The following is a 144,179-nucleotide window of genomic DNA, read 5'->3' on the forward strand; positions in this document are numbered from 1 at the left end:
TCTAACAGAATATTCATCATCTCTCCAGGTGTGTCCTTTTATATGCCGATTTATCAAAATGAACTATAGAGTCCGGTCTCTACTGATTGATCAGCACTAGGGTGGGCGGGGTGTAATTGTCCTATGCATCTGGTCTTAATACCACCCATGGTCATAGCTTCATCTTTTCTGGACCTGGAGTTGAAACACAAATGAGGCCTAAATGTAATGTCTAGATTGACCAAAACTTTCTCTCTGTGGTGAATGAACCCAAGGGTTCCTTTCTAGGATTATTTGACGCTGATCAGACCTTCAGTGTCCTGAGGGCTGAAGGTTTAAGGGAGTGGTCCTGAAAGGGGGAAGGAGCGCAGTTTGATTAAGCTGTCTCAGTTTCCCCATTTCACTTGCCAAGGGATTTTTCCTGATTTCTTACTGCCCTGCTCAAAAGAACTCACTTTGTTTTTCAAGGGGAAATGTTTGTGGTCTAGGAATCGGCCAGGACCCTAGTGGGCAGGATGTCCTAGATGAAGATGTCTCCATTTCTCTTTCGGGAGCTGAGGAGTCTGAGAGGCTGGCAAGGGAAGTTCCCACCCTTTCCGCGGCTCGAAAGGAGTCAGATGCCCTGTGGCTCGTGGGAGAGGGGAAAGGCGTTACTCCGCGCAACCCCATTCTCCGATACGCACAGCTGGGTCCCGTCGGGTCCGCGCTCCGCCGACGTGCCTCCGTTTTGGTTAGTCTGGGTCACCCTGCCCCACCGGCTCCGTCCTTGCCCCTTCTCCAACTCCCTCCGTCTTGTCCCCTGCCCCAAGTCTGCTCAGCCTGGATCCCGCACCTTCCCCCAGAGTTCCTCCGCACCTGCGGCTAGGTCCCCAACCCTATCTCTTCCTGTTCAGACCCCTTCTACTCCCTTGCTCCAGGTAGATTCCGACCCATCCGGAACCACGCCCTCAGTTTTCCGGCCGGTAGCCCCGCCCCTCGGCTCTGTCCGCGCCCCCTTTCCGCCCCCACGCCCCGCCCACTCCCCCTCCCTTTGACGTGGCAGGGGCTGCACCAGCCATATTGGCCCAGCAGAGTTCTGCGCGGCGGCCGGGGGCGGGGCGGCGCCGGCTCTGATTGCCTTGCCACGGCTCCACCGCAGCTTCAGCTCGGCGGATAGAACTGAATTTGCTAGGCGGAGGTTGCAACTGCCGCGGATCTTGTAGCGGAGGCACTCGGTAAGGGCCGACGTCAGAGGTACCTCCTCCCGGCTCCTCCGGGGCCGCGGGCGCTCTGCGGGACGCGGGGGAGGGGCGGCAGCACGGTGCCTGGGCTGGTTGGCGGGCCGGGGTCTCAGGGGTGGTGCCTGCTCTGACTCTTGGAGTCCCTGGGTAGGCGGGGCATGCTTGGGCCCGGCGGGGCAGCCTTGAGACCTGAACCTGTCACCCTCTCACCCACCACCCTGTTCATTCTTCCTGGGCATGGGGCCCTCTCACCCAGTTTCCCTGGATCAGGTGCTGGGAGTAGAGTGAGAAATGGCAGCTAGAGCATCTGGCCCAGCACCGCACCCCTGCCCCCGAGGTGATGTGCCTTCCTCACCCCAAGCCATTATTGCTTTGGGGGACTTGGACTTCGTGTTTCATTCTTTGACACATCTGAAGTGCCCTAGACTTTGAACCGAGGCAACTCGTCACTTGTAGTTTGGCCTTGGGAGTTAAAGGGTACAGCCTGCGCCTGGGGCCTTAATTACAGAGGTCACTTTTTCAGATCGGACCAATCTTAACAGGCCCTGCTGTTTTCTGTTTTTGGTGGGAAAGGAAAAGCCATAGGAAACTTACGTGCAACCACTGGAGTGTTTATTGAATTAACATTTCCACGTGAACTTTCTTACTCTCCACCCCTCAAAGCCAAATTAACTCAGTTAAAGTTTTATATTTAAATACAGATATAAATATACATACATGTTAAGTTTCCCTCTCGTTCTTCCAGCCATTTTTAATTGGCTTAGAATTTTAAAGTTAGAAAGGGCCTTATAGATTTCTAGCACAAAGCCCTCATCTTACCGATGAGAAATTAAAAATCTTAGAGGTTAAGCATCTTGTCTAATATATGGCTGCTCATTGGAAGTAGTTGAGGACACTTCATCGAGGAACTTGCAACGGAAAGTCGGAGGCACATTTTATTTTCCCTTAAATACATCTGATTGGAGGGAAATACATCTAATTTAGGATATTTTTCACTTGGCTATCTATAAAAGAGCTAAAATGGGAATATTGAAAAGTTGTGTCATAAGTAAAGTCTTTTAAAGTGCTGTGGGCATATGTTTGCTGTGCTAGGTTAAAGTCATATACTACTTTGTTTCTTTCCTTTTAGTTATACCATGAGAAATTATTTAAAGTAACTCCCACTGATTATAAGCTGAAAAATGAGACATTTGTTTAGAGTGGTCTTTTGTGTTTTGTACTACTTAAAAATGTATAGTGACTGATATGTTAAGTCTGCATGCTATTATAGTGCTTGAGTCATTCATCTGGGTCTATGGTTTTATGCAAACATAATATTAGGGGAGAGAGTGCTATTAACCTGACTTTGTAAAAAGCTGGTTTGTAAAAAGGACTGCAGTTCATATATGCCATTGTTGGATATGGGACCAAACGTGGCAGATTTTGCATTAGAATTAGTGATTTTAAGATTGAGCATGAGTAGCCCTGGCTGGTGTAGCTCAGTGGATTGAGCATGGGCCTGTGAAGCAAAGGGTCACCGGTTCGATTCTCAGTCAGGGTACGTGCCTAGGTTGCAGGCCAGGTCCCCAGTAGGGGTCACATGAGAAGCAACCACACATTGATGTTTCTCTCCCACTCTTTCTCCTTCCCTTCCCCTCTCTCTATAAATAAATAAAATATTTTAAAAAAAGATTGAGCATGAGTATATAATTGAGCTAGTTAAGGTGAAACAGATGGGATGCTTTTCAAACTACCTCTGGAAAGTGAGAATGTAAGAAATAAAATGGATGTGATTTAATGAGCAAATATGATCTTAAAGCAGAAGATAAGTGAGCAACAGTGGGAAATTGTGCTCAAATATCACTCAGGTGATATTTAGTATGTCTTAAGAAAAAGTAAGGAGCAGAATTACAATCCAGTTTTGTTACCTGTTGTAGAAACTTGAACCTGGCCATTGCCTGTGTGTAAATGTCTTCATGTTCAGTCTTACAGGGCCTTTCTCTACTAGGATCCCTGATTGAATTAAGCCTGGATGTCCTAGGGCAATGGTTATCAGGACTCCTTTATTCTTAAACGTAAGTGAGGACACCCCCCCCAACCCTACCTGGTTTAATAGAAGACAGGTGTATTTTCTTTTCTTTCTTTCTTTTTCCTTTTTTAAAAAAGAGATTTTTATTTATTTCTTAGGGGAAGGGAGGGAGAAAAAGTGGGAGAGCAACATCAAAGTGGAAGAGAAACATCCAATGGTTGCCTCTTATACACCTGCATTGGGGACCTGGCGTGCAACCCAGGCATGTGCTCTGACTGAGAATTGAACCTTTTGGTTGGCCCGCCAGCACTCGGTCCACTGAGCCACACTGGCCAGAGTGGACAGGTATATTTTCATATCTACTGCTGCATTCAGTCTGTTGTGCTGTGTTGTTTTGGATGAATTGTATGAAGTAAATCTGGCTCGTAAATATGTAGCTGGAAAAAGGAGATATCTTTTCATAGCTTTTTAAGATAATTGTGCATATTTTTTATGGATACTACACCAAAAATGAACAGTTTTAAGTAAGAAATCAAGGGTTAATTACAGTGTTGAATCTGAAACCTTTGAAATGAACTTTTTGTACTCTGTTGCATTAAAACTCATTGATCTGACTTCTGGCCAAGGTGGAGGCATAGGTGGAAATACTGTGCCTCCTCGCGCAACCAAAATTAAGGACAACAAAGATTTAGAAACAAAAACGTAACTGGAACAGACAGAAAATTGAACTGTATAGACATCTGACAACCATTCAGCCAGACCAGTAAGAGGGGCGGAGTTGGCCAGGAAAAGGCAGCGGTAGCCAGACCTGGGAGCTCAGGCAGTGCAAGGCTAGCAGACCCTGGGCGTGGGAAGGAAACTAGTAGGCCCAGTGAGGCACGCAGGGTGGTTGGCTGACCACAGACACACATTCACACGCAGATAAACTAGGCAAAAATGGACAGCAAGACAGACCTCACAACCCAGGGCCTCAGCACCAGGAAATAAAACCTAAAAGCACCGATTGAAAACACTTGTGGGGATTGAGGTGCCGGGGGACACTCCCAGCCTCACAGGAAAGTTCATTGGAGAGACCTACAGGGTCCTAGAATGTACACGAGCCCACACACCTGGGAACCAGCACCAGAAGGGCCCAATTTGCTTGCGGGAAGCAGCAGAGGGGACTGAAATCCAAGAGAACGGAGCAAGCACCATTGTTCCCTCTCTTACCCTGCCCCCACATACAGTGTCACAACTGGGTTGCCCTGCCCTGGTGAACACCTAAGGCTCCGCCCCTCATACATAACAGTTACGACCAGACCAAAAATGCCTCAAACAGAAGAACAAATCAAAGTCCCAGAGCCAATACTTTTAAGCGACCAAGAGATAGCCAACCTATCAGATGCACAGTTCAAAATACTGGTGATCAGGATGCTTGCAGAACTGTTTGATTTTGGTTGCAAATTAGATGAAAAAATGAAGGCTACACTAAATGAAATGAAGGAAAATGCTCAGGGAACCAATAGTGATGGAAAGAAAACTGGGACTCAGATCAATGGAATGGATCAGAAGGAAGAAAGAAACAACCAAACAGAAAAGAATGAAGAAACAAGAATTCAAAAAAATGAGGAGAGGCTTAGGAACCTCTAGGACATCTTTAAAAGTTCCAACATCTAAATTATGGGGGTACCAGAAGGGGAAGAGGAAGAGGAAGAGCAACAAGTGAAAAAGTTATTTGAACAAATAATAAAGGAGAACTTCCCCAATCTGGCAAAGGAAATAGACTTCCAGGAAGTCCAGGAAGCTCAGAGAGTCCCAAAGAAGTTGGACCCAAGGAGGAACACACCATGGTACATCATTACCCAAGATTAAAATGAAGGAGAAAATTAAATTCTAGAAGCAGCAAGAGATAAGGGGACAGTCACCTACCAAGAAGTTCCCATCAGACTGTCAGCTGATTTCTCAAAAGAGAGCTTACAGGCAAGAAGGGGCTGGAAAGAAGTAGTCCAAGTCATGAAAGGCAAGGACCTACATGGAAGCTTGATCTATCCAGCAAAGTTTTCATTTAGAATGGAAGGGCAGGTAAAGTGCTTCTCAGATAAGATCAAATTCAAGGAGTTCATCACCACCAAGCCCTTATTTTGTGAAATGTTAAAGGGACTTATCTAAGAAAAAGAAGATAAAAAATATGAAGAGTGAAAGGACAGCAAACTCACAGTTATTAACAACCACACCTAAAACAAAAGCAAACTAAGTGGACACCTAAAACAAGAGCAGAGCCAGAGAAATGGAGATCACATGGAGAGTTAGCAACAGGGGAGTGGGAGGAGGAGGTGGGGAGAAGGTACAGAGAATAAGTAGCATAGAAGGTGGGAAGAAAATAGGGAGAGGGCAAGAGTAGTATGGGAAATGCAGAAGCTAAAGAACTTACGACACATGGGCATGAACTACAGAGGGGAATGTGGGTGGGAGGGGGTGTGCAGGGTGGAGGGGAATGAATGGGGGCAAAATGGGACAACTGTAATGGCATAATAAAATATATTTAAAAAATCATTGATCTGTTGAATGGATCATTTATTAATGTACGATTTTGTAAAGTCATGAATTGATCATTTTGTTACTGGTTCTGGGATTCTTGGGTTTCCCAAGATAGAAATCAAGAGGAAATTTTCAGACAGATTTTATTAAGCTTATGCTTGAGCACAGGGAGGCAGCACAGAGGAAAGGAAGGTTCTCTTGAACTGCCTCAGAGGACACCTCTGCTTGGCTGCTTTTCTAAGTGAGAGATAAAGAGGGCTTGAGTGAAAAGATGGGCTTGTGAAGGTTCCAGAGTGCAAATTTCTGTGTCATGTTGCTTGGCAGCTTTCTCCCCAAATGGGAAAAATAGGGGCAAAATGGTGGTGTCACTTATTGCTGTCACCCCAGGAAGTTGTATAGCTGCCAAAACTCATCAAGTGCACATGTGGAACAGTGGTTTAGACATTTTTTAGCTACTTGGTCTTTATTTGGTTGCTTGGCCACCTGTTTTTTTTTGCATTTCTGGGGTCCATGTCCTCTTACTGTCTCAACTTGGAGATACTGCTTCATTGAATGATACTTACCTTCCGAATGTTGACATGTTTTGTTATGCAATATTTTCAAGAACTCATGTTGTTATCACCACTGATACCAACAGAAAATCTTTACACATTAGAAATTTGTGAAGGTCATGGTAGTGGATCCAAGTTTTCAAAATGTTTAATATTTTCTTGAAAGCTCATTTGTTACAGGCAGCAAGTAATGTCAGTTGTTCTCCAGGCAACAGGCTCCCTCCATTCATTTTGAGAAAATGTATGACAAGTACATAAGTACTAGTAGTGTATCATTCTTTGCGAATTGAGAAAAATAGTCACTCCAAACATTTTTTGTTGTTGTTTTTTGTAGTTCAAATGAACAACCCTGATTGGTCTCGTATATTTTAATGCTTTGTGGTGCTGCATTTTAAATGCATCTTAGATTATAGATTTAATTAATGAACAGAAAACTTCATTTTTTGTTGAAGTAATGGGAGGAATTACATAGTCCTGGGATTTATATTTACATCTGTAGCGTGGAAGCTGTTGCTAAACACTGGATTTCTCTCCCAGAGGAGGTTTGTTTCTCCTATTGTTGCCTGTTTAGGTTTGAGGTTAGCATCTTGTAACTTCACCTCTGACTATCTCAGGCCTTGTTTCACTATTATGTTTCAAAAGCCATTTTTTCCTTGAGAGCTCATACCATCTTTCTCAAAACTGTCTCGTATATTTTCCTTCAAGATAATCTTTTCTAAATAAATGTTAGAGTTTCTTTTTATTCTCTATTAACCTTTGGGAAATTCATAGTTGTTCTTATTTTTTCTTTTTAAATTTATTTAAATTGTTCAAGTACAGTTTTCTGTTCTTGGTTGTTCTTGATTAGCATAAGATTACTTCTCAGATTCGGATAGGAGGAAATAGTATTCAATTTTTATTTTATTATTAATTGAGGTGAATCAATTCTTTTGATTTCATTTCTTTTTAAACATTTTAATTTATTACTTATTTTTAATTAACTATTTTTATTTATTATCTTAATAAATAACAAATAAAAGGGGAGAGGAACAGAAGGAGAAAGAAAAGGAGAGAAACTTCGATATGTGAGGGAAACATCAGTCGGTTGCGTTCCACACATCCCCAACCAGGGACCCAGGCTGCAACCCAGGCATGTGCCCTGATGAGAAACTGATGAGGATGACACCCAACCCACTGAACCACTTCAGTCAGGGCAGCATCTTCTTTTAAGGAAGAGGAAGCTCTTGGCTACTTATGATACTTAGAAAGTGAAGCTTTGTTCCGCTTCACTTTACATAATTTGTATTATCATAATCTTTTTGTAAATTTTTCTAAAATTAAAATTATTATTGTATATAATACGCTTTTATCAAATTATATTTTTTCTTATTCTCACTTACATTTGAGGATCAGGTCCTCATCCTGTAGTTGTTCTTAGCAACTTCAGCATCTATGTTGGTTCTTTTGGCACCTTATCTTTGTAATTCTTCAGTTCTTAATGTCTTTTATTTCTTCCACAAATCTTTTGACAAGCCACATAGCACTTGAAACTCTGTATCTTTAATTTTTACAGTTTCTTTCCATGACTAACCACTTTGGCAGTTGAGAGTATAGGATAGAATTGTTGCCTAGATAGGAGAGCGGGCATCCTTGATAGGCAGTCAGAGAGTAGTAATAAGATGGACCTGTTGCTTGATATTTGCTCCTAACAGGAGTGGCATTCTTCTCCCCTGATAATAAATTTACTACCTCTTGTTGGGCCTAATGGGCGTTGGGTTTAGTAGATCATTTATTATTTTGTTATAAGTGGGGTTATTGTTTCTTGCTAATTTTTTCCCAAGATAAACATTTTCATTTGGTCTGAATTCTAATGGATTAATATTGCTGAAAGTGGGAAAAACATACTTATTTTAAATTTTCTTAGGAGAATTTGAAAATATCTTTTAATTTTTTGGCAGAAATAAGAATCAAGCTCTACAATGACAACCTATTTGGAATTCATACAACAAAATGAAGAACGAGATGGAGTCCGATTTAGTTGGAATGTTTGGCCATCAAGTCGACTAGAAGCTACAAGAATGGTCGTTCCAGTAGCAGCTCTATTTACACCACTGAAGGAGAGACCTGATTTGCCACCTATTCAATATGAACCTGTTTTGTGTAGTAGGACCACTTGCCGTGCAGTTTTGAATCCTTTATGGTAACTAAAACATGGAAAAAACTAATGAGGCATGATTTCAAACTGTAGTTTCTTTCTTATTTATTTTTATAAAACAGTCTTTCTTTTTGTTCATAGTTATTTTTTTCTAATTTGGATAGGCAAGTTTAAAGAGCTGTAAGATTTTAGAAGTAGTAAGATAATAACAGACCAAATGTAAAACTGTTCTTATAAAAACTGTTATATCAGTATTCTCTAGCTACTGGTGCTGACTGTATATCAGCTCAACTTTTGTTCAATTAGAAAAGTTATAATCGAGTAATGTGGTATTTGAAAATGTTGTGATTTCTTGTTACATAAGCAGAATTTCAGGAATCTTTTATTCTTCTTTCTACTCCCTTTTTCCCAACCCAACCCAACCCAACCCAACCCACTAGCAAATCTGGTTGAGTCTGTCTCCAGAACATTACCTGTTCTGTTTCTTACACTCATCTCTGCTAATGCACTCTATTTCAAGATACATATTTTTCCTGGTAAATTTCATTATCTTCCTAACTGCTCTGATTTTGTTCTTGCCTTTAAGCAGTCTATTCTCCACTCAGAAGCTAAAGTTTTACAAATGGATATTAGATTATGAAAATCCTCCAATAGCTTCTTATCATAGTTGTAATAAAAAAACACAGCCCCCTTAGGAAGTCCTCTAAAGCTCTTGCCATATATGTATATATATATATGGCCATATATATATATGATCTAGCCTTTATATATTTCTTTTTTTAAAAAATTTATTGTGGGGGAGGGAGACATTAATTTGTTGTTCCACGTATTTATGCATTCATTGATTGCTTCTTGTATGTTCCCTGATGGTAGATTGAACTTGTAACTTTGGCAGATTGGGATGACACTAACCAACTGAGCTACCTGGCCAGGTAGCCTCTATGTATTTCTGCCTTCATCTTTTATCATCTGTTTTCCTAATTCTCATCTACTTTATACTTTACCCTCTTTCTGATTTTTGAATATACCACAATTACTTCTGCCTTGGAACTTGTGCAGTAGCTGTATATTCTGCCCGGTTTGCTCTGCCCCCGATTTTTCTGTGACTCATTCTGTTTCATTTAGGTCAAATTTCAGTTGTTTAAGAAGGCCTTCCTTTAAAGTAGCTCTCCCAAACACATTCTCACATCTTGCTTTGCTTTTGTTAATCTTTATTATTACTATCTAAAGGTACTTTCTGTGTTTATGAAACTACTTTGTCTGTTGTCTTTTTCTTCTAAGACAAAGACAGCTCAGTGAGACCAAGGACCTTTGCTGACTTGTTTACTGTTACCAGCACCTAGAATAATAGCTGGTACACATTAAACATTCAGTAATATATTTTGAGTTGAATAAATGTTTTCTAGACCCGAGTAGACATTTTTAAGTCATTAGAGAAATAAATAGGATTATCTTAATTTTATTGATACTTGTTATATATTAAAAGTTAAAATATATATTTACTTAAGTGAAATATATATTAATAGATATTGGCAACATTTAAAAATACTTGGCTTTTAAAGATCACTTTTGCCATCAGTTTGAATGCTTTTGTAATTTAGAAAGGAATTAGTTTTATTAACATAAGCATCCTTGTAGAGTTGAACTGAAACATGAATTATTGTATCTTTTCTTAACAGTCAAGTTGATTATCGAGCGAAACTCTGGGCCTGCAACTTTTGTTATCAAAGGAATCAGGTAGGAAATCCCCCATTGCAGGTGTTAATGCTGTAAATCCTGGTCTAAATATGCATATTTAAAAAAAAGATGAAATCATTTTTATGAAAATATTGATATTTTGATTATTAAATGATCAGGACATAATTTATTTTTAGTTTAAAATTTCATTACTCTTTCTAGCAAATGATTTGTTAAATTTTTAAAATATCTTTTCTTTTGTAGTTTCCACCTACTTATGCTGGTATATCTGAACTGAATCAGCCTGCTGAACTTTTACCTCAGTTTTCTAGCATTGAATATGTAGTTCTGGTAAGAACATCTTAAGAGTAAATCTTTAAGGAAGTTGTAAATATCCAGTAATTTATATTAAAGTAGTTGTTAAATTGAGATGACTTAGAAAGCACCATTCTTGATTTTCACATTGAATTGCTGGAGTGTTTCAAAGGTAAGAACTCTCAAGGTCATTTTAAACAAGGTAATGTGTCTGTTTTAGTTATTTGATGGGTGGCCAGGATGTTGGATGGGATGGTGTGATTTGCTATACTGAGTAGATCAGTAAGCACTGAAGTATCAGTGTTGCTGTATAGTTGGAAGGTCAGTTTACGAACACTAAAGTCAGTGTGGTGCTGGAGCCTGATGTTATGGCCACAAGTCTAGTTAATGAAATTATTCTTGCATTGGTCCTTCATAGGAAAATCATTTTTCTTCTCTTTCTAAACAGCTTTACAAAGTTGTTTTTGTATTTACGAGTGAAAATAATATTATTTTTGTTGAATGTTGTAAAGAAAGCAGAATATGGTTCACTGAGCCAGTCAGTAATTTGTCCAACCTAGCTAATTTCTACTTCTCTTACAATCTCGTTTAGGTTAGACAATTTTATAAAATCACTACATGTTTTTAAGTTTTCTAGTTACTATTTTTTTGTTCAAGAATTTAAATACTTGGCCCTGGCTGGCGTAGCTCAGTGGATTGAGCATGGGCCTGCGAACCAGAGGATCGCGGTTCGATTCCCAGTCAGGGCACATGCCAGGTTGCAGGCCAGTTCCCTGCAGGCCAACTCCTAGCAGGGGATGCACAAAAGGCAACCATACATTGATGTTTCTCTCCCTCTCTCCTTCCCCTCTAAAGGTAAATAAATAAATAAAATCTTTAAAAAAAAGAATTTAAGTACTTGTTATAATAAATTAAACTTCATGCAGTTAAATAAAATTGTGGGTGAATGTCTTCTCTCTGTAACTGTAAATATTTTTAAACTTAATTTTTCATTTGATGATATTTCTTGGTTGTCTCTCCATGCATATATAACCTGTTTCATTTCTGAAATGGCTTATTAGGATTTTATTGTATAGTATACAATTGATTATCCTTGTATATTGTGCTGAAGTGGAATGCTTTTAAAACACAATATGTTTTTTTTCCCCTTCTAATGGCAACATTTTTTTTAATAGCGCGGTCCTCAGATGCCTTTGATATTCCTCTATGTGGTTGATACTTGCATGGAAGATGAAGACTTACAAGCTTTGAAAGAATCTATGCAGATGTCATTGAGTCTTTTACCACCTACAGCTTTGGTTGGACTTATTACTTTTGGGAGAATGGTGCAGGTTCATGAACTTGGATGTGAGGGCATTTCAAAAAGCTATGTTTTCAGAGGAACGAAAGATCTGTCTGCCAAACAACTGCAGGTAAACAACAGCCTGTCTGTGAGCATCCCTCTGTATATCTCTAAAAAAGCTTCTGGATATAAATTTCTAAAATGTAATTGTATTGTAATTGACTATATCGTTGTTTTATTTCATTTGCTTTAAAATTTTATCGTGTAGATTGAAGATCTTTTGTTTTTAACAGTATCTTTAACATATAGAGTGAAACTAAGTATTTTACTGGACATTTGAGGGTCTTATAGAAGAGTCATACTGAAGACTGAGAGGAAGCAACCACAGAGTAATTAGTTTTTGTTTCCTGACATCTCACTTAGGAACTAAACACTTTTAATATATTTGGAAAATGGAGATATTTTAAGGCTTAAGAGGTTTTAATATAAGAACTGTAGGTATATATTTTTTTCATATACTTTTATCTTTGGGGCAAATTGAAGCTTTATCTTTTAAGGGAGGGGAGTTATATATAGCATAATAGGATCATCTGGGGATATTTAAAAAAATTTTTTTTCCCCATGGATTTTCATAGACCATGAGAGAGAGAGTGAATATGTGGCTGGAAGGGTAGTTGAGAACAGTAGTTACCTTAGAAGATGATAGATAAGTCTGGAGAAAGTAGACAGAAATGAAATCAGATTTTGAAAGTATCCAGGTAGCCCAAAATGAAAAAGAAAAAGATTTTGAGGATTTCTCTTATTTGGAGTTTAGCATACCGGAGTAGTGGTTCATGAAGATAGCAAATCCTGGAGGAATTCAATTCACGCGTTTGGATGGTGAGGATAGCGAAAGGAGAATAAGATAGTGAATGAATAGAGAGTATGATTTGAGGAAGTGGAGAAAATGAGTCTGTGTTCTTCCCTGAGGTTTGTTATTGAAGGTAAGAAAGGTGAAAGTATGGGGGTTTTAGAGAGAAAACTGAGTGAAAGAGGTTTCATTTAGGAGGGACACTGAGTGTGTTACACACAGAAGGGAAAGAGTACTAGAGAAGGTGAGTGAAAGCAAGACTCAGATGAGGAGAGTGAAGTTACAGAAGACATGGTAGAGATTCCTTCAGGAGCACAGGAATCAGAGTACCTTTCATGAGACAAGAGAGAAAGTTGGCAAGTTATCGCTCTGCCTTAATTTTTTCAGCTGTAAAATTGAGATAAAAATAGTTTTTACCACCCTGGCTGGTGTAGCTCAGTGAAATGAGCGCGGGCTGTGAACAAAAGGGCTGCCGGTTCAATTCCCAGTGAGGGCACATGCCTGGGTTGCAGGCCAGGTCACCAGTGGGGGCCATGTGGGAGACAGCCACACATTTATGTTTCTCTAACTCCCTCCCTTCCCCTGTCTAAAAATAAATAAAATCTTTAAAAAATAGTATTTACCTTACAGGGTGGTTATGAGAATTGAATGGATTGTGCTTTTATATGTTTGCTATTTTAAAAAACAGGTTATTTATTTATTTATTTTTAGAGGGAGGGGAAGGGGGAGAGAAAGAAAGGGAGAGAAACATCGATGTGTGAGAGAAACATGAATTGGTTGTCTCTTGCATTCGCCCAACCAGGCACCTGACCTGCAACACAGGCATGTGCCCTGACTGACCAGGAATCAAACCGACGACCCTTTGGTTTGCAGGACATGCCCAACCCACTGAGCCACACCAGTCAGGGCTATTGTTATTTTTAAATTGTTGATTTATTTAAAGTGGCTTAATGTTAGTTCTGATTATAGAGTACATTTTACTTAAATTATATAGTATATCTGTAATGCATAAAGCATCTGCCTTTTTTGCAATAGGCAATGAATGCCTGCAGACTAAAGTTTTTTTCCTCCACCAAAATGTCTTTATCTTCTGTCTCTAACTATCTGGTTGCAAAGAGCCTGGTCTTTTCTCCCCATATAGTCCTCGGTTCAGATCTTAAACTCTTCTAAGTTGTGTGATCTTGGATTGATCTGTTTGTGTGTTTTCTCATCCTCTGTGGAAAGGGATAAACAATAGCTACTTAGGGTTATTATCAGTACTAAATGAAATAAATTGAGAATGCTCAGTATAGTGTAAACTGTTTTAGGGATTTTTAGCAAAATCTAGATTAATATCTTGCTTTGTCATTTACTACTTGGGGAAAGTTAGGCAACTTACTTAGCCTCTCTGAGTGTTACTTTTCATTTGTAAAGCAGGGACTGAGGAATCCATTTCATTACTGTTTTGTGAGGAAACAGTATATATAAAGAGTTTAGCACATAAGTCTTCAGTAAAAAGTTGCTGTTCCTGCTAGGAGTATAGGAAATGTTGCAGGATTAGTTTAACATTTTTTTTCTCTGCAAATCTTTAGACGTTCTGATTTTTTCATATACTTTTATTGTCTTCATGACTAAGCATTTCTAGATTCAAGAAAACGTTAGTGAAATAACATTATTTTCATATTTTAGAGAGGAATTGTATACACTTCTAAAGTTCAAAACAAAAACAGCAGTTTGGTTATGTATTAAGTCAGAAAATTAACAAGTATAGATACATGAAGTATACGTACCTTATAACTCCCTTTATACAATGTCATGTACTTCTACATAACACTTGTTACACTTGCAATTTTACACTCAGTGATTCGATTTGATTAACTCCTGTCACTTTTGCCAGATTTTAATTTTTTATGTATTTCCTAAGTAATTTTCTCTATATAGAAAATTATACATATATGTATTATGTATTATATATATATTATATATAATTTATAGTTTTTATATAAATTTATAAAATTTATTTATAATTTTAATATAAATTTATATAAAATTTATAATTTTCTCTTTTTGTTCACTACTTTATTATATATAAATTATATATAATACATAATTATAATGATTTTCTATATAGAGAAAATTATGTGTGTGATATACCAGGGATGATTGAATACAAATTAAGAAATATAGTTATTCAAGATACGCAATAAGTTAATTTGACTATTAATTATAGAAATAAAATATTTCTGAGCTATATTCCTCCTCTTTGCTTACATAGCACCTTGTACTTTGCTCTGTTTTGATGATTATTTTACTGTGTTGTTTTTGTTTACCTGCTAGGCTCTCCAACTAGACCTTTTGCTTTCTGAGGAAAGCAACTTTGTTCTTTATTTTAGTGTTCCTAATACCTAGCACAGCGCCTTGTACATCGTAAATAGTTGATACATCTTTACATGAGTAATGAAATGAATATCATAGAAATAATCTCTTTACAGGAAATGCTGGGGCTCTCTAAAGTACCTGTTACTCAAGCAACACGTGGTCCTCAGGTACAGCAGCCACCTCCTTCCAATAGGTAATAATTAAATATGGCAAACAGAATTTGCCAATTCATGTAGCTGTTTTAAGCATCTCATGCCATTAACTTCAATATAGACATTCAGTGATACTATTGTATATTGTTAAATATTTTTAGGAATATAAATAGATTGCATTAGTTTACTTGTTAGAGAGTCGAGACAAACATCATTGAAACAGTTGATTTCTCATCATTATAATTTAAGGAATTACTAGTTTTGCTTTATTTCTCAGTTTCTGTTTTTAAGTTCAGAAAAAACTTAATTTTTGTGATTGAGGGTGAGCTAGCAAAAATTGGGCCTAAAAAGCTTTTCATTTTGCCTTCTTAGCCTTAGAGATAGCTTTCCCCCCTTAATCTCAAATCAGAGGTGGTATTACTAAAATTAAGTTGATGTGTCTTCTCATAATTATTTCAGTAACCTTAAAACTTCGTAAGTTGGTAAATGAAAGGTGCAGTCCTGAAATAATACTTGGTTTGACCATTTCATTTATAGCAGTTGTAGTCAGAGTGGTTCCTGGACCGGTAGTGTCAGCATCACCTGGGAACTGTTTGGAACGCAGGTTCCTGGGGCTCGCCCCTGCCTTCCGAAACAACCCTCTAGAACCAGCAATCTGCGTTAAAATAAGCCTTCCTAGAATCAATTCTGACATACACAATAGTCGTGAGAACCATTGGTCTACTGTGTATTTAAAGTTATTTTTTTCTGTTTTTAAGTAAGTGGGTAGTTTGTTTCTTAAACCGTCACCCACCCATAAATGACTTTTTATTTAATTTTGTTTTGCAGATTCCTGCAGCCAGTACAGAAAATAGACATGAATCTCACAGATCTGCTGGGGGAACTGCAGCGAGACCCTTGGCCTGTACCACAGGGAAAGAGACCGTTGCGTTCTTCTGGGGTGGCACTTTCCATAGCTGTGGGACTACTTGAGGTAGTGACCATGGCTTCATTTGGGAATGGAAATGTGTTTGTGTGTGTATGGGATGGTATGTACAAGATGATAATGAGTGAAAAAATGACGTCATAAGAGAGCAAGTATATGATTTTTATTTATTTACAGTTTGATCTGCAGGATATCCTTTTCTGTAGAGAGAGGCTGTTGGAAGGATGTTCACTGAGACATTAACAGTGGTAGGATAAGGGAAGTTTTACTCAGAAGTAGAATTTGAAAATCTTACACTACACAGATCTTAGCATTATAATTTGGAAAGAGTTATTTAAAAATTTGAAATGCTTTCAAATTTACAGAAAAGTTGCAAAGAACTTCTTTTCTCCTGAATTATTTGAGATTAAGTTGCTGACGTGAGACTCTCGACCCCTTGGTTGTATTTCCTATAAGCCTATTATAGTCTCCTATATAATCACAATGTAACTATTGAAATTGGAATATTAATACTGATATGTTACTACATGTAATTCTCAGACCTCATACCTCATTCAACTTTGCTGAGTGTTCCAGTAATTTCTTTTACTAAAGGGATTTAGTTCAGAGGTATGCGTTTAGTGGTTATGTCTGTTTAGTGTCCTTCATTCTGGAACAGTTTCTTAACTTTTCTTTGACTTGAGTGACTTTGACACTTAGGAAGATTCAGGCCAGTTATTCTATAGAATGTCTCTCAACATAGGTTTGTCTTGATGTGTGCTCACAATAGACTCAGGTCTTGCGTGTATCTCAGAAGTAACGCTTCTTGTTGCGTCCTGTCAGGTGGCACATGCTGTGTATTTGCCCCCTCACTGGTGATAATCACTTTGGTCACTTGTTAGGGTTGCATCTCCTAGGTTTCTGCACTGTAAAATTATTCTTATTTTCTCTCTAAACGTTAGATGGGAGGATGCAAATATTCCTTTGTTCATCAGACTTTCTATGTATCTGTCTATCTATCATCTATGTCACTGTGGACTCTTGGGTTTCCTATTTTATATAGTGAGTTGTAATCTGTTACTATCATTATTCTTTTAACTTTCTAGTTTGACAACATAGTTATGAACATACAGAAAAGTTATGAGAAAGGTTTTAAAGATTAACTGAACTTTTACCCTATATTCCTCTAATGCTAATATATTATTATATTTGATTTCTCCTTCTCTCTTGATATTTATATAAATCTCTTTCCATGTATATCTATTTATATGGCACACCCACGAGTTTTAGGAAAGCCATATGAAAGTCAGTTATAAACATGAGGCACCTTCTAAATACTTCAGTGTGTATTTCTTAATCACAGAAACAATTTTTTGCATATCTGCAGTTCAGTTAAAATCAGGAAATTAACATTGATATAGTAAAATTTTCTAGTCTGTAAACTTTATTTAGATTTTACCAGTTAACCCAATAATACCCTTTACAGCAAAAAAAAAAAAAAAAAAAATCCTGGGTCATGAATTACATTCAGTTATTATGTCTTTTTAGTGTCCTTAATCTGTAATAGTTCCTGTCTTTCCTGTGTTTCATGACATTGATCATTTTTGAGACTATAGAGTAGTTATTTTGTAGACCAAGTCTCAATGTAGGCTTATCTGATCTTTCCTCATGAGTAGATTTATGTTATACACGTTTCAGGAATATTACAGAATTGATTTGTGTTCCGCTTTGTGCAGCACAGCAGGAAGCTCATGATGTTGATTTGTTTTATTACTGCTGATGTTAACTTTGATCCGCTGGTTAAGGTGTGTTCTGTGTGTTCCTATTTTAAAATTAGGAAGGCACTATTATTTAGAAGAGTGTTTTAAAAGAAAGGTATCCAAACATCTTGTTTTTAAATTCTATTTTAAGCAGTTGATTATTTTATTTCTTGGAAAATGTCTGATAACCTGTTTTTAGGAGTATATCATGGCTCATTATCAGAAATGCACACCCGTATGTTTTCCTTTAAACTCTTCTGACGAGTTACTTTCATCTGATAGTGTATTTTTCCCAACACTGGTGCCCGTATCATGATGTTCATTGGTGGTCCAGCCACTCAGGGGCCAGGAATGGTGGTCGGCGATGAATTGAAGACACCTATAAGATCATGGCATGACATTGAAAAAGACAATGCCAAATACGTTAAAAAGGGAACTAAGGTAATTTTGGTTTTTCAGTCTTTTTGTCTTATTAGAAAAATTCATTTGATAAAAGAGAAAGAATACAAATATTTTATAATAAGTCTGATATTGTATCTACTGTTCAGAATTAGAAAAATACTATCTTTCTTTCTTGATAACTTGCGTTATAATTTTTCTGGTTTTAGATGGTTAAAAAACTTAATAGTATGCACCGATAGGTGTCTCTTTAAAGATTATTCCAGAGAGAAATCCTGTGTGCCTTTTTAGTATTCATGTTAAGGAATGTCTTTTCCTTTAGAAAAAATTTCTTGCATTCTCTAATTTTTTATTTCCAACAAGCTATACTTTAGATATGTATATTTTTCATAGCTTGAAAAGTCTATATTTTTTGCCAGTTGTTTTCTGTTCATGTAACTTCAGTTTTATTTGTATTTGTTCTAGTACATTTTTCACTAATGTTGATTTTTGACTCTCTTATATTGGTTTTGCTTGTTAATGTCCCCCTTTAAAAAAATTCTAGCCCTGGCTGGTGTAGCTTAGTGGATGAGCGCGGGCCTGTGAACAAGAGGATCGCGGTTCGATTCCCAGTCAGGGCACATGCCTGGGTTGCAGGCCAGTTCCCTGCAGGCCAACTCCCAGCAGGGGACGCACGAAAGGCAACCATACATTGATGTTTCTCTCCCTCTCTCCTTCCCCTCTAAAGAGAAATAAATAAATAAATAAAATCTTAAAAAAAAATTCTCTAGCATTTATAACTTTAACTTAGTTGTGCTATATTTTCTCATATTTTTGGTACACATATATATACATATTTATACATATTTAAGTATACATATTTGTTACATTTACATATGTTAAATATGTATTTAAGTATAATTAATAACAAATAATATTTGTCATCATAGATCAATGCTTTTTTTTCTTGTCACCTAATTTCCCTTTTGAGCTTGAAATATTTTTTAGAGCTTCAAAAATGTTTTATGTTTTTTTATCTTACTGCTTTTGTTATGCCTGTTTTTGATGTTTTTGTTATTTAGTTGTGGATTTAGCCAGGAAAAAGAGCTCTGTGTTGTTGTTCTACCATGTTTGTTTACAAAGAGCAAATTGTTCACTCTGCCTTTCTTCAGATTTAGTGTAATTTAGGAGTTTACAGTAGTCCTCCCTTATCCTTGGTTTTGCATTCTGCAGTTTCAGTTACCCATGGTTAGCTGCAGTTCAAAATTACAATATTAAATGGAAAATTCCAGACCATTCATGAGTTTTAAATTGCACACTGTTCTGTGTAGTGTGATGAAATCTCGCGCAGTCCACCTTGAACGTGAATCATCCCTTTGCCCAGCGTATCCACACTGTAGGTGCTACCTGCCTGTTAATCTCACTTAGCAGCCATCTCTGTCACAATATGCTGTTTCTTGTGTTTAAATTTATCACTGTATTCTAGGACTTGTGTTCAACTTCTACTTAATAATGGCCTCAAAGCACAAGCATAGTCATGGTGGATATGCCAAAGAGAAGCAGTGAAGTGCTTCTTTCAAGTGAAAAAAGTATGTGTGTACATGTAGGGAAAAACATAGTACATATGGAGGTTGGCACTATTGTGGTTTCAGGCACAATCTCCCATGGATAAGGGGAGACCACTGTGTTTAGCAATAATGGCTTTTAAAGAATGTGAAAATAGCCAACTTACAGAAGTTATTGTATTATTTTATGAGACATTATAGAAAATTAAATTATAGCAAATCACATTTAGGTTATGGATTATTCTTTTAGTGTTTCTTAGATAATTTTAATCTGTTGGTGGGAAAAAAGAAATATAGAACGATTAGTTTGTACATTAATTTTATTGATTAAAAAATGTTTTGTAGCATTTTGAAGCATTGGCTAATCGAGCTGCTACGACTGGTCATGTTATTGATATCTATGCATGTGCATTGGATCAGACAGGTCTCCTGGAGATGAAATGCTGTCCCAACCTTACTGGGTATGTATTTAAATTTGTATAATTTTTGCAGTTATAAACCAATAATGATAATTTACAAATATGAACCAGTAATGAGAGTTTAGGAGGGAAAAAAGCTGGTCATCATCTTCCAACTTCATGGCAACAACTGTCAACAGTTTTTGATATTTCTTTCACTTTAAATTTTTTTAAAAAATATAGTTGTAAAGGCACAGTTCTGTTTGAAAAGCTCTCAGTCTTTGTATCCTATAGTCATTGTATTATTTTATCAGCTTTTTAAGGATGTGATTCACATACCATAACATTTACTCATTTAAATGTACAATTTAATGTGGGATTTTTTTTTTTACTATATTCACAATTTGAGCAACCACTGCTGTAATTTAATTTCAGAACATTTACATTACTCTTGAGAGAAGCTCTGTACCCGTTAGCAGTCACTACTCCCCGTCCCTCCTTCCTTCCTGTCCTCCTGCCCCTTCCCCTTTCAACCTAGACAACCACTAATTTACTTTCTATATGGATTTGCCCGTTGATCTTATTGGGAAACCATGTTTTCACCATTGAGTATGGTGTTCGCTATGGGATTCTATAAATGCCTGTGTCAGGTTGAAGACTTTCCCATCTATACCTAGTTTTTTGAAATTTTTTTTTTCATGAAAGGATGTTAGACTTTGTTTAAATATGTTTTCTACATCTATTGAGACGGTCACCTGATTTTTGTTCTTTATTCTATTAATATGGTATATTACAGTGATTTTCCTTTTTTTGTATATTAAATCAACCTTGCGTTCCTAGGATAAATCTAACTTGTGAATAATTGTTTTTATGTATTGCCAGATTTGATTCGCTACTATTTTGTTGTGGATTTTGCATCTGTTTTCATAAGGGATCTTGATCTGTAGTTTCTTTTCTTGTGGTGTCTTGGTCTTTTGATATCAGGGTAATACTGGCTTCATTAGTATGTGTTGGGAAGTGTTTCTCTTTCATTGGCAGGCAGTTTTTATGTAGTTTTGGGATAATTTAATTAGGCTTTAAAAAGCTCAATTAAGTATATCAACTCATTTCTTAGGCTTATTCATTTAATGCCTTCATCTAGTAAATACTAATGAAATCCTACTGTGTGTTAAACTGTTTAAGGTACTGGACATGCAGCAGTGAACCAGACATGAAAATCTGCATTCATGGAGCTTATCTTCTGTTGCAGGACTTTTCTGTGTAATTTTTTATTGGACATGTCCTCTCTATTGTCTCAGTGAAATGTAGCAATGTGACTGAGGAATTGAGTTTTTAGTTTGAGTTAATTTACACTGTAATTTAATTAGTCACGTGTGGGATGTACACAGTTCTAGTGGAAGGAGAAGAGACTAGTAGAATAGATAGTATGTCAAGTGGTGATAAATGTTAGAAAGAAAAGTCAGGAAATGAGGATAGAGGTTTGCCGTTCTAAATAGGGTGAGAAGGAATGACCTCATAAAGGTGACGGTTTAGCAAAGACTTAAAGAAGTAGAGTGAGCCATGTGCATGGATGAAGGAAGAGTGTTCCAAGCAGAGGAAATAGCAAGTGCAAAGTTGAGAACATACCTAGGGTGTTTGAGAGAGAACAAGGAGGCCAAAGGGTAAGCGAGGGACAGATTGTGAGGGTCTTGACTGTGGTTAGGGCTTTGGACTTTGAGTGAGGTGGGAAGTATTTGGAGAGTTTTTAGCAGAGAATGATGTGATCTGATGTTTTAAAAGGACCATCTGACTTTGGCTGTATCGTTGAGCATTGTTTCATTATAATATTGATGAGGAAAAAAATCTGATTCCTGCCTGGAACCATTCTCTGTGTGCAGTTTGCCTATTCTCCTCCTGCCTGGGTAGGTTTTCTCCAGGAATTCCGGTGTCCTCCCACGTCCCAGAGATGTGCAGTGAGGTGAATTGGCGTGTCTGAAATGTGCCAGTCTGAGTGAGTGTGGGTGTGTGTGAGTGTACTCCACAGTGGTAGGGCGTCCTGTCCGGGTGGGTGCCTGCCTTGAACATGAGCAGCTGGGGTAAGCTCTGGTTGCTCTTGACCCTGAACTAGGATAAGCAGGATGGTAAAGAATTACCTTTCTTGTTTTTACTGATCTTTCTTAAATGTATGTATAGCTCATATTTATTTCAGTGTTTAATATTAGAAGTTTTGATTTAGAAGTACTTTGTTTAGAAGTTTGGTTATTTTTTGTCACCAGAAATGTGCCATAGAAACTGAACTTGTTTTCATATCAATTAGCCTGTGATTAAAATTAGTTTTGTTATATGTCATTTTGCCTCAAGTTGCAGTTTCCAAGAACCTGTTGATGTTAAATGAGAACTTACTGTGTTGGGATATACAAATACCAGATGATTAGATTTTGGATGTATAGAAGATAGAGGATTTGATGATAGGTTGTATTTGGGCTTTGAGAAAACTGAAGGAGTTTCCTAGAAGGATTGAGCTGCCCTCATTGAAATGGCTAAGAATGTGGAAGGAAGAGTGTTTGGGAAGGAGATTGGTAGTTCATTTCTAAACATGTTGGCTTTAAGGTGCCAGTGGACATCCATGAGAAGATATTGAGTAGGCAGTTTGGTATTACATGCACCATAGACAGCAGGAGATAGGTTTGGGCTGGATGTATAAATATGGGAGTTACCAGAATAGTGGTGGTTTTTTTAAAGCAATTAAAATGGCTGCGATTGTAAGGTTGTGAAAATAGAATACTGTGAAGGTCACTGGTAACCTTCCTAAGGGCAGTGGAAGTTGACTTCAAGAGTGAATTACAAAAAGAACAGGCAAAGGCGATTGGAAGCTGCTGATATAGATGAGGACTTTCCAAACTCATGTGCAAATAGTTGGGTGTCTTTTTAAAATACAGATTCTGGGTTACTATGTGTAAGACGGGACTTGAAATTCTACTTTTCAAAAAAGATCCTTGGTGATGCTAATGCTGACCAAGGGCCACAGTGAGTGGTAAGAGTACAGAGAGGTTTGCTGTAAAAGGAAGGTAAGGGGGGGTCGGGGTAAGTTGTCATTAATCTGGGATGCATTATCAGGTTTAGTGGTAACACAGATCATCATAGATGACATATTGGTAAAAATAGAAAGTGTGAAAGAAATATGCAAAAAACTCCATATAAGCTGTTAGAGTATGTCAAGTTGTTAATACTTCTAGTTCAAGGTCAGTGTACAGAATTCAACTATATTTTTATATACCAATAACAAAATAAAATTTATAAAGATATAATCTATGATGGCATCAGAGATAACGTAAAATCAAGACTTAACATTATCAAAATAAAACTACCATTAATTGTAGCACATCAGTTTTATTCTTTTGCCTGTTTTAATTTTTGATTATGTTTAGTAGTTTTATTGTTTAAAACTACTTAAAATGTTTTTAAAATATGAGCAAATACATGTAAATATTTGTATGTGTGTTTGTGTTTGTATCTTTTTTATATAAATAGAAAATTTTATACCTCCTCCCACTTTGCATTTTTCACTTATATCCTGGAAATTTTTCTGAAGAAGTATATGATCTATTGTGTGAATGTGCTGTATTTTATTCAACTAGTATCTTAATAGATAGATATCTGGATTGTTTCTAGTCTTCTGTTATTATAAAAAGTTCTTCAGTGAATAGCCTTATGCATGTATTTTGCTTTTTATTTTTGTCATGCCAGAGTATTTGTGGGATCAATTCCTCATAGTGGGGTAGCTGGATTACAGAGAAAATACATATGTGATTTTGTTAGGTATTGTCAAGTTCTCCTGCATTGGGCTTGTACCGTTTTGTATTCCCATCAGCAATACAGGAGAGTGCCTGTTTTTCTACAACATTTCCAACAGAGGATGTTGTCAGACTGTGATATTTTTTTTGATTAGAGAAGAAATAGTATCTCAAAAGAATTTTTCATTTTTGATTTAACTGTAAGAATCTATTTAATTAATTTATATTTTTATTAAGTTGATTGGGGTGACATTGGTTAATAAGATGATACAGGTTTGGAGTATACATTCCTGATGCATGATCTGTATATTGCACTGGGTGCCCACCACCTAAAGTCAGACCATCTTCTATCGCTATGTATTAGGCTGCTCTCCATCCTCCACCCCTCCTACTCTCTTTCCTCCGGCAACCACCACATTGTTGTCTGTGCCCATGACTTTCAGTTTTATACCTTACGTATGAGTGAAATCATATGGTTCGTAGCTTTTTCTGTGTGACTTATTTCACTAAGCATAAAATTCTCAAGGTCTGTCCATGTTGTCACAAATGGCAGTACTTTATCTTTTCTAACTGCTGACAACAAAACAAAGAAGCAGCTGAGGAATGGGGATGATATTTGCAAACAACAGCTCCAACAAAGGTTTAATACCCAAAATATATAAAGAATTCACAAAATTCAATACCAAACAAACAATCCAATTGAAAAATGGGCAGAGGACCTGAACAGACACCTCTCCTAAGAGGACATGCAGACAGCAAACACATACATGAACAGATGTTCAGCTTCGCTAGTAATTAGGGAAATACAAATCAAAATTACAATGACATACCACCTCACACCTGTTAGAGTGAATATTATCAAAAAGATAAGTGATAACAAGTGTTGCAGAGGTTGTGAAGAAAAGGGAACCCTTGTTCACTGCTGGTGGGAATGTAGACTGGTACCAGTCACTATTGAAAACAGTCTGGTGGTTCCTCAAAAAACTAGGAATAGAGTTACCATATGACACAACAACCCCTCTGTGGGGTATCTACCCGCAAAACTGGAAAACATGTATTCACAAAGGTATATATGCTCCTCTGTGTTCATTGCAGCAGTATTCACGGTGGCTGAGACACTGTGACAACAAAAATGTCCTTTGATAGAAGATTGGATAAAGAAGATGTGGTACATATACACAATCAAATAATTTTTGACAGTTAATTTTTTTAAACAAATCATAACAGGTACATGCTTACTGAAAAAGAATTAAACAGTACATTAGCACATAAAGTGAAAATGGTCCCTCAGTCTTCCTCTACTCTCATTCACTGGGTGTAACACTAACTTTGACATGACACACATAGACACATATATGCATATATGTACACACATATGTCATTAAAAATGAGAATGTGTGCTGTAAGTTGTCAGGTATGGTCACTGGTGTGGAGAACAGGGTAGGATGAGTGCGCTAAGCACATTTGTTACTGTGTACCCTTCTGCATCTTTGGAATTTTATAACGTGTGGATGTGTTACTTCTTTTAAAAAGATTTTTTTAAAATTACTGAGGACAAATGTAAGTGTTGGGTACTCAGGTACCCTCAGAATTTAGATTATTTGTGCGTTGAGGACATTCTCAAATATTCGAATTTTAAAAATTAATGGTAATTTAGCACATTTTAGGAAATATCTTTAAAATTTGTTAGTAGTACTGAGAGGTAATTAACTTTTTTAGTTTAACACAGGAACTCATTACTTGTGTCACATACGTTGTTTTTTGTTCTTTCCATGCAGAGGGTACATGGTAATGGGCGACTCTTTCAACACTTCCTTATTCAAGCAAACTTTTCAAAGAGTCTTTACCAAAGACATGCATGGACAGTTTAAAATGGGTTTTGGTGGTACATTAGAAATAAAGGTAAGAAACGAAATTGATGTGTGATATGTTATCAAAAGAAATTTGCAGGCTTGATAGTAATTTTAAATTACATTAATCAAATTTAACATGCTTAAAAATAGTGATTATATTGTATTGAAATTCAGAGTTATAGATTTTGTTCATTAGAAAAATGTCATTATTAAATAGACAATGAAATATTACTTGAGTATTTCTGCATGATTGTTAGAAAAGAAAATATTATGTAGGTAAAATTTGCTTTAACTTTATGATTTTCTTTATATAGAGTTTAACTTTTTTGTGTACTTGATCTTTTTTAGTTTCTTTATGCTAGTGTCTTCAGTTTCTTTATGCTAGTGCTGGATTTTTTTAAATTGCAGTGATTGGTATCTAACTTAAGAGAAATCTGTGCTATTCTACTTGTATAATCAGTAATTACTTTATGGTTGGTAGTTTGTTGATAATATTTTGTCATTCATTTTAAATTTGAATTTTAAAAACTCAAAGGCTTAGTGTTAAAGTGCATTGCAAGCACATTGGTTTTGAATTTTCATGAAATATTTCTTATGAATCTTGTTATTTTATTGAATGCTTGCTAAATGTCCCCCATATTAAGCTAAAAAATTATGGAGATTGCAAAGGATATCTGAAGAACAAGTTTTCTTAGAAAGAAACTTAGTTTTGATAGAAAGACAAGGTTAATGCGATAGGATGAAATAATAGTAGATTATGAAAGTGTTATAAAGGTTCATGGCCAAAAAATGAATGTATCTGGGACACAATTTATCGAGAAAAAGAAATGATTTTATTATGATTACACTGGTTTTTGAAAGATGGCGGAGTTTGAGTTAGTTGAGGAGAATGCATTTTCGGCAACTCAGTGCGAAGAGAGGCGCAGAGGTGAGAACCAGCGCAGTATGTTTGGGGAAACTGCCCAGTGAGAGTGAATGGTTTGTATTGGAATGTAAGGGAAGTAGTTTAATGCTATGTGTTGGTTGTGCGTTGGGTAGAATTTGTCTGAGAGTTGCATTCAGCCTTTGTCAGGAAAAAGAATTTCAAACAAGGAAATTGAATTAGTCTTTCTAAATTTTTTTTAGATATTTAAGTGATAGCTTAGGTTTTGATGTCAGTGGGGACTGGAAAATAACCAGTCTTGGTGATGGGTTTTCTGTGGTAGTGAAAACAGAAGGTGTCAGAGGTTTTGGGCTAGGGCATAGGAATTTTGGGTATGGTAAGATACTGAGTTGAGGGTGAGTTACCAAATGAAGACCTCCTCTGGGCAGCTGGAAGTAGAGGATTAAAGTTAGGTCAAGGCTAGATTTTAAATTTGGGGGTTAACACATAAGTGCTCACTGATTGATTATTTAAAAAATATTTTTATTTATTTTTGAGAGATAGGAAGGAAGGGAGGGGGAGAAAGAGCAAGAGAGAGACAGAGAAAGAGAGAGAGAGAGAGAGAGAGAGCTCGAGGGAGGGAGAGGGAGAAAGGGAGAAAGATGCATTCATTGGTTGATTCTTGTATGTGTCCTGACCGGGGATCGAACCTGCAAGCTTGGCATAGCAGGACGATGCTCTAACCAACTGAACTGCCCTGCCAGGGCCACTGATTGATTATTTTAATGTTAGTCTATTTTTATTGACTTTTTAGTTTTAAATGTGGAAGAATATCTTTATTCTTAAGTACTTAAGGTTTAATGTGTGAGCTTATCTTTGAGCACATCAAAGTGTACTATGTTCTTATTTTGCAGACCTCAAGGGAAATAAAGATTTCAGGAGCTATTGGACCCTGTGTGTCTCTCAATTCTAAAGGACCCTGTGTGTCTGAAAATGTAAGTCACATTTATTCTGAAAAGATAATATAGTTTAATCCTCATGGCAGAACCAACAGAGACCTGGGTTCAGCCTATAACATTTGTTTTAAAATTATTGGGTGGACTAAGTTTTTCAGTAGGGTGTGGTTCAGCCTCCACTGGTATACCTGTGTTTGTGACTGCTCTTTCCGAATACCCCTTTCCCCATCCACCCCTAAATTAACACTTTGGCACTGTCACGAGTCTTCTGTTGTTTATGTCTGAGTTACTCCTTGCCCCAGTGTACCTAAACAACAACAACAACAACAACAACAAATAAACAAACTCTGAGTTGTAAATTTAGAGACTTCTGAAAGTCAAAATTAATTCTGAAATTATTTTGTTGGTAGCACTTACAACAAGTATCCAAATTAGACAGACTTGTTTTAATTCCTCTTCTATTAGTCCATCTAGTGGAGGTATAATACACTTAAAATGGTAGAATTGTGTTCTGTTGCTATAGAGCACATGATGGGACCAATAACACAAAGCGGTTAATCATCTTAAAGTGACTGGGTTAAGAATTACTTTTAAGCAGTTCGCAGGGTAGTTTATGTCTTAGAAATTTTCTTCAGTGCGAGACTGCTTACATTACGCAGTGCTGATCCAGAGAACCTGTGTTCATATGTGCATATATTGTGTGTTAAGTCAATATCTCTTTACACATATCAAATAAATAGGATAATGTAATTATTTTGTTAAATGATATATCCTTTAAAGTCTACAATATGAAGAACTTGCTTTAATACTTGTGCAGTTTACTTAGCAAAAATTTGAATCATTTTATAATTTTATTGTATTAAAATTGCTTGTTTTCATGGTATATTTTATGATTTTTAAAATTTTAAGTTTTACTATTCAATGAATTTGTGAGAAAACCTCTTAGCGGAGGTTTTATTCTCTCCTGTACACCTTAGTATATGTTATAGTACTAAATTATATCATCTAGTTTTAAAACATACTGTATTTCATTTTTACAGGAGATAGGAACAGGTGGCACTTGTCAGTGGAAGATATGTGGACTTAGTCCCACTACAACCTTAGCTCTGTATTTTGAGGTTGTCAATCAGGTATGACTTTTTATATTTGAACATTGAAATGTGTGTTGGAACAACTACTTAATTTAGGCCATGAATATTTTGTATTTTTTCTTCCAATAGTAAATATGACCCAAAGCTTAGTCTGTTGGAACTCTTGTTTGTTACTTTCTATTTTTCAAAGCTAAAATCTTCTTGGTGAGAGGACATACTGTAATAGGAAGCGATGTCAGAGAAGACTACACATGCCCACCCTTGGGCAACCCAACTTAGTCTCAGTTTTTTTTTAGTATAAAATTGAAGCATAAGTAAAATCCTAAATTTTGTTTCAGCTATGCATTTTTGTAATTTGGTATCTAGCTCCTGATTGTCACAAGGTACGTATAGGTAGCAATATAAATATCCAACAAGAGAGTGTTTTTTCTTTTGTTTAAAAAATATGGAACACCTCACAAATTTGTGTGTCATCCTTGCAGATGGGCCAGGCTAATCTTTGTATTGTTCCAATTTTAGTATATGTGCTGCTGAAGTGAGCACAAGAAAGTTTAATATGTCAAAATCCATAGAAAAAAATTACAAGGTAAAGATTCCAATATTTGGAAAGATTTTTCCCACTACAGAAGGAAATTATCATATTAATGATGTAATGTATAAATTACTGACATATACTAGTAGTTATTAAGCATAAAGTGAACTACAGACTGTTAATAATCAGCCTCCCTAAGACAGGTGCAGAAATTTTTTTTCTAACAGTGAAAAAGGTAGTAGTTCTTACTGACCAAAACAAACAAAACCAAAGCCAGAATATTGTCAAAAGGCACAAAGAAAGTTTTCCCGTTGACTACTTGCTATTTTTTTCTTAGGGTCATTACTATAATCATTACTCTTCTCATTAATAGTTTTCTGTTGGTCATCTGTTCATCATGTGATTATGTTCATGAAAGTTCTGTTTTCATTTTATATAGGAGAGTAGGACTTAACTTCTCTTTCCAATTACTGTTAGGCAAAATTGCCTCACACCTTTCCTTATTTATTAATTTCTTTACACTTCTCCCTTTTATTTCACATCCTTCTGAGTTATATACTATAGATTTCCTAGATGGACTCACTGCTCTTATCCTTAATCATTTACCCCTTTTCCCAAATCCTTTTTTTTTAATGTGGCATGTTACAGTTGTTCTGTATGTACTGTGAAACGTCATTCTAATTGACACTAGAATGCATTTTATTAGTGCTAGGGTATGCAGTCAGCGACTGTTGACACCAGCATAATAGGTTTTGCTTAGTTTCTACTCTTTTACTTCTGCACAGCATAATGCTCCCATTCCCCAAGGAGGGCGTGGTGCCATTCAGTTTGTGACTCAGTATCAGCATCCAAGCGGGCAGAGGCGCATCCGAGTGACCACCATTGCGAGGAAGTAAGTTGTATTTGTTAGAGATTTGGCTTACGTATCAAAACTATTCTGGATTGTGCTCCCAAACTGGGTTCCTATTTTGAATGACTAGAAAATGCACATTTGTGACTAGTAGCGTTTTATTTCTTTTTAGCCCAGCCTAGCTGCTAAAATATTCATTGTTAAGAACTGTAAAACAATTTAAAAACCTATTCCTAAGACACATTCTACAAAATGTTCTTCAATTTACCTTATGCCCCTGAAAGGAGAAAAGCTAACATTATCCCCTAATAGGCCATAATAATATATATAATGCATTATATAATAACAGCACAATAATTAATTGCATTACTTTTCAATTAATAAAGTTCTTAGCTATTTTTTTCACTATATATTTTTTCAAGTGTTAAGTCATTTAACTCACAAAGCCTTTATTTAGTATCTGCTTATAGATTGAGTACTTTGGGAGAGGGTATGAAATGAAAAAGACTTGAATGTACTTGGTCTGCTATCTGATGGTGTGGGACAGACCAGTCTTCCAAATATCTGTGGTGAAGGGCCAGTCCCCTCCTGTCTCCACTCATTCCTTTGCAGACTAATACTTTTATTAAACATGATACAATGTATTAATAGAAAAATTAAAACAATTCAAAATACAAGTCCCTGTTTTATATTACATTCATCAGACATACAATTTTGTTAAATCACTCAGAAGTTTATGATTACTTTCAGTTTTGTTTCTTATTTCATTGCAAACTGGCACTATGTTCAAATACCACACTTCGACTAGGACTGGTCAAGACCACAAAAGGGAAAGTCTTAACAGTTAGGATTTTAGGGTAGTGTTTTTGTGTATCATACTAATGTCCTACCTTTGTTGAGATAGTTAGTTTCCAAAAGAGAATAATTAAGCACAGACTGAGATAATTCACAGTTGTCAGTTATTTGGAAAATAATACACATTTTTTTGTTTATTTGAAACATTAAAAATAGAGGGAGAAGAATTTTGAAAATATTTAAAAATATTACTGCCTGCATTCCCTGGGGATCACTTCTTACAGCTTTGAGTCTTGTAAAAGTTGTCTTCCTTTTCAAGAAGTCTGTAAGTATTGCAGACTGGCATAAACTAAAGTACTTTAGAACTGGGGTCAGCTGAAGTATACAGAATGCTGCCAGTGAAATAGTAAACATACAAAAACTGTTGGTGGGTCTACCCAGGATCAGTTGGATGGATTGGATTTACAGAAAATGTTTACTTAATAGATTACTGCTATTTTGTACATAATATTAAATCACTTAGAATAAAATTTTCACTTATTAGCTTGTAATTGGTTTTAGTTGGTGTATTAACATGGAGAAAAAAGAATGCATAGTGATTTTATTTTTTATTTTTATTTTTAAAAAATAAAAAAAGATTTTATTTATTTTCAGAGACAGGTAAAGGGAAGGAATAGGAGGCACACAAACATTGGTGGGTTGCCTCTTACATGTCCCCAACTGGGGACCTTGTCCACAACCCACACATGTGCCCTGATTGACCTTTTGGTTCCCTGGTTGGTTCTCAATCCACTGAGCCACACCAGCTGAGGTTACATAGTGATTTTAATTATGTAATTTTTATCAGTAGTAATTGAATTAAAGACCAATGAGGCTACAGTGAGATCAAGGAAGAAATCAAAAGATATCTTGAAACAAATGAAAAGGATAGCACAGCAAACCCCAAATCTTTGGGACATAGCAAAAGCCCTCCTGAGAGGGAAATTTATAACATTATAGGCCTATCTCAAGAAATAAGAAAAAGCTTAAAATACACAATCTAACTTTACACTTAAAGGAACTTGAAAAAGAAAAACAAAGCCCAGAATGAGCAGAAGAGAGGAAATAATAAAGCTCAGAGCAGAAAAAAAATGAAATAGAATCTAAAAAAACAATACAAAAGATCAGTGAAACCAAGAATAGGTTCTCTAAAAAGATAAACATGATTGACAAACCTTTAAACAGATTTAGTTAAAAAAATAAAAAGAAAGGACTGAAAAAATAAAATCAGAAATGAAAGAAAAGTGACAACTGGCACCAAAGATAAAGGACTGTAAGCAGATATTACAAACAACTATATGTTACAAACTGGACAATCTGGATGAAATAGATAGGTTGCTAGAAACATACACTCTTCCAAAACTGTATCAGAAGAATCAGAGAATCTGATAAGACAGATGACAACTAATGAAACTAAAGCAGTGATCCAAAACACCAGGCAAACAAAAGCCCTGGATCAGATGCCTTCACTGGTGAATTTTACCAGACATTTAAAGAATGTTTAAATGTTCTATAAAGGGACTAAATGATAATGAAAAAAATTACAATACAGATTAAATTAACAGATAAAACAGTCTAGAGATGTGAAAAAATATAAAGAAGAACTAACTCCTGTCCTTCTCAAACTATTCCAAATATTCAAGAAGAACGAAGACTCTAAACTCTTTACAAGGCCAGTATGGTCCTAATTTTAAAGCCAGGTAAAGACACAACAAAGAAAAATTACAGGCCAATATCTCTGAGGAACATACATGCTAAAATATAAAAAAAATATTGGCAATCCAGATTCAGCAATACATTAAAAGATGATACACCACAATCAAGTGGGATTCATCCCAGAGATGCAAGGATGGTACAATATTCACAAATCAATAAAGATAATACACCATGTAAAAAGTCAAGGCCAAAAATCACGAGATCATATCAATTGATGCTGCAAAAGCATTTAATAAAATCCAGTACCCAGTTATGATAAAAACACACAGCAAAGTAGGAATAGAAGGAGCATACCTCAACATAATAAAGGCCGTACATGAGAAACCTATAGCCAACATCACACTCAACAGGCAAAAGCTAAGAGCTTTCCCTTTAAGATCAGAAATAAGACGAGGGTGCCTGCTTTCACTTTCTTATTCAACATAATACTGGAAGTTCTAGCCACAATGATCAGAAAAGAAAAAGAAACAAAGGCATCCAAATGGGACAGGAGGAAGTAAACTGTTGTTATTGCGGACAACATGATAGTGTGCATTGAAAACCCTGTAGCAGGGATGTCAAACCTTTTGCAGTTGCCTTCAAAGGGCCAAATGTAATTTTAGACTGTATAAATGTAACTACACCTTAACTAGGGGCAAGGAACTTGGCCCTACCACTGGGTAGAAACAAGGTGCTGGGCCAGATAAAATAAGGCGGAGGGCTGGATTTGGCCTTGAGTTTGCCACCTGTGTCCTATAGTCTCCACCAAAAAATTACTTGACCTGATAAGTGAATATGATAAAACAGTGGGATACAAAGTCGATATTCAGAAATCACAGGCATTTTTCTACAGCAACAATAAAATATCAGAAACAGAAATCAGGGCAAAAAATCCCATTACTCTAGCAACAAGAAAAATAAAGTACCTAGGAATAAATTTAACCTAGGAGGTAAAAGATCTGTACTCAGAAAACTATAGAACACTGAAGCAAGAAATTGAGATACAAATAAATGGAAGCCTCTACCTTCTTCATGCATTGGGAGAATTAGCGTCATTAAAATGTCTATGCTATCCCAAACAATCTACAGATTCAGTGCAGTTCCTATTAAAACACCAATGGCATATTTCACAGAACTAGAACAAATATTTCAAAAATTTATATGGAACCAAAAAAATACCCCAAATAGCCTCAGCAATCTTGAGAAAGAAGAACAAAGTAGGAGGGCTGACAATACCCAATATCAAACTATACTACAAGACTATATAATCAAAACATCTGGCCCTGGCTGGTGTAGCTCAGTGGATTGAGCGCAGGCCTGCGAACCACACGATCGCGGTTCGATTCCCAGTCAGGGCACATGCCTGGGTTGCAGGCCAGTTCCTGGTTCCCGGTTCCCGGTTCCCGGTTCCCGGCAGCGGATGCATGAGAGGCAACCATACATTGATATTTCTCTCCCTCTCTCCTTCCCTTCCCCTCTAAAGATAAATAAATAAAATCTTTAAAAAAAAGTGGTTTCTCTAAAAAAAAAACACACATCTGGTACTGGCATAAGAGCAGATATAGGTCAATGGAACAGAATAGAGAGCCCAGAAATAAACAAATGTCTCTGTGGTCAGTATTTGACAAAGGGGACATAAACATACAATGAAGTAAAAATAGCCTCTTCAATAAATGGCATTGGGATAACTGGACTGGTACATGCAAAACGACAACAACAAAAACAACTACCAACTTACACCATACACCAGAATAAACTTAAAATGGGCAAAAGACTTAAATATATGTTGCCATACCATAAAAGTCCTAGAGGAAAACAGGCAGTAAGATTTCAGATATCCCACATAGCATTATTTTTGCTGATATATCTCATAGGGCAAAGGAAATAAAGGAAAAAAAAACAAATGGGACTACATAAAATTAAAAACCTTCTGCACAACTAAAGAAACCATCATCAATCAAAATGAAAAGGGAACTGACTATATGGTAGAATATATTTGCCATTGATATATCAGACAAGGGTTTGATCTCCAAAATATAGAAAGAACTCATACAACTCCACACCAGGAAAACAAACAATTAAACAATGGGCAAAGGACCTGAATAGACACTTCTCCGAGAAGGACATATATATGGCCCATAGATATATGCAAAGACGCTGGACATCATTAGCCATCAGAGAGATGCAAATTAAAACCACAATGAGATATCACAACACAGCCGTCAGATATCACGACACAGCTGTCAGATATCACCACACAGCTGTGAGAATGGCCATCATTAATAAATCAACAAACAACAAGTGCTGGTGAGGATGTGGAGTAAAGGAGCGTCTGGTGCATTATTGCTGGGAATGCAGACTGGTACAGCCACTGTGGGAAACAGTATGGAATTTCCTAAAAAAAAAAAAAAAAAAAAACCAACCCAAACGTAAAAACGGAACTGCCTTTTGACCCAGCAATTCTATTGCTGGGAATATTTGCTAGAATTCTGGATCACCAAGTCAAAAGAACTTAGTCACCCCTGTGTTCATAGCAGTGCAATCTGCAATAGCCAAGTGCTAGAAACAGCTTAAGTGCCCATCAGTAAATGAGGGGATCAAAAAGCTCTTGCTTTTACACAGTGAAATTCTATGCAGCAGAAAAAAAAAAGAAAGAACTTCTACCTTTTGCAGCACAGTGGATGGAACTGGAGACTATTATGCTAAATAAGCATAAGTTTGTCAAATAAGCCAGTCTGTGAAAGAGAAATATGATATGATCTCAACTATAAGAGGGATCTAATGAACAAAATCAACTAATGAGCAAAACAAAACCAGAGGCATGGAGATGTGGAATACATTGAGAGTGGACAGAAGGGAGGTAGGAGGGGCGTTATGGGGAAAGAGGGGAAGGGACTAGTCAAAGAACATGTATGAATGACACATGGAGATGGACAGTGGTGTGGTGGTTGACTGTGGGAGTGGAGGCTGGGCTAGGTGGAGGAGGGCAAAAGGGGAAAAATTGGGACAACTGAATAGAATAACAGTGAAAAGTGGAAAAAAAAAAAAGAAATTCAAGTAGTAATCAGAAAACTCTCATAAAAGCCCTGAACTGGATGGCTTCATAGGTGAATGTTACCTAACATTCAAAGAAGAACCAACATCTGTCCTTCTCAAACTATTCCAAAAGAGTCAAGAGGAGAGAAGACTCCCAAACTAATTTTAGCCGGCCAGCATTTTCCTAATCCTGAAAACAAAGATACCAAAAGAATGGACAATATTCTTGATGTACATAGATGCTAAAATTCTCCAGAAAATAGTAGTAAATTGGATCCAGCAATACATTAAAAAGGTCATACACCATGATCAAGTGGAATTTACACTGGTGATGCAAGTTTGGTAGAATATCCAAATATCAATAAATGTAAAACACTAAATAAGCGAAATGAAGGATAAAAACCACACAATTATATCAACAGATACAGAAAGAGCATTTGATAAAATCTAGCACCTATTCATGATATAGGGAACATATCCTAATGTAATAAAGGCCATAGATAACAAATCCACAGTCAACATCCTACTTAACAGGCAGAAACTTCAAGTGTTCTAGGATCAAGAGCAAAACAGGAATGTCCAGTTTCACAAGTGTTGCTCAACATAGTACTGGAAGTCCTAGGTACAGCAGTCAGACAAGAGAAGAAATCAAAGGCATCCACATTGGAAAGGAAGAGATAAAACTCACTATTTGCAGATCACACAATACTGTATCCGTAAAGATTCCACCAAAAAACTACCAGAACTGATAAATGAATATAGTAAAGTAGCAGGAAACAAAATAAACATCTAGTAATCTGTTGAGTTTTTATGCACCAACAATGAACTATCAATAAAGAGAAACTTTAAAAACAACTTCATTCACAATTGCTTGAAAAAGAATAAAATACCTAGGACTAAATTAAGAATGTAAAAGACCTGTTTTTGGAAAATTGTAAGACACCAAAGAAAGAAATTGAAGAAGAGACTGCATCTTCCACATCTTCACAGATGTGGAGAATTAACATCATTAAAATCTCCATACTACCTAAAGTAATCTATAGAGTCAGTGCATTTCCTATCAAGATACCAGTGGTGTATTTCACAGAACTGGAACAAATATTTCAAAAATTTATACGGAACCAAAAATTCCTCAAAATACTACAGTAATCTTGAGTAAGAACAAAGTTGCAAAAATCATACAACCCGATAGTAAACTACACTACAAGGCCATAGTAATTAAAAGAGTGTGATACTGGCATAAAAACAAACATATATGCAGTGGAACAGAATAGAGAGCTCAGAAGTAAACCCACACTTCTGTGTTCTATTTGACAAAGCAGGCAAGAACATACAATGGAGTAAAGATAGTCTACTCAATAAATGGTGTTAGCAAAGTTGGACAGATGCATGCAGAAAAATGAAATTAGATGACTTCTTTAAACCATACATAAGAATAAATTCAAAATGGATAAAAGATTTAAATGTAAGTTGTGAAAACAAAAACCCTAGAAGAAAAGGTAAAACAGTAAAATCTCAGACATTTTTTGCAGAATATTATTTTCCTGATATATCTCCTCAGGCAAGGAAAACATAAGAGAAAATAAGCAAGTGGGACTGTATCAAATTAAAAAGTTCTCACATAGCAAAGGAAACCATCTACAAAATGAAAAGACAACCCACTGAATGGGAGAACATATTTGCCAATAATACATCTGATAAGGGGTTAATACCCAAAATTTATAAAGATCTTATAAAAACACCAAAAACGACAATCAAATTTAAAAAATGGAAAAAAGAACCTGAATAGACACTTTTCCAAAGAGGACCTACAGATGGCCAATAGACATATGAAAAGATGCTGAACATCATTAATCATTGGAGGAATGAAAATTAAAACCATAATGAGATATCTCCTCGTGCCTGTCTGAATGGCTATCATTAATAAATCATTTAAAAACTAGTGTTGGCTAGGAAGCAGGGAAAAGGGAACCCTAGTGCACTGTTGGTGGGAATGCAGACTAGTGCAGTTGCTGTGGAAAGCAGTATGGATTTACTCTACTCAAAAAATTAAAAATGCACACTTTATGGCCTAGCAATCCCACTTCTGGAAATATATTCAGAGAAACCCAAAACACTAATTCAAAAGAATATATTCACCCTTATGTTCATAGCAGCATTATTTACAATAGCCAAGATATGGATGCAGCTCAAGGGGCCACCAAGAGATGAGTGGATACAAAAGCAGTGGTACATCTACACAATGGAATACTACTCAGCCACAGAAAAGAAGGAAATCTTACTTTTCATGACAGCATGGATGGACCTGGGGAGTATTATGCTAAGGGAAATAAGCCAGTCAGAGAAAGACAAGTACCATGTGATTTCACTTAAATGTGGAATCTGAAGAACAAACAAAAGAAACATTTATAGACACAGAGAACAAAACACAGCTTTCTGAGGGGTTGGAGGTCTGGGGCCAGGTAAGAAAATTGAATGTATTAAGCAAACAAAACAAACAAACCGAAAGTAAACCCCCAAGAAACCCTCATGGACACAGACAAGTGTGTGGTGATTACCTGAGGAAAATGGGGTGAGAGGAAGTAGAAGAGGGTAGAGGAAGGATACATGGTAATGGAAGGAGACTTGATTTGGGGCTGTGGACATACAGTACAGTATACAAATGCTGTATTACAGAATTATAAACCTGAACTCCAGATAATTTTATTAAGTACTGTTACCCCCCAAAGTAAAAAGGGACCAATGAGAAAAAAATTTTTGATAATTCTTTCATCTTCCAGTTTAGTGGATGAGAGTTACTTAGGTTGGGAATAAACCTTTATTTTTGCACTTCTGTATTTCTGCTTTACAGAATGATAGAAAGAAAAATTTAAAGTCCGAGATAGAGACTTGTATGTCTCTGTGCATATGCACACACACAAATCCTCCTTTTATTTTCACTTGTAAAAATCTTAATATTTTAAGGAATGTGTTTGGAGAGCTACCTTCACAATTACTTTAGAAGATTTCGTTAGGGTTGGATGCATTTTTCTGAAAAACAATGAATGTTGCACTGAAACTACTGTTAGTAATTTTTTTTAAATACCAAATTTTCTATTTTCCAAATGTGGAATTTGGAAATATTGGGGTGATTATCTGTATCTTTTTAATTTAAATATGTGTGAAGGCCAACTGTGATATCATGAATGTAACGACTTGGTGGCATTTCTTTGCTTTCTTCTTGTTTTCAGCTGGGCAGATGCTCAAACTCAAATCCAAAACATTGCCGCATCTTTTGACCAGGAGGCAGCTGCCATTCTTATGGCCAGGCTGGCTATATATAGAGCAGAAACGGAGGAAGGGCCAGATGTGCTTCGGTGGCTGGACAGACAGCTCATTCGACTGGTAAGAAACGAACTTTGTGCTTTTCTAAACCTGTATGCCTTTATTTGTACTAAATATTTGTTGCAGATAATGTCTTTGAAAGTTTTAACAGTGTAACTGAAAGACTGTGTGAGGGACTCCTGTTTAAGTTGCTTAAAAAGGCATAATGAGTAGTAGAATTTATGTATCTCTTCCATTAACTAAAGTGCCTTATATCCTGAAAGTGAAAGTGACACTTAGGTAATATCTTACTTTTCATTTGGCTGGTATCCCATTACTTCCTAACATAATACTAAATTACTATAACGATTTTTACTGTGTTTTTTCCTTTGCATATTTTTTCATTGCTGTTGTTTTAGTTTTCTATTTTCATTTTAATGGAAATTTTTAAGAAAAATTATTTGGGATACATATAATGTATCCCAATAATGTATCCCCCAAAAAAGTATACATATTTAATTAATTATAGAAACATATAGACAAGTCTTGATTATTTGGATCTAGATTACCAAAGTTTGTGTTAGTGAAGTTATGGGTAAAGACTGGTTTTTAACATCTAAGGAACCTATTACTTACATTATGACCTAGAGTTTAATTAAGTTTGTTTCCTAATGCTCCATTTTTACTCAACAACTTTTTCTTTTTGATTTAATCTTTATTGTATTTCTTCCCGTTACCCGTTAGTCCCCTAAAACCTCCTTCCTTCCAGTCATCTACACACTGTTGTCTATGTCCATGAGTCCTTTTTCCCTTTTTGCTCAAACCCTCTACCCCCTAACCTCACCCTCCACCCCCCAGCTGGTATGTGCTCTCCATCTGTGAGTCTGTCCCCATTTTCATGGTTAGTTCAGTTTGTTCATTAGATTCTACGTATGAGTGAAATCATATGGCATTTGTCTTTCCCCGACTGGCCTATTTCTTTTGTTGAGCCATTGGCTCAAACACCCTGTTTAGAACTCTCTGCTAAGATATTGAATTTCTGTTTATGAGGAGGCATTTGTGCTCTTTGTCTAGATTTTCATGCAGTTTTAAAAACATTCTTGAATGAACTAATCTTGGTTTAAGAAAGTTAGCCATTTTTGTAGCATCATTGAGAACTTTTTGTTTCATTTAGTCTTTAAGTGTTTTTACACTAGCAAAACTCTGTGAAGAAAGCAGTGTTAGGACAACATCAGCATGTCTTTTTTTTTTTTAACAAGAGATGTAAACCTCTGATAGGGTCAACCATTGATTATGCACCATCAGTACAAATACCAACACAGTTCCTCCAAGATAGGTATTTTGTTCCCAGATAGGAAGATGGCAGGCATGACATGGGTGAAATCTATTGACTCATCAACTTGAATAGAGAGGCTGTTATTTTTCAACTGACTACACAAACCTCTCAGCATCATGGAATGTGTTATCAATGCATTTACTTATTATATTGTTTTAAGGTAGAACCTTTTCAGTTTCTCAGATTGCATCTTGTCCTGGCATTTTACTTAACGGTAATTTTACCTGTTGGCATTATTGGCATTATTAGGTTCTCACCAACTGTGTGACTTTTCCTTTTCTGGGTAGTAAGTTGTGCTCTGAAATAGCTTGCTTCCTGAGCCTTTTCACTTTATTGTTTTGAGGTTCTGAAAGCTGTTTGAAGGAATCAGTACTTTTATTTGTCAAGTGGCTGTGATTCATCGTAATGTGCTTTTTCCCTTTTGCTGGAGCTGTTATTGCCTTGTAGATGATCATATATGACACAGAATTGAATAGTACAACTTGGGTTATCTCTCCATGTAAAAACCACCCATAAGCAGCTTTCACTGTAAAGATGGACTTTTTCTGTGTTTCTTCTTGCGTGATTTAGCGAAATGACTCAGAGTGGTTATAATTCTTTAAAATTCTCTTAGGATTATGTCTGGAATCTTTCTCTTCTATCTCACACTTCAGTTTCAAAAATTGCTGTATTGTTTGATATGCTTGTAAAACACAAACGCGTATACCAATAAAATATAAAATAGAATGCTTTGTAAATAACTAAATGAGTCAGTTGCAAAAAAAATTACAAAATTAAAAAACCCAACAGTATAATTCACTTCTCACTTACACATTCTGTAGTTGGCAGCATTTACCACAGCAGCAAGGCTGGGGTTAGAGGACAGCTGAGTCATGGCATAATGAAAATTTTACCCTGATCTTCTGTTGCAATGTTATAGCTTGTCTGTTCTCAGTTGGCATCTGTGTGTAAGAGGAAATTGGTGGAGGTAATTTGGGAGGGAGAGGCTGCTGCTGTCAGGCCACTTTCTTGCTTCCTGAGCAAAACAGCTGTCACTGATTATCTGTTTCCCTTGTGTCAGATACTGAGAATGGAATTATCCAAATGAACACTGTCCTACTGTGTGCCGCCACATTTGACTGAAAGATTTCTAAAGAAATTGCTAACAGGGTAACTTGGAAACAGTCCATGACTGTGGCAGGTATCCTACATTATGCAAAGTTTAAAAAATATTTCAAAAAAACCAGTCTCTTATAGAATCCCTAGTGACTAAGAACCCCTCACATATGGTAAAGGTGGTGAGAATATGATGATATTTACATTTTTTATCTTATATTTTATTGATTATGCTATTATGCAGTTATATTACACAATTATGCAGTTGTGTCCATTTTCCCCCTTTGCCCCCCTCCTCTCAGCAACCCTCACTCCCTCAGGCAATCCCCACACCTTTGTTCATGTCCATGGGTCACACATGGTCACACACAGTAGTTCTTTGGCTACTCCATTTCCTATACTGTACATTACATTCCCATGACTATTCTGTAATGAGCAATCTGTGCTTCATCCCTTCACCTTTTTCACCTGTTCACCCAGGTCCCCCTCCCATCTGTAATCATCAAACTATTTCCCATATCTATGATTCTGTTTCTGTTCTACATGTTTGCTAAGTTTGTTTTTAGATTCAACTGTCAATATGTATTTATTGCCATTTTGTTGTTCATAGTTTTGATCATCGTTTTCTTAAATAAGTCCCTTTAACATTTCATATAATAATGGTTTGGTGACAATGAACTCCTTTGGCTTTTTCTTGTCTGGGAAACTCTTTATCTGCCCTTTGATTCTAAATGATAGCTTTGCCAGGTAGAGTAATATTGATTATAGGTCCTTGCTTTTTATCACTTTGAATGTTTCTTGCCAGTCCCTTCCAGTCTGCAAAGTTTCTTTTGAGCAGTCAGCTGACAGTCTTATGGGAACTCTTTTGAAGGTAACTATCTGCTTTTCTCTTACTACTTTTAAGATTTTCTCTTTATCTTGCCCCTTTGACATTTTCATTATGATTGTGTTGGAGTGGGCCTCTTTGTGTCCATCTTGTTATAGACTCTCTGCTTCCTGGACTTGCATGTCTGTTTCCTTCACCAAATTAGGGAAGTTTTCTTTTATTATTTTTTCAGATAGCTTTCCAATTTTTAAAAAAATATTTTATTTATTTATCTTTAGAGGGGAAGCAAAGGAGAGAGGAAGAGAAACATCAAGGTATGGTTGCTTCTCCTGCATCCCCTGCTGGGAACTGGCCCCTGCCAGGAACTGGCCTGCAACCCAGGCATATGCCCTGACTGGGAATCGAACTGCGATAATCTGGTTCGCAGGCCCGTGCTCAATCCACTGAGCTATGCCAGCCAGGGCAGCTTTCCAATTTCTTGCTCTTTCTCTTCTCCTTCTGGTACCCCTATGATGTGAATGCTGATGTGCTTGAAGTTGCCCCAGAGGCTCCTTATACTATCCTTGTTTTTTTTGGATTTTTTGTCTACTTCTTGTTCTGGTTGGTGGTTTTTTGCTTCCTTATATTCCAAATCATTCATTTGATTCTCAGCTTCATCCACTGTACTGTTGCTTCCCTGTAAATTGTTCATTTCAATTAGTGTGTTCTTTATTTCTGACTGGATCATTTTTATGCTGTTGAGGTACTTGCCAAGTTCCTTGAGCATCCTATAACCAATATTTTGAACTCTGCATCTGAAAGATTGCTTATCTACATTTTGTTTAGTTGTTTTTCTGGAGTTTTGTTCTGTTCTTCCATTTGGGCCATGCTTCTTTGTCTCCTCTTTTTGGCAGCCTCCCTGTGTTTGTTTCTATGTATTAGGTAGAACTGCTTTGACTCCATGTCTTGATAGTGTAGTGTAATGTAGTAGGTGTCCTGTTGGATCCAGTGACACAGCCTCCCCTATCACCTAAGCTGGGTGCTCAGAGGTGTGCCCTCCCTGTGGGCTGTGTACATCTTCTTCTTGTAGTTGAGCCTTGATTGCTCTTGGCAGGCAAATGGGCAGCTAGGACTGTCTGTGACCCCTGACAACCAATCTCTGCGCTCTGTGGAGGATCATCCATGCAGTGGCTCACTCTATAGAGCCAGGTTTACTTCAGCACAGCTCTGGTGTTTGCTTGTGTTTTGTCTGGGGCTACTTGGCATAAGCTGTATCGTGCGTGATCTGTAGCTGGCTGCCACTTGTGACGGGCATCGAGGTGCCCTAGCAAGACCAGATTGTGAACAGAGACCTGCTGCTGCTAGTGTTGGGCCTGGGGCCATTTAGTAAGGTATAGAAGCTGGCTGAGGCCTGCTGCTGCTTGTTTGAGAGGATTTAGGAAGACTAGAAGCATAAGCCAAGGCAAGTCATCCATATGGAAAAGCTACTTCTAACTGCTTGATGGGACCATAAGTTGGGTGGGGTGGAGTCTCTGGGAATCATCAGGGCAGGGGAAACAGTGCAGGCCAGGTTGTTGGAGTCTCAGATATGCTGCTGTGTGCTCCGTGGCTCTGTTGGGGGAGGGCTCAGAAGAGGAGCATTGGCTTCTGCCAGCACTTCTGTCTGGGAGAAAGCTTTCCCCCAGCTCTTGCCCTGATGCCAGACACTTCAGTTCCTCTCCATATGCCACTGATGCTTTCAAGCTGCTGTCTGGTGCTCAGTGGGAGTAAGTCTGCGTAAGTCTGCATATGGGCCCTTTTAGAGGAACTGCCTGGGAATCTAGCAGTTTGTTCCACTGCCTCAATCTCCATTAGTTTTTTATAGTCAGGAGCCATGGGGACTTTCGTTTCTGGCACTGAAACCCTAGGCTGGGGGTTCCAGTGTGAGGCTGGGACTCCTCATTCTGGACATACCTCTCCTAATTTTTATCCGCTACACATGGGTGTGGGACCAGCCCATTCCAGGTCTCTGCTCCTCTGTTCCTCCTACCAGCCTGGTTTCTTCTTTACTTCTGTGGTTGCAGGATCTGCATTTATTTACTCGATTTGTTGCAGTTCTTGTGATGGTTGTTGTATTGTTTAGTTGTAATTTTGATGTGGTTGTTCGACAAGGTGAGCTGTGTTTACCTAGGCTGCCATCTTGGAGATCTCTACATTTTCCCCTCTGATTTAATCTAATTAGTGTATGAGTGAATTGAAGCTTCAGGTGATGACAAGTGAATCTTGGTTTGAGAAGCTATGCTAAGTAGTTATAATATAATGTAGACTAATTTTTGTACTGATTCCATACTGCTGAATTTTTTAGCGGTAACAGTGATAGCTACACAAATAGAGGGTTAATATCTTTTAGGTACTACGCTTTTCTAAGTTGTTTTTCTAGTGAAAAATTTGTGCAGTTATACTAACAAACATCTGTGCCTTGATTTGGCATGGTGAATATACTTCTTTTCCCTTGATGGTTCAGGGTAATGTTCATTAAAAATAAGCATCTATTTAAAAACAGTTTTTTTAGATAATAGGCATTATATGGCCAAATTGGTGCTGCTACCACGTTTGCTTCTGACACCTTTAATATACGGTCTTGCTCCCCTTGGTCAGTGTCACTTAGGGTACTAGTATCTACGTGTGGTTGGCCACCTCCATTCTCAGTGTCTTGTTGGTCAACTTTGTGTCCAGCTTCATCAATCTGTTCCTTACTTTTTTGATTCTTGGCCTTTTCTATTGAATGACATTCTCTTACAACTCAAAATTGATAGTTGATTTTTTCCCCCATCTTTGTCTTTTGATTTACTACTAACAACTAATTGTGTTCTCCCTTTAGCTGTGCTCTAGCCCAGTAGTTAAACATTTTATCGGTTTGGTCTCAGCCTAGGAAGTTTCTCTTAACACACGTGGGGCTTTCCTTGCCAGTTTTACACGAGCCAGGCTTTTCCTTGCTTTACCAGTGGGACCAGGCCCAGTAGTTGTGCTGTTTCTAAGGTGATCACTTTTGTCATTACCATTTAATTTTTTCTCTTTTATTACTTTATTTAAGTCTCACAATAATCTTTTGAGGTTGGTGCTAGAATCCCACAATCAGCAATGGGAGTTAAGTGATCTGGCCACTAGTTTGTGCCTGACTGGCGATTGGTTGAGGGATCTGAGTGCCCTTCCTCTGAGCCCAAGACCGGCGCTTGGTAGAGAGCTGGTTCCCCTTTCACTCTGCAGCCTTAGCTGGGTCTCTTTCAGAGGCACCCAGTTTGAGGCACCAGGAAGGCCCTTCAGACCCCAGATGCTTCCCTTCCTTCCCTGACTTGCTGCTCCGCTGGGAATGCCTGCCAAGTCTCAAGTCTCAAGTCTCAATCCTTTGATTTAAGGCAGAATTTTCCAAGCCGCAGTTTGAAAGAATTATCTGTAGGAGATTATTAAGAAATATATAAGGAGGAATGGGGTCTATTTTCAGCTATGTTTGGGAAAAGTACTAGATCAGGATAAATGGATAAAGTTGACAACTATGTTTTACATTTTGAAATATTTAAGGGCACTACCCAAATCCTAACACAGCTCTCATAAGAGGATTTGACCTCAGTCATTTCCATTAGAAATCATTACATCAGCCTTTTGTGTGTGTGTGTTAGGATTCTCAGGAACACTCACTTTTAAAGATGGTAAAAAACAATTTAAGGTTAAATTACTTTAAGGGTGTGCAGGCATTTCAGGGAGGGAATCGGAGGGAAGGCACCTAAAGGCACGTCTTGCAGGTGACCGCCTGACCCACATGGGCACTACCCCTCCTCCAGAGCTGGCTCTGCCCATCCTGCAGTTTTGTCCGCAGCCAGTGAGCTGAGGGCTGCCCTGATGTTTTGTCCCCTCAGCACTGTTACCGGTACTTCTGCACCTCTGTGTTCAGCTGCTCACAAGATTCCATCTCTTGCGTGTTCAAATTCAACACACCCAAACAGAATCCTCTTCCCCCCGCCCACCCACACTAAAACCTGTTCCTGCCGCAGTGTTCGTGTTCTCTAGATCATGAATGGCATCATTTCCTACCTAGTTGCCCAAGCCAGAAACTTATTTTTAAGTCACATTTCTTATGCTTTATGTTCAGTGAAATTCACCTTTTTAGCCATTGCTTTTCTACCAGCTTATGTGGTAATAACTCTTTCTGTAATCAGGATACAGAACTGTTCCACCACCTCTGAAACTTCCCTTATGCCCTTGGTCACGTTGTGACTGAGCCCAGCTCCTGGAAATCACTGATTGGTTTACTCTGGCAATAATTTTGCCTTTCCTGCCATGTCATATAAATGGAATTATACACAACATGGCCATTTAAGCCTTGCCTCTTTCACTTAACACTGTTGAGTCACCCATGTTGTTGTGGGTGGTGGTTTATTCCTTTGTGTTCCCGAGTAAAATGCCATCTAAGCCAGAAATATTGAGTCCTGTACAATTGTTCTTTCTCTTTGATTCCCTGCCACATCCCCAGTCCTGTCAGTTCTGCCTCCTACCTCTGTCTCAAGTTTATTCTTTGCTATCCCGAGTTAGCAATGTCTCAATTAAGGGGGGCCCATAAGGGTATCGTTATTGTGTTGTCATAGAGCTTAGGCTTTGACCTTTAGAGTCCTTTTATGTTGCCACTTTGGTGCATAAATGCTTACTGAGTTAAGGACAGAACAAGCTTTCTAGCAAGTGTTGTCATTTTCTTTAGGAAAACTCAAAAATTCTAAGAATTTATCCTGAAGATGTACCAGGACAAATTTAAATGCTAATAATGAGGGACTGGTTAAGATAGTTATGATATTAACTATATAGATAGTTAACGATATAACTATAAGATAGTTACAGATTACCTTAATCTGTAATATATACATATGTAATACTACATATACATTACATATATATTATTACATATATTACATAGGTGTATGTATATATTGGTATGTATTATAGGTAATATACATGTAATATCAACATAGTGGAACACTAGTCAGCCATTAAAAATGAAGTAGTAGAGTATTTAATGACCTGGAAAAAATGTTCATAATAAAAGCAAAATTTTCAGGTTAAGTGTCAGATACATTCTGCTCTGGAAATTAGGCTTTTGGACATCCCTAGTTACCCAAGCATAAAAGTCAACAATCTTTTTGTTACTCTTACTAACCATAATATCAGATACGTCCAGTTCAACAGAATCATAGGCACAATAGAAAATGTGTGTATTTAATATAATGTGATCCATAGTTTTAATGCATGATATACTGGCTTTTTCACAGCATCATTTAAATGTATTTGATATTCTGGGCCAGCACTATCCAGGAGAACTATCTGCAGTGGTGGAAATATCTGTACTTTGCACTGTCCATTATGGAGCTCCTACCCACATGTGTCTATTGAGCACATTAGATATAAAGGGGTGGGCGAAAGTAGGTTTACAGTTGTGACTGTGTGAAAAAGTTTATTACTATTTATTAATTATTGTATTATTTATTTGCTTTACAACTATAAACCTACCTTTGTCCACTCCTGTATGGCTGGTGCAACTGAGCAACTGGATTTTTATTTCATTTTAATTACTTTAAATTTATACATATAGCTAGTGGCTATCATATTGGACAGTGAAGATTATTACCTTAATCTGTAAACTTCATCAGTGAAGTATAATTAGGAAACATTGAAGACTGATAAGCTCTTATTCTCAGATACCAAGATCTGTTTTCTAAGATTAGCTCTACAACTATAGCATTTTATCCTGTGGATAACTGTGGTTCCAAAGTGATTTTTCCTAGAAGCCAAAAATGTGATCAACTCAATTATACTTTTTATTTGCTCTATAAGACATAGATAAACATATAAAGTACTTGTCAAGTACTTAGTTCTTAAATTCAGATGTATTCCTTTGGTTGTAATTAATCTTAGTAAGTCTATAAGCAATATTCCACTTTTATCCTTCATCAAGTATTTGCCTCCTGAAGGGTAATTGCTCTTTAAAATAGAGCATGTATAGGCCACCACTTCACCTCTGAGGCAGGAGGTGTATTACTCTGACATGTTTTATTTTATCCAGTGTCAGAAGTTTGGAGAGTATCACAAAGATGACCCAAGTTCCTTCAGATTTTCAGAAACTTTCTCGCTATATCCACAGGTGAGTAGGTAAAAGGTCTATGTTCTCTTCTTTGTGTTGATGATAGCATTGACTCTTACTTTTGTTGTTAACTTTTATTACTTAACTTATAAAACCTATTGTATTGGGTTATTCTTTTGGTTAGGTAAGTTTTGGGATAGATAAGAAATTAGTATTATGCTGTGAGTAGTCAGTGAAAAAGTATATAGTATTTTTCTTTTGCCCTTGCAAATAGAATTTATTTGTGCTAAGTAGAAATGACACTGGAACCCTTCTATGGAATAGAATAAAGGGTAGAGCAGATTAGTGCTCCCTCTGATATAGGGCATCTAATTATAGTGGTACCACAAGAACTTAACTTGAAGTAATTTTACCAATCAACTATTCTTACAGCATGGGCTGAGCATCTGAGAACAGTTTTATGGGGACATGCCAGATAAATACAGGCTCATTTGATTTACCTTGTAGAATCTTTTCACTTGGGCAGCTGAATCTATCCCTTCCCTGTTGTTTTAATATAACAGATAACATTTATTCAACTAAGTACTATCTACAAGGAAGTTTAGGATAGTAAAGACTGATCTGGATCCCATTATTAAGGAGCTTTCTGTCTGAAGGGTGAGATCACAGAACTGAACAGGTGAAATGGTATGAGAGACATACAAAATTTAAAGGAATCCTTCCAAATAGTTGGTAAGATACATATTTATGAAAAGGTGGCATTTACCTAGAAGGATGATTAATATTGATAAGTGGAAATTCAAATTTTTGCTCATGAAAACGTTGTTTAAAGCCTCATCTGTCTTTTCAGAGCTCCTCTTACATTTTTTGGAAAACATTTTATTGACCTGTTACTCCATGTTTATAGACTTCCCTAAACCTCTGGTGACGTTTTGAAGAATAAGAAAAGGCAGAGCCCACTTGTCTTAAGACAGGCAAAAAAACCTTGCTGTTTTGGGAGTTCTTGGGCCTCATCTTCATACCAGAAACTAATGGGAAAGGGAATGGGGCATTAGCCTAAGCATTTTATGAAATTTTCCACACTTTCCTTGCTTTCTCTTTTCTCCCCACTTACTCTAAAGCTTCTTTTTAGGCTTTTAGGTTCAGAGAAATCTGGGCATCCCATCTTTTCCCCTTTATAGGAAATAGAGACCAGAAGACCCAGAAAGACTTTTTTACTTTGGGTTTTCAGAGGCTAATGATCTAAAAGGTGACATAGACTAAATTTAAGGGAGATCTGTGTCTTGAAAATATTTAACCCTAAACTTACCAGTTACACATTCCTGTGAATAAATAAGAATTGATAAAGTGATAAGGCATTAGGAAAAGGGACGAGAATTTCAGTGAGTGGCATGTGTTGGGAGAGAACTGTGAAGCAAGTTTTTTTCAGGAGCAACCTGTAGGCACTTGAGACCTGAGGGCTGAAGGAAGGTGAGAGAAGTAACTGAAAGACAAATGGATAGGAGTACTTTGGAACTGATCCTATTGATTGTATCAGAGACTCTTTGATTAAGTCAGGGGACAGTGGAACGATCTTTTATTCAGGTTTAAGTCTCCTTTCCAATCTCTTTCATGTGAGGAGTGAGTGGAAGGGGAGAAAGTGAAAGAAAGAATAAATGAAACGGTGCAAAGAATATTGTTTACAGATTAGGAGGTCGTTAAATATTAAGAAACAAGTGGGTGTATGTAAGTTCCTTTTAAAAACCTATCTGTTAATCTACTTTTATGTTCTCTTAGAGTATTTTGGTGCTGTTAATGAATACTAATTAAAAAATCCCAGAGATGTGGTCAGAAAGATGAGGAATAAAAAGAAAGAAGGCTGATAACACACCATCTGATATCAGCCTCTGAATAACTTAAATCTGAGATGGGGTTTTTTGGTCTCTATTTTTGTTTTTCTTTTGAGTCATCTCTATTTAATTTTTTCATTGTTGAATTAAATTTTCAAGTATCTGATAAATATGAATAAGATTCTGAGGAATACACTTTAGAATGTTATAATTTGTTTTGTTGTGGTATTGGTAGTTGTAATCCAATGCTTTTTATAGTAGTAAACTCCTGTTGCAATATTAAAATCATTAAAAAGCTATCTCATGTGTTTTATCTTGTAGTTTATGTTTCACTTAAGAAGGTCTCCTTTCTTGCAAGTTTTTAACAATAGTCCTGATGAGAGTTCATATTATCGTCACCATTTTATGCGTCAAGATCTGACCCAGTCTCTAATCATGATTCAGCCTATTCTGTATGCATATTCTTTCAGTGGACCACCAGAGGTAAGAGGGACATAAAAATATTGGTTTTGTTATGGTGATATATACCATTAAAAAGCAAAATCAACTAACTTTTTCTTGAACACAGCTACTAAATATAAGAGTTTAATTTAAGAATAATTATTTTAAGTTATTCGTGTAGTCATTGAAAATATTTGTGAGTGCTTACTATGTGCTAGGCTTCACGCTAGGCCCTATTAGGAAATTGTTAAAATGATGAAATAATGAGATGGAAGAGACTTTAAAAAAATATTTATTTTTAGAGAGAAATAAAGGAGGGATAAAGAGAGAAAGAGGAACATTGATGTGAGAAAGAAACATCAGTTGGTTGCTTCTTATACATGCCCTGACCTAGGACTGACCCTTAACCCAGGTGTGTTCCCCAACTAGGAATTGAACTGGTGGCCCCTCAGTTTGACGCTCAACCAACTGAGCCATACTGGTCAGGGCAAGATGGAAGAGAATTTTAAAATCATTTTGCAGGTCTGTGCCCCTGGGGGTCTTGTAATGCCCCATGCCAAAGCAGACTGAGGCCTTGGAACCATAGCCTCGCCAGTGCCTGTAGCTGCAGGCATTGAAGCAGGTTGCAGAGTGGAAATAAAATATTATTGTGTCCAGTCATTTTTTTTATTTATATATTTATTTATTTTAAATATTTTATTTATTTATTTATCTTTAGAAGGGAAGGAGAGAGGGAGAGAAACGTCAATGTATGGTTGCCTTTTGTGCATCCCCTGCTGGGAGTTGGCCTGCAGGGAATTGGACGACAACCCAGGCATGTGCCCTGACTGGGAATCGAACCTCGATCCTCTGGTTCGCAGGCCCGCGCTCAATCCACTGAGCTACACCAGCCAGGGCTATTGTGTCCAGTCATTTGGTTGATCAAATACTCTAGGGCTTATGATTTTTATGTCTTTGACAATGTCTAAAGGTGATCATGATTCTATAATCTGTATCCTCTTCTTCAATATAATCTTTTATTTTCCTGTTGTCTTTTTTGACTATATACAGTTGATTTTATATATATATATATATGTGTGTGTGTGTGTGTGTGTACTTAGAAAGGGATAAAGTCATCCATTTAATCTTCTTAACAAACAGTTCCATTTACTTTAATGTATTATTAAATAAATGATTTTGTCATTCTATAGTTAAAATAGTCTGTTTTATTAGTTAGAAGTATGTTATGATTATATTTGAAAATAATACTTTAGGGAAAGTCATGAAAAAGAGAATATGACTTACTGATCAATGATTATGAGGCCTTTATTTACTGTTTTGTAAAAAGAAGTGGGTAAAATGTTATTTTTTTCTTCTTTTTTTAATATATTTTATTGATTATGCCATTACAGTTGTCCCATTTCCCCCCCTTCATTCCCTTCCACCCTGCACATCCCCCCCACCATTCCCCCCTTTAGTTTATGTCCATGTGTCACAAGTTCTTTAGATTCTATATTTCCCATACTATTCTTGCCCTCCCCTCTATTTTCTACTACTGTCTATGCTACTTATTCTTTGTACCTTCTCTCCCCTTCTCCTCCCACTCCCCTGTTGTTAACTCTCCATGTGATCTCTGTTTCTATGGTTCCGCTCCTGATCTAGCTGTCCTCTTGGTTTGCTTTTGTTTTAGGTGTGGTTGTTAATAGCTGTGTGTTTGCTGTCCTTTCACTGTTAATATTTTTCATCTTCTTTTTCTTAGATAAGTCCCTTTAACATTTCATATAATAAGGGCTTGGCGATGATGAACTCCTTGAACTTGACTTTATCTGAGAAGCACTTTGTTTGCCCTTCCATTCTAAATGAAAGCTTTGCTGGATAGAGCAATCTTGGATGTAGGTCTTTGGAGTTTATGATTTGGAATACTTCTTTCCAGCCCCGTCTTGCCTGTAAGGACTCTTTTGAGAAATCAGCTGACAGTCTGATGGGAACTCCTTTTTAGGCAACTGTCCCCTTATCTCTTGCTGCTTCTAGAATTCTCTCCTTCATTTTCATCTTGGCCAATGTAATTATGATATGCTTTGGTGTGTTCCTCCTTGAGTCCACCTTCTTTGGGACTCTCTGAGCTTCCTGGATTTCCTGGAAGTCTATTTTCTTTTCCAGATTGGGGAAGTTTTCCTTTATTATTTGTTCAAATAAGTTTTCCATTTGTTGCTGTTCCTCTTCCTTTTCTGGTACCCCTATAATTCAGATGTAGGAACGTTTAAAGATGTTTTGAAAGTTCCTAAGCCTGTCCTCATTTTTTTGAATTCCTGTTTCTTCCTTGTTTTCTGTTTGGTTGTTTTTTTCTTCATTCTGGTCCACTCCATTGATTTTAGTCCCAGTTTTGTTTCCATTGCTATTGGTTCCCTGTGCATTTTGCTTCATTTCACTTAGTGTAGCCTTCATTTTTTCATCTAATTTGCGAACCAAATCAACCAGTTCTGTGAGCATCCTGATCACCAGTGTTTTGGACTGAACTATGCATCTGATAGTTGGCTATCTATTGGGCACTTAGAAGTATTGGCTCTGGGGCTTTGAGCTGTTCATCTGCTCAAAGCCATAATGTTTTGGTCTGGTTGCACCTGTTACATATGAGGTGCAGAGCCTTAGGTGTTCACCAGGGTGGGGCAACCCACATCCCTGGGTTTTGATGCTGTGTGTGGGGGTGGGGCCAGAAAAGGAACAATGGCACTTGGCTCTGCTCTTATTTCAGTCCCTTTCACTGTTTCCCATGAGCAAATTGGGCCCTTATGGTGCTGGTTCCGGGTGTGTGGTCTTGTGTACGTTCTAGGACCCTGTGGGTCTCTCCAGCGAACTCTCCTGTCAGGATGGGAGCCTCTTCTGGCAACTCAACCCCAGAAAGTTTCTCCAGTTGGTGATTTTAGACTTTATTTTCCATTGCTGGGGCCCTGGGTTGTGTGGTCTGTCTCGTTGCTCGTTTTTTTGCCTGGTTTATCTGCATGCGAATGTGTGACCATGGTCAGCCAGCTGCCTTGCTCCCCCACTGGGCCTGCCCATTGCCACCCCGCACCTGGGATCTGCCAACTGCAGTCTGCCTGCCTGGGTCGGTCTGGTTGCTTTTTTCTGCCATGACCCCTCTCAGCTGGCCGCTGACTGTGCCCCTCTTACCAGTCTGGATGAATGGATGGTTGTTGTTTTTCAGTACAGTTCAATTTTGTCTGTTTTGGTTGTGCTTTTGTTTCTAAATCTTTGTTCTTAAACTTGGTTGTGTGAGGAGGTACAGTGTTTCCACCTATGCCTCCATCTTGGCCTGAACTAAAATGTTACTATAATTTGTCACTATAATTGTTTTAGTATTTTTTTATGGTTTCTACTTTTTTAGGAAATACATATTTTTAATATGTTGATATAGCTAAATATTTTGTCTTACAGTTCCTTGAATTAGGAAGGGAAGTTTTAGAAATAACAATTAAAAATTTCAGAGTAATATATGTAAAGATTTCTCTATTTGGAAAAAATGGAATACTGTTCAGAAGAAAATTGGAATCCTGTCATCTCTAGTGCCTGCTCCTGTCAAGTCCCAGCCTTTCCATTTAGTCCATGAGTCCCATTGGCTTCATTTTCTTAAGGCTTTGCTTTTGGAGGTATCCTCTTTGTTTCCTGCATTGTTTTCATTTTCTCTTCATCTGGATCCTTCTTATTAACAATAATAAAAGCACTCATGTTAGTACAAACAAACAAGCAAACAAAAAACCCTTGACTTGCCTTTTTTTCCCTAATTGCCACTCCATTTCCCTGAGTCTCAATCACAGCCAGACTCAGAATCTACTTTCTCACCTCACACTCTCTTCTCTGCCTGTACTAGTCAGACTCTTGTCCCTAATACATACTGGAACAACTCTTTAACAATGCCTTACGTCTTGCCAGAACTCTCAGCAGTGTTTTCCTAGTGATGGGAACTCCTTGTAAATTTTTTTGCTCTAGTCTTCTCTGGCACCTGCAGCACCTCCTGGGTTTCCTCCTGCTCATGGCCTGTTCCTTCTCAGGCCACGTCCTTTTGCTGCTGGCGTGCCCCTTTCAGACCTCTTAAGTGCTGTCATGCTCCAGGGTTGTCCGGCTTCCTCTCTGTCATCCCTCTCTGTACGATGGAGCCTAATCTTCAAGGTTTAATTACTGTCTTCATGCATGTGATACCCCAGTTTATGTCATTAGTTCCCTTTCATATCATAGTCCCTATTTTTTCAGGTTTCCTCTGTCCCAAGCTTTTCCTCTTACTCAGTGGTGCCACCATGAAGGTTAGGAGTTATCCTTGGTTTCTTCTTGACTGTACTCTATTTTTCCATTGTTAACCTCAGTTTAAAGAAGGTAAAGTAAGAATATGTCATGAGAATTCATAATAGCAAGAGGTTTTAAGTAATATATAAATTTAAAACTTAAAAAATTTAAATTAATAGATTATGGAAAGAACTGTGTCTTTAAGTAATTTATGTTTCCTTCTTTCTCCTTTCTCCTTTTCTTCACGTAGCCAGTTCTCCTCGATAGCAGCAGCATTCTTGCAGACCGTATTCTTCTCATGGACACATTCTTCCAGATTCTGATTTATCACGGTGAGGTAAGATTCCATGGCATTTAAAACTGTACATGTATGTAAAGTCTGCCTTTCACTGTATGGCTAGCGTTTTCCACTATGGTAAATTTTTATTTACATTTCAATGAAATATGTATAAAATGTGCTGCTTCCTAACACACGGTTTCAGATTTCATTTGCAATTGACCCAGCTGTGGTTATTTCATCTGTTTATCCACACACGATTAGTCAAGTAGATTTTACATAAAGCATAGTGTCGTGAAAGTAAGAGTGTTGATGTATGCATAGGTGTATCATACTTTTGGATTTTACCTGAAAACATTAAGGGAGGAAGAGTCAACCTTTGTCAGTGAACAAGCTTTGTCAAGTAGACAAGCTTTCCTTTTCATTATTTCATGTATTCCATATGAATTTAAAATGTATTCCACATGAATTTTTTTTTTTGCATTTAAAGTAAAAGAGTTTATTAGTGGACCAGAGAGAATGGGCCATCCCACAGAAAAAGTCTTCAGCCTAAAGTAGTTTTTAAAATGATGTGCATGCCTTGAATATTTATTTAAAATCTAAGTGAATTAAAATTTATAACTTCACTTAATTGGAATAGTAAATAATGGAAAAGGGTAGAATATTTGAGCAGCCATTAAGGTAGTTAGCAGAACTCTATTTATTCTGCATTTATTCACTCAGCCAATGTTTAAGTGCTTCCTCTGCATGAAGAAGCACTCTACTCTGGATGCTTTGAAAGATGGGGATTCCTTAGTCACAGACCCAGACTCAGGCTTATAGTCTAATATTCTAGTAGCTTGTGCTATTTGTTTTTTAATTTTTTGAATTGTAAGTGATTTTTTATTTTCACTGTAGTAGTAAAGGCATTGTACAAATATCTTTTTGAGTAATATTATTTAGGACTTTTAAAAGGTTTATTTTTTTTAAATTGATGTTAGTTACTTATGCCCTTTACTTTTTTGTCTTTACGAATTAACAAAGAAACGGTTTACTCCCATTTTCTGCTACCCGTGAATGCTTTACTGAGTTCTGTTACAGCCCTTACTCATGTTTTTAATAACCTCACACAGAGTATTCAGTGCCTGCCCCGTTGTGTCACTGGTTGTTCCGACAGTTTGCCCAGTAACATTATTATTTATTAGTGCTCCTTACTTTCTGCGAATAATTCCTATAATATGACAGAGCTAGGTTTTGCTTATTTTTTTATCTTTTGGTAATGTTTATATCTTTAAATAACTTGTTAATGTGCTTGAAGAAGAAACCAAAAATGCAGATGATTGTTCCTCTGTTAAATACAGAGATATTGTAGAGTGTATTGACTATTTTAGTTAACTTAGAAACCAATCCAGATTTAAAGTTTTGGATAATTTAATTATGTGGTTTTGGGGCCATTTATCTTAATAAAAGAATTGATTCAGATGTTCTACAGGTATATTTATCTCGATGAGAGCATTGCTATAATTTTTTAAGTTTTTATGTTTATTTTTCTTGCCAGAATGTAACTCTGTTGGTAAAGACTTTTTTTTTTTTTTTTTTTAAGATTTTATTTATTTATCTTTAGAGGGGAAGGGAAGGAGAGAGGGAGAGAAATATCAGTGTATGGTTGCCTCTCGTGAGTTCCCTGATGGGAACTGGCCTGCAACCAAGGAATGTACCCTGACTGGGAATCGAACTGCGATCGTGTGGTTCACAGGCCCGAGCTCAATCCACTGAGCTACACCAGCCAGGGCAAGACTTTTTTTTTAAAGATTTTATTTATTTATCTTTAGAGAGGAAGGGAAGGAGGGAAGGAGAGAAGGAGAGAAATATCAATGTGTGGTTGCCTCTCGTGAGTCCCCTGCTGGGAACTGGCCTGCAACCCAGGCATGTGCCCTGACTGGGAGTTGAACCGCGATTGTGTGATTCACAGGCCCGCGCTCAATCCACTGAGCTACACCAGCCAGGGCAAGAATTCTTAATAGTAGGTCATTTAGAAGTCTCTGGGAAATGTTCTGTAATAAGAATTTCTCTCATTTATTATAAGCTTAGGTAGATATCTTTTGGTAACATTAAGCATAGTGTTTTAATTTTTTCTGGATTAATTATTATTTCTCTTTATTTTTAAAGGAGAATAAATATCCTAATAGTGTATCTGTTTACTCAATAATACTGGGAATTAGTATTCTTAACTTCAAAAATTGGGATGAATGGAATAATCTATAATTTTCTTACTTTCTAAGGATTACTTCAGTTGAATAGAAATTCATTAAGATTTTGGATAGACAAGAAATTAAAGCTAATAATTCCTTGAATTGTTTTAAAATTAGACCATAGCCCAGTGGCGCAAGTCCGGATACCAGGACATGCCAGAGTATGAAAATTTCCGCCACCTTCTGCAAGCCCCGGTGGATGATGCCCAGGAGATTCTTCACTCCAGATTTCCAATGCCCAGATACATCGACACGGAGCACGGGGGCAGCCAGGTAAGTACTGTTAATTTGCATGTGTGTTTGTTTGTTGCTACTCTTGTGATGAGTTGTTCTACTTGCCTTCCTTTATTTTTCCCTTTTTTAAAAAATTGTATTTTATTGATTATTCTATTACACTTGTTCCAATCTTCCCCCTTCTTCCCCTCCACCCAGCATCCCCCACTCCCTCAGGCAAGCCCCACAACATTGTTCATGTCCATGGGTCATGCGTGTAAGTTCTTTGGCTGCTCCATTTTCTATACTGTACTTTACATCCCCATGGCTGTTCTGTAACTACCAATTTGTATTTCTTAATCCACTCACCTCTCCACCCATTCCTCCACATCCCGCTCCCATCTGTCAACCATCAAAATGCTGTCTGTATCTATGATTCTGTCTCTGTTCTTGTTTGGTAAGTTTATGTTTTTCAGATTCAGTTGTTGATATATATATATTTATTGCCATTTATTATTCATATTTTTGGTCCTCTTCTTCTTAAATAAGTCCTTTTAAAAGTTCATATAATAAGGTGCTGAAATAGCTCAGTTGGGAGAGCATTAGAGTGAATACCTAAAATTTCATATCATAATGGTTTGGCAATAATGAACTCCTTTAATTTTTTCTCGTCTGGGAAGCTCTTTAACTGTCCTTCAGTTCTAAGTGATAGCTTTGCTGGATAGAGTGATTTTGGCTGTAAGTCCCTGCTTTTCATGACTTCGAATATTTATTGCCAATCCCTTTTAGTCTGTAAAGTTTCTTTAGAGAAATCAGCTGGAAGTCTTATGGGAACTTATTTGTGGGTAACCACCTCCTTTTTTCTTGCTATTTTTTAGATTTTCTCTTTACCTTCAGACTTTGGCATTTAGTTATGGTTAGTCTTGGAGTGGGCCTCTTTGCATCCATCTTATTTGGGACCCTCTGTGCTTTCTGGACTTGCATGTCTATTTCCTTCACCAAATTAATGAAGTTTTCTTTCATTATTTTTTCAAATAAATTTCCAATTTCTTGCTATTTCTTTTCTTCTTCTGGCACTTCTATGCTGAAAATATTGGAACACTGAAAGTTGTCTGACAAGCTGCTTACACTATCTTCATTTTCTTGGATTCTGTTTTCTCTTGTTTTTCTGATTGGTTGTTGTAACATGTTCCTCATGTTACAGATCATTGATTTGCTTCTCAGCCTTATCCACTCTACTGTTGTTTCCCTGTAAATTGTTCTTTATTTCAATTAGTGTATCCTTTGTGTCTGACTGGATCATTTTTATGCTGAAGAGGTCCTCACTAAGTTCTTCAAGCATCCTTATAACCACCGTTTTGAACTCTGCATCTGAAAGATTGCTTATCTCCATTTTGTTTAGTTATTTTTCTGGAGTTTTGTTCTGTTCTTTCATTTGGGCCATGTTCCTTTGTCTCCTCTTTTTGGCAGCCTCCCTATGTTTGTTTCTATGTATTAGGTAGAGCTGCTTTGACTCCATGTCTTGGTAGTGTAGCCTAATGTTGTAGGTGTCCTGTAGGGTCCAGTGGCACAGCCTCCCCTATAACCCAAGTTGGGTACTTGAGGTATGACCCCTTAATGTGGGCTGAGTGCACCCTCTTCTCGTAGTTGAGCCTTGATACGGTCGGTAGGTCAAAGGAAGGAATTTACCCCTGCCAGTCAGCTGCAAGGACTGGCTGTGACTACTGGCTACCAACCTCCGTCCTCCGTGGAAGATGAGCTGTACAGGGGCAGGGTGGTGGTGCTCTGAAGTGGTCTATAGTTCTCCACTGGGTATGCAGGCTCTGGGGTTTCCTAGGTGGTGCAAGCTAGGATAGCCTCCACCTGTGTTTTGCCTGGGGCCACCCTGCCTGAGCTATAAAGCAGTCTGAGATGGCTGCTACTTGTGTTGAGCTTGGGGTTTCTTAGGTGAACCTAAGATGTGAATCTAGGCTGGTCACTGCTATGCCAGGCCTGGAGCCCATTAGCTAGATGGGGTTTGGGGCGGGGGTCACTGTGGTCAGCTGTTGCTTGTTTGAGAAGGTTTAGGAAGTTGTGCGGCATGAACCAAGACCAGTCATTCTCATGGAAAAGCAGCTTGGGTGGTCCCATAAGTTGGGTGAGATGGAGTCTCTGGGCATCTCTGTGGCATTGTTAGTTGCGTTGAAGGAGTCCCAGATATGGCACTAGCATGCGGGCTCTGTGGCTCTGTGCGGGGTGGGTTCAGAAAAAGGGACAACGGCCCACTTTTCTGTCTTGCAGAAGGCTGTCCCCCTGCTTTCATTGTGATACCAGATACTTCACTTTCTCCCTGTGCGCGTCTGGTGCCTTACACTTTGCTACTCTGGTGCTGGACACAGAGGGAGTATCTGATTAAGTCAGTGTGTGGGTTCTTTAAGAGGAAGTGCTTGGAACTCCAGAAGTTTCTTTCACTGACTCAATCCCTGCTGGTATTTGCAGTCAGAAGTTATGGGGGCTTATCTTTCTGGCACTGGAACCCTGGGCTGTGGGCTTGGTGTGGAGCTGGGAATCCTCACTCCCAAGACATCCCTCCCAAAATTTTTTGAAGGTTTTATTTATATATTTTTAGAGAGAGGGAAAGGGAGGGAGAAAGAGAGGGAGAGAAACATTAATGTGTGGTTGACTCTCAAGTAGCCCCCACTGGGGACCTGGCCCGCAACCCAGGCATGTGCCTTGACTGGGAATTGAATTGGCGACCCTTTGGTTTGCAGCACATGCTCAGTCCACTGAGCCACAGCAGATGGGTGTTCCTCCCAAATTTTTATCCACCACATGTGGATGTGTGGCCAGCCTATTCCACATCTCGGCCGTTCTACCGGTCGGGATGGATGTGGTTTCTTTAATTCTCTAGTTGTTGTATGTTCATTCAACTCGGTTTCTCACAGTTCTGAGTGATGGTGGTTCTATAGTTTAGTTGTAATTTTGATGTGGTTGTGCGAGGAGGTGAACCGTGTTTCCTATGCTGCCATCTTGACTGGAAGCCCCTCTGTTTGTTATTATTAATGTTTTGACTGCGTGATTTGGAGAGAAGAGGGTACATTTATTATTTGTTTGTGACATGAAGTTTAGTGGCCTACATATTTCAAAATTTAGTTCATTTTTTAAAAAGTTATATTTTAATAAAATTAATTTTACCAGAATATATAAAATAAAATTCATTTTAGTTGGACTAATGTATTTGTTTAGTATTGACTAAGTCTGTTTGTGATGGATAATGTTATTTCTTCTTTGCTTTTAAGGCCCGTTTTCTGCTTTCAAAAGTCAACCCTTCACAGACTCATAATAACATGTATGCCTGGGGACAGGTAAGTGTAAATAGCAGATCTTGGAAGTTCTTTGTGTATTTATGGTGTGTTATTTTAATGAGAGCTACATTTTTCCCTATGTATTTGATAATGATTTCTGTTGGGAAAGTAGTGAAAAATAAGAGTAGAAAATAGAATTAGTATTTGGTGACACCATAGAAAATAAAAGAGTGATCATATCAAATAGACGGAACTCTTTCATATTCCAAATGTAGCACCCCACCCTTGAGAAAAAGCAATAAAGTGTTTAAGTTAATATAAAAGTAATGATTTAAACTTAATGCTAGGCAATGAACTGCATAAGGCCATAGACAGTAATCTATTATAAATAGATCCTGGAGACCTGGAGATCATTGTTAATATACTTTGATTTGGTAGAAGTTTTACTACTTGATACATACATCAACATTTATCAGGTAGCCTATATGCAGGACCCTTAGGGTTGAACTTTAGGTAGATAGCAATCATTGCTGCCTGTGAAGAGCTTGTAATCTATTATTAGAGATAAGATACATACATACCTAAGAAATTAAGCTACAATGCAGAATGGGGTACGTGCTTTTAGAAAGACGTATTGCAGAAGTTAGAGGAAGACAGGAGGAGGTCGCATGTTTGCAGCAGGAGAAAGGTGTGTGTTTAGAAAGGGACATTTCTTTATGGTTGTTATTTTCAGTAGGTGGAAATTACATGAGGAAGGGAATTCTAGGTAGAGGATAGCGTGGGCTAAGGTACAGAGTACATGTAGGGATGAATAGGAAAGCAGACACACGGGACTTGTTTAGAAGTTGCATGAAAGTGAGAGTTATTTCAAGGCAAGACAGCTATGCACAAAATCTGAATTCTGATTGGGTCCTGGATTAGAGGGGAAGATAGCTATAAAGAACATAGTTGGAATGATTTGTGAAATTTTAGTATGGATTATATGTCAGATACAAGTACAATTTTATAAAATTTCTTGAGTGTAATGATGGTATCATTGTTATGTACGAGATACATCCTAAAGGGTTTTGGGGGTAAAATCATGACGTCTTCAACTTGCAGAAAATTTCTAGAAGAAGAAGAAAAGGAAAAACCTACTTTAAACTCTGAAGTTTATTGCTGCCTGAAAGTCAAGGCATTTGAGGCATAGATAAAAGCTGACTGTCTTTCTTGACCTGTGATTTTTACAAGATATGGTGTCAATATTTTCGTAGATAATAATCATTGTAATAACTAATAAGTTGCATATTATGTTTTGGTTACTATGCTCAGCTTTTTATACACTCCTTTTTAATTATTAAAATACTCCTGTGAGGTTGGTAGTATTAACCCTATTTTTCAGAAAAGGAAATTTAGGCTTTTATAGGTTAAGTAACTTACCCTAGATCACATAGCTAAATTGTGTCCGTGTCCTCCCAGTTTGTATCTGGGCCAGTCTGACTCTACAGTCTGAATTTTTCGTCATTAAACTAAACTGATGACTGCATTTAGGGATTAACTTAGTAGCCAAGAAGTTTACTAAAAATTACGGAATCTAATACCTTAGTTTTCTTTCTGACAAAAATCGAGTGCCCGGTGGTAAGTACTATCTGTGAATGGCCTGGAGAGGGCAGCACTGCACCACTGCTCGGTGACTGGATGCTGGAGGCCTCTGCTGCTGTAGTGTTTCATAGACTAAATCACGTAAAGCCTGCACCTTTCTGCCTAATCTTGGCTGTGTTTTAAAGAGAAAAGGTGTGCATCTGGAAGATTGAGATCAACCAACGGCATTTAAAAATTTTTATTTTATTTTATTTATTTTTAGAGATAGGGGACAGGAGAGAGAAAGAGAAGGGAGAGAAAAATCCATATGGGAAAGAAATGTGGGCCAGCTGTCTCTTGTACGCCCCTAACTGGGGACCTGGCCCGCAAACCCAGGCAGATGCCCTGACCGGGAATCAAACCAGCGATCTTTCTGTTTGCAGGCTGTTACCCATCCCACAGAGCCACACCAGTCAGGGCCCAACTGCAAATTTTTAAGATTGAATTTAGCATTAGTACTTACAATTTCAAATAAGATCTAGAATATAAATCAGAAAATCCATATATATATACTTTTTGTCTTGAGTAGGAAAAATAGGTCTGGATTTCGGTGAATTGAGATGGTAAATATGTATAAAACAAACAAAAAAGGTATAATTACAGGAAGAAAAAACCAAGAGTTGCCAGGTTATTATTAGTTTGTCACGTCATTGAGACCTTTGCTTCTGTGCTAACTATGAAACTAGACTGAGGAAAAGTATATTTCAGTGTTATAAAATCATAGTTATAATAATAATGGCTGAAACATGATGTGTGGCCACTCTGTGCCAGGTATTGTTCTGTTTTCTTCATACAATTTAATTTATCTACTCTTTACACCATCATGTGAAATAAGTCCTTATTTTACAGTTGAGGAAACTAGAGCAGGGAGGTTAAGTAACTCCCTCCAAGTCACACAGGCAGTAATTGGGGGAGTGAAGGTTTGAGTCCAGGCAGCGTGGCTTGCTGCTCTGAGCTCAGTCCTTTGCTGTTGCCTCCCTTCATTAGCAAGGTTTTCAAGGTCTTAAGAATTAACATATAAACACGTAATAAAATAGAATTTTCAGGAGAGGTAGGGCATGTCTGTTGTTATGTCAGACTAGACCCTTGGGAGCTAAAAATTCTCGTCTCACATCTGGTGCTAACTTTCTGATCTTGTCTGAAAATTACTTAATTTCTGTTTTAGACTTTACATATTTACTGATAAATAATAAGTATCAAGTGAAAAATCTAAAAATTTAGATATAGAGTCTTTTTCTTGTTGTAATAAAATTTTATTATTAATGCATTGGATTACCAGGGTCATTCTATCAGTGTGGTTTTCATTAAAATAGAAGTTGGGAATTTTCCCTAATTCTTGTTAATTACTTAGAACCTGCAGAAATAAATGAAAATGAATTAAAAACTTGTAAGCATAGTTTAAAAAGTGATATGTTTGTTTTCCTCCAGCTGCCATTTCTGTTGAAATATGTACATTTGGAATTTTATTTTAGTAAACAGGCAGCAATAAGGAGATTTATTCTTTAGAAATGATAGGAGCACCAGTTTATTCAAAAAAATTAATACTACTTTAAAGATTAAATTGGATTTGGGGCTATTCTAACATCAGTAGGTAAATTACGATACAGTTTTGATGCTGACCATTTGGAGTTAGTTCAGACCCCACAAGTTAAAGGACCTGGTCCAGAATTAGACTGTCTGCGCTTCAGATGACAGCTGCCAGCAGGACCCTGGGCTACCCGCACTTCCAACCAACTGGCTGCAAATCCATGTGTGTGTTTTGGGGGGTTCCCGTGATTGCCCTCAGGTTCAGGAATTAGAGCAACTCATAGAACCCAGGAAAACACCTTACTTATGATTACATTTTTATTATACAGGCTAAAATTAGGACTAGCCAAATGAAGAGACAGAGCGAGGTCTGGAAGGGTCCTGGATGCAGAGCTCTTGCCCTCTTTCCATGAAATTGGGGTACAACATCCTCCCAGCACATTGGTGTTTGTCAAACAGGAAACTCTGCTGAGATTTGGTACCTAGAGGCCTTCTTGGGTCACTCCTTTCCATCGGCATGACTGAGTGAGTCGTCCATGCCTGACTGAACTCAGCCTCCAGCCCTCCCCTCCTCCTTCCCGGAGGTCTGCCCGTCTTAAAGCCCAGCACTCCTGTCCTGCAGTTGATCTTTCTGGTGACTGGCCTCCTCCGTCCTGAGTCATCTCGTCTCATAGCATAAACTCAGGTGTGATCTGAGGGCTCATGAGTAACAAAGACACAACTGTTCAGAAATTCCAGGGATAGAAACTCCCTGTCAGGAACCCAGGGACAGAGGCCAGTCACATTCTTTATTATACAGCAGGGAAATGGGTATTATTTTGCTTAAAATTATTTCCTTGTTTGTTTTAAATATTTGTTTATACATTGCTTATGGATTTGAAGGTATCACACTGTTTTAATCAGAGCAAATGTCTTTTTTCCTAGGAGTCGGGAGCACCTATTCTCACAGATGATGTTAGTTTACAAGTATTTATGGATCATTTGAAGAAACTCGCCGTGTCAAGTGCCGCTTGAAGTGCTACACATGTTAAAGACATTTAAGAAAATGAAATAATATTTCAATTTTATTTTTTTCTCCTTTTCAATTAATCTGTGGAAATCAACAGAGATATCTCTCTAGACTCTTTGTATTAGTGTGGTTTGAGATATCATACGGAAAAATGTTCACGTTTGTAGATTAAGCTGGAAGATAAGAGCAATATGAACAAACTTACTTTGCTTGCCACAGTATTATAACTGGTTTTGGAAATTTGAGGTCTTTATAACTTAATTATGTTGAAGAGTAAAATAGAGTTTGTCGTATATTAAAGAGACGTAACTCATCTGTATATTGCAGATAAATCCAAGTGGCACTGAATGTCCATACTGACTTCTGAAAACTTGTTTCTCAATTTTAGCTAGAAAATAAACAAAAATCATCAGCAGTAATGGTAAAGGTGAACATTTTTACCTATACATTGAATATTTTTGTGATTTTCATCACTTATGTATACACTTTTTCTGTACTTAATCTATTAAGGCAGATTTATTTTTATGATGATTTGTTTAGAAATTATCTGACTCTATGCTAATTTTCACGAAAATAATTTAATGTTTTTGGTCATTTGGAAAAATAGTTTAGAGATGAAAAGTTTTGGGGGGTAATAATTCCCAACTGACAGTAAATGTGAAATTTCCATATATACACAACTTACGTGATGAAAATGAGAATTTTTTTTAAAGGAGATAGAGACTAAACCATTTTGGGAAGCCTGTGCAGTAAAAATGACTTGTTATTACTAACCCAAATTTGGTTTTCACGCATGGCTTTGTTTTTCTCCTTGTGTTTCTGAGGTAAATTTCACCCTAAATCCTTCAGTATTTTAGCACTACTTTGGGAGTTTACACATTCGTTTTTGTTTCTGCTTTCATTTTGTGAAATTTATTAAGTTGTGGTTCTTGTTGAAACAGTATTATATAATATTTTGTTGAATTATCTCGTGATGCTCAGTTCTGTTTTGATTTATTCATTAGTATCATTCACATTTACCTTTAAAGTTTACTTGTAGCAGATGTTTACATTACTAAAGCTGGATATATTTAACAGTGCGATTTACATCAAGTACTGCAAATACAAGGAGGTGCTATGATATGTGCTTAGAAGGACAGTTTTGATGATTGTACTTGCATGAACACAATTATATGATGGTGAAAAAGAAACTTAAAAAATTGTTTATGTTATACTCTGTTAGGTTAAATACATTTCTCTGTTCCTTTTTATTTGGATTGAGCTGTGTTAAGCATAATTACCAATAAAATATACTTTTACTCTGTTATTCTGCTTATTTTGAAATCTAGTAAAGCCTGAGTAGCCTCTTGTAAAAATAGAGCATTTAAAATCTGCTGTTCGTAGATTAAAAAGTCATTCACTTTTTAGAATAACAGCTGTATTGAGATGTAATTCACACACTATACAATTCGCCCATTTAAAGTGCACAGTTCAGGGGGGGTTTAGAATATTTAGAGTTGTGTTCACTGCAGTCAATTTTAGAGCATTTTCATCATCCCCAAAATAGTTACTCATTTTTGCTCTAAGGCAGGGGTGTCAAACTCATTTTCCCCGGGGACCACATTGGCCTCACGGTTGCCGTCAAAGGGCCAAATGTAATTTTGGGACTGTATAAATGTAACTGTTCCTTAACAGTTACTTGAGAGGTTGGCACTGCCGCCGGGTGGAAACAAGGTGCTGGTCCAGATGAAACCAGGTGGAGGGCACGGTTCGGCCTGTGGGCCTTGCGTTTGCCACCTGTGCTCTAAGGGATTGTGTTTTGAAGTTAACATGTTTTGAACTGAAGAAAGACCCTGTGATGATCATTGATGTTTAATTTTCCTGGCTCCTAACTTGGTCCATTAAGAATACATTATTTCTTCTCTTGAGTGATGTTGGTACCCTAAATTGCCCACTTCTCAATTAAAGATAAAGGTGCTAAAGTTCTTCAGTATTTAAGGGATAAGGATGAACAAATATATCATCATACTCTTTTAGCCTACCATTTGAAAGATACCACCCTGGATTATATTTGTGTATACGTTAGCTATTACTAAATTGCTAGCTATTTAAATAGGCTGCAATGTATAACTATTTAAATGAGCAGAGTAGATATGGGAAATTTGCTGAATTACTAGCAGCAATAAGAAGCTAGGCTATGTCCAGTATTATTTTGGAATTCATTCATGATCCTACCACCCTTAGTGGCCTTCTCTCTAAAAATGACCTTACACCTACGTCATTTCTGTATACATATTTTGGTGTAGCAGGATAAATTTAATCTTTCATAAGCTGATTCCGAAAGTGAGTTGACATATTCTCTGCCCAGTTTCCGATCTGATAAACTTCCCTCTCATTCCCTATCTGAGGGTCTGTGTATAATGGATGTGTTTACTGTCCAGTCTAGACCAGAAATAAGGGAATTGTTTTCAACTAACACTCTTCAACATCAACCAGTTCTACCTCACTAATATCTCCCTATTTACTTGCTCTCCATGTTAGTGCTATTCTACCTTCATCATGTCTAACCCCGTTTAGTGAAACAGCCTCCTAACCAGTCTGCTTTCTCCTTTTTTCCATCCTGCTTTTCAATGCACTGAAGTACAAATCCGATCATGCTATTCCTCTTGTTCTCAATAAATTCTGAGCACTGTGGCCTGGTGACATACACTGGACATTAAATTTAGCCCCACTTTTTTGCAACAGGTTTGTCACCGGAACGCCAGTGTGAAAATGCTGCTGAATCAAAGTCCAAATGGGAAAGAAAAAATACCGTTATCGCTGGACATGTTGAGTGGGGTGAGTCTACTATCACCGGCCCCCTGATCTACGTATGTGGTGGGATTGACAAAAACCATTGAAAGTTTAAGAAGGAGGCCGCTGAGATGGGGAAGGGCTCCTCCAGGCACGCCTGGGTCTTGGATAAACTGAAAACTGAATGTAAGTGTTCTATCACCATTGATTTCTCCCTGTGAATGTTCAAGACCAGCAAGTATTCTGTGATGATCATTAATTCTCTCAGGCACAGAATTTGTCAAAACATGATTACAGGCACACCTCAGGCTGACTGTGCTGCCCTGATTGTTGTTGCTGGTAGTGAATTTGAAGCAGGTATCTCCGAGAGTGGGCAGACCCGTGAACATGTCCGTCAAGTTTACACACTGGGCGTGAAACTAGTTGTGAACCAAATGGACTCTACTGAGCTGCCTTGCAGGCAGAAGAGGTACAAGGAATTCGTTAAAGAAGTCGACACATTGAGAAAATTGGCTACAAGTAGCATTTGTGCCCATTTCTGGTTGGAATGGGGACAACACGCTGGAATAAAGTGCTAACATGCCTTGGTTTAAGGAATGGGAAGTCACTTGTAAAGATGGCAATGACGGTGGAACCTGCTACTTGAAGCTCTGGATTGGTTGGTCTTCATCTAACTGACAAACGCTCGCCTCTGCCCATCCAGGATGTCAACAGCATTGGCATGCATACTGTCTGTGTGGGCCGAGTGGAAACTGCTGTTTTCAAAGCCAGCACAATGGTTACCTTAGCTCCCATCATGTTACAACTGAAGTAGTCTGTCGAAACACCATGAAGCCTTGAGAGAAGCTCTTCTGGGACAATGTGGGCTTCAATGTCGAGAAAATGTCTGTCAAAGGCATTTACTGTGGCAATGTGGCTGGCGATGCAAAAATGACCCACCAGTGGAAGCGGCTGCCTTCACAGCTCAGGCTGTGATCCCGAACCTTCCAGGCCAAATCAGTGCTGAACGCACCCCTGTGCTGGATTGTCACACAGCTCACAGTGTTCATGGATTTTCTGAGATGAAGGAGATTGGTCATCATTCTGGGGAAAAGCTGGAAGATGGCCCAAAGTTTCTGAAATCTGGTGATGCTATATATTGTCAAGGTGGTTCCTGGCAAGCCCAGGTGTGTTAAAAGCTTCTGTGACTGCCTTCCTCTGGGCCATTTTGCTGTTCATGAGACAGTTGCTGTGGGTGTCATCAGCGGACAAGAAGGGAGCTGGAGCTGGCAGAGGCACCAAGTCACTCAGAAAGCTCAGAAGGCTGAATATTACCCCCAGTTATGCCACCCCAGTTTCAAATCAGGAGAGAAGGAAGAATGGTCTCAGAATGCTTTGCCTCTATTGGCCATTTAAGTTTTATAGTAAGACTGATTAATGATTACAGTGCATTGTAATCATTCCTTCAGAAGGAAAGGAGAATGCTTTGTGGACCACTTTTGTTTTGTTTGTGTGCATGGCAGTTTTGAAGTTAATTTTGGAGTGTAAAAACTATTAACAGACAAAGCCTACAGATTTATTTCTTTTTGGACACACCCACAGTGTGGCCCTGTCAGCCTGTCATCTTGGCATGCTGGCTTCAAAAACATTCCCTGAAGGGTCACAACCCTCTGTGGGCCTGAATTTCCTTCAGTCCCTGCCGGTCTGTACAGAGGTGGTTGTCAAGGCCATTGTCCAGGTCTGGCAGTATTTTCCATCCTTCGTGGCCTATCCTTTCAAAAACCAGTCTGGGACCCCATACTGGGGTGAATTCTGCACAATTGTGGTCATGCATTCCATCTCATCCTCAGTGAGCTCTCCCACCCCTTGGTGAGGTCGACGTCTGCTTTCTTCAGCACCATGCAAGCATATCTAAGCCTCACACCCTTAACTGCAGTGACAGCAAAGGCTGTTTTCTGCCGCTCATCTGTATTGGTGTTGAGCACTTGCAAAACGAGCTACAATTTCTCAGGGATCTCTACGGACACGGCAGCAGCCCCGGGGGTGGCACGTAGTCCTCCTGTGGAAGTGACCTAAGTCACTAGTTTTTAAAATCAGTACTTTTTAATGGAAACACCTTGACAAAAAGTCTGTCTCAGAATTTTTAAACTCAGTAAAACATGATGAGAAAAAAAATTGAATTTCAGCTCTCCCCTAGAAAAACAGTACAAAAGACAGTTGAAAAGGTAGCATTTTAGATGGGTCCGTATTTCTACCTACACATTAATCTTAGGTGTGGTCTTTGAGACAAAAGCAAATACATTCTTTATTAGCTGTTACAAAGTAAATGCTGTGGCTTTATTGCACTTGGTTTTATTTTAAATAAACATGATGTTTTTTTCCCAAACAACACTGACAGGATTATTTGCTTTCTGATGCTCATCTTTACATTTTTATTTTCATTTTCCACAACTCTGATATACATACACATACACACATACTTTTTGTATTCTTACGTGTTTGATTTGTATTCATCTTGAGCATTTTATCAAGTACTTCTATAGATGTTTCTGTTTCTCTTGTTTGCTTTTTAATAGTTTGCCTAATGCAATTAAAGCATTCTTTCTCATGTTTATTCTTTCTTTCTTTAATTTGGTCTAGGTTTAATGTATTTTTATCTGGTGAATGTAATAATAGGTATGAAATATACCAGGTATGGAATAATGAAGTTACATTAGTGAGTCAGTTTTTTTCTTTCCCATGTATGGATTATATGGACATAAAGCCCAGTTATTTGGGTTGAGGACGAGATACCGAGAAACAGGATTTTTCCCCCTAAGAAAACAAAACAAAACCAAAAAACTAAATAGTAATACTTCAAAGGTACTTGGAAGATGAATAGAAATATTAACATTAGGCTTTTTTGATCAACATAATGCTATGTATTTTTAAAAGTTAGGGATAAAAGACCAAACCAGGATATATAACTTTCAAACCAGACCATGTAACTTTCAACCAGTAGAGGACGCAATAAAAGTAATTGACTAGTTAGAAGGGAAGACAAAGTTTAAAAGGCAGTAAAAGGAAAGCATGGTAAATGGTAAGTGAGAAACACAAAAAGGAAAGAATAATGGATTAATATTTTTACTGTATTTTATGAAAATGGAATAATATTGACCTTTCACTGTAATAAACAACATTATATGTGCTACTTTTGAACCTTTTGTAAATTTGTTTTAAGACAATAAAAATTAATCTCTTCACATATCTATATTCTCCACAGAATAGCCAGATCTCAGTCTTTGTTCATAGTTAAGAATATTTTTATTAATTTCAAAACTTTTATTTACTCAATTTTAAAGAATAACTTAAAAATTTTCAGTTATAGTTTATGTACAATATTATATTAGTTCCAGATATACAACATTTCTAACTTAAAGTGTGACCTTCCCCAATAAGTCTGGTACTCATTTAACACCATACAAAGTTATTACAATATTGTTGACTATATTACCTATGCTGTACTTTACATTCCTGTTTGTTCCTTTTATCTAGGAGTTTTTAAGGACTCCATAGAGCTCTCTAGCTCTCTTTTCTTTTCTTTTTCTTTTTTTTAAAAAAGATTTTACTTATTTTTAGAGAGGGGAAGGGAGGGAAAAAGAGAGGGAGAGAAACATCAATGTGTGATTGCCCCTAGCATGCCCCCTATTGGGGACCTGGCCCACAACCCAAGGATGTCCCCTGACTGGGAATCGAACTGGCAACTTTGTGGTTCATAGGCTGGTGCTCAATCTACTGAACTACATCATCCAGGGTTATTTCTGTTCTGTCTGTCTGTTTATTTTGTTCTTTATATTCCACGTATAAGAAACATCATATGGTATTTGTCTTTCTCGGGCTTATTTCACTTAGTGGAATAAGTGTTTATATTTGGCCAAAATAAACAGTGCCGTCCTCAGAACAGGTGAAATATATACATAGGCTCATTCTCTGGCTGCTTAGTCCTGTCAAGATAGCTGAACAAGATTTTAACACATCAGAAAGCAGCATCTCCCCACCACAGCAGACCACATGTCCTACAGTAAACAGACTCATACCACCAGGCTCTGCAATGCACTTTCTCTGCTCAAATACTCCAGTCGTTGCATCAGGGAAACGTATAGCTCTCTGTTGGAAACCGGGTGCAGTGTCCTGCTAGCAAGTGTGTTTCTAAACTGGCACACACCTCCTGCATTATGGACTTCCCCGCTGTCTTCTAATCACGGTGCCAGATGGCTTTGTAGTCAATGATTATAGTCCCCCAGAATGTGTTGTGTAAAACAGAGTCAAATGTTCTCCATCAAACCCTGCCTGAGGCTTAGTTTCACATGCCACATATTAAACCTTCCCAATTCACTATCTGTAAAAAGTGTCTGTCACAGCATTCAGCAATTTACAGCTATCTGGTTTTACTTGTCACTGAAAGTGTTGGGCAGAGGTCAGGTGCCCAACCAGCAGGGCTATTACAGGGGAATTCTTGAATTGGGCAAGAAGATGGGGCTTACTGACCTCAAGGGACCCTTTAACTCCAAAAATCCACAATTTCAACTTTTAACTACTTCTATATTCCTAAATGGTATATGTATGATTGTAACATCAAGTCTTTTCTGAAATTCATTAGAGAAAAATTTTGGATAGGTTGGTTATTAAGATGCTTCTTAATTGACCTGGATAAAAAGTTTTGAACAGTTGCAGTTTCTATTGGGTTTGAACAATGTGCAATGTAACACTAAGCTTGGAATTTTTTGTTTTGGTTTTTTGTTTGTTTGTTTGAAGTTTGACACACAGAAATTGTAGAGAAGGCTTTAACTATGCAACAAAAAATGTAAGAAAATATTTACATTTAAGAAAGAATTAAATTTCAAAGAACAGCAGAAAATCAACAAAAGATGTTGGTCTTACACAACCAAATGAAATTAAAAGAGCAATGTTCAAATGCTTAGCCTGTTTTTACCATCCCTGGACGTTTGTCCTAAATCACTAGATCAAGTAGTGTAGGTGTTCGCCAATATTCAGCTATTTGATCTCATTTGTGAATACGAAAAACTTTGGAGGTTTTTCCATGTGTAACAGAAATTTTATTTAAATTTTTTAGTTTATATAGTTAGCGGAATTTTTTTCACCAATAAGCTTCTGCAAGCTGCTAATATCAACCCTGAAGAAGCAATTCTAAAAATTTAGGAATGTGACTTCTGCCAAGATGGAGGCATAGGTGGAAACACTGTGCCTTCTCCCACAACTAAGTTTGAATACAACAAAGGTTTGGAGAAACAAAGACACAGCCAAAGGACAGAAAATTGAATTATACGGAAGTCCGATTACATCTAACCGTTCAACGGGACGGTAAGAGGGGCGGAGCCAGCAGCGAGCAGGGTCGGGCAGGATAGGTCCCCCGACCTAGGCACCCGGGCAGCCCGGAACCAGCTGGGGTGCGGGGCAGACTGACCGCGGTCTCACATTCGCGCACAGTGAGACGGACCACGCAGGCCCCAGGGGGTGAGGGCTGACGGCAGTGGCACACTCGCGTGCAGTGGGACGAAATGCATGGGCCTGGTGACGGCAGCAGCTGCAGCACCGGTGGGGGCCGCGGCGGCAGGTGGCAGATGGGACACCCTAGTCTCTTTGACCCCGCCCCCACATACAGCGTCACAACCCAGAGACTTAGTTGCCCTGCCCTAGTGAACACCTTAGGGCTCCGATCCTGCTATGGGACAGCCACGAACAGCCCGAAAGATGGCGCGAGAAGAACTCAAAGTCCCAGAGCCCATAACTCTCAGCGACCAAGAAATTGCTAGTCTCTCAGAAGCACAATTCAAGACACTGTTTATCAGGATGCTCACAGAACTGGTAGATTATAGTCATAAATTAGAGGAACATATGAAGGCTAAACTAATTGAAATGAAGGGAGAGGTCCAGGAATCCAATAGCGATGGAAAGGAAACTGGGACTCAAATCAATGGAATGGACCAGAAGGAAGAACGAAACATCCAACCAGAAAGGAATGAAGAAATGAGAATTCAAAAAAATGAGGAGAGGCTTAGGAACCTCCAGGGCATCTTTAAACGTTCCAACATCTGGATTATAGGGGTACCAGAAGGGGGAAAGAAACAGCCACGAGTGGAAAACGTATTTGAACAAATAATAAAGAAGAACTTCCCCAGTTTGGCAAAGGAAATAGACCTCCAGGAAATCCAGGAAGCTCAGAGGGTCCCAAAGAAGTTGGACCCAAGAAGGAACACACCAAGGCACATCATAATTACATTAGCCAAGACTAAAATGAAGGAGAGAATCCTAGAAGCTGCAAGAGATAAGGGGAACGTCACCTACAAAGGAGTATCCATCAGACTGTCAGCAGATTTCTCAAAAGAGACCTTACAGGCAAGAAGGGGCTGGAAAGAAGTATTCCAAGTCATGAAATCCAAAGACCTACATCGAAGATTGCTTTATCCAGCAAAACTTTCATTTAGAATGGAAGGACAGATAAAGTGCTTCTCAGATAAGGTCAAGTTCAAGGAGTTCATCATCACCAAGCCCTTATTATATGAAATGCTAAAGGGACTTATCTAAGAAAAAGAAGATGAAAAATATGAATAGTGAAAGGACAGCAAACTCACAGTTATTAACAACCACACCTAAAACAAAAGCAAACTAAGAGGACAGCTAGATCAGGAGTGGAACCATAGAAATGAAGAACACATGGAGGGTTAGCAACAGGGGAGTAGGAGGAGGAGAAGGGGGGGGAAGGCACAGAAAATAGCATAGAAGGTAGGTAGAAAATAGATAAGGGGGAGGGTGAGAATAGTGGGGGAAATATAGAATCCAAAGAACTTGAGACACGTGGTTATAAACTAAGGTGGGGGGAGAATGGTGGGGGAGGGAGTGTGCGGGTGGAGGGGAATGAAGGGGGGGAATAGAACAACTGTAATGGTATAATCAATAAAATGTATTAAAAAAATAGAAAAGTCCGCAAAATCAGCAATTTTTGTAGGGGTTAGAAAATTTAAAAATAACAGTTCTGGAGTTGACTTTTGAATTACAGTAAAAATATCATTTTGAAGTGAGAAGTATGTTGATAAAGGAACCTCCAATAAGGAAGTGTCACATTTCACTTTATACAAGGATGAGCAAAAGTAGGTTTGCAGTTGTAATACAAATAAATAATATAAAAATTAATAAAAATGTAACAAGAATAAATTCTGTTTCACATACTCACAATTGTAAACCTTATTTTTCCCACCCCTGTATAGTGGTTTTAAGCAGATCTTGTCTTCAAGGCAATTTAAAAATAACCTAATCTTCAGGGATTAGCTAAAGCACATATATGTATATAACCCATGGACACAGACACCAGTGAGTGATGGCCAGAGAGAAGAGGGAGCAGGGGCTGGGAGGACGGGGTAAATGTGGGGAACTCAGGACATCTGCAATAGTGTCAACAATAAAAGAAAAAAAATTAACCTAATCTTCAAAAAACGAAAAAATAACCTCATCTTCAGCTTTAAAAATCAACTTCCATAAAATCATTTGAGATGCTGGTATGTCAAATATTTTTCATGTTTGAAAACATTTTTTACTGTTGTTCAGTTATAGTTGTCTCCATTTTCCCACCACCACTTTCCCCCACTCCACCTGCCCCCACCTCACCACCAATCCTATTCCCCTTTGGCTTTGTCCATGGGCCCTTTATACATGTTCCTTGATGACCCTTCCTCTTATTTCCCCTGTTATTCCCCTCCCTCCCCTCTGGTTGCTGTGAATTTATTCTTTATTTCAATGTCTGTGGTTCTGTTTTTCTCGTTTGTTTGTTTTGTTGATTAGGTTACACTTATAGGTGAGATCATATGTTATTGGTCTTTCACCTCCTGGTTTATTTCACTTAGCTTAATGCTCTTAGTTCCATCCATGCTGTCACAAAGGGTAGGGGCTCCTGCTTTTATTCTGCTGCATAGAATTCTATTGTGTAAAGGTACCATAGTTTTTTGATCCATTCACTAGCCAATGGGTACCTAGGTTGCTTACAGAACTTGGCTATTGTAAATTATGCTGCTATGAACATTGGGGTGCATAGGCTTGTTTGAATTGGTGTTTCAGGGTTCTTAGGATATAATCCCAGCAGTGGAATTGCTGGGTCAAAAGGCAGATTCATTTTTAGTTTTCTGAGAAAATTCCATACTGTTTTCCACAGTGGCTGCACCAGTCTGCATTCCCACCAACAGTGTACTAGGGTTCCCTTTCCCAACATCCTCTCCAACACTTATTGTTTGTTGATTTGTTTATGATGGCCATTCTGGCATGTGTGAAGTGGCAACCCATTGTGGTTTTAATCTGCATCTCTCTGATGGCTAGTGATGCTGAGCATCCTTTCATATGTCTCTGGGCCCCTGTATGTTCTTCTTAGAGAAGTGTCTATTCAGGTTCCCATTTTCAATTGGATTGTTTATCTTCCTGGTTGTGTGAGTTCTTTATATATTTTAGAAATCAAACTCTTATCATTTGCAAATATATTTTCCCTTACAGTTGGTTCCCTATTCATTTTGCTTATATTTTCTTTAGCTGTGCAGAACCTTTTCATTTTGATGAGATTCCTTTTGTTTATTCTTTCCTTTATGTCCCTTGCTCAAGGGGACATATCAGTGAAAATATTGCTACATGGGATATCTGAGATTTTCCTTCCTATGTTGTCCTTTAGGACTTTTATGATGTTGTGACTTACATTTAGGTCTTTTATCCATCTTGAATTTATTTTTGTATATGGTGTAAGTTGGTGGTCTAGTTTCATTTTTGTACATGTAGCTGTCCAGATCTCCCAACACCATTTGTTAAAGAGACTATTTTTACTCCATTATATGCTTCTGCCCCCTTTGTCAAATATTAATTGACTGTAGAGACTTGGGTTTATTCTGGGCTCTCTATTTTGTTCCATTGATCTATGTGTCTGTTCTTATGCCAGTACCAGACTGTTTTGATTACTGTGGCCTTGTAATATAGTTTGATGTCAGGTATAGTGATCCCTCCTACATTGTTCTTCTTTCTCAAAATTACTACAGCTATTCAGGGTCATTTATGATTCCATATACATTTTTGAAATGTTTGTTTTATATCTGTGAAATATGTCATTGGTATTTTAATAAGGATTACATTGAATCTATAAATTGCTTTGGGTAGTATGGACATTTTGATGATATTAATTCTTCCAATGCATGAACAAGGTATAGACTGCCATTTATTTGTGTCTTCCTCAGTTTCTTTCTTTAGTGTTCTGTAGTTTTCTGAGTACAGATCTTTTACCTCCTTGGTTAGGTTTATTCCTAGGTACTTTATTTTTCTTGTTGCTATAGCAAATGGGATTTTTTTCCTGATTTCTGAATTTCTGATGTTTCATTGTTGGTGTACAAATATGTCTTTGATTTCTGAATATTGACTTTGTATCCTGTTGTTTTTGCCAAATTCACTCATTAAGTCAAGTACTTCTTTGGTGGAGCCTCTAGGGTTTTCATTGTACACTATCATGTCATCTGCAGACAATGACTGTTTTACTTCCTCCTTTTATTTTTTAAAATATTTTATTTATTAATTTTTTTAGAGAGAGGGGAAGGGAAGGAGAAAGACTGGGAGAGAAACATCAGTGTGTAGTTGCCTTTCATGTGTCGCCTACTGGGGTCCTTGCCTGCAACCCTGGTATGTGCCCTGACTGGGAATTGAACCGGTGACCCTTTGCTTCACAGGCCCGTTCTCATTCCACTGAGCTACACCAGCCAGGGCTACTTCCTCCTTTCTAATTTGGATACCTTTTTTTTCTTTTTCTTGTCTGATCATTGTGGCTAGGACTTCTAATACTTTGTTGAATAGAAGTGGTGAAAGCAGACATCCTTGTCTTATTCCTGATCATATGGGAAAGGCTTTTAGTTTTTGCCCACTGAGTATGATTTTGACTTCAGGTTTTTCATATATGGCCTTTATTATGTTGAGGTATGCTTCTTCTACTCCCACCTGAGTGTTTTTATCATAAATGTGTGCTGAACCCCATCAAATGCTTTTCCTGTATCTGTTGATATGATTGTTGTAAAGAAGTGAAATTCAAAGAGATAGAGAACCATGGGGAAGTGCCTCTTAAACTTGATCATGCATAGGAATCACCTGGAGATAATGACAAAATGCAAATTTTGAAGTAGGTTTGAGACTCAGTCTGAGATTTTGCATTTCTAACAAGCTCCTGGTAGTACGTGGTGCTCATTTCTAGACCAGAATTTACACAGGAAATCTAGCTAAAAGCAACATTTTCACCATGTTTTGGGACTTCCATTGGAAGACATTTAGCAGTCAGATGGAACTGTGCCTTTTGAAATGAGGAGAGTCAGGTTTGGGAACAATAAGCATAGAATTCATAGCAAAAGTTATGAGATTAGACGAGGCGTGCTCTCCTTTAATTATTGACGAAGTGCCAACAAGGTAGGTAGGGAGCTCTGAGTCAGACACCATCATCCTCCGTTGAGCCCAGATTATGGTGTCATGTATGGTCTCTGGCCATGTTTAGTTCTAAAATTCTATTTTTAATGAGAATGTGAAGCCAACTAACTTATCAAATATATCTTTTTCAGCAGGGAAATATTGCTATTAAAAATCTCTCAAGTTACTGAAATATTAATGGTAGTACAACATCATGTCACTGAAGACTATGTTTTCACTGAACCCTGGGTTTTGATAATACCGGGCATCTGTGTTTTAATGGAGGTGTGGAGAAAATAAGGTCTCAACTAATAAATGGTGAAATGGATTCATTAACAATTGTCTTTCATTATTTGAGGGAAAAATGTATACTTAATTTTTTTTTGGACCATGAAATAGGTTGTCAAGGTATGTTATATTCTTAACTAGGTATGTGTGTTTATTAATTATTTAAACATTATGGATTAGATAGATATGGACTTTTCATGGGTTAGAAAAATAAACTTGACTGTCTGAGTGGACTTTAGACCAACAGGCTGCTGTTTTGTTTGTGTCTGTTGTATCTTCTCATCTTCTTATATATTTACAGTGGGCCTTTTCAATATGTTTACTTATTGAGTACCATGCATACTTAAAACAATGTATTAATTTTTAGGAAGAGAAAGAGAGAGAGCCAGAGAGAGACAGAGAGAGACAGAGAGTTAGAGACAAAAAGAGAGAGGACATGGATTTATTGTTCTACTTATTTATGCATTCATTGGTTGATTCTTGTATGTGCCCTGACCAGGGACTGAACTCTCAACCTTGGCCTATTGGAACGCACTCACCCACTGAGCTACCTTGCCAGGGCTACCACATGCACTTTTGATGCGGCTTGTTGTAAATGACTCTAATGATTAGTTTTCATTTGGACTCTAGAGTTCAGCATGTTTTCAGGGAGCTAATGGTTTTTATTGCAGGTTTCTGCCGTGCTTACTCAGCCTACATGGTGACAGTTTCATCTGCTTCCCTATCTGTACCTTTCGGTTTGATGTCGATATCATTAGCTGTCTTTAACATTTATGAATCTATCTGTAATAAAGGAAAATAACAGCATTGAAAAAAATTTTCACTTTACTGTATGACCTTCCACAAAATAATAGTTCCATGGAATGATGGGAGGTTTCTAATGAATAATAGATTATGAAGCTGTGATTGTCAAATAGAGGTATATCCAAATATGTCCAGAACTTACTTTTATTGAGAAGAGTATAATCACAAAATATGTTGAAGAATGATGTAACTATGCTGTTATATATGTTTATGTTCCTTTCATATATAAAACCACTTACAAATAAAATCTAAAGTTACCTCTCCTGAGTAAGACAACTAAATCCTTAACACAGTACACCAGTCATGCCAGCTGTCCTGCCTGCTATACCCCTGCCTGCAACCCTCTGCCGAGCTAAGCAGGCAGCCCCAGTCTCTTCCTTCAGGAGATGGATGGGGTCAGGCTTCCTAAGCCACAGGCTGGCTGCTGACCTATGAAATGACTTGGTACGAAAAAGTTTCTCCGGTAAATACAAGGTAATTGACTAATCATACTCTCCTCTAAAAGTTGAATAGGAAAATTCAGAGATTGGTAGCTATTCTGTAACGAGAGGAAGAAATATAGAGAACAAACAGGATTGTAAGAGACACATTAATGATGGAATATGAAGGGGAAGTTTCCCAAACTCCAGTTGGGGGATAGTTCCTAGATGGCCTTGAAAATGGTGACACGGGGGAGCAGCTTTCTGCAGTGCTGTGTGGCGATGTCCTTCTCCGTGTGCTAGGTCTGCTCTGCAGGGTGGGGCTTCTCTGTGGGTGGTAGCCAACGGAAGGGTGTTTGAGTAGCGAGGGCTCTTCCTACTTGGAGTCTGGGCTAAGAATGGACACTCATTTGCACAACTCTGGCACCTTATGTAGTGTCAGTAGGCGTTTCTTGGCAGCTGAAGCTAAAAAATAACTCATAGATATTATCATTCAATACTTTGTGTGCAGTAGTGTGTAGGTTACATAAGTGCTGATAGAGATAAAAATGATTTATAGAATAGTGCCCTGTGCTAAAAATATCAGTTGCTGATGATTTTAGAAACTTAGAAAAAACTCCTAACTTGTGGGTCACATATTTGCAGTGAGGGAGTCATGGATATTTCTTTACCCCCTTAAAAAATTTTTGATTTCATTCCAAATAATCAATAAAAGATTTTCTATGTGTTGGATGACTCCTACATTTGAGTGTATTTGTTTTTTATTTCTGAATCCTGTGATACTAAGAAAATTAATATTACAATTTTATTTCTAGCCTACTCTTTTTTACTAATTAATTTTAGAAGCATTGTAGAGCAAAACTTGTCAAGAGACAAGATTTGTTCTGTTCTCTTTCTTTCTGTTAATAGATGTGTCATTACATTTTTCTGTATTATTTTCACTTTCTACTTATTTGTAGAATTGCTAAACTATGCGCTGAATTGAGTAAACATTTTAATTTATTCTGGATTTTTAGGTTATAAGCCTCCAGTGAAGAAAGGAGAGAATGACTCACAGAAGAAAATAAAGAATGATATAATAAAATAAGAAGGAAAACATTTCAGATAAACATATTAGAAAATGCCAAGCATTAAAAAAAGGAATCGCTAAGTATAAATATCAATTAAGAAGTGAATATAGGACTTATGGTCAAGATGGAGGCATAGGAAGATACACTTTGCCTCCTCACACAACCGCAAAAAGAATTACAACTAAATCTCAAAACAAATAACACCCAGAGCTGTTAGAAAATTGAACTGTATGGACCTGACAGCCAAGGATTTAAAGAAGCCACAGTTGTCCAGACGGGCAGAGATGAGGAGACAGGGTGGAGAGGACAGGAGACACGTATGGCACGGAGAGGTGGTGGCAGTGGTGTCGGTGGTGGTGTTGGCGGACGTGTGGTGGAAAGATCGGGAGGGATTCCTTGGGAGAAAATGATCCCATCCCCAGTCCAGGCTGCACAGCTCAGGGTCTCAGCAGTGGGAAGATAAATCCCCATAACTTCTGACTGTAAAACCCAGTGGGGGTGGGGGCAGTGGAAGACACTGCAGGATTTTCAGGAAACTCCACTTAAAGGGCCCATATGGTCTTAAAATGTACACAAAACCACCCACTCTGGGATTCAACACCAGGGCAGCAGCTGGAAGGGTGCCAGTCACATACGGGGAGTGGGTGAAGTGACTGGAAATGGGGCGAGTGCCAGGCAAACCTCCAGAAGCCAGGCAGCAGCACAGTCCCCTCTTTGAGCTCCCCCTCCCCATGTACAGACACAAAGTGAAGAGGTGGAATGCCCCATCCTGACAATTACCTAAGGTTCTGCCCCACACAATTTACAGGTGCCTTTTACAGAGTTGAAGCAGCTCTACCTAAAACACAGAAACAAATGCAGGGGCAAATTCAGCAAATATGCTGAAAGAATTCATCATCATAATGGAAGAAATGGAGGTTACACTAAGTGAAATAAAGAAAAATCCCCAGGGAACCAACAGTGAAGGGGAGGAAGCTGGGATTTCAATCAATGATTTGGAACATAAGGAAGAAATAAACATTCAATCAGAATGGAATGAAGAAACAAGACTTCAAAGAAAATGAGGAGAGTATAAGGAGACTCTGGGACATCTCTAACCATCCCAACACCTGAATCATAGGGGTGCCAGGAGGAGAAGAGGAAGAGAAAGAAATAGAAAACTTATTTGAACAAATAATGACAGAGAACTTCTCTAATTTGGTGACGGCATAGACATACAAATCCAGGAATCACAGAGAATCCCAAAGAAGTTGGACCCAAGGAAGTACACACCAAGACACATTATAATTAAAATGCCACAAGTTAAAGATAAGGAGATAATCTTAAAAGTAGCAAGAGAAAAGGAGACAATTACCTACAAAGGAGTTCCTATAAGACTGTCAGCTGATTTCTCAAAAGAAACTGCAGGCAAGAAGGGGCTGGAAAGAAGTATTCAAAGTTGTGAAAAGCAAAGGCCTATGACCTAGATTACTCTATCCAGCAAAGCTACTGTTTAGAATAGTAGGACAGATAAAGTGAATCCCAGACAAGGTAAAGCTAAAAGAGTTCATCATCACAAAGCCATTATAACATGAAATGCTAAAGGGACTTATTTAAGAAAAAGAAGATAAAACTATAAACATTAAAAAGGCAACAAATTCACAAACACTAACAACGGAATCTAAAACCAACCAACCAACCAAACAAAAAACCTAAGGAAACAACCAGAACAGGAACAGAATCATAGGTATGGAGATCATTAGGAGGTTTATCAGCTAGGAGGCAGAAGGGGGAGAATGGGAGAAAAGGTGGAGAGACTAAAACGTGTAATTGGTAGGTACAAAATAGGGAGATGTTAAGAATAGTATAGGAAATGGGGAAGCCAAACAACTTATATGCATGACCCATAGACATGAACTAAATGAGGGACTGCTAGAGGGAAGGTAGGTACCTGGCAGAGGGGGGCAAAGGGGGAAAAATTAGGACAACTTTGATAACATAATCAATAAAATATACTTAATTCTCTCAACTATAGAGGTGAATATCGATTTAAGTCAGTAACACCTTTACACCACAGGGGGGCAGTAGCTACTACATTATTGGAAACTCAAGTGCCATTTTGCTTGAGAACTTTTGAGCTTTTCAGAACCTCAGCTTCTGAACTTTTCTAATTCTTTGTGATTTTTTTCTATCAATGCCATGCCTTAGTGTTTGATTTTTGAAAGCTAATCCCTACTCTTGTCTGAAATAATTGTACTCCCAAAGTAAAAAATAGTTTGTTGATAGGCTACAAATTGGAAAGCATACTTTATACTTTAGCTCTACATTGTGCGTGAAAAACTTTCGAAATCTGAGTTCTCACAAGAAAATTATAAGTACATCAGAGTTTTTATCCACCGTAAATCAATTCTTGTAAGAGCAGCAATTGTGGACTCAATAGCACAACAAGTGAGGCTGGGATGGAATTTTGAGGTCACACATCATCCTAGGAGCTCAGGGTGTGATCACATTTTTTGATCTATAATTTCTTGTAGACTATTTAACATTTTGGCCACATTTTTGTTTTGGTCACAACCTAGATATAGATTTAAATTATGATGATGCTTCTTATTTTTCAAAAGCACTATAACCTTAATTGGAATAATTTGTGTTAGAAATTAATTCAAGGATGGAAACTGAACTAGAGAGAATTTTTGACACCTTAGAATGTCGTATGAGTGAAGATCTTCTGTGGGGATAAACAGTGAGTGTCTCAGATATTTCTAAGCATCAAGGTTTGAGTCTTGTTCTTTCCAGTAGGGGTAATCCAACAGAGTTTAAATTCAGAGATCTTTCTTCCTTTCTCTCTTTCTTTCTTTCTCTCTTTCTTTCTTTTTCTTATAATCAAACATATTTTAATATAGCAAGGAGGAAAAGAGAGACATAGTCTGTATCTTTAAAAGGAAAAAAATCACTTGTGTTGACTTTAAGCACAACTGCAGAGAGAAGAGGGTGACAGAGTGAGGTGTTTCGGAGCAGGGACTCTGGGACATGCCATGGGTCTAAGTCCCAGCTTGTCACTCCCCAGCTGGCTCACTTTGGCCACATTTTTTAACCGTTCTGGGCCTGCTTCCTCAGCTGTAAAATGGGGACAAGCAGAGTACCTACCTTTTAGAGTTGGGTGAAGATGAGATGATTGGGTGCCTGTGGTGTATTAGAACACTGCCTGGCACTTACTGAAGGCCCCGTGAGTGCTGGCTGTCATCACCGTCACAGGAGGACTTCTTACTCTCTGATTCTTCATTGTCTATCAGGCACTCCACATCATTATCTGCCTTTTATGGACAAAGAAAGTAAGGCTTAAAGACCTTATGAAAGCTTGCACAGCTGGTAAGTAGTAAAGTCCACAGATTATACTGTACAGATCATACATAAATGCACCGTGAAATATAAATATGCTTAACTGTAACTGCTAACATGAGCTGAGCACTCATCCTATGCCAGGCACTGTTCTATGTGCTCTAACCTCTAAGATAGGCACTACATTTTTTATTTATTAAAAACTGTGTATTTATTCTGACATGTTTAAACTCCAGACACCTTCAAAGCGCTCTACTTTTGATGCAGTGCACCTATCAAGACATTTTTCCCATTGATCAAAATAGTTTTGAACTTGTTGACTTTGATGCCTTTCAGTGCTTCTGCCATTTTTCTGTTTCACCTCTTCTATGTCAGCAAAAACATTTCCCTTTGAGGGCTTTTTTTTCCTGCAGAGGAAACAAACAAAAAAATAGTTACTTGAGGGGAGATTGGATGCATAGGGAGGGTGGGGCATGGGGGTCATACAGTTTTTGGTTAAAAACTGCTAAACACTCAGGTGTGCTCGTAAGCCACCCATACAATAAGCACTGTTATTATTCTCATTTTGCCAATGAGGAAATCAAGGTGCACAGTGGTTAAATAACTGACTCGAGATCATGTGGCCACTTACTGGTAGACTTGAGATGCATCATCTGATGGTTGCTGGCGGTGAATTGGTGCCAATTTGGGGAGTGGTGAAGAAGGAAACTACTTAGTGCAAAACAGATCAGCTGTGATACTGCATGTCTTCGAAACAGTACAGCTGTGGACCAGATGAGATACCGCACAGCTGTCGAAACAGCATGGCTGGGAGGCACCCTGCGGTCAGGGGCATCTCTGGCTGGACAGCTCTGCTCTGCCCTCTGCTGGTCTCCACTCTGTTCCAGGGAGACATCTTCAGGATTTTAGCTCCAGCCACTGGGGAAACAGTCTTCAGTGGAAAGCGAAAGTGCTCTCAGAGACAGAGAGGAGATGACTTATACAGACAGAAGTCCCCAGCCATGGTCTGTGATTGGTTTGTTCTCATACAAATGAGAACAAATCCTCTCAGTCTGAATGGTCCAAATGCACTGTCCTAATTGGTCAGAATGGAGCTACTCATGGGTTGGTGAAGATGCTGGTGGGGATGCAGCTGCACAGATCAGGTTGGATGGTGAAAGTCTAGTCCTGTTGGCTGAAAGAAGACTCCAGGAACCCCTTTGTAAGGGCTGGCTCAGATGGCAGAAACACAGGGCAGGCGGGCGCTTGAGTGCAGGCTTTTCCCAGGAGTGAAGTTTACATGAGAAGTCCTAAGACGGAAACAGCCGCTAGGCTTTATTATTATTTTTTTCCATTTTAGCCCATTTAGACAATGGAAGCCTTTTTTTAGTAGATATCTTCTTTCTCAGAGTTCACAGATGTATATCCAAGCTAGGTCCGGAATTCATGCTCTTTTTCTGCTCTTTTCCCTGAGGATGATCAAAATTCCTGAGCTTGTAAGAGGTCCTGAGATCAGGGAAGGGTGTTGGATGAGGTCTTTTCTCAGAAGAGTGACCTCTGGCTAGATCCAGGAAATTGGAAGCTCCCCACACACCTCCCTGTCATGGAATGGACTGTTCTGTCCACTGTTCCCACCATCTGGAGGCATATGTGACCCAACCAAATTAAGGCCTCTATATAAACTTTTGAGATTGTGGTGAGGGGGTGTAGAGATTACTTGTCAGGTGGCCACCCAAGGCAAGCCTGGTAAGTAAGTTCTCTTGCTTATTAAACCTGCCCCCTATCAATCTGGAGAGGTTTGTTTCTTTCTTTTGTCTCTGCTTACCCTCCATGTACAGGGGCCACTTTACGAACCAACAAAGTGTCATCTGGTTACCACCATCTTCTGGCTATAAGGCTATTCCATGGGGACTTCGGCCATCAGCCTTTCCCTCGTTGTCCCTCCCGAGACTTGAGGACTGTTTCTCTGGGTGGTGCTCCAGGAGAGCTCAGCCATGGCCCCTGCTGACCAGGCTCACACCAGTCCTGCTGAGCTTCCAAACTCAGCCAGTTCACACTCCAGCTGCTGGCTGTGGTGCTGTCCATCACTGCCTTGCCCAGGTTGCTGATTTTCAAGAACCTTCTGGACCTTTTGTTAGGGGCTTTGACACTTTTCGTGTCTGTTTCTGGCTCCCTGATCACACCCAGGTACACCAGGGGACGGGTGAGGGGGTGTTCCCTTAGGCCATCTCCACACTACTGTCTCCTTTACTACCGTTGCCTGTGAGTGTAGAACTCCAGGCAGGAAGAGTCATGCTCCTTTTGTTTGGGGATTTACACTTATCTGGAGTCTATGCCACTTAACTCCTCCCTCGAGCATTTGGATGTTGGGTCCAGTCACTTGGCCTCCCACTTCTTTCCAAAATCCTCGTCTCTTACTATCATCAACTTCCTATTTCGATTTTCCTCTCTTCCGAAGGCCCTGATTTCTTTATTTTTAATGGAAATATACTCTATTTCTTCACTACAATTGTCCCAGGCTTTGATACCATATTAGGCCTCTGTTACAAAGAGAATGGTGGTACCTGCAAGAACATCTAATAATTCATTTGCAAGATCCTAGGGGGTCATTTCAATTTGCGAATTTCTGCTTCTCCCAGTGAATGCACTGGGCAAGTACAATGCATGAAACTAGTAACGTAAACCTGGATCAGATATTGGAGAGCCATTTAAGTTGGGTTAAGAAGTTTAGATTTTATCTTTTCTAAAAAATACATTTTATTGATTGTGTTATTACAGTTGTCCCATTTTTTAATTCCCTTTATTCCCCTCCACCCCATACCCTCTCTCCCACCATTATTCCCCCACCTTAGTTCATGTCCATGGGTCATACATATAAGTTCTTTGGCTTCTCCATTTCCCATAACCTCCCCCTGTCTATTTTGTACTTAACCATTTATGGTTCTTATTCCCTGTACCTCTTCTTCCATTCTCTCTCCCTTCCACTGCCCACTGATAATCTTCCATGTGTCTACATTTCTGTAATTCTGTTCCTGTTCTAGTTGTTTGCTTAGTTCATTTTTGTTTTTGGTTCAGGTGTTGATAGTTGTGAGTTTATTGTTTTGATAGTTTTGATCTTCTTTTTCTTAGATAAATCCTTTTAACATTTCATATAATAAGGGCTTGGTGATGATGAACTCTTTTAGCTTGGCCTTATCTGAGAAGCACTTTATCTGCCCTACCATTCTGAGTGAAAGCTTTGCTGGATAGAGCAATCTTGGATGTAGGTCCTTGCCTTTCATGACTTGGAATACTTCTTTCCAGCCCCTTCTTGCCTGAAGGTTTCTTTTGAGAAATCAGCTGATAGCCTTATGAGAACTCCTTTGTAGGTAACAGTCTCCTTTTCTCTTGCAGATTTTAAGATTCTCTCCTCTTTAATCTTGGGTAATGTAATTGTGAGGTGCCTTGGTGTGTGCTTCCTTGGTTCCAACTTCTTTGGGACTCTCTGAGCTTTCTGGACTTCCTGGAAGTCTATTTCTTTTGCCAGATTAAGAAAGTTCTCCTTCATTATGTTTTCAAATAAGTTTTCAATTTCTTGCTCTTTCTCTTTTTCCTTCTATCACCTCTATGATTTGGATGTTGGAATGTTTAAAGTTGTCCCAGAGGTTCCTAAGCCTCTCTTCATTTTTTGAATTTTTAGTCCCTCATTCTGCTCTGGTCAAATGTTTACATTTCTTCCTTTTGGTCCAAATCATTAATTTGAGTCCTGGTTTTCTTCCCTTCACTGTTGGTTCCCTGTACAATTTTTTAATTTCACTTTGCATAACCTTCACTTTTTCCTTTATTTTGTGACCATACCCCACCATTTCTGTGATCATCCTGATTACCAGTATTTTGAACTATGCATCTGATAGGTTGGCTATCTCTTCATTGCTTAGTTGTATTTTTTCTGGAGCTTTGATCTTTTCTTTCATTTGGGGCATTTTTTTTTTCTCTGCGCACGTGTTACATAGTAAGAGGCAGAGCCTAGGTATTTGCCAGGGTGGGGCAACCCGCTTCTCTGTGTTGCGGCACTGTACTACACTGGGGAGGGGTCTGAGATGAAACAGTGCCACTTGCTCAGCTCTCAGCTGGCTTTCAGTCACCTCCTCCTCTACCCACAGCAAATTGGGTCCTTCTGGTGCAGATTCCTGGGTGGGTGGTTTTATGTATGTTCTAGGATCCCCTGGGTCTCTCCTATGAACTCTCCTATGAGGCTGGGAGCTTCTTTTGCCTCCTCAACCCCTACAGGTGTTTTCAGTCAGAGGTTTTGAGGCTTTATTTCCCTGCACTGGAACCCTGGGTTGCATGGTCTGTGTTGCTCCCCAGTTGTTCCTTCCAGTTTATCTGCATGCAAATTTGGGACTGCCTGCTCTGCTGGCTGCTGCCTCAGCTGTCCCAGCCCTCTAGCTGCTGTGTTGCCTCCAGTGCTCTCTGCCCTGGCTGCCCGTCTCTGCCCCTCTTACTGGTCTGGTTGAATGTTTATTATTTTACTTCTTGGTTGTCAGACTTCTATGCAGTTCAACTTTCTAGCAATTCTGGTTATTTTTTGTTTTAAAATTTTTGTTGTCCTTCTTTTGGTTCTAGGAGGAGGCAAAGTGTATATACCTATGCCTCCATCTCTGCTGGAAGTTGGAAGTTTAGATTTTATCTTGACATTGAGGATCTTATGGCAGGTTTAAGCAGGACCTGTATGATCAGAGTAGAAAAGTCTGAAGGGTGGTGAGGCTGGGCCTAATTAATCAGGATGGCAGAGGGAAGAAAGTACCTGTGGCCTCAGACACAGGAAGGATGGTGCTTAGAGGAGGGCAGTGGGACTCAGGACCTGGAGACTGATTGTGGGAGGGAGAAGGAACAGGAAGCCACCTCTTCAGCAGAAAATTCATACTTTCTCTTCATTTTTAACAACTTTATTATCTTTGACATAAAAATTGTACATGCTTAAGGTGTATAACTTCATGTTTTGATATACATATACGTTGTGAAAAGATTGCCACAATCAAGCTAAACAACTTACTCCTTACCTCTACATAAGTACCATTTCATTTGTGTGTGTGTGTGTGTGTGGTGAGAAGATTAAAGTTGAGATCTGTCCTCTTAGCAAATTTGAAGTATACAGTACAGTATTGTTGCAAATATGCTTACATATTACATACTGTATATAATATGTTACATATTATGTAAAAATATACTTATAAAATGAGGTATTATTCAGCCTTAAAAAAAGAAGGAAATCCTAGCACTTGATTTAGTAACAAACCATAAAAATGATCCTTGAAAATATAGTCTTACACTTGATCTAAATGAAACAAGCCAGATACAGAAAGATAAATACTATATACCTGTTCTTAAGGTCTAAGGTCTATTTTGTCAGATATAAGTATTGCCACCCCAGCTTTTTTGCCTTTTTATTTGCATAAAATACTGTTTTCCATCCCTTTACTTTTAGCCTGTGTGTACATTTTGATCTGAGGTGGGTCTCTTGGAGGCAGCATTTATATGGGTTTTGTTTTCTTATCCATTCAGCTACACTGTTTGTTGATAGGATCATTTAAGCCACTTACCTTTAAGGTGATTATTGATAGATACATATTATTGCCATTTTATTTTTTAATTATGTTTCTCTGTTTTTTTCTTCTTCTTCTTAAAGCAAGCCCTTTAACATTTGTTGCAATACTAGTCTGGTGGTAACAAAATCCTTTAGGTTTATCTTATCTGAGAAACTCTTTGTTTCTCCAGTTTTAGATGATAGCCTTGCTGGGTTAAGTAACATTGGTTGTAGGTCCTTGTTTTTCATCATCTTGAATATTTCACACCATTCCCTTCTGGCCTGAAATGTTCCTGTGGAGAAATCAGTGAACAGTCTAATTGGAACTCCCTTGTAGGTAACTAACTGCTTTTCTCTTGTGGCTTTTAAGATTCTGTCTTTGCTTTTAAGCGTTGCAATTTTAATTATGATGTGTCTTGGCATGGGCCTCTTTGGGTCTGTCTTCTTTGGGACTTTCTGTGCCACCTGGACTTGTGTGTCTCTTTCCTTCACCAGATGAAGGAAGTTTTTGGTAATTTCTTCAAATAGATTCTTGTTCCTTTCCTCATTCTCTTCTCTTTCTGGTATTCCCATGATACAGATGTTGTTATGCTTCATGTTGTCCCAAATGTTTCTTAGAGTCTTCTCATTAAAAAAAAAAGATTTTATTTATTTATTTTCAGAAAGAGGGAAAACAGGGAGAAAGAGAGGGAGGGAGTCATGATTGATATGAGAAAAACATCAATTAGCTGCCTCTTGCACGCTCATAGCTGGGGGCCTGGCCTGTAACCCAGGCATGTTCCCTGACAAGGAATTGAACCAATGGCCATTCAGTTTGTAGGCTGGTGCTCAATCCACTGAGCTATACCAGCCAGGGCTAAAATCTCATTTAAATTTTTCTTTTCTTCTGTGGTTTGGTGTTTTTTCTATCTTCCAAATTGCTGACTCGATCCTCTGCTTCTAACCTACAGTTTATTCCTTCCAGTGTATTATTTATTTCAGATATTGCATGCATTATTTCTGACTGTCCTTGTTGATGGTTTCTATATCTTTTTTCATGCTGTCGAGTATCCTTACAATCATTATTCTAAACTCTCTATCTGATAAGTTGCTTGCCTCCATTTCACTCAGTTCTTCTTCTGGAGAATTCTCTTGTTCTTTCAATTTGGGCCTGTTTCTTTTTCCTTCCATTTTGGTCGCCTCTTTCTGCTTGTTTGCATGTGCTATGTAGATCTGGAAAGACTCTGGTGCAGGCCGAGGCCAGGTGCTGCCTATGATGGCCCTGGTCAATCTCTTTGGAACTATCTGTGACCCACAGCTTGTGGCTCCCTCTGCTGGGCCTGGGGGTGTGCAGAAAGAACCAGGCTGCACACTAAAGCTATCTTTTACCAGCACCGTGTCTGGGGAAGTGTCCGCTGAAGTCTCAAAGCACCCAGAGATCTGCCTCCACCTGCAGGCTTTCTGTTACGTTTAATCACAGAAAGAGCCTCCAACTCTACTCAGCAGTTTGGCTTAAGCTTCACAGAGTGAGTTGAGAGGGATTCCTGGGGCTGGGGCTATTGTTTAACCCCAGGCTGGTTCTGCACGGAAGGGAGAGCTCTTCCCAAGAAAGATGTCCTCTGCAGTATGGGGAATGACTCAGCACAGGGATCCTGGTAGCTGACACTTCTGCTCTCTTTCCATGGCCACCAACGCCCAAGACTCTCCTCAAGTGGCTCTAATTTGCTCTGCCCTCCCTCTGCCGGAGCCCAGGGCGAGTGGCTGCAAACAAAATTTTGTGCACTGGCCCTTTAAGGGGCTCTCTGCATCTCTAGCCATCCCTCCCTGGCAGGCAGAAACCCTGCTGCTTTTCACAGCCAGATGTTATTTGAATTCCTTTCCTGGGTTTGGTGTGTTAGGCCTGGAGCCCAGCTTGGGGGCTTAGACCCCATACTTCTCAGGGGGAACGTTCTGGTTACTGGAATATCCTTCTGAAACTTCAGCTTCTGCCTTCGCAGCCCAGCCAGCCCCCTATGCCTCCTCCGTACTTCCTACCAGTCTTGATGTGGTTTCTTCCGTAAGTCCTTGGTTACAAGGCTTGTCTCCAGCTAGTGCTCAGCTGGTTATTCAGGATGATTTCTCTATAGTTTAGTTAAAATTCCAGTTCCGTCCTGTGAGGAGGTTAGTGTAGCTTTCACTTACTCTGCTGCCATCTCTGATATCTGCATACCTAGTCTTTTTTTTTTACATTACTTACTTATTTATCTATTTATTATTCAAGTACAGGTTTCTGTCTTTTGCTCCCATCCCAGCCCACCCCTCAGTGCTCCCCACCTCCCTCCCATGTCCACCCCCCCTTAGTCATTGTCCATGTGTCCTTTATATTTGTTCCTGTAAATTCTTCCCCTTTTACCCCTGAAATTCCCTCTCCCTTTTGGTCACTGTCCCCCTGTTCTCTATTTTAGTGCCTTTGGTTATATTTTGCTTGATTGTTTTTTGTTTTTTTTTTTGTTTAGCTTCCTGTTAAAGGTGAGATCATATGTGCATACCTATTCTTAAAGCTACCTCCCCAGTGGAGCCTTCCTTGACTTCCCCTGACTTGCTGTCATAGCTACCTGTACACAATTAAGATACATCTTTTAATGTGTCTGTTTTTCCCACTAGGATATGCTGTCCCTATTGAGGGCATTTATTTTTGTATTCCCAGGGCTTATTTACATTGAAGGCTGTCAAATCTTTGTCAGCTGGATGAACAAATGAACACATGGACAGGTGAATAGACATTTCAGAGTAGTGGTTGTACTTTATATAAGATTATGGCCAAGTCTTGGTCCAGAAATCTGAGTGGACATAAATAGAAAACACCTGGTTCCTGGAGTGTAGACAATGACAATGCCAAAGCATGGAATCCAAACACCAGGCAAAGGCAACTTGGCTTCTTGAGTTGCAGAAGTTGTTTCTGGGTTTTTAATGTGTGTGGGGCATTTAAAAAATGAGGGACCCCTTGATTATGTGCTTCTCTAACCTGGTGGGCTAACCTTCCTGTGTGCTGCCATGAAAAGCGATGGAAGTATGGGGAACTCCATTCACGCACCCACATCTTAGAGAGATACCCTTCACACTGACTGTTTACTGTGTTGGGAGCAGACTAAATGAAAGCAACGTGGACTACCTGCCGTCTCCAGTCTTGCCTAACCTCCAAATGAAAGCTGCCCTCGGTAGTCTAGCCTGTGTACCCTCCACACATGTGCAACATTTGTTATTGTTTGATAGTCATGATTTTTCCTAGACTAACTGGTGTGAAAATGTGTCTTATTGTTCGATCCAGATTTTGAAGACAGTTAACCTTTTATTTCTACAAGGTTCTTGTATCTGCATTCCTGACCCTCTATCAGTACTTCCTGCTTAGATTCAGCAGAAATCTAATTTTGTTGGTTCTTTCAAAGAACCGTCATGGGATTATTTACTAATTCTAATATTTTTCTGTTTTTTTATTGATTACTTTCTTCCTTTATTAATTACTTCTTTGTGCTTACCTTTGGCTTGCTTTATTGCTGTTCTATGAGTGCTCAGTTCATTTATTTTATTGCTTTCTTGCTTAATATTTAAAGTGCTGACTTCCGCCAAGATGGAGGCATAGGTGGAAACACTGTGCCTTCTCCCACAACCAAGTTTGAACACAACAAAGGTTTGGAGAACTAGGACACACCCAAAGACCAGAAAACGGAATTATACGGAAGTCCGACAACTACGAACCGTTCAATGGGGACGGTAAGAGAGGCGGAGCCAGCAGCAGAGCTGGGTCGGGCAGGACAGATCCCCCGACCTAGGTGCTAAGCACGCGGGCAGCCAGAAGCCAGTCGGGGTGCGGGGCAGACTGACCAAGGTCACACATTCGTGCACAGTGAGACGGACCACGCAGGCCCCAGGGGACGAACCCAGTGGTGGAGAGCTGACAGCGGTGGCACACTCGTGTGCAGTGGAACGAAATGTGTGGGCCTGGTGACGGTGGTGGCTGCAGTGCCAGCGGGGGCTGCGGCAGCAGGTGGCAGACGGGAAGCCATTGTCCCTCTTTGACCCCGCCCCCACATACAACGTCACAACCCAGAGACTTAGTTGCCCTGCTCTGATGAAAACCTAGGGCTCCGATCCTGCTACTTAATAGGCACGAACAGCCCAAAAGATGGCGCAAGAGGAACTCAAAGTCCCAGAGCCAATAACTCTAAGCGACCAACAGATTGCCAGCCTCTCAGAAGCCCAATATAAGACACTATTTATCAGGATGCTTACAGAATTGGTAGATTACAGTCACAAATTAGAGGAACATATGAAGGCTAAACTAATTGAAATGAAGGGAGATGTCCAGGAAACCAATAGCGATGGAAAGGAAACTGGGACTCAAATCAATGGAATGGACCAGAAGGAAGAACAAAACATCCGACCAGAAAGGAATGAAGAAATGAGAATTCAAAACAACGAGGAGAGGCTTAGGAACCTCCAGGACATCTTTAAACGTTCCAACATCCGGATTATAGCGGTACCAGAAGGGGGAAAGAAACAGCCACGAGTGGAAAACATATTTGAACAAATAATAAAGGAGAACTTCCCCAGTCTGGCAAAGGAAATAGACTTCCAGGAAATCCAGGAAGCTCAGAGAGTCCCAAAGAAGGTGGACCCAAGGAGGAACACACCAAGGCACATCATAATTACATTAGCCAAGACTAAAATGAAGGAGAGAATCCTAGAAGCAGCAAGAGATAAGGGAATAGTCGCCTACAAAGGAGTACCCATCAGACTGTCAGCGGATTTCTCAAAAGGGACCTTCTAGGCAAGAAGTGGCTGGAAAGAAGTATTCCAAGTCATGAAATCCAAAGACCTACATCGAAGATTGCTTTATCCAGCAAAACTTTCATTTAGAATGGAAGGACAGATAAAGTGCTTCTCAGATAAGGTCAAGTTCAAGGAGTTCATCATCACCAAGCCCTTATTATATGAAATGCTAAAGGGACTTATATAAGAAAAAGAAGATGGAAAAGATGAACAGTGAAAGGACAGCAAACACACAGTTATTAACAACCACACCTAAAACAAAAGCAAACCAAGAAGACAGCTAGATCAGGAGTGGAACCATAGAAATGAAGAACACATGGAGGGTTAGAAACAGGGGGGTGGGAGGAGGAGAAGGGAGGAGAAGGCACAGAAAATAGCATAGATGGTAGGTAGAAAATAGATAGGGAGGAGGGTGAGAATAGTGGGGGAAATATAGAATCTAAAGAAATTGAGACACGTGGTTATAAACTAAGGGGGGGAGAATAGTGGGGGAGGGAGTGTGCGGGTGGAGGGGAATGAAGGGGGGAATAGAACAACTGTAATGGTATAATCAATAAAATATATTTAAAAAAATAAAGTGCTTATGGATATTTGCCTCTGAGTGCTTCATCAATGATACTATACCCTTTTAAAAGTATTTTATTTATTTATTTTTGTAATGTTTTATTGATTATGCCATTACAGTTGTCCCATTCCTGCCTTCATTTCCCTCTACCCTGCACACCCCCTCCCTCTATTCCCCCCTTTAGCTCATGTCCATGTGTCACAAGTTCTTTAGCTTCTATATTTCCCATACTATTCTTGTCCTCCCCGTGTCTATTTCTACCTACTATCTATGCTACGTAGTCTCTGTGCCTTCACCCGTTCTTCCCCCGACTACCCTGTTGCTAACCCTTCATGTGATCTCCATTTCTATGGTTCTGCTCCTGATCTAGCTGTCCACTTAGTTTGCTTTTGTTTTAGGCATGGTTGTTAGTAACTGTGAGTTTGCTGTCCTTTCACTGTTCATATTTTTATCTTCTTTTTCTTAGATAAGTCCCTTCAGCATTTCAAATAATAAAGGCTTGGTGATGATGAACTCCTTGAACTTGACTTTATCTGAGAAGCATTTTATCTGTCCTTCCATTCTAAATGAAAGCTTTGCTGGATAGAGCAATCTTCGATGTAGGTCTTTGGATTTCATGATTTGGAAAACTTCTTTCCAGCCCCTTCTTGCCTGTAAGGTCCCTTTTGAGAAATCAGCTGATAGTCTGATGGGAACTCCTTCGTAGGTGACTGTCCCCTTATCCCTTGCTGCTTCTAGGATTCTCTCCTTCATTTTAGTCTTGGCTAATGTAATGATGATGTGCCTTGGTGTGTTCCTTCTTGGGTTCACCTTCTTTGGGACTCTCTGAGCTTCCTGGTCTTCCTGGAAGTCTATTACCTTTGCCAGATTGGGGAAGTTCTCCTTTATTATTTGTTCAAATAAGTTTTCCACTTGTTGCTCTTCCTCTTCCCCTTCTGGTACTCGTATAATTTGGATGTTGAAACACTTAAAGATGTCCTGGAGGTTCCTAAGCCTCTCCTCATTTTTTGAATTCTTGTTTCTTCATTCTTTTCTGTTTGGTTGTTTCTCTCTTCCTTCTGGTCCACTCCATTGATTTTAGTCCCAGTTTTCTTTTCATCACTATTGGTTCCCAGAGCATTTTCATTCATTTCGCTTAGTGAAGCCTTCATTTTTTCATCTAATTTGTGACTAAAATCAACCAATTCTGTGAACATCCTGATTACCAGTGTTTTGAACTGTGCATCCGATAGGTTGGCTATCTCTTGGACGCTTGTAAGTATTGGCTCTGGGGATTTGAGCTGTTCTTCTTCTTGAGCCATAATGTTTTGGTCTGTTTGTGCCTATTACATATGAGATACGGAGCCTTAGGTGTTCACCAGGGCAGGGTGACCCAGTTGCTGGGTTGTGAAGGTGTATGTGGGGGTGGGGGCAGAGAGGGGCAGTGGAGTTTTGTTCTGCTCTCTCTCATATTTTGGTCCCCTCTGGTGTTTCCATCAAGCAAATTGGGCTCTTCTGGTGCTGGTTCCTGGATGTGTGGGCTTGTACACCCTCCAGGACCCTGTGGGTCTCTCCAACGAACTCTCTGTGAGCCTGCAAGCCTCTCCCAACACCTCGACCCCTGAAAGTTCTTTCAAAAATCTTGGTGATTTTAGGCTTTATTTCCCAGTACTGGGGCCCTGGGTTGTGCAGTCTATCTGACTGCTTGCTCCTTTGCCTGGTTTATCTGTGCACGAATGTGTGACCGCAGTCAGCTAACCACTTTGTGCCCTCACTGGGTCTGCCCCTTGCCACTCCGCACCTGGGATCTGCCAACCACCGCATGTGCACCTGGGTTGGTCTGGCCACTTTTTCCTGTGTGACCCCTGCTCTGCCAGCCGCTGACTCCGCCCCTCTTACCTGTTTGGATGAATTGTTCTTTGTTCTCGGACTTCAGTACAGTTTACTTTTCTCTCTGTTTTGGTTGTGTTCTGGTTTTAAATATTTGTTGTTCATTAACTTGGTTGTGTGAGGAGATACAGTATTTCCACCCTGTGCTTCCATCTTGGCCGAGCACTATAACTTCTTATGGGAATGTTTCCATTTTGGTTATTTCTAAATTGATCGTACTGATAAATTTATTTTTCTTCTATTAGGAAATTTTTAGGAGGTAGCATTTGGCTTGTGGGATGCATAATTTGATGAACATATCCATTTAATTGGCCTTATATGTATTTTTTGAAATATTATCCTTGTTTAATTTTTTATCTGTGTGACTTATCAAGCTGAAGACTGTGGCAAAGCCCCCTACTGAGTGACTGAAAACGTATCCTTGTATTTCTAAGGACATATATCCTGTTTGTATTTCTATGCAATTCTGGTCAGCAAAAAAAAGAGTTGACTATTATGCTGGTATTAAGTACCACTTTGTAATATAAAACGATCCTATTTGTCCTATGTAATGCTTTGGCCTTAAATTCCTCTTAATTTGATATCAATATTTTCATTGGTGCTTCTTGTTTGCTTTTGTCTTTCATCTATTTTTACTTCCTTTTACTTTTATCTCATTTATGTCACTTCACTTTGGATGAGGCTTATAAACACAGTAGTTTTGGATTCAGTCTGCAACCTTTTGACTTTAATGCATTTGGTTTTATTGTTATCTGTGGCGTGTTTTGTTTTTCTATTTGTATGCATTTCCATTGTTTTGAAATATGGCTCTCGTTTTCTTTGCTTTTATCTTCCTTTGGAGATAGTTACAGACATATTTAAATTCTGCTAGCGGTACTGAGGTTTCAAAGTTTTTCAAAAGCATTCTTTAACTTACGTTTTCCTAACCTTAAAGGGTGAAACTGTATCTCTGATTTCCACAGCAAATCAGAAATAGGGTTAACCTACCTTCCATCTCTTTGTTGCTTATTGTCCCTCATCCATCCAGCTGTTGCTCATGGAATCTGGGTTTTAGAAATTAATTCTTGTAAAAAATTGCTTATTTTAAAAACTAAAAAAGTTATTTCTCTAAAGAATGCTTTGACATTGCTTTAGTTAATTTTTTCTTTTTAAACTATTCCTACAATATTTAACTCTATCTTTGTTTCAGTCATTTTTGGAGCAATGGAATGATCCCTCCTTGTTATCACACCCTCAGTTTTAAGTCTTAGGCTTCCTATCTTGGTCAGTTAAAATTTGTCTTTAAATATATATGTGTAAAGAGTTATACATGATTGGATATATTTTCTGAAACATCTGAGTTTGTTATAACGCTTTCACAAGTGTGAGAGAACTTGGCTGCATACAAAATTCTTGAATCAAAATTCTTTTCAATCATTAACAATATTTTGCACCCTCCTTTGGCTTTGAATGATGCTGTACATTATATTTTTAATCCAGAACAGAAAAAAAAGGGATAGTGTGGTAGAGGGGTTCAGAGGGCTACTTTAGTACCTCACAGACAAGGGGTCTAGGCTCTTATTTACCGCTTTCCTGCTTACCACCCGGCAGGCACAAGACTCTTGATAAGTTAGCCCTCAGTTTTCCCATTACTGTAAGGGAGGAAACTGTTGATGGTGTTTAACCTCCTGAGTTTTTTTAAGGATTCGGGGAACTAATTTATGTAAAGTATTTAGCCTAGTACCTGTTATATAACTCAATTATTATTGATGTGATTTCCCCTTCTGTTTCATTTTGGATGTTTTCCTGGGGCTATCAGCTGTGTAAATTTCAATCTCTCCTTTCTTTTTCCTCCCTGGTCATCATCTTACCTCTCATTGTTTCTATCTTTAGGCTTTATATTTATAAGAGCATACAAATTTATTTCTCTTCATTTTTCCTTTGTGAAACCTGCCTTTTCCCTCAACCTAGATTTTAATTCTGCTAATATGTTTCCAAAACTTTTTTGCATTTTTGAAATATATTTTATGTTTGCTTTTCAAATTATGCACATAAATATGTTTGTTACATCAAACACATAGAAGCCAAAATAATATATTCATTAATAATCACATTGCCTTAAGATAACCAATATTAAATTTTAGTATACTTTCCAAATATATGTGTATCTTAGTACACAAAAAAGAACACAAATTTCACATACTTAAAAAAATGAAGATAGACTTGGAATTTAAGTTATTTGTAACCTAGTTCTTTTAATTATCAATATACCAAAATATGTTTCTATAATATAAAATATTATTTTATAACAGTCTAATACTTTTACAATACAGAGAAATACATATAAATGTTTTCATTAAACTTTATATTTGGTTCTACTTTGATATTTACATTTTTAATCAAATACTAATATATGAAATATTTTTAGTTTTATATATAGTCAAAGGACAAATCATAAAGTTTAATGATAATCCTTTTCTATTTCTCTAAAAGTGTGTGACCTATCAATAGAATGGTGTGTTTATTGTGATGAGTATAGTGTTTTTTAAATTTTATTGTTATTCAAGTACAGTTTTCTGCCTATTCCCCCCATTCCCCCCCCAACCCCAGCCATCCCCACCTCCCTCCCCTGATTCCACCCCCCTTGGTTTTGTCCATTTTATCCATGTATCCTTTATAGTTGTTTCTGCAAACCCTTCCCCCCAACCCCCCTGCTCCATTATCCCCTTTCATCTCTCCTTTGGTTACTGTTCATTTGTTCTTAATTTCAATGTCTCTGATTATATCTTGCTTCTTTGTTTGTTTTGTTGAATAGGTTCTTGTTAAAGGTGAGATCATATGGTATTTATCTTTCACCACCTGGCTTATTTCACTTAGCATTATGCTCACTAGTTACATCCATGCTGTTGCAAAGGGTAGGAGCTCCTTCTTTCTTTCTGCTGCATAGAATTCCATTGTGTAAATGTACCATAGATTTTTGATCCATTCATTTATTGATGGGCACTTAGGTTGCTTCTAGCACTTGACTATTATAAATTGTGCTGCTATGAACATTGGGGTGCATAGATTTTTATGGATTGGTGTTTCAGGGTTCCTAGGATATAACCCCAGCAGTGGAATTGCCAGGTCAAAAGGCAGTTCCATTTTTAGTTTTCTGAGGAAACTGATACTGTTTTCCATAGTGGCTGAGCCAATCTGCATTCCCACCAGTAGTGCACGGGGTCCTCTTTTCTCTACAACCTCTCTAACACTTGCTGTTTGTTGCTTTGTTTATGATGGACATTCTGACTGGTGTGAGGTGGTATCTCATGGTGGTTTTAATTTGCATCTCTCTGATAGCTGGCAATAGTGAATATCTTTTCATATGTCATTGGATCCTCTGTATGTCCTTGGAGAAGTGTCTGTTCGTCTTTTGCCCATTTTTTAATTGGTTTGTTTCTCTTCCTGGAGTGGAGTCATGTGAGTTCTTTATATATTTTGGAGATCAAACCCTTGTCCGAGGTATCATTGGCAAATATGTTTTCCCATACATTTGGTTTTCTTTTAATTTTAATGCTGTTTTCTTTAGCCATGCAGAACCTTTTTATTTTGATGAGATCCCATTTGTTAATTCTTTCCTTTATGCCCCTTGCTCTAGGGGACATATGGGTGAAAATATTGCTGCGTGGAATATCTGAGATTTTCCTGCCTATGTTCTCCTGAAGTACTTTTATGGTGTCATGACTTATATTTATATCTTTTATCCACCTTGAATTTATTTTTGTGTATGGTGTACGTTGGTGATCAAGTTTCATTTTTTTGCATGTAGCTGACCAGCTCTCCCAACACCATTTGTTGAAGAGGTTATTTTTACTCCATTTTAAGCTTCTGCCCCCTTTGTGAAATATTAATTGACCATAGAGACTTGAGTTTATTGTTTCCAAAACTTTTTAAAGGGGTGAGATATAGTGCATACACAGACAAATGTATAAATCTTAAATACACAGCTTGAGAAACTATACGATAATACACTGTCTGTACCAGCACATTAAGAAATGGGGCACTGAAGCACCCCAGGGGTTGCCGCATGCCCCTTCCCAGCACAAACCCTGTGCTCCTCCCAATGAGGATTCTCTTCAGACTTTGATAATTATTATTTTCTCACTTTTTCTTTTCTAAAAGTTTCACTGCCTAACTACGTATCCCTAAATATCATGTTTAGCTTTTTAGCTGTATATAGGTTGGGGGCCATAGGTTTACAGTTGTTTGCATGAAAAATAATACAATAATTAATCAATAATACTACAGGAATAAACTCTGTATTTTTGTTTTCACAACTGTAAACCTACATTTGTCACACTCTCTACCTGAGACAAACCAATATGAAGTTTCTGTCGGGCTTCTCCCACAAGTCGTTATATTTGTGACATGCGTCTCTGTTGTGGTGAGTAGCTGGAGGTGCTCATTTCAGTTCTGTGTCCCAGTCTGTCCTTTGTGTGCCCCACCATGTTATCCCATCTACAGATGGACAGTTTGGCTACTACACACAATACTGCTGTACACATTCTTAACATGTTTTAAAAATAAAAATTGTATATATTTAAATTATATCATCTGATGATTTGATCTACTCGGTGAAAGGATTACTGCAATCAAGCTAATTAATACACAGTTGTCAGTTTTTTAAAATTACAGCTCCTGAAAGCTACTCTCTTAGCAAATTTCCAGTATTCAATGCAATATTATTAACTTGAAATTTGCATCCTGGTGTTCCTGGGACATTTCTTAGGGTAAATATTATACCTACAAGAGGGTTTGTTGGGTAACAGAGCAGACATATAATCAACCTAGTACATGTTGTCAAACCATTCACCATTATGGTGTTGTGTGCAAAGTTTTTAATTTCCTTAAAAATTGTTCATCATTTTCCCATCTCTTTTCAGCCTACTTCTTTCTTGTCCTGCTTCTCTTTGTTAGAGCCTGTGTCCTTTTGCACTGTGCCGAGAAGGCTAATCAGAGTTCGGAAATTTTTTTCTGGCATACAGAAAGAGTTTATTATCAACATAGAAAAAGCTATTTTCCCCAAGTCTCTCAGATAGTATTCTCTTTTTCTTTTCTTGTCATTTTTTTATAGACTCGTGTTAATTTTTCTTCTTTTTTGCTTGAACAAGGTGTGATGAATCCAGACTCTGTATTTTTCATCAGATAGGAAGAGTAGGCTTTTTCTCATTTTCTCCTCACTGTATCTTCCACAAAGGTGTATTGATGTATTGATATGGCCCAAGGTATATTGATATGTTCTCTTTTTCAGACGGGATGTGAAGGGCAGGCTAATGCACTGAGCCTTCAATCCAATTTCCCATTTCTAAGTAGGCATTTATTCAAGTGGCATGGCATCTGTCTCTGATGTTTGATTCTGTGGTAAGCAAACCACCAGATTTTGCAAAAAACTAAAATCTGCGGCATTCAGTGTTCCTATGGCTGCTGCCAGCACCTGCCATAATCAATTTGGATCTCCCCCCATCTCTATACACATACCTATTGCCACACTATTCTTGCCCTCCCTCTTTTTTCTCCCCACTATCTATGCTACTTATTCTCTGTACCTTTCCCCCCTCTCTCCTTCTCCCACTCCCCTGTTGCTAACCCTCCATGGGATCTCCATTTCTGTGCCTCTGCTCCTGTTTTAGGTGTCTGCTTAGTTTGCTTTTGTTTTAGGTGTGGTTGTTAATAACTGTGAGTTTGCTGTCCATTCACTGTTCGTATTTTTATCTTCTTTTTCTTAGATAAGTTTTTTTTAATTTTAATTTTTATTTAATTCTTGTTCAAGTACAGTTTTCTGTCTTATATTCCCAGCCCTGCCCCCCATAGATAAGTTTCTTTAACATTTCATATAATAAGGGCTTGGTGATGATGAACTCCTTGAATGTGACCTTATCTGAGAAACACTTTATCTGCCCTTCCATTCTAAATGAAAGCTTTGCTGGATTGAACAATCTTGGATGTAGTTCATTGCCTTTCATGACTTGGAATACTTCTTTCCAGCTCCTTCTTGCCTGTAAGGTCTCTTTTGTGAAATCAGCTGACAGTCTGATGGGAACTTTTCAGTAGGTGACTGTCCCCTTATCTCTTGCTGCTTCTAGAATTCTCTCCTTCATTTTCATCTTGGCTAATGTAATTATGGTGTGCCTTGGTGTGTTCCTCTTAGGGTCCACCTTCTTTGGGACTCTATGAGCTTCCTGGATTTCCTGGAAGTCTATTTCCTTTGCCAGACTGGGGAAGTTCTCCTTTATTATTTGTTCAAATAAGTTTTCCACTCGTGGCTCTTCCTCTTCCTCTTCTGGTACCTCTATAATTCGGGTGTTCCAACATTTAAAGATGTCCTGGAGGTTCCTAAGCCTCTCCTCATTTTTTTGAATTCTTACTTCTTCATTCTTTTCTGTTTAGGCATTTTTTTCTTCTTTCTGGTCCACGCCATTGATTTGAGTCTGTTTTTTTTCCCATTACTATTGGATCCCAGTGCATTTTCATTCATTTCTCTTAGTGTAGCCTTCAATTTTTCATTTAATTTGTGACTAAATTCAACCAGTTTTGTGAGCATTCTGATTACCAGTGTTTTGAACTGTGCATCTGATAAGTTGGCTATCTCTTGGTCCCTTAAAAGTATTGGCTCTGGGGCTTTGATATGTTTTTCTGCTTGAGCCATAATATTTTGTTTGTGTCACACCTGCTATGTATGAGGGGTGAAGCCTTAGGTGTTCACCAGGGCGAGGCAACCCAGTTGCTGGGTTGTGAAGCTGTATGTGGGGGCAGGGTCAGAGAGGGAACAATAGCATTTGTTGTGCATTCTCTTGGATTTTGGTCCCCTCTGCTGCTTCCCACAAGCAAATTGGGCCTTCTGGTGCTGGTTCCCGAGTGGCTGGCCTTGTGTACATTCTAGGACCCTGTGGGTTTTTCCAACGAACTCTCCTGTGAGGCTAGGAGTCTTTCCCAACACCTCAACCACCGCAAGTTTTTCCAATTGGTGCTTTTAGGCTTTATTTCCCATTGCTGGGGCCCTGGGATACACGTTTTGTCTCACTGCCCATTTTTTTCCTCATTTATCTGTGCGCAAATGTGTGTCTGTGGTCAGCCAACCGCCTTGCAAGCCTCATTGGGTTGGGTCTGCTCATTTCCTCCCCACTCCCACCACTGCCTTTTCCTGCCACATCCCTCTCTGCAGGCCGCCGACTCCACCCCTCTTACTGGTCTGGATGAATGGTTTGTTGTTGTTGGACTTCCATACAGTTCAATTTTCTGTCTGTTCTAGTTGTGTTTTTGTTTCTAAATCTTTGTTGTCCTTCAATTTGGTTGTGCAAGGAGGTACAGTGTTTCCACCTACACCTCCATCTTGGCCAGAAGTCCCCAAGCAGCTTCTTTTTTATTATGCAACGCAGAGTATCTTGTGTGATGAACAACAAACAGGTTTTTCTCAATACATTTTCTTTTCTTTTTTTTTCTTTCAGTACATTTTCAAATGCCATGGGCTTTGTTTGATTCCACTAAATCCTGGAATGAGGTTATTTATCAGTTAGTTATATGTGTGGTGCTGTTTGTCTTATATTTTCATTGATTCTTTAGTGCAAACATAGGAGCATCTCTATGGAGGATGTTACCCCAATTCCACTCTCTGGAAATCATAACACATTATATATAATTAGCAAAGTAGAAGAACATGAAGGCAAGGTATTCTAAATTGTAGTGTCATTTTATACTGGAAGTCGTACCAGTTTTAGCAGAAGTAGTGAGATTTTATGTTTATTTTAGAGAGTGGGGAGAGAGGGAGAAAGACAGGAAGAGAAACATCAATGTGCAAGAGAAACATTGATTCGCTGCCTCTCACATGCCTTCAACTGGGGACCTGACCGGGAATCAAATCAGTGAAGTTTTGGCTTGTAGGTCAGTTCTCAACCTGCTAACCATACCAGCCAGGGCACTACTGAGATTTTTTAAAACTCACTTTTTGACATATTAAATTGGTTTTATGTAAGTCAGCATTAAAGAAGATGGTTGATGGCACCTAGTGGATTGAAGATGTCAAGAGAGACAATCCAGATGACTAAAAATGCATTGTCTTTTATACACCATTATTATGACATGCTCTGATGAGTAAAAATTAACAAATTTTCCTGAATTAGTTGTATTTTAAAATGAACCAGAATTTTTTCCTGAATTAGTTATATTTTTAAATGCAGCCAGCCTGAGTGCATTAGAATCAATTGGGAAATTTGTTAATGATGCATCCTACTCAGTGCACACCCAGACTTACTAAGCCAGCATGTCCATGGATGTGCCAGGATATTGGTATGTGTTAATGTGTTGAACTGGGTCACATCACTTCTTATCTTGTTTTTCTATCTTTCTGGGATACTCCTCTTACAGGTGGTACAGCTGGCCCAGAGGGGATCATCAAGTCTGGTCTCTGGTCTGGTCTCCTGATCCCTATGGCCTCTTGTGCCCTGAAAGAATAAGCAACAGTCTTTCAAGAAGGAGTTGCTAGAATTTAATGACTATTCCAGGAGTTGGGATGGATTTTAGGGAAAAGGGGGCAGTGTCAGCCTAGTGGCATCATGCATTGGAAGCTGAAACATGGGTATAAGGGGTCATGGAATAAGCTCAAAATCCCATGGGAAACCACGGGTGAAGCTGGGCTGATGGTTATGCCCAATGGCTGTGAGTGTCTCTGAGGGCCGTGGGATGGAGTGGAAACAACATGGGCAGTGTGAGCACAGAGATTTGTAATTGCATCCAAGTTTCTACATATTACAACTGTTTGACCTTGACCAAGTTCATTAACTCATGAGTTTCAGTTTCTCACCAGTAAAAAAATGCAGGTTGGGTGATTGTTAAGAAAATGCAATGTGAATGTGAAAATACCTTGGGATAGTGCCTGAGATATAGAAGGTTCTCAATTAATGTATTTTCTCTGTTTTCCATTCATTCTCATTTTTAAAAAAATCTACCCTTCATGAGTTTTTGCTGTTATATTTGTTGCTACAGTAGTTTTGTAGCAAAAGTAATAAAAAAATCAAGAATTGCATTCATTCATTTATTCAGTCAACAAATACTTTCCAAGTACCTGTTTCACTCATTTATTATTGCATAATAACCCCCCATATTTAGTGGCTTGAAACAATAAAACTTTATTTTCTTATACTTTGTCTAAAATGGGTGCACAGCAGAGTTCTGCTGATCTTACTGATGGTCACTCCTGTGGCTCGTTCAGTTGTACATCAGCGAAGGGTGGACTCTGCTGGGACACGGGGATGACAGGGCTCTGTCTCTTGCAGAGGAACCCTACTTCTTAGACAGTAGTCAGAACGCCTGAAGGCTCAAACACAAGTTCCGAGTCTTTAGAAGGCCGAGGCTGGAAATGGGCACAGTGTCACTTCTGCTGCATCTTATGATCACAGCTAGTTACACAAAGTAACTAAATGGAGAGGGCAGCACAGGGCGTGTGAATAGTGGGAGTTGTGGTTCACTGGGGACCACGTTTTTATAGACCATCACAGTGACTACTGCTGCACTAGGTATTGACAAAGGGGTGAGACACAACGAAATTAAACTGATGACAAAAGCTTGCATTCTATTTGGAGACCTGGTGAACATACAGGTACTGTTAAATAAGACCGAATTGTCCTGGCTGGTGTGGCTCAGTGGATTGAGTGCTGTCCTGTGAACCAAAGAGTGAACCAGATAGTTGCTGGTTCGATTCCCAGGCAGAGCACGTGCCCAGGCTGTGGGCCAAGTCAGGTCCCCAGTGAGGGGTGTGCGAGAGGCAACCACATATTGATGTTTTTCTCCCTGTCTTTCTTCCTCCCTTCCCTCTCTCCAAAATAAATAAATAAATAAAATCTTTAAAAAATAAATAAATAACACTGAATAAAGGCTATCCAGTCTTAATATAAGCCCCAAATCTCTGCCAAGAGAAGGGTTCTGAATGGAGATAGAGTGCTGTGGCAAGGTCATAGATGTGTGGTGTTTGAGGTAGGTTCTTGGGAGCTGGGTAGTACTTTGTCTAGGAGGATGGATTTGTGCTTTGTGCTTCAGCAGTCAGTGAGCTCTGTAATGATTCATACTCCACATGTGGGATGTTTGATGTCCTTTTTGAATAGCAGTTTTGTGTTGGAATCTTTCTAGGCCACCATTCATCAGATGCTTTCTGGTTTCTTGGGCAGAGGTTAGCTCAGGAGGGGAAAAAAAGGTGGGCACATCTATGGAAAGAACAAAGCAAGAGCAAGTTTAAGACCATCTGTTATTTTAGGGCTAGTCCACCTTTGGGGGGGCATATTTGTATCTTTTGCAGGAATGATGCTTGAATTTCCATTGTTGGAGTTTTCCAAAGGCAGAGAAAATAAGGTTATTTTCTATTCTTAAAATTGTTTGCCTCACAGGAAAGGATTTTTAATTTAAAATTCTGCTCTTGCAAAAAGATGGACAGTCTCACTGTTCTGTGTCTGTCTTTATATATGGGCTTAAAATTTTCAGGTGTACCATAGTTATTGGATGTTCACAAAGGGCCTGACTTTACACACAAAACCTGTGTCTTCGTACAAGTATCATGGAGAGAAAAAAGCATTTAGAGCCAAAGGACTTAGGTTCAAGTTCTGATTCTTCAAGTCCTTTAACTTGTCTGGATTTTGGTTTCCTTTCAGTAAAGTGGATTTCTATAATAATGTAACTTTTCCAGATAACTCACCAAGTGGGGAGGAGAATTAAATACCATGATAATACACAAAAGACCTGGTCATTCTTAAAGCAATTTGAAAATTTTAGAACACCATAAGATGTTATTTGGCTACTTCAGTTCCTTTGTGGAACAGGTACAATATTTATTTATATTTTGCTATTGTTATCCAATGTCTAGAATATAGTAAGCACTCAAAAATTGGCTGAAATAATGTATGAATTTAAAAAAGCCTCCCCTGGATTAACTAGACATTTGATCAATTCTGGGCAGAGTAAATGGTAATGAAACTATTAGCAAAATTAACCTTCTGTTCACTGGTAACCTGATGTTCAGGATGCTAGAAATATGGCCTTTAAATTTATGGATTTTTTCCTGGTGCCAAGCCTCTATGACTGCAATTCTGGAACACCCCACTGATCACGTTTAAATGTTTCTGCAAGCCCTCTGACTGGGAACAGATTTGAAACACTTTGGTCTACTTGAATGCCATCACATAGAAACCTCAATGGGTTATCACCTCTCAAAACGTTACATTTCGAGTGAAAGTGCCAAACTTGCCAATTTGCTTTTTGATTGCATCTCATTCCACTAAGGTCGTAAGAAATCCTTTTAAAAACAACTGAAATGTTGTAGGACAAGGGTTGGTAAACTAGGGCCCATGAGCAGATGCTGCCCCCCTACCTGTTTTTCGTACGGCCTGAGAGCAAAAAATGTACTTCTTAGTTTTAAATTATTGAAAGGATATCGAAAGACGGTAATATGTTACAACAGGTGAAAATTATGTAAAACTCCTGTTCCAGTGCCCATAAATAGTTTTACTGGCACTCAGTCATGCACGTGCCTCTGAGCGCAGTCTACAGCTGCTTTCCCGCTACAACAGCCGAGTTGAATAGCTGCTATCAAGAGCATACGGCCCACACACCCTCAGGTATGTTCTGTCTTGCTCAGTACACAAGTTTATTCATCCTGGCTTTAGGCTCTTCAAAAAGGAAGCAGAGCATCTGGAATTTCCACCATCGTGGAAGGAGTGGCCAACATTTGGGGTGTTCAGAGAGGGAATCAAGAGCAGGTGAGGCCTATTGCCCTGGGAAACACTGTGTCTTGGCTCCAATGAGGGAGGTTCACCGCAATGTTTGTGGACGTCCAGCTCTGTAGAGACTATGAGCTTTACACTGAGCTCCTCATTTTTTGGCAAGCGGAATTTTCTTATCCAGTGAATACATACAGAATATTCACTAATGATGTGTTTCATACTAGGCCAGATGCTGAAGAATAATGAGTCTGTGACCTTCAGAGACTTAGTTCTAGTCAGGCAAAGCAAGATGCACACGCATAGTAATGGTGCTAAGGTAGAACACTGTCTTGGGGCGGGGAGGGGCTCTGTATAGCATTGTGCTTTTTGGTTTCAGAATCACTCTTTTATTTTAAAAATTTTTTTCACTCTTTTATTTTTTGAATTCTAGCTTCCCCCTTCTCAGTTTTAGGTGGAGCTGATCTTGGCCCCTGTTCCCAAAATGAGCAATGTGACCCAGGACCGGACTTCTTGCCGACAGCCTGAGGGACTTCTGCTAGAACTTTGGGAACAAGGCTGTTCTTTTCCTGGGGTGTCCAACTGCTAGGATTATAAAAGCCACCTTGACCAGAGAGCTTGCCTAAGAAGGAAACTGCACAGAAAAATAGCAGAGGCAGAGAGATGGAGGAGGCAGAGATTCTGGTGATTCTGATTGAACTCTAGATACAGAAGAAGCTATTTTTTTTTTCCTTTCTGTTTTGGGAACCAATGCAGTCTATGTATTAGACTTCTTTCCAGTGAAAGATAAGACAACGTGGGCTTCAGTGGCAGGGTAAGTGAGATAAACAGAAAGTTGCAGAAAACCAGAGAAGATCAAGGTCAGAGTGAACTGATAAAACTGGGAAGTTTGCCATTGAAGTGGTAGACTTAATGTGGCTGAGAGGATGAGATGTACAGACTGAAGGTAAGGGGGGAAAGAAGGACAAAGAGAAAATATGTGAGATGAAAAGTCTTTTCCATTACTGAAATGCAAACAATGAAGTGTAAGAAAGAAAAGATTAAAGCAATCTCAAAGTCAAGTCTTGTGAAAGTGAGAGTTAACTAGACTTCCTCTTTCCCAGATCTTCATGCTATCAAACATTTTTTTTTTCTTAGTAAAGGCAAGCTAAATTTATCTTAGAATACTGTTTGGAAAGAAAAATAAAATGCAAAGGAAGACAGACAATAGTTATTAACTCATTCTTCCAAACAGTACTGTGGATGATAACAAAAAGGGGAAAAATAGTTTGTATTCATCTGAGTTAGACAGGGAACCTGTTCTGGTTTCAGAAGCCAGTTTCACCGACATGTGAATGTCAGATCTGGTCCTTAGCATTCAAAAAGGGAATCTGACCTTTAAGTTTTAAAGGAAATGAGAAATTAAGGGATTACATAATTAAAATCTGGTTCTGTCTCTTAAAAGCAATTCGATTTAGGTCAGAAGCCAACAGTCTCCTTTTCCCTCTAATTGTTTTACCTTGGCTCCTGGTACCCTGCTCTCGTTTCTCCTGTGAATAGCTCATTAGTGTTGGGCAGATGTTCCCACTGTGGGTGCACTGTGTTAATAGGGAAACAGCAGAGGCAGCCTTATGATCCAAGAGAAGTTAGTACTGGATCCAAAATAGATCAATGAAAGAGCACATGTGTCTTATGCACACCTGTTAGCAGCAATTCCTCAACTGTGGTTTGTTTTCTGTTTGACCTTCTTGGTAAACCTGCTGTTAAGAAATGTGGAATGAAAATATTTAGTCCCATTCAGCTGTTAGGGTGCTGAGACTGTCCCCTCCTACCCAGGTCATTTTACCTTTAACCTTTGAAAAGAGATCAAGTAGAAATAAAAGAAAATCATGCAGATAGATATTTGAATATAATTAATATTAAATCAAGGCCAAACCACTAAACCAATCACTTAGGTACAAATACTGGGGACACATGATAAAAAGATAAGTCATTAAGAAGTATAAAAAACTAAAGTATTATGTTTTAGAGTAGGTAATACATTCATATTTCAGAGGCGGTGGGTGACCGTGACTCCAAGGACTCGAGCACATGGGGTTTGGATCCACACTCTGAGAAGCAGAAGGCAGTGATCAACCACTGCTGCATTTTCTTTTTTTTTCTTTCACTCTCGTCATTCTTGCCCTCAGGGCCACACACAGGAGGCAGCCATGTATAGGGGGTGTGTTCAGGGAGGGGAATAACATTTGGAGGTACCCATGGGTCATCTGGGGGAATGAGCAGGAAGGCATCTCTAGTGGCTCATGGGTTGGCTCCCTGGTGGAGTCTCCAAAACAGTTAATATGATCCAGGATATGTTCCATTCCCAACCCTGGCTGCTATTCTCTCTGCATTTTCTTATTCACTCTCTCTCTCCCCCTCTCCCTCCCTCCTTGAAACCCTTATGTGAGACCATCCAAAGAGAAAGATAAGCTAGTGCTGAAAGAGGATTCAGTCAGGACAGAAAACGCTCAGACTTTTACTGGCAAGAGCAGAGAGTAAGTATGAATAGCACGGTTGCTAATGACACAACTAAATCCCAAGTGGGAAGGACATCTAGTAGCTGCTGTGCACAAAGGCAAAAGAGAAGTACGGTGCTGCAGAGCACATACAATTGGGGTATGGAACATGAGCATGAACCAGGTAACTGGAAATTGTGAAACAAAGAATGGAACATGCAAACATTGCAGTGCTTGGTGTTAGTGAACTGAAGTGACTGAAATGGTACATCTGCAGCGGTCTACTCTTAAAGTGACAACTCAGAAGATAGGGAATAGCTTTAACGCTGAGAAAAGGCATAGCAGAGGCAAGGGCTACAATGCAAGGTTGAAGCAAAGAATATCAGCAAGACTTCTAGGTAAACCTCTTTTTAAAGTGTATTTTATTGATTATGCTATTACAGTTGTCCCATGTTTTTCTCCCCCTTCTCCCCCTCCTCCTTGCACACTCTTCCCTCTAGCATTCCCCCACCTTAGTTCATGTCCATGGGTCATACATGTAAGTTCTTTGACTTCTACATTTCCTATACTATTCCTAACGTCCCTCTCTCTATTCTGTACCTACCAATTATGCTCATTCCCTGTACCTTTTCCTCCATTCTCCCTCTCCCCCTCCCCCCCTGATTACCCTTCATGTGATCTCCATTTCTGTGATTCCGTTCCTGTTCTAGTTGTTTGCTTAGTTTGTTTTTGTTTTTGGTTCAGTTGTTGATAGTTGTGAGTTTGTTGTCATTTTACTGTTTATAATTTTAATCTTTTTTTCTTACTAAATCCCTTTAACACTTCATATAATAAGGGGTTGGTGATGATGAACTCCTTTAACTTGACCTTATCTGGGAAGCACTTTATCTGTTCTTCCATCCTAAATAATATCTTTGCTGGATAGGGTAATGTTGGATGTAGGTCATTGCTTTTCATGACTTTGAATACTTCTTGCCAGCCTCTTCTTGCCTGTACTTCCAGCACTGTACTTCTTAAGGTTTCTTCTGAGAAATCAGCTGACAGTTGTATGGGCACTCCTTTGTAGGTAACTCTTTTCTTTTCTGTTTTAAAGATTCTCTTGTCCTCTTTAATATTGGCTAATTTAATTATGATGTGCCTTGGTGTATTATTCCTTGGGTCCAACTTTGGGACTCTCGGGGCTACCTGGGCTTACTGGAAGTATATTTCCTTCATCAAATTGGGGAAGTTTTCTTTCATTATTTTTTCACATAAGCTTTCAATTTCTTGTTCTTTCTCTTCTCCTTCTGGCACCCTGATGATTCAGATGTTGGAATGTTTAAAGTTGTCCCAGAGGTCCTTAAGCCTCTCTTCATGTTTTGGAATTCTTATTTCTTCATTCTGTTTTGACCAAATGTTTATTTATTCCTTCTGTTCCAAATCATTGATTTGAGTCCTGGTTTTCTTCCCTTCACCGTTGGTTTCCTGCACATTTTCCTTTATTTCACTTTGCATAGCCTTTATTTTGTGACCATACTCAACCATTTCTGTGAGCCTCTTGATTACCAGTGTTTTGAATTCTGCATCTGATAGATTGGCTAACTCTTCAGTACTCAAAAGATCACTGGAGTTCTGATCTGTTCTTTCATTTGGGCCATATTTCTTTGTCTGGTGCAACTGTTAAGTGTAAGGGGTGGAGCCTTAGAATTTGTGAGGGTGGGGCAACCTATGTTGTTGTGTTATGGTGCTTTATGTAGGGGAAGAGTCAGAGAGGGAACAATGCCACTTGCTCAACTCTTGCCCCACTTTCAGTCACTTCTCCTGCTACCCACAAACAAATAGTGCCCTTTCTGGTGCTGATCTCTGGGTCAGTCACTTGTGTACTTCTAGGACCTCCTGAGTCTCTCCAACAAACTCTCCTGTGAGGCTGGGAGTTTCTCCTGATGCTGCAACCCCCACAGGTTTTTATAGGCAGACTTTTTGAGTATCTCTTTTCTTGTGCTGGAACCCTGGGTTGTGTGGTCTGTTTTGCTCCCCAGTTGTTTCTCCCAGTTTATCTGCATGCAAATGTAGGACTGACTGGTCTACCAGTCACTGCCTTGCCATGTGTCCTCTCCACTCCAGCTGCCAGTCTCCACCCCTCTTATCAGTCTGAGTGAAGATTTCTTCTTTAACGCCTTGGTTGTCAGACTTCCATACAATTCAATTTTCTGGCAGTTCTGGTTATTTTTTTTGTTTTCAAATTGGTTGTTGCTCTTTTTTTTCAAAATATATTTTATTGATTATACCATTACAGTTGTTCTATTCCCCCCCTTCAATCCCCTCCACCCACACCCTCCCTCCCCCACCATTCTCCCCCCCCTTAGTTTATAACCACGTGTCTCAAGTTCTTTGGATTCTATATTTCCCCCACTATTCTCGCCCTCCCCCTATCTATTTCTACCTACCATCTATGCTACTTAGTCTCTGTACCTTCACCCGTTCTTCCCCCGACTACCCTGTTGCTAACCCTTCATGTGATCTCCATTTCTATGGTTCTGCTCCTGATCTAGCTGTCCACTTAGTTTGCTTTTGTTTTAGGTGTGGTTGTTAATAACTGTGTGTTTGCTGTCCTTTCACTGTTCATATTTTTCATCTTCTTTTTCTTAGATAAGTCCCTTTAGCATTTCATATAATAAGGGCTTGGTGATGATGAACTCCTTGAACTTGACCTTATCTGAGAAGCACTTTATCTGTCCTTCCATTCTAAATGAAAGTTTTGCTGGATAAAGCAATCTTGGCTGTAGGTCTTTGGATTTCATGACTTGGAATACTTCTTTCCAGCCCCTTCTTGCCTGTAAGGTCTCTTTTGAGAAATCCGCTGACAGTCTGATGGGTACTCCTTTGTAGGTGACTGTCCCCTTATCCCTTGCTGCTTCTAGGATTCTCTCCTTCATTTTGGTCTTGGCTAATGTAATTATGATGTGCCTTGGTGTGTTCCTTCTTGGGTCCAACTTCTTTGGCACTCTCTGAGCTTCCTGGATTTCCTGGAAGTCTATTTCCTTTGCCAGACTGGGGAAGTTCTCCTTTATTATTTGTTCAAATACGTTTTCCACTCGTGGCTGTTTCTTTCCCCCTTCTGGTACCCCTATAATTCGGATGTTGGAACGTTTAAAGATGTCCTGGAGGTTCCTAAGCCTCTCCTCATTTTTTTGAATTCTCATTTCTTCATTCCTTTCTGGTGGGATGTTTTGTTCTTCCTTCTGGTCCATTCCATTGATTTGAGTCCCCGTTTCCTTTCCATCACTATTGGTTTCCTGTGCATCTCCCTTCATTTCAATCAGTCCAGCCCTCACACGTTCCTCTAATTTGTAACTTTGTTCCTCTAATTTGTGACTATAATCAACCAGTTCTGTGAGCATCCTGAGAAATAGTGTCCTGAATTGTGCTTCTGAGAGGCTGGCAATTTCTCGGTCGCTTAGAGTTATTGGCTCTGGGACTTTGAGTTCTTCTTGTGCCATCTTTCGGGTTGTTCGTGCCTGTTCCATAGCAGGATCAGAGCCCTAAAGTGTTCACTAGAACAGGGCAACTCAGTTGCTGGGTTGTGATGTTGTAGGTGGGGGCGGGGTCAAAGAGGGACAATGGCTCTCACCGGTCTTGCAGGGCAACTAAGTCGCTGGGTTGTGACGCTGTATGTGGGGGCGGGGTCAAAGAGGGACTATGGCTCCTGTCTGCCGCCTGCCACCACAGCCCTCACTGGTGCCGCAGTTGCTGCCGTCACTGGGCCCACGCGTTTCGTCCCACTGCACGCGAGTGTGCCACCGCCGTCAGCCCTCGCCCCCTGGGGCCTGCGTGGTCTGTCTCACTGTGCGTGAATATGCGCCCGCGGTCTGCCCCGCACCCCAACTGGTTCCCGTCTGCCTGCGCGCCTGGGTCGGGGGCCCTGTCCTGCCCGACCCTGCTCGCTGCTGGCTCCGCCCCTCTTACCGTCCTCATTGAACGGTTAGATGTAGTCGGACTTCTGTATAATTCAATTTTCTGTCGTTTGGTTGTGTCTTTGTTTCTCCAAACCTTTGTTGTATTCAAACTTGGTTGTGGGAGAAGGCACAGTGTTTCCACCTATGCCTCCATCTTGGCGGAAGTCCTGTTTTCAAATTGGTTGTTGTTCTTTTGGTGGTGAGAAGATGCAAAGTTTATTTACGTATGCCTCCATCTTGGTGGGAAGACTATATTAGTAAGTTTTAAATATCATTGTCAGATCTGGCCCTTTTATGGTGATTCCAAGAGAGGATTTATGCAGAGTGTTTTGAACAGTTCGAGAGATGCTGGGAGAGCTGTGAGGGGGTCCCAAGGTGCCTACTTTGAAGGGGACTGAGGCATCATTATCTTATGTACAATGTTTTGGTATCTTGTATCTTCTTCAATAAATGCCTCTATTTTTTCATATTACATGGCTGGACACTTTATGGACAGACATCATAAGTCATATTTTTTGTAGAAAAATAGGAAAATAGAAATAAACAAAAAAACATGTAATTTTTCCATAATTTCTACCTCCAAAAATGTTCATTTCTATCTTGGTGTTTAATGAGAGTCATTCCTTCTTTCTCCTTGTCTCTTCTCTCTCCACATACACACATATTCACAGATACCTACAAACAAACATATTTTAAAAATGAGATCTCATTATAAGTTTAGGTTTTTAACTTGCTTTTCTCACCTAACAACTTTGTATGTCAAGGGAAATAGGTCTATTCAATAACTTTAAATTATTTCATTGCATACATGGTCTGTAAATTATTTAACCCTTCTCCTGTGGTTGAGCACTTCAACAATTTCAAATTTTTACTCTCATGACTTCATACTTTGCAACATTCTTAAGTGTTTAGTGTCTTATCAACAGGATATTTTTCAGATACTTTGTGAAAATACGTTCTTATTTTATACCTCCTCTCCTCTCCTTCCCTTTCCAACCCCTCTCTTTCTTTTTTAGAAACACTTCTATTTGTAATGCATTTCATTCTCTCCTGGTGGGATAATGGGCCTGAATCAGGGTGGGCCATTGGCAACGGGGTTCAGAGGAGGCTTTCACAGCTGATGATAAAGAAGAGGTTTCTGACTCTGCAAACTTTCCATGGTCATTAAGGCAACATATAGCCCTGGCTTTGTACATGCCTCTCACGCTGGTGTAGGTCATCCCTCTCTAATGCTGCCTCTTCTCTCTTTTAGAGTCTGTCTTGGTATAGCATTTTAATGAGAGTTCACTGGCATAAAAATGCAGCCATGTGAGCTAAATATTTAGCCTCCCAAGCTGACTATTTAGAAAGACAAGGCTTATTTGAATAAAGAGTTCTGATATTTTTGTTTGAAACAAGAAGCCTCACTGTCATATTGTAATGTCAGGCATTTCTCCAGGAAACACTCCCTAAGCTGCAAGAAGTAAGAGATAGAGTAGGATGCTGGAAATTAAACAAAATAAGGGCTGCTTACCTGAGCCTGTTGGAGAATAAAATAATATATTTGAACAGGGTGAGAGCAGCCATAATTATATTATGTCTTAATTTGCATCTTATGTTAAATGTAGGTCACGCAGGATAGCAAAACAATTAGCATTTCATAATATAGTAATCCTGTATTCTAGAAAAACAACCCCTAGGTGAAAGCCAAATTAATTGACAGAATGATGGTGCTAAGCTCAAAGTTACCATCATTGGTTCAGTGAGTGTTTTGTGCATTTGAAATGGGAGAAGCAGATGAAATTTTGGAGATAAGGGCTTCCTTCCTTGGCAGAAGATACACGCTGACGTAGTTTTCCTTCTGCTCTTTCAGTGTGGTGTTGTGCATAGGTGTGTGTTTACTTCTGAGTTTTGGAGCTCAATTACTTAGTCCTTCTCAATTAATTCACAATTTCTGTGAAGAACATGTCACAGAAGCGTAAGACTTTTGTCATGGGCAATGAGAGACAAGTGCTGGTTTATTTCTGGTTTATTTCTTGTGATAACTGACTCTTCTTCATCTCCCAAATCACCTGACCTTAAGGTTCAAAAATAAGAATGTTATTTCAAGCTACAGGTTGTTAAAGTAAAATTTTTTTCCCATTTTCAATTAAATTAGTAGATATCTTTCTTATTAAGCAGTACAAATTCCTTCATCTCTTTTCTCTAAAAAAAATGAAACAAGCACTAGTTTATATGAGTAGAACTCACTGATGCTCAAGACCTTGTCTTTCCCACCATTTTAATGTGACAAACACTCTAAATTACATGTGAGTAAAATAATTTTCCAGGGCCTGTTTTTAGAGGTTTTCAGGGCCTTCTGGTGAGGTATCTTGTTTGCCCCTCTGGACCCACTTTTGACTTGTTCATTTTGTTCACATCTCAGGAGAACAGCTTCCGGTTGGCTATAGCCCAGGCGGGAGGTCGGAGGGAGGGAAGTTGGGATATATACCTACCCAGCTGTCTCCTGCAGGCCACAGTGAATGTGGTGGGAAATTGCTGGTGCTGGTGTGGGGGGCTGCATGATCCTTGTGCTCTCCCTGCCCACGTCTTTGTAAACAGCCCTGGTTGTGGGTTAAATGGTGTCTTCCAAAGTTGTTGAAATCTTAACCCCAGAACCTGTGAATGCGACTTTTGGAAATTTGGAAGATTTTTGGAAATTTGGAAGATTTTTGGAAATAGGGTCTTTATAGATGATTAAGTTAAGATGGAGTCATTAGGATGGGCCTTCTTCCAACATTACTGGTGTCCTAACAAAAAGGGGAAAATGTGGACTCACATGCAAACACGGAATGCTGTGTTAAGGTGAAGGTGGAGATTCGAGTGATTTATCTGTATGCCAAGGAATGTCAAAAATTGCTAGCAAGCCCCAAAACCTTGGAGAGGGCCACAGAACAGATTCTCTCTCCTCAGAAAAACCCCATGCCCTAACCTCCAGAACTGTGAGACAATACATTTCTGTGGTTTATGCTGGTCGTTTGTGGTTCTCTGTTACAGTGGCCCCAGGAAACTAATATAGATTCTCCACTGAACTCTCCTCAAATTACCCGGTTTGAATGTAGCATCTCTGTCCTTTCCTGTGTGGCTCTCACTGATCCTCATCCACATGGAATTCTGAAGTTCTGGGGTACGGCCCAGGGATTTTTTCTTAAGTTCCTTAGGTGATTGAAAGTTTTAGGAAGTCTGTTGAATTAACTAGGCATGTAGACTTTGAGTCAAACTGATCTGGGTTCTGAAATCGACTCTGAGTTTCCAGCCAGGTAAGCTTGGATGTGTTATTTAACCTCTTTGAGCTTCATTTTCCTCATTTGTAAAATACCTAGTCAACCTAATTTTGTGCCCTGTCCCCATTGTTTGTTCTGAATTGGCTACTTGGCCTCTTATCCCTGGTCCTCAAAGGTGGCAAGCCCTTTTCCGCTTCAGGCCTTTTGCACATGCCATTGTCTCTGCAAATCTCTGCTGCTTTCATTCAAACTCACTCTTCAGGCTTTGAATGTCACTTATTCAGAAGGACTTGATTCTGACAATTTAAATTATGTCCTCCACCTCATTTGAGGTATTCTCTTACATAATATCTTCTCCTTCATTACCCTCCCCTTTTGCTCTTCTTAAAATGTAATATCTCTTCTAGACTACACTGTAAGGTCCATGAGGGTGGAGACCATGTGTCATTTTTCAGCATATTGTCAGTGGCAAGAAATGATTTTAAGAGGCTTTTATGCCTCCTGTTACCTCCCATAGCCCTACCTCCAAGTCACTTTAAAAAAAGTCTTTCAGTCTGACTAAAACCAGTGTTCTTGTGCAAACGTAGCCTCAAGGCAATTTCTCTGGGCTCTGATTACTTTCCATACTACTTACTTAATAGCATTCTAGACTCTCTGTTGCTGCGCTTACATACTCAGTGCCAAGAACAGTGCCTGGCCCAGCACAGGCACCAAAACTATTTGCATTCAGATGGTCCCTGCAGCTATAGTTCTAGACCTCCCTCACTTTTTAGCTCTAGCTCTGAATTTTCAATGTTTCCCTAATTAACTTATTAATATATATGGTAATGCTTATTTCCCTAACTATATTGGTAGGCTTTTGTATTGCTGTCATTAAAAACAAAACAATTTTATTGCCATATTTTGAATTTAGTGAAAAGAATTCACTAATTTTAAGAAAGCAGACAGATTTTAAGTTACAAATAAATAACAAACTATTGATTCCATATTTTCACTTATATCTTCAGTATGAACTCAAGCTCAACACACTTAAAAACAAACTCATCAACTTTCCAAATTGAATCACTTCCTGATTTCCCTGAGGTTCCCTTTTGCTTCTAGCATTACTATGCTTTCAGTCAGACAAATGAGTGGGAATTCCTTCCCCTTCCCCATATTCCCCCCTAATGTTAATTATTATAACTTCATTACCATTAGTTCTGGTCCTCATCCCTTTTCACTTTCTTTAATCACATCCTGATAGTTTTTTTTAATTAAAAATTATATTTTATTTATTTTTAGATGGAGGAGGAAGGAGAGAGAGAAAAATCAATGTGTGGTTGCCTCTCATGCCCCTCACTGGGGAGGTGGCTGGCAACCCAGGCATGTGCCCTGACTGGGAATCAAAGCAGTGACCCTTTGTTTCACAGGCTGGTGCTCAATCCACTGAGCCACACCGGGCAGGGCACATCCTGATAGTTTCCTAAATTCTATCCCTCTATCTTTTTTTTTCAGGTGCCCTTTTTTTTAATTTACTTTTATCATTGACGCTATTACAGATATTCTCATTTTTTCTCTTTTGCCCACCTCCACCCTTGCTTCCCTCTGGCCATCACCACACTCTTGTCTGTGTCTATGGGCTATGCATATATGTTCTTTGGATAAATCCTTCACCTTCTTTCATTTACTCCCCTCTCTCCCTTTTCCCCTCTGACAGCTGTTAGTCTGTTCCATGCTTTCATGTCTCTGTTTCTGTTTTGTTCTTCAGTTTATCTTGTTCATTTGATTGCATATATATAAGTGAGATCATGTGGTATTGGTCTTTCACTGACTGGCTTATTTCACTTACTGTGGTAATCTCCAGGTCTGTCATGCTGTCACAAAGGTAAGATTACCTTCTTTTTAATGGCTGTGTAGTAGTCCATTGTGTAAATACACCACAGTGTTTTTATCCACTCATATATGGATAGGCATTTGGGTTGTTTCCAGATCTTGGCTATGGTAAATAATGCTGCGATGAACATAAAGGTGTATATATACTTTTGATTTAGTGTTTCAGGATTCTTAGCATATCTTTTCCCTCCCAAGCTCCCTACAACCTCCTTCCAGCATAAGGAAGAGAAATGCATGTAGATGCCTTTTAATGTCATTTCATTTTCTTCAGAGACCCAGCTCTCCGACCTGGTTTTCTGACCTGACCTTTCCTCAGGCTGCCCCAGTCCACCCGCAATTCCAATCTCATCTTTTCCACTTTCTCACATGCGTGTTTCTTTTTCAGTCATATTTATCTATTTACTGTTTCAAGATGCCAAATTCACTTTTAGGCAAAATAACTCACTGAATCCTTTAATGTCTGCTGCTCTCTCAAGGGCATCTGGAGGGGCTCCCTTTGTGGAGAGCCCTGCCCTAGGCCTAATGAAGATTTACAGAATGAAGCAGACATGCTCCCTGACCTTGAGAAGCTGTTGGCAAAATGAGGACAAACGAACAGAGTTGATTTCTTTACTTCATTCATGATCAATATTTGTCTCTACTGAGTTGGTTTTGTGGAGCCTGGAACTGGTGGTGAAAAACCAGGTTGAACACTGCAACCGTGTAACATCTGTTCATTTATATTTGCCATGTGGGCTGGGCCATGGGCCATACATTCTGTGTGATACCATCACTGGGGTTAAATATATATGGAAGCCATCTACAAAATGGCTTATTATTTTTCATAACTTTTTCAATGTGAAGTAAACACTATGGCTTTTTTATGGCTTAAGAAAAAAGGAGTCAGGAACTGGAGCCCAGAGACAGTGATTGTAAGACCTAGGTAAAATTTCTTACATTTTCATGCTGTCATTTATTTGTGTTATACTTCATAGTAATTGACAGTAAAAACATTAAAATCAATAATAAAAAGCTCTGTGCATTTACTTTTGTGAAGTGGTGGTGTGTAGGTCCTAATGTAAAGTAGACACTTGGTTGTTTCATTGTGATTTGTAATGCTGTATATTCTCAATTCTCATCTGTCTCAGGGTGGAAATTTTGTAACAGCAGGAGACATATCAGTTTTGTTCCTGACCTAATCCTTGGAGCTCACCACAGTGCTTGCACAGGGTGGGTCCTCTGGAAGTGCCATTTTTCCTTTCAAATTTTCAGTTGTTTTAAAAAACTCTAGTAAGTGAGAAACTCTGCACATATTTTTGTTTTTATCTAAATAAGGTAGCTGTCTTTATTTTTCCACCAGGATGCTCAAAATCTTACTTGATGTCACCTTCATCTGGTTATGTTTTTTCTTTTACTTGTCCTTAAGGAAATGTGTTTGAGATGTTTTTGCATTTAATTTTTATATTTTAGTTTAATATTAATGATTGTGCTTCTAATATCACTTTGTGGCATAATAGACTCTTTTAAAAAAGGAATAAATTAATTAACTTTGTTTAAAGCTTCAGACATTGCAGTTTTTTATTAATGATTCATCATGAGTACTTGTATGTATTAGTGTCTTGAGGTAGACTCCCAGAGGATTATTTTTGAAGTAAAACCTTCAGGGATATTGTGTATCAGAAATATAATCATAGTGCTAAACTACAAGCAAATATCTTCTTCTTCAGTCTTACCAAGTATGGCTCTCACCTTATATTTAGCATTTTGTTTCAAGATGTATTAGTTCAACAAAGAACTCAAGGAGTTATGCTACATAAAAACATATTTTTGTGCTGTTAATAAAGCATCATAAAGCCAAAAATTACATATATCTTAGAAATAAGATACATGGCATTTTGGTCAGGGTTGCTAGTTTCTGGGGAAAAAAAACCCAAAGTGATATAAAACCTCATTTATCTTACAAACTATAGATGGAATTTTAAAGGGTTTATTTATTTATTTTTAGAGAGAGGGGAAGGGAGGAAGAAAGAGAGGGAGAGAAACATCAATGTGTGGTTGTCTCTAAAGCACCCCCTACTGGGGACCTGGCCTAAACCCAGGCATGTGCCCTGACTGGGAATCAACCAGTGACCCTTTGCTTTGCAGTCTCCTGCTCAATCCAGTGAGTCACACCATCCAGGGCCTTAAAAACTATCTTGATACCACCATTCTTCCTGTCGTTTATACTTTATTTACCTGTCATTTACACTGTTAACACAACTAGGGCGTGTATGCAAACATGGGTTTTCTTTTCTCTTTTAGATTGAGGTATAATTGGCATGTAACATTATATTACAACAATGCGTTTTCCATATGACTTTCTGGTACGACTACTCTGATAATCACCTAGTTATGACCATAATATGTGATTGTCACAGTTTTTCTTGAAAATTACCTCAAAGGGGGTACTTTTCATGGGTTAGCAATACTTGGGCTGAATTACAAGTAAAATAAGTCCTTATACAATGCAATCTATTTTTCTGGCTACAGAGTCTCTTCAATGGGTAGGAATTAATAGAGGTAAGATTGTTCAAGACCCAAGATCAATCAGTGTTGCTGGGAGGTTAGAGGTGATTGAACAGCCAGAGATGCTCTTGGCTGGTACTAGGAAAACTAGGCACACGCCTTCCTCTGCCTCAGTACCCATCCCCTTCTTTGTCTAGTTTGGTCCTGCTTTTATATGCTGCTTGACACCTAGCAGGCACCCAAATATTTGTTTATTGAATGAGTACATTTACTGACTAGTGAGAGAGAAGAGTTCTAAGTTAACCTAAAGACAGTGACAAAAGTAATTAGGTATGAATGTAGCCATTAACATTACACACCCATTATATTCTGTTAGGGTCAAATTGTCTGGAGGCTCATAGGAGCTGGCATTATTTATTTTCTCTAGGCTGTTGGGGATCAACTCTAGTAACAGTTATAGCCTTAAAATCATATGGTGTTATTTGTAGATTTAAAAATAATTTATATATATATACTTTTTTAAGGTTTTATTTTAGATTTTATTTATTTATCTTTAGAGGGGAAGGGAAGGAGAGAGGGAGAGAAGTATCAATGTATGGTTGCCTCTTGTGCGTCCCCTGCTGGGAACTGGCCTGCAACCCAGGCATGTGCCCTGACTGGGAATCGAATCACGATCCTTTGGTTCCCAGGTCTGCATTCAATCCACTGAGCTACACCAGCCAGGGCCATATTTTTTATTTAAATGAAGGAAATAAGAGCTCCCAATACTTAGGTTTATTTTCCCTACAGGCTAGTTTACTCTTTGATATATTGGACATCTTGGCATTATTTGTTAAATTACTATTCGGGCTGTTATTGATTGGCAAGAGTGCAGAAGGATATAGTGCATCATTTAAAAAAAACAGAGCAACTCTTGACCTTGGATTATGAACAACAGTTCACTCTCTGTTCACTTGGCAACTGGTGTCATTAGAAACACATACTATTGTATCTTTTGAGTATAGAGAAATTATACTCATATTGATGTATTTCGATTTATTCAGAAGATGTTAACCCAGTATAGGGAACCCATCAACATGGCAGTGGCGAATGTAGCTCAGTATTGATCCAGAAAACCAATCAATGCGAGGCGGCACACAGGAACCAGGTGTGCAGATTAGCTTTCCCCTGGGGAATCAGGCCTGCATTGTACCTAGGCTGCTATGAGACTTGCTTTTGCTAAAACTCCCTCACCCTGAGCTAAGACTGCAGATGTATATCTCTGAAGCAACTCCCTGAAGTCTGTGCTAAGAAGCCCCAAGGACAAAATGTAACCAAATCAATCATTTTTATCATTCCCTTGCATTTGTAATTTTTTCTCCTTTTTTGTTACCTGTAAGAAGTAATCACTTAACTAAATCTAGAAATAATGAAAACCTTCTTTGATGCAATGCAACTGGAAACTAATAAAAGCCTGTCCAGGCAAGGGACGTGCTCTCCCCTTGAGAGGGTGGCCATGCCGTCCCCTTTTCTGCACAGGACTTGGTGGTCCATGTGATTTCGTGTACCGCATCCACAACACACGGACTCTGGAGGGCTGGAGTCTGCATCAACCCAGATATTGAGAGGGGAGAACAAACCTGTGGACACAGAAGCATTATTTAAGACATAATTTCTTAAATTCACTGATCTCAGTTTCTCATTCGTATTTGAGATGATAAAAAGATACCTTAGGGATGAATGCAAAATCTGACTAATGATTAAATCAGAAGGCAGCATGAGAAAGGGAGTTTGAAACTCATATCATTTTATTATTGTCAATAAAAGTCACACAGACAGCCAGCAACACCTGATAGATACTTCCTTCTAGTAAATTTATGAGCTAATCTGAACTAATCTTTGTAGAATCCTGTGAGCCATCTATACCTGGACACAAAACCAAGCAATTCATGAGAGGCCATATGACTTTATCATAATTAAAAAGAGAGCTGGAGCCTGGTGTATTGTATGCAATCATAAAAAAGCCTCAATGCACTCTGCTGTGATTAAAGCTCCAAGATAATAAAGAGAAAGAAAAAAAAGCTCTATATTAGAATTCTCCAGCATGTTTAAGGATGAATTGATTGGCTCAGGCCTAAAGCTATCATACACAGCATTGATTAGTCAAAACACAACTGTAGACAGGCCCCAGGCTACTGTTGAGCAGAATGTGATAGCACTAACGCAGGTGCTGAGGGGAGTGAGTCCCTTGACTAGATTATGAGGCAGGCAAAGTGTGAGACTCAGTTGCCTTGCCTCCAAAATAAGGGTTTCAGATTCAGATGATTTGGTGAATATGTTTTGGTTTCAAAGTGCCATGAAGCTGTGATTCTAAAATTTAGGGAATTCTCCATTTTGGGGGTCTCTAAGCTGTCTTTGGAGCATCCCTTCATCTATGTATTATGTGTCAGCCTTTTCTCCCATCTCAGACCTCACTGAGGGGCATTTACCCATATCTGTCTCTTGCCCACCTCTCTGTGTTTTTATCTCCTCTGTACTCTCCTCTCTCAGGGATCTTTCTCCTTCAGGACTGCATAGAGCAGCAACCTAATTTGTTCAAACAATGGCTTAAATGTGTTAGCCTTTCCACAAGGTATTTGAACTCCAGAACTTTGAAATACTCATCTATGTATTTTCCCCTTTCTTGTGTGTAGCTGGGATCGCTTCCTCCTCACAGGAGACCCTCAGAGTCAAGATATCTCTCCTGATTTTTATAATTAGAGAGTGAGACTGCATCTTACAGCCCTAGGGAAGAAATTATACAAAGAGGCTCAGAGAGGAGAAATTTCACTGCTTTCTACCTAGAGTAAACAACAATAGTACTAGAGAAAATAGACAAAAATTTTTCAGATTGGCAAGTGCTAGTTCCTTCTGATAATGGCTTATTAGCTCCTATTAGAGTAATTCTTGCCTGAGTAACCATAAACTCTGAAAAAAATTAGAAAACACAACCATTTGAAGTTGTTAGAGAGCAAACCAAAGTAGGGACATATGTAGGTATTTTATGTGGACATGTGGAGGAAGGGAACAGCACTGAGTGGGCTTCTAATTTCTTACAGATTTCAGCTTGGAGATCAGTCCCAGTTGCCACAGGAGGGAGCCAAAACATGGATTAAGAACCCATAGCTTTACCAAGGATAGGGTATGAGGCAGCCATAGCAGCTGAAAAGTAAGGGAGAAATCCCATAAAAGAGAGAGAGACTCAAAGAGGGAGTCCAGATTTTTTGTATCACCTGCCTAAATACCTGGATGGGCCCTGAAGGACACACATGCAGGAAGATACCAGACTTCCCTGTCAAGGATAAAAGAACTCAACTGAGATTTCACAGTGCAGAGTTTGAGTTCAGCCTAGTTAACTTTTTGCCAAACAAGCAAACAAAAATAAAACTCTAAAGAAACAACAGAATCAAGAATATGTATCATTGATAATTTCTAGGCTGCAATCCAAAAATTGCAGGACATGAAGAAGTAGAAAATGTGACCTAGACTGAAGAGAAAAGAGTGACTCAAAGATAATAAGACATTTGTCAGTCTCAATGCTAAATTCCAATTATGGGATTTAACAAACAAGTATGGGATTTGGGCCATATTTCTTTGTCTCCTCATTTTGGCAGCCTCCCTGTGTTTGTTTCTATGTGATAGGTAGAGCTGCTATATCTCCCTGGCTTGGTATTGTGGCCTAATGTAGTATGTGTCCTACAGGTTCCAGTGGCACAGCCTCCTCTACTACCCAAGTTAGGTCATTGTTCACCCACCTTGTGGCCTTGGCATGTCCAAGGTCAGCCACTGCCTGTTTTCTGTCTGGGGGTCACAGAGTATAAGCTACAGTGTGATCTTCAGATGGCTGCTATTTTTTCTGGGCTTGGTGGTGGTCAGGAAATGCCAAGCTGTGTACCAAAGATAGCTGCTATTAGTTCCAGGCCTGGGGTCACTTAGCAAGAGGTGAGGGGCTTGCTGAAACCAGGTGCTGCTTGTTCAAGAGAATTTAGGAAAATCTAAAGCATGGAACAAGACAAGCCATTTGTCTGGAGAAACTACTGGAAACAGCTTGGTTGGGCCTGAAAGCTGGGTGTGGCAGGGCTTAGGGAATCACCAGGGTAGGAGAAACAGTGTGAGCCAGGTTGATGGAGTTTCTGATATGGTGCCTGACTGCTGGCTCTGTGACTCTGTGAAAGGAAGGCTCAGAAAGGGAACAATGGGCTCTGCCATCACTTCTGCCTGGGAGAAAGCTGTTTCCCAGCTCTTGCCCTGATGCTGAACAATTCAGTTCCTCTCCATTTGTCTCTGTTGCTTCTCAATATGCTGCCACTCCTCTGGAGCTCAGAGGGAGTGGGTCAGAGTAAGTTTGTTCATGAGCCCTTTAAGAGGAATGGCCTTGGGTTCCAGCAGTTTCTGTTTTCCACAGACTCAATTTCTGCTGACTTTAAAGCCAGAAGTTATGGAGGCTTATGTTTCCTGATTTGGGCTGGGGGACCTGCTGGGGCTGGGACCCCTCACTCCTGAGATACCTGTTTCAATTTTTATTGATCACATATCAGTGTGGGACCAACCCATTCCACATATTTTCCCTACCTACCAGTCTAATGTGGTCTCTCCTTTAATTCCATAATTGTAGGTTTTCCTTTCATCTCAGTATCTGACAATTCTGAATGATGGTTGCTCTATAGTTTAGTTGTAATTTTTATGTGGCTGTGTGAAGAGGTGAACCGTGTTTACCTATGCTGCCATCTTGATCAGAAGTCCCTCATTCTCTCTTAAACTCAATCAAATCAAGTTTTGTTCCTAACTATTCTACCAGAACTGCTCTTGTTAGAGTCACCAATGACTGCTGTATTGCTCACAAGAGTGATCACTTCTAAGTTCTTATTTTACTTGATTTGTCAGCAGTATTTGACATCTCTCTCCCTTTAATTTCCCAGGATATCTCCTGAGTTTTCTCCTACAGCACTGTTTATTCTTTCTTGGTCTCCTTTGCTGATTTTTCTTTATGACTCTGATCTCTTAACAGTGGAAACTTCAGATCCCTGTCATTGGGTCTGTCCTTTATTTTTTCTCTCCATTGATAAACTTATCTAGTCCCATGGTTTTAAATAGTATAACTAAGCTTGCAACTCCCAAATTATGTTTCTTTTCTGGACCTGTTCAGAGAACTCTAGATTTGTGTATTCAACTGCTTACTTGACCATTTACTTAGATGTATAATAAATCCTTTAACATGCCTGAAACCAAACTCTTGAATTTTCTTGCAGCCATATCATTTGTTTTAGTGCACATTAGGAAAAAACTTATCTTCCTCCCAACAGATGCTGCCTATGTAGGGCACACATCTTTGGATTCCTTTTTCCTTTTTTCCCCATCTTCCCGTCCCTTTGTCATCAAAATACTCATCCCACCATCTTCCATTTTAATTAAGAAAGCTTCATCCTTCCAATCATTCCAGTGAAATATTTTGGAGTCTTCTTTGGCTTTTTCCTTCTTACAGCCATGTCTAATTAACCAATAAACCCCAATGAATACATTAGTTTAGATGAGGGAAGAGAATCCTAGCTAATGAAACACTACAATGGCAGGGAGGCCGTGAGTATGTAACATATTTGTGGAGGCAATGTAGCTCTTTAGCATTGCCTAAATTTCTCATGCTGTGCATTTTGCCTGAAAGTGTCTTCCTTTCCACCTTTCACAACCCAGTTCATACTTTACAGCTCAGCTCAAATACGATCTATTCTATTGAAATTTCTTTGACACTGTCACAGCAACAAACTATTATTTTAGCATTTATTACTCTTTATGTCTTGCCTTAATTTCTTTATCTTACAAAGGAAATATTAATATTACCCAACTCAAATTTCTATGAGATCAGATTGAGCTGACACTTCTGAAGTACTTAGAATAGTGCCTGCCACTGTTTTACTACTTTTAAACTACTTTTGAAAAGTTTTCATGATGCTGATGATATTATTGTCTTCCCAGTAGATTGTGTGCTCCTAAGGGGTCCATGAGATTATCTAATTTATCTTTAAATACCCAGCGTTTAACATAGTGCTAAAAATATAGGATGATCAATAAATATTTATTGAAGAAGTAGATTCATAGGACCAAGCACACGGATTTTGTTGAATAGACATAGATATATGGAGGCAGCAGTGGTACATTGGAAAAAAAGCTTCAATTAGAATTAGATTTTATGGCAAATCTCTAGCTCAGACTTTACCAGTTGTGTGACAATGGGCAATGCACTTAAACTTTTTGAGCCTTAGTTTCTTTAGCTGAAATTAGAGGTGATAACATCTCAGAGTAATGTGCTAAGGATCACTTAAGATAATGTACTTGGTAATTTATAGCTCATGTTGCAAATTAAGGTTATTAGATACTAAGATTTGTAACTCAAGGTATACCTACCATAATTACAAAGCACTGAGACTTGCTATATGTTCTATAAAAAAATCAGTTCTGTCATTTTATATTTATTTTTGTTATATAGGAATAAGGATTTTAATTTTTTTGTGTGGGAATATAACAAATGTTTCTTGATTACTTTTTGCACACATAATAGAGGCTGCAAAAATATTCCCACACTCTACTCCCAGGAGGGTTTTTTGGCTTCTTTGAGTTATCACAATTGAAGTCTGTTGCTCTTAACAACACAGCTTCTCAGTCTTCTTCTGCCTTAAAAAGTCAGTTTGTGAAAGTTCTTTTTTTCAAAATAAATTGCTAGGTGATTAAATCCACACTAAAATGGCTTAAATGAACCAATCAGAGACATAAGGTAACTGAACGGTTAAGGAAACAAGACCCATATACATGCTGTCTATAGGAGACCTACCTCAGAATGGAAAATACACACAGGCTAAAAGTAAAGGGGCAGAAAAAGATATTTCATTGAAACGAAAAGGCCAAAAAGCTAGAGTAACAAGACTTATGTCTGGCAAAATAGACTTTAAAACCAAGGTTATAGTAAAATATTTAAAGGAACATTACATAATGATAATGGGAACAATCCATTTACACCCAACATATGAGCACCTAAATATATAAAGAAAATCTTGAAGGACAAAAAAGGAGCAATTAACAGTAATACAATCATAGTAGGGGATTTTAACACCCCATTGATATCATTGTACAAATCTTCCAGACAGAAAACGAACAAAAAGAGAAGCCTTAAATGGCACACTAGACTAGATAGATTTAAATGAAATCTTCAGAGCGTTTCACCCCAAAGCAGCAGAATATAAATTCTTTCCAGGTGCCTTTGGAACATTTGCTAGGATAGAGCACATGTTAAGACACAAAACAAGTCTCAGTACATTTCAAAAGACTGAAATGATATCAAGCACCTTCTTTGACCATGATGGTATTAAAACTAGAAATCAGTCAGAAGAAAAAAACCCCTGAAAAACAAATGAAGACATAGAAGCTAAGTAAAATGTTACTAAACAATAAATAGGTGAATAATTACATCAAGGAAGAATTAATAACTTGCATCAAATGAAACTGAGAACACAGAAGCCCAAAATCTATGGGACACAGTGAAAGCAATCCTAAGAGGGAAATTCATAACATTACAGGCCTACCTCAAGAAACAGGAAAAACCTCAAATAAACAATCTAACTTTACCCTTAGAAGAACTAGATAAAGAAAAACAAACAAAGCTCAAAGTGAGTAGAAGAGGGAAAATGTTAAAGAGAAGAGCACAAATAAAACAAAATCCATAAAAAACCCCAAACAAAACCCAAAAGATCAATGAAACCAAGAGCTGTTTCTTTGAAAAGATAAACAAGCTTGATAAATCTTTAAGCAGATTAATCAAAAAAAGATGATTAAAATTGATTGAAATTAGAAATGAAAGAGAAGTAATGACTGACTGCCAAAAAATACAAAGGATTGTAAGAAAATATTATGAACAACTATATTCTAACAAACTGGACAATGTGGATGAAATGGATACATTTCTAGAAGCATACAATCTTCCAAAACTGAATCAAGAAGAATCAGAGAATCTGAAGAAACAGATTAGATCTAGTGAAATTGAATCAGTAATCAAAAAACTCCCATAAAATGAAAGTCCTGGACTGGATGGCTTCATAGGTGAATTTTACTAAATACCAAAAGAAGAACTCACACCTATTCTTCTCAAATGATTCCAAATAATTAGAGAGGCAGGAAGACTCCCAATCTCATTTTACAAGATCAGCAATATCCTAACTTCAAAACCAGATAAAGACACCACAAAAAAAATTGTAGGCCAATATCTCTGATGACCATAGATGCTAACATCCTCAACAGAATATCAGCAAACTGGATCCAGCAATACATTAGAAAGATCATACACCATGATCAAGTGGAATTTATTTGGGGATGCATGGTTAGTATAATATTCACAAATTAATAAACATGATACACCGCTTACACAAAATGAAGGATAAAACAACATAATCATATCAGTAGATGCAGATAAAACATCAGATGAAACCCAGCACCAATTTATGATTAAAAACCCTTAGAAAAGTGGGAATAGAGGCAACATACCTAAATGTAGTAAAGTCCATATATGAAAAACACACTGCCAGAAACATACTTAATGGGCAAAAACTACAAGCATTTTCTTTAAAATTGGGAACAAGTCAGGTATGTCTGCTTGCAACTTTCTTATTCAACATAGTACTGGAAGTCATAGCCACTGCAATCAGACAAAAAGAAGAAATAAAAGGGATCCAAATTGGAAAGGAAGGAGTAAAATTGTCATTATTTGCAGTTGATGTGATACTGTACATAGAGAACCTTAAAGATTCCACTGAGAAACTATTAGACCTAATAAATAAATTTGGTAGTAGCAGCATACAAAATTAATATCCAGAAAACAGTTGAATTTTTGTATGCCAATAATGAACTATTAGGAAGAGAAATTAAGAAAACAATGCCATTCACAATTGCTTAAAAATGATAAAACACCTAGAAAAAATTAATCAAGGATGTAAAAGACCTATACTTGAAAAATTATGACACCAAAGAAAGAAGTTGAAGAAGATACAAATAAATGGAAGCATATACTATGTTCATGTCTGTACTACCCAAGGCAATATAGATTCGATGCAATTCCTATCAAGCTACCAATGATGTATTTCACAGAACTAGAAAAAATATTCCAAAAATGTATATGGAAGCACAAAAGACTCCAAATAACAACAGAGATCTTGAGGAAGAAAAACAAAGTTGGAGGAATCACACTACCTGATAGCAAACTGTACTACAAGTCCATAGTAATCAAAACAGTCTGGTACTGGCATAAAAACAGGCATGTAGATCAATGGAACAGAATAGAGAGCCCAGAAAAAAACTTTCAACTTTATGGTCAATTAATATTCAACAAACAGGCATGGACATACAATGGGTTAAAGATATTGTCTTCAATAAATAACATGGAAATATTGGACTGATACAGGATAAAAATTTGACCACCTTCTTACACAATACACAAGAATAAATTCAAAATGGATTAAAGACTTAAATGTTAGATTAAAAACCATAAAAATTCTAGGTAGTAAAATTTCAGACATTTCTTGTAGCCATATTTTTTCTGATATATCTCCTTGGGCAAGGAAAACAAAAGTAAAAATAAACCAGTGGAACTACATCAAACTAAAAAGGTTTTCAACAGCAAAGAAAACAAAAAGCAACCTACTGAAAGGAAGAACATATTCAACAATGATACATCTGATAATGGGTTAATATCCAAAATTCATAAAGAACACAAAAACTCAGCACAAAAAACCCCACAATGAAATCCATTAAATATGGGCAAAGTACCCGAATAGACACTTTTCCAAAGAGGACATATAATGCCACTAATCATCAGAGAAATGTAAATTAAAAACACAATGAACTGTCACCTCACACCTGTCAGAATGGCTATCATTAGTAAATCCAAAAACAACAAGTGTTGCTGAGAATGTGAAGAAAAAGGAACCTCATGTGCTGTTGGGGGGAATGCAGATTGGTACAGCCACTGTGGAAAACAATATGGAGTTATCTCAATAAATTAAACATAGATTTGCCTTATGACCCAGTGATTCCTCTTCTGAGAGTATATCCAAAGAAACATGAAACACTGATAAAAAAAAATGTGTTCACCTCTATGTTCATTGCAGAGTTATTTACAATAGCTGAGATTTGGAAGCAGCCCAAGTAGCCATCAGTAGGCTAGTGCGTCAAAAAGGTGTGGTATATTTATGCAACAGAATGCCACTTGGCCATAAAAAAGAAAGAAGTCTTACTTCTTGTAATGGCATGATTGAACCTGGAGAATATTATGTTATGTGAAATAAACCAGTAAGCAAAAATAAATACTATATTATCATATGTATGTGGAATCTAGTGAACAAAATAAACAAACAAAACAAAGAAAATCTGAGTGTGAAAAACAGACTCAGATACAGAGAACAGACAGACAGTTGTTAGGAGGGAGGGGAATTGGAGGGCTGGGTGAAAAGATGAAGGGATTAGACTTATGGCCAAGATGGAGGTATAGGTAGATACACTCTGACTCCTTGCATAACCAAAATAAGGAGAACAAGAAACTTAAAAACAAAAAATAACCACAATTACCATAAAATCCAGTTGTATGGAAGTCCGACAACCAAGGAGTTAAAGAAGAGATGTTTGTCCATACTGGTAGGAGGGGAGGAGATAGGCAGCTGGGGTGGAGAGGATGTGAGGCAAGGAAGCCGATGGTGGAATGGGAGGTCCCACATTTGCATGCAGATAACCAGATAATAGGGAGGAACAACTGGGGAACAAGACAGACTGGACTGCCACAACCGGACTACCTTACAACTCTATAAGATAATTTATTGCTTTTAAATTTATTTTGAGAACAACTGTAGCTATGATAGCCTCAAGAACATCTCAGTGTATTTAGAATGACTTTCAGGTTAGGTTAATTTCTTCATCTTACCTATAAAGAGATAAAGAGATATAGAAAGGTCTCTGCTCATTTTACGTAAGTGAGAAAATGACATCTAATGTTAGTAAATGTGTAGTTTTATATTTTTAAAATTGAGCCTAAGTCCTCAATACCATGAATAATTAAAATTTGTGATTGGAGCAACATGGTATCCAATTCCTTTTGTAAAGTCAAATGATTCTTTAGTTGTGTGTGCACCCGTGTTCCTTTTTCAATGAAGGCCTTGGTATAGAAAGTAACAGGTATAACTATGTTGTACACCTGAAACTATTATATGGCAACTATAATTTAAAAATAAAAAATAAATTAATTTAGAAAAACTAAAGGGAAAGTAGGGACACCTGTTTAATTGGTTACTTTTTTGTCCCTTCTTCATGTGTGAGGCTCCTTCATGATAATGGTTACAGCAGACAAGTTGAATAAAAACTGCCACTTAACCATCTTCTGCTCTCACCCTTATCATGATAGGCATTCCTCACTTTCTTTTCAATGTACTCTCTACTTGCTATACTTTCCCAGTGTCTGATTATAGACCTGGAGTAACTGCCCCCATATATTTTTCACTGGTTGGAAAGATAGTTCTGCGTGAATTTTAAACCCTCTCATCACACAGGAAATGTGGAAAGCTAAGCTTGGCTCAACCTTGAGAAGTTCAAAGACTTGTCTCTTCTGTTCTAGGTCCTCTAAATACTGTTTGCTTGCTCAGACCAGGGTCTATCATGAATACACAGGCATTCCAGGCACCTGCCATACAGCTCATTTCAGTAGTGTTCATGGAGACTGGCACAAGTTCCCTCCTTGTTTCTACTCTCCATTTCTGATCTATCCCAGTCTCTGAGACCCTGTGATCTTTGGGATGATTGGATGCTTGCCTCCTGGCTTTGTGCAACAATGGCTGCTAGTAAGGGGACACACACTGATCTTCTCTAGCTCTGGAAGGCCATGAATGGAGGATTGAACATTGTAAAGCAGGGATGTCAAACTCATTTTCACTGGGGGCCATATCGGCCTCACAGTTGTCTTCAAAGGGCCGAATGTAATTTCAGGACTGTATAAATGTAACTACTCCTTAACAGTTAAGTGCGAGTTTGGTGCTGCTGCCGGGTAGGAACAAGGTGCTGGGTCAGAAAAATGAGGCGGAGGGATGGATTTGGCCCGCAGACCTTGTGTTTGCCACCTGTGTTCTAAGGGCACTTATTGAATGGAGTCACATAGGTAGTTTGTTTTTATTTTTAAAAATATTTTATTTATTTGTTTTTAAAGAGAGGGGAAAGGAGGAAGAGAAGGATAAAGAGAGGGACAGAAACGTTAATGTAGGGTTGCCTCTCGCGTGCACCCTTCTGGGGACCTGGCCTGCAACCCAGGCATGTGCTCAGACTGGGAATTGAACTGGTGACCCTTTGGTTTGCAGGCCAGCACTCAATCCACTGAGCCACACCAGCCGAGGCCTATACAGTGTTTATTATAGAATTTGGCACTAACTAGTTTTATATACTTCAGGAAATGTAAATTTCTTGCCACCTTTCTAAACTTAGTATTTTCAGATGTGAGAAGAAGACGATTGTACAGGAAAGTTGAGAATTAAAGGCTGTTTGCTAGATGGAATCATAATTAAGATGGGAGATTTGAAATGTGGAGTGGAGTGAACATTTTTTCTAGTGTCATAATAATCCTTTCTCCTAGGCATAGCTGCTGAGATTGGAAAACATGGGTTCAAATCCAGAATCATTAGCCATGTGACCTTGAGAAAATTATTTAATGCCTCTGTGCCTCCTCTGTAAAATGGAGATAATAATATCACCTAACTGAGAATTGTTGAAAGGAATAAAAGACATGATATGTAAAGTACCTAGAAATATCCTGGTGATTAGTATCTGCTCAGTAAAATTAGCTATGGTTATTTCCTTGTTATCCAGAAAAAGTGCTTGGTATGTAGCAATGCTAGTTTTTATCATTACTTATCATTATTATTGTTGCCCATATTAGTCATTTTCTATAGACATAAATAAAATACACTCAGGGGTACAGTTTTGTGCATTATTAACTTTATCTAAATGGCATGTGCATTTATTCTTATTCAGTTATTAGATTAATAAAAAATACAAACACAGTTTTATATGAGCTTATATTTTTGGTTTGTATTTTTTAGGAGCACCAGAATCCATCTCCTGCACAGGTGTGTCTCTCTGCAGCTGTGTGCTGACGTTGGGCAGCCAGCGTCTAACAGGCCCTTGAGTGAGACAAAGCCTGTATCAGGGTCAGATTTACAATGTCATGTTTTGACTACTGATGCTTGAATTGACTCAGTTTTCTCCTCGGGTTTTGAGTCTTTTACTTGGACCTCTACTACTTGCTTTCCCTACCTGTGGATTGTCTACTTGAATTACTTCTTTCCTGCCTTCTTCTCCCTGTGGGTTGTTTGATTCCTGGGTCTTGACGGTTGGAATCCCATTGTTTGTCCTGTTCCTGGTTTCAAGTAATTGAACGCTGCTTATCTTTCTGGACTCGAGACTGGCCTTTCTGTCTTGACTTTTGATTCTTACCTGTCCTCATATTATTCATGGCCTCTCAGTCTAAATATCTTCTTGGGCGTAATGAACTATTACAAGTAATCCTGCCCAAGTGACCAAAGCCTTTCCTGAAACATTGCTGTGGCTGAGAGGCACAACATTAGGCTAAATTTGGTAGTTTGTTTTAGAAGATTCTGAGAGAATTCTGTGCCTCTTATGCTCACATGAAATGAGTTAATGGGTAGTATATTGTTCAGCCACAGGTGAAAGGTAGATCTGAATTTCTATTCTTGAGATTGCATCCTTACATTGTGGGGGTGGGACAAAGAACAGTTCAGAGTGACATGGCACATCCCTACCCATTCTCCCCCCCAAATAGTGGACACTTTTCATTTTGTTTTCTCCAACCACAAATCTGTGTGGCACTGCATGATTTTCAGATTCTTGGGAGAGTTGGTTTTGCTTATTACACAAACTCAGAGTCCTTGATGACATGTTGACAGGTATTGGAAATGATGAGCTTGGAGAGCTGACAGGAGACTCATGCATATGGATGTCTTCTGTGATTATACATGGCAAACTCTCTGGGGTTATTTATGGCAGCATTGTCATGGCGATCAATGAACAGTAAACAAGGCTCACAAAGCCATAGGGAGAATTATTACAGCCTTTGTGACCAACTACGTTACCTCCATTTTAAAAAGCAAGTTTGATGATAAGCTTATTGAACTTCAGAGGCCCAATATAATGCTTTTTTAAAGCAAACTTCAAAATCATGATGAAGTACAAGAAGTCTTGTACTTCAAGAAATGAAAAAGAACTGGTTATGTGTTTGACTAGAAGCCAGGACTCTAGACCTTACTTATTGGTTGCATGACCTTGGACAAGTCATCCATTTTGACTTTCAGTTTCCTTATTCTTCACGGGGGCTTAATAGTATCTGTTCCAACCTAATTCATGAGACTAAGTAAGGAAGAAAAGAAATAATGACTATGAAAAAGCAGTGTAGCATGCCCAGGAGAAATAGAAAACAAGTTTTCCATTAGAAAAGCATTCTGTGAGAGAGTTCATGTATTTAGATGTGTTCATTTTAGGTTCCAGAATCTTGACTTCATTTTTAGGGACGCACATAAAATAATACTTTGAGGGGGAGGTTCTTAGCTTAAATTTTAGGAAGATGACAATGGGATGTGATGAGAACCAATATTTTCCAATGAAACTGTATATACTTGACTCCACATTGGCTAAACAATGATAAATACAACACCATATAAGCTACACGGTGATCTTCTGGCAAACTCATTTCTTCAAGCTGAACAGCTAATAAGAATATCTTCTTAGTGTGTTGAAGATGATATTCTCAAGTGTCCTGGTGTTAATGACTCTGTTCAGCTGTCTGTTCAACCGACACCTTTTGTGTTCTATTCTTGTAGGTTTGATGGGGATTTTTCAATTTATTTTTTTCAGGAAATCACTTCTAATTGCATACTTTTCAATCTCTGATGATGTATTTAATCAAAGGTCACTTTGCTAGTTTTGTTGATTTAGAGCTCTTGAATGGTTTTCCAAGCTGTGGAAACCTAAGGCTTTTGCAGCTTAGTGGGTCTTGTAGGAAAGAGGCTCTTAACTAGAGAGGGAAAAGGTTACCTTGGTAGAGTGGGTGACCTACTGTGTGCTTTTCTTATCCCACATGGAGGTACAGCTTTGGACCATGGGTTCATATAATCCACATGGGTGGGTCCTTCCAGGCATAGGAGCTATTGATACAGGTATAGATATAAGAGGAGATTTATTATTGGAATTGGCTCACATGATTAGAAAGCTGAGGAGTTCAACAATCTATCATCTGCATTCTGGGGAACCAGGAATGCCAGAGGTATAATTCCATTTGAATTGGAAGGCCTGAGAATTGGGGGGACCAATGCTGTAAGTCCCACTGTGAGCCCAGAAGCACAGAAACCAGGAGCACCAAATGTCTGAGGATAGGAGAAGATAGAGTCTCAGCATGGGCAGAAAGTGAATTCATCCTTTATCTGCCTTTGTGTCCTATCTAGGCCCCGAGAGATTGGCTGATGCTCACCCACACTAAAGAGGGCTAGCTATCTGCTTTACTCAGCTCAACAATGCAAATGCTAACCTCTTCTGGAAACGCTTTCACAGACGTAACCAAAAATAATGTTTTACCAGCTCCCTGGGCATTCCTTAGCCCAGTCAAATTGAGACATAAAATTAACCATCACACCTTCCAACCTAGGAAGCCACATCGTTACACCCTAATCTCTGCCTGAAAACAATGCACTTGTGCTGTGGCTGCTGGGAAACTCAGACTTGACTTGTAGGACTTAAGAGTGGGGTTTCTAGTTAAACCGCAGAGCGTAGGGCTCTTTCACTTTTATTACAGAGTCCGACAGAGGGCCCTTTCAAAGAGCAGCCCTGACCTTCTGCAGTTGCTAATACTGGGACTGGATTTAAACAGACATTTGCTTTCAACCTGCCTGTAGTTCTTTCTCTCACCTGAGTTTTCTGTATTTCTGGCTCTGGGCTGTGTCCTCCATGGAATTAGAACCGTGTCTGTTTTCACTCAACATCATTTCCGTAGAGTCTATTATGATATAGAATAAATAAGTGTATGAATAAACTGACAGCATCAAATTACAAAAACCCAGGGAACATATAAAATATATTAATATTATAATTGTCAAACACTGGTCACCAGTCATTGATTATATTACATATAGTGTTGTGATTTAATAGAAAGAGTTTATAAAACAAGAGGAATTTAATTCAAATAGCTCTGACTTAATAGTCGAGGGAATCTGGCAATTTATTTAGCTCTTTAAAACATTGAATTTCCATCCTGGTTGGTGTGGCTCAGTGGACTGAGCACCAGCCTGTGAACCAAAGGGTCACTTGTTCAAATACCAGTCTAGGGGACATGCCTGGATTTGGGGTCAGGTCTTCAGAAGAGGGCATATGAGAGGCAACCACACATTGATGTTTATATCCCTCTCTTTCTTCCTCCCTTCCCCTCTCTAAAAATAAATAAATAAAATCTTCAAAACACAACAGTGGCTGTCCTGATTGCCTGGCCAGTTTTCTAAAAAAAAAATCTAAACTTAGAATTTCTTAACTTTTAAGTGGAATTATACATGGAAGTGTGTAACACAATGTTTGCTAAGTAATAATTTCTCAATAAATGTTAGCTATAACTTTTGTATCTATCAAACATAGCAAAAATGCTTTATTTTTTAAAAAAGAAAAACTAAAATAGTAAGTGGCAAATTAGTGTGTATAAAATTGTCATACTCTTTCTGGAGGAAAATTGACAATATAAATCAAAAGCATTAAGATGTATATATCCTTTGATTGAGTATTTCCATTTTTAGGATTTACTATAAGAAAACAATCAGGCATTTCTATAAATATGTATGTGAAAGAATTTCTGCAAACAGTATTTATGAATGTATCATAAAAAAGAAAACACATACCCAGAAATAAGTGGATTTCTAGGTGGGTTTTTAAGATCACGATATAGAAATACATATTTTCTAATGGAAAAATACCCTCAAAAGGCCAAGTGGAGAAGCTGGCAACAAATCATTAGAAACAATATGGTATCAGAGGCACGAATACATGGAACAGACTGAGAGCTGCCAGAGAGGAGAGGGGAGGGGGGGTGGATGAAAGAAGATGAGATTAGCCAAAGAACATACATGCATAACCCATAGACACAGGCAACAGTGTGGTGATGGCCAGAGGGAAGAGGGGGTGGGGGATAACTGAAGACGGGCAAAGAGGGGAAAAATGAGGACATCTGTAATAGTGTTGGTGATAAAAATAAAGTTAAGAGAAGAAATCGTATGATGTCATCACTACGCACACAACCTAATGGCCCTTATAAAAGAACATGTCTAGAACATTTCTCTCAATGTTTTCCTTTCTCAGTGTTTTCATTTCTATAATTGACACTATGTAGCTGAAATTCTTTTCTTCAGACTACTTACATTTCTATTATATACTTATTTGGGTTTTTTGATATTTTATTTTATTTATCATTTTTATTATTGTTTAAATACAATTGTCTCCATTTTCCCACCATCTCTTTCCCCTGCCTGACCCACTCCCCACCCTCCACCCTTCCCTACTTTATCTGTTTTTTTAAATAATAAAATCAGTTATATATTATGGATTCACAAAATATCCCACAAATATTATAAAAATATCATGTATATACCCATACAATCTGGAGGTGCTACTATCACCCTTACTTATTTATCTGCTTATTTACTTTTTAATTTTTATTGAATTTATTGGGGTGACTGGTTAATAAAATTATCTAGGTTTCAGGTGTAAATTCTATAACACATGCTTATTTGTTTATTATTTATTTCCATTACCAATATGGTAGCTCTTTGGGAACAAGGACCTTAAGAGTTCTATTTATATAGCATTGCCAATACCTAGAACAATGACTAGCATGTAGCAGGCAATCAATAAATATTTGTTGATTTTGATTAAGTAGCATGAATGGCTACTTAAATGCATTAAATAAAAAATGATGCATGAAAATGTTATTAGTGATTAACTCCTGAAGGCAGAATAATGGTGTTATTTTAGAACTCTTCTATATTTTCCATCTTTTTTTCTAGTTAGAAGGAAGTAATTAAAATTGCTATAAAGATCCTAATTTGTAAACTTAATGCATTTTAGAAAATCATATACATTGTTATTTTTAATGGTGACAAAGAAAAGCAAAGAGTGAAAATGGGTAGTTTGCTATAATAAAAGGACTGTGTTTTTATTATAGGTCTGTGTTTGCTATAATAAAGGTCTGTTTGCTACAAAAGGTCTGTGTTTGCTATAATAAAAGGTCTGTGTTTTTAACACAGACCTTTTATATCAGCATATCAATCATAAAAATTGACAGCTCAGAGAATTATTAAATTCAACTATATCCCAGAGAATTAACTCCTGAGATATCATGTGCTGTTCTTGGAGAAATCTTGCTTCATAAAAACTGGACCAGTATATGTTATATAATCCTCATCCAAGGATATGTTGATTGACTTTAGAGAGACAGGGAGAAAGAGAGAGAGAGAGAGAGAAGGAGAGAGGGAGAGAGAAGGAGAGAGAGAAAGAAAAAGAGAGAAAGAGAGACCAATGTGAGAGAGAAACCAATGGGTTGCCTCCCGTTTGTGCCCCTACTGAGGATCCAGCCCGCAACCTCTTGGTGTGTGAGGTAACACTACAACCAACTGAGCCTCCTGGCCAGGGCTGGGCAAGTACTCTTAAAACAAAAATCACAGATTATTCCATTTTGGAAACTTTACTTTCAATTTTCTTTATTCAAGTTGCATTTATTTCCATATTTAAATTCAGTTCTTTCTGATTTGAGAAAAATAGTTGATGAAGTTCTTTATGAGGCTGAAATTTACACTGTGGTGAATGAGGCCAAACTTGTACTTTGCAGAACTTGTATACACCCCACAAGCTATATAATGTGATTTTAAATTCCTTACCCAAAGGAGGACTTTGCAGCTTTCTTGATATTAGAGCAAAAAAAAAAATCTTCTCACCTCTTTTCTGTGCTTACAATGTTTTTATATTGTATTACAAATTCCTAGTGGCCTAACAAAGTGTAATTTTTAAATTAACTTTGGTCAAGTGCCATGCACATTTCTGTGCTTAAAAATGATACCTTAAAAAATCTCTTACCACATGGAGAATGGAAAAGAAAAATAATTTACAAGGAAGAGTTTAAAACAATTTTCCTTGGATAATACATTATTACTCCATGGTATACCCTGGTGTACTACATATGAAACAGCCTTGATGTTGCATTTTGTTAAATCCAACAGATAATGGCATATGTCTCGATGTAACAAAGAAAAAGTATAATTCATTTTGATAGTGTCACTGAGGTAACATCACCTCCAGCATTAGAAACATGATGTTTCTCTCAGCATACTCAATTATTTTATAGGAATCAAACTACTGTATGTGAATGTTAATAAGATAGTTTCTAGCATGTACCTAGTCTTTTTAATATTCAGATCTAGCTTGTTAAAATGACTGAGAACCTGCATATTTAGTTATTGGTCAGCACTTGGTAATATAGGCAGTAATTGTTTATGATAATGCTTTGGGGCTAATTTAGGGGCAATTATGGAATTTTTATAACTATTCATTATTTTTCAAAACAGCACACTTAGTCAAATAGCTGTATAATAATTTTAGTAGGGCAAATACTAACATAGACTTTGCTATCTTTATTCCATGATGTGTGGTGGTGGTGTTATATGCTTCTGAAGGAAACTAAGAATTATCGTAAAGATGACAAGGACAATAACATGTCCTTAAAGCAAAACTCACGTAGCACATTTGGCATTTGTTTAATCTTTCCTTTCCGCCCCCCTTTTCTCTGCCTCCCTTCCTTCCCTTCTTCAAGAACTCTTTGTGGAGCATTCACCATGTCTTTAGGTGTTAGTGTTGACCTGGGAATAGAGTGGGGAATTAAACTACGTAGTCCCTGTCCTTGTGGAGTTACAGACCAGAAGAAACAATTACTCACTGATTCAACGTGTACGATTGGGCAGCTGCTATGTGCCAGGAATTCTATGGCAGTGAAAACTGCAGACCAGGGCAATGAGTGGGAAGGCCTGGGTGTGCTCTGGGGCTGGAAAGCAGACCAGCAGAAGCAATGAACTGGTCTGGATAAAGAGGAAGCAGGAACAAGGCGGTGGCAGGCAGTGGCGGAGTGACGGAGAAGAGAACAAATGTCAAATTCACCTTGCTGATTTCTGAAAGTCTGATGTAAAATATAATTCTCCACAAAACTACCTTGAAATTCCTGGCTGGTGTAGCTCAGTGGATTGAGCACGGGCCTGCGAACCACACAATCATGGTTCGATTCCCAGTCAGGGCACATGCCTGGGTTGCAGGCCACTTCCCGGCAGGGAACCCATGAGAGGCAACCATGCACTGATCTTTCCCTCCTTCTCTCCTTCCCTTCTCCTCTAAAGATAAATAAATAAAATCTTAAAACTACCTTGAAATTTATAGTTAAGGAAGATCATTGTTCGTCAAAATGTGATCAGCTTTATGTCCAGTGTAACACGTGTATACTAGCTTTTATTGTTTTGAACTCTTTTCCTTATTGACCAGCTTGTTAGCTTTTGAAACTTTTTTATTTGTGTATATAAATTTATTATAATAGTATTATATATTAATATAATAACTTATAAATAAATAAAATACATTTAAATACTTAAATATAAAGAACATAAGTCAGTAAACAATAAAGGGGTACAGGTATTTTTACTGGGGATACTTTTTTATAGGAAATCAGTTCTACTACATGCTGGCACCACCTTTAAAGAGACCATTTGTCAGGACACAGATCATAAGAGGACCAGAAGCAGGGTTTCCAGAGTAAATTATTCTGTTTTCTCTACAGCTTTCATCCTGTAAATCTTTTATTTGGGACTCAGATAAGCCATCAGATATCCCTAATACAGTACATAGTCATAGCACCGAGGAGACTCAAGAGGCTCTATTACCTTGATTTTGCTTTCTCCTTTGTTTGTAGACCTTTATCATATTTTGGGGGGCTTTGAGATTTCTTTTGGACATTATTCTGTATTTTATGGAAAATAATGACAGAATTGTTCCTGAGAATTATTAGAATAAACTTAAGAGCATTCAGCAAGACAGTTTAATACTGAATTCTCTATCTCAGCAACGAGATTTTATCTTCTGTTGAAACTTCGTCTCTGTGATTTGCAATGGTAGTCATTAAATAATATGATGGGAAAAGGGATGCGGCTGCAATGAGGCCAAAGGGAGATGGATCTTGACAGATTGGAACTACTTCAAAAAGAGGAGAAAATTGATTTTGGGTTCTGTCAAGTGTGCTTGGAAATAGAAGATGTAGTCTTTATCCCATGAGTATATTATTCTCCATCTATCACTAAGCCCCTTGGAAAAATCGTTGCTACTGCAGAAATGCTTGTCATGTCAGATTTATCTAACAAGTTATTTGATGCAGAGTTTTATTCTTCTAGGACAGGTGGCATATGAATTGATCTTTTGTGTGTGTGTGTGTGTGTGTGTGTGTGTGTGTTTTAAAGCCTTACCTCAGTCAAAAAACTTTATTAAGGTCAAAAAGTCTTGAAAGCAAACCTTGGAGAAAGGCGTGTGTTGTCCCAGGTTAATTATTACTGGAAT

The 144,179-nt window shown here is 38.5% G+C and overlaps 1 protein-coding gene, 1 non-coding gene and 2 pseudogenes across 2 annotated transcripts; 2 read left to right on the forward strand and 2 right to left on the reverse strand.

The window, feature by feature from the left end:
- Window positions 1-1,013: 1,013 nt before the first annotated feature.
- On the forward strand, window positions 1,014-66,155 carry SEC23A (SEC23 homolog A, COPII component). The gene is made up of 20 exons (XM_037056410.1): window positions 1,014-1,193; window positions 8,213-8,454; window positions 10,089-10,146; window positions 10,351-10,437; window positions 11,577-11,813; window positions 15,005-15,084; window positions 15,872-16,016; window positions 17,990-18,148; window positions 19,996-20,111; window positions 25,600-25,723; window positions 27,451-27,531; window positions 28,533-28,622; window positions 29,901-30,007; window positions 38,761-38,914; window positions 48,155-48,232; window positions 50,323-50,484; window positions 54,947-55,033; window positions 57,322-57,477; window positions 60,696-60,761; window positions 64,773-66,155. Exons 2-20 carry the CDS (start codon window positions 8,234-8,236, stop codon window positions 64,860-64,862), a joined length of 2,298 nt encoding a protein of 765 aa, XP_036912305.1. The 5' UTR covers window positions 1,014-1,193; window positions 8,213-8,233; the 3' UTR covers window positions 64,863-66,155.
- Window positions 29,023-29,126, reverse strand: LOC118993950 (U6 spliceosomal RNA). Its single transcript, XR_005067972.1, has one exon. It is a non-coding gene; the product is annotated as a U6 spliceosomal RNA (small nuclear RNA).
- A 1,530-nt stretch (window positions 66,156-67,685) lies between the features above and the next one.
- LOC118993907 (elongation factor 1-alpha 1-like) lies at window positions 67,686-70,042 on the forward strand (annotated as a pseudogene).
- LOC118993891 (40S ribosomal protein S18-like) lies at window positions 69,185-83,915 on the reverse strand (annotated as a pseudogene).
- Between the last annotated feature and the right edge of the window lie 60,264 nt (window positions 83,916-144,179).

The sequence above is a fragment of the Sturnira hondurensis genome, unplaced genomic scaffold, assembly GCF_014824575.4.
Source record: "Sturnira hondurensis isolate 20B ecotype Veracruz unplaced genomic scaffold, ASM1482457v3 Scaffold0008948, whole genome shotgun sequence".
NCBI classification, from domain to species: Eukaryota; Metazoa; Chordata; class Mammalia; order Chiroptera; family Phyllostomidae; genus Sturnira; species Sturnira hondurensis.

Excerpts from the sequence above, each read along its gene's own strand:
- SEC23A (XM_037056410.1), top strand. The coding sequence starts at position 8,234 with ATGACAACCTATTTGGAATTCATACAACAAAATGAAGAACGAGATGGA. Across the intron at positions 30,008-38,760 it reads GTGACCACCATTGCGAGGAA|CTGGGCAGATGCTCAAACTC; the intron begins GTAAGTTGTATT and ends TCTTGTTTTCAG. Across the intron at positions 60,762-64,772 it reads ACATGTATGCCTGGGGACAG|GAGTCGGGAGCACCTATTCT; the intron begins GTAAGTGTAAAT and ends CTTTTTTCCTAG.